Source organism: Maylandia zebra, linkage group LG2 (genome assembly GCF_041146795.1).
Source record: "Maylandia zebra isolate NMK-2024a linkage group LG2, Mzebra_GT3a, whole genome shotgun sequence".
Classification (NCBI taxonomy): domain Eukaryota; kingdom Metazoa; phylum Chordata; class Actinopteri; order Cichliformes; family Cichlidae; genus Maylandia; species Maylandia zebra.
Genome location: NC_135168.1, coordinates 19478381 through 19594190, shown reverse-complemented (window position 1 = coordinate 19594190; position 115810 = coordinate 19478381). Strand labels below are relative to the sequence as shown.

General features: G+C 41.0%; 4 protein-coding genes across 5 annotated transcripts; 1 reads left to right on the top strand and 3 right to left on the bottom strand.

The window, feature by feature from the left end:
- Positions 1-4447: 4447 nt before the first annotated feature.
- tgfbi (transforming growth factor, beta-induced) lies at positions 4448-26753 on the bottom strand. The gene is made up of 17 exons (XM_076889933.1): positions 26516-26753; positions 23764-23862; positions 13280-13344; positions 13022-13179; positions 12745-12909; positions 12159-12305; positions 10367-10508; positions 10077-10289; positions 9383-9520; positions 9146-9288; positions 6838-6974; positions 6400-6530; positions 5894-6018; positions 5489-5591; positions 5227-5294; positions 5032-5056; positions 4448-4939 (listed from the first exon to the last, which is right to left on the bottom strand). Exons 1-17 carry the CDS (start codon positions 26626-26628, stop codon positions 4878-4880), a joined length of 2034 nt encoding a protein of 677 aa, XP_076746048.1. The 5' UTR covers positions 26629-26753; the 3' UTR covers positions 4448-4877.
- A 4686-nt stretch (positions 26754-31439) lies between these two features.
- Positions 31440-50306, top strand: elp1 (elongator acetyltransferase complex subunit 1). Its single transcript, XM_012924657.4, has 36 exons — positions 31440-31549; positions 32600-32786; positions 33036-33188; positions 33331-33412; positions 33637-33717; positions 33821-33906; positions 33988-34178; positions 34263-34386; positions 34483-34576; positions 34744-34974; positions 35057-35227; positions 35550-35628; positions 35717-35872; positions 35972-36078; positions 36257-36360; positions 36461-36514; positions 36603-36708; positions 42642-42766; positions 43000-43073; positions 43618-43696; positions 43958-44037; positions 44676-44813; positions 44981-45066; positions 45156-45304; positions 45705-45828; positions 45936-46033; positions 47419-47620; positions 47733-47794; positions 47925-47987; positions 48084-48144; positions 48247-48360; positions 48442-48541; positions 48642-48769; positions 49062-49213; positions 49959-50037; positions 50166-50306. Exons 2-36 carry the CDS (start codon positions 32637-32639, stop codon positions 50231-50233), a joined length of 3951 nt encoding a protein of 1316 aa, XP_012780111.2. The 5' UTR covers positions 31440-31549; positions 32600-32636; the 3' UTR covers positions 50234-50306.
- On the bottom strand, positions 45593-64890 carry cpxm1b (carboxypeptidase X (M14 family), member 1b). 2 transcript variants are annotated; one of them, XM_076889926.1, is made up of 15 exons: positions 64532-64890; positions 62916-63071; positions 60371-60480; positions 60136-60275; positions 59762-59846; positions 58763-58922; positions 58581-58672; positions 57851-57974; positions 54600-54796; positions 54318-54497; positions 53198-53395; positions 53015-53111; positions 51304-51443; positions 51121-51223; positions 45593-50840 (listed from the first exon to the last, which is right to left on the bottom strand). In XM_076889926.1, exons 1-15 carry the CDS (start codon positions 64830-64832, stop codon positions 50539-50541), a joined length of 2385 nt encoding a protein of 794 aa, XP_076746041.1. In that variant the 5' UTR covers positions 64833-64890; the 3' UTR covers positions 45593-50538. The 2 variants fall into 2 exon arrangements, with proteins under 2 accessions (XP_076746041.1, XP_004571203.3); XM_004571146.5 differs by lacking the exon at positions 62916-63071.
- A 740-nt stretch (positions 64891-65630) lies between these two features.
- smu1a (SMU1 DNA replication regulator and spliceosomal factor a) lies at positions 65631-78386 on the bottom strand. Its single transcript, XM_004571143.5, has 12 exons — positions 78228-78386; positions 72387-72597; positions 71813-71965; positions 71492-71602; positions 70238-70366; positions 69988-70107; positions 69771-69887; positions 69399-69526; positions 67580-67706; positions 67319-67486; positions 67078-67230; positions 65631-66742 (listed from the first exon to the last, which is right to left on the bottom strand). Exons 1-12 carry the CDS (start codon positions 78251-78253, stop codon positions 66644-66646), a joined length of 1542 nt encoding a protein of 513 aa, XP_004571200.1. The 5' UTR covers positions 78254-78386; the 3' UTR covers positions 65631-66643.
- Between the last annotated feature and the right edge of the window lie 37424 nt (positions 78387-115810).

Here is a 115810-nt window from a genome sequence, read left to right as displayed (position 1 = left end):
AATTATGTCATTGGCATCGGTGAGCCACTGTCAATATGTGACATATTGAAATCGCGTTTGAATTTGCGCTTGTTTTTTGCTTTCACTTTGCAATTGCGCGAACTGTGTATAGAGAGCGACAGCACTGATCTGTGAGTGATGATAATTTGTGCACCAATTCCTCTGACATCGTCTTATTAATCGTTAGCTTACTATGCAAACATGACAAGTGAAATCTCCCGCAGCAAGCTTAAACATGTGAGAGGTTGATCGCGCAGAGAATCACTGAGCTTATGTGAGTGTGTGTAAAAGCAGCAGGATATATATTTGACTACGATGACCTGGATGACTGAGAACCTTCACAGACAGATATATATTTTAGTTCTGCTGAGCCAAATAAGACAGGTCAGGGTGAAGAAGTGACAGCCAAAGAAAAGCTTACCACAAAACGGAGAAGTTATGACAAATCAGACTATAAGGCAAAAAGAAAGTGCAGCTTTATGGTTTCATGGACAAAAGAATTTCTGTGGCTGCAATATGACGAGCTAAATAACCAGGGCTGCACATAAGTGGTCCGCAGGTGCGCATTCGCTGTCAAAATAAAAAACACGCACAAAGGTTAGGGTTAAATTTAAAAACTGTACTTTTGAGTTAAAATATATATTTATAATGAACATTTTTTTTGTATCGAAAAAATATCGAACCGTGACACCAAAGTATCGAACCGAACCGAACCGTGAATTTTGTGTATCGTTGCACCCCTAATGACTACATATTTATTACAGAAGAGAGCGCTTCGAATTATGCATAATGTTAAATATAGAGAACACACTAATAATTTGTTTATAAAATCGAAATTGTTAAAACTAGAAAACATAGTGAAATTACAGACTTTAACTATTATGTTTAGGGCGAAAAATAAAACACTACCTCTTAAGTTACAAAGTTTATTTGTATTGTGTTCAGAAAATGGGGATGGCAGAAGGAAGTTTTATTTTAAGCACCGGTTTGCTCGAACCACACAAAGGCAAATGTGTCCAACAGTCAATGGCATAAGAAACTGGAATTCTCTCAGTGATCATCTTAAGTGTTGTATAAATGTTTCCCAATTTAAAACCTACTATAAGAATAAAATGATAAACCAATATGAAGAAGTTGAAAAGAATAGAATTTAATTGTAGAAAAATGATCCTTTTAGTTTGATATTTAGTGGTATTGCTCATTGTTGAGTATATTGTTCTGTTTGCTTTGTTTTGTTTTGTTATGTGCAGAAAATTGTCATAGTGTAATTTTGGTTGCCTACTTGTATTATCACAGATAGGGGGCAGGTATCAATAAGAATTTATTCTTCTTCCTGCTCCTTTTCATGCATGGAAACAGTGTTACTTTAATTGAAAGGAAGGTTGTGTATGGGAATGCATTACCATGTGTGAAACAAAACAAAACAAAACAAAAAAATAGGGATCTTCTTATTAAATATTAAGAGTCTGCTCACGTTTTCAACCGTCTATTAAAGAAAATTCACAAAATTTGCAACCATATTGGTAGGTGTCCAATTTTACTCACATATTTACCTTGATCATCAAGAGAACCGGTGTTGTGCCAAAAAGTGATTGTCTGCCAAAAACTGATTTCCAGTGTTTCTGTGTATTTTTTCTGTGTAATATCTTTACGTATGTTCGTAAATAGACTTCGGTGAACAGGGGATACAAAGGGGTTACATAAAGAATTAAAAAATTATCTGTTTTTTAAGTATCTTTACAACTTGTACTTACATTATAACCAATCCGGTCCTTTATCCCCACTTAAAATATTTTTACAGAACTATTGTAATATTTGCTGCCATTTCTGCTGTCCTGTTGGGCAACTTACTCTTACAAAATACATTTTTAATGTTAATGAGATTTTTTTTACTGCATAAATAAAGGTTATATAAAAGTCGCTGCCAAAAACTGATTGCGGCTTGTATCTTGTTACACGAATGTTGTTTGTGGCTCAAGATGACTTTATGTCATCCATAAGGGATGCATTTGACATATGTTTAACATATTATAGCCCAACAAGTTACTTATAGCACTTTAAATATGAGCAATCGCTTTTTGGCAAATACCGGAAATCAGTTTTTGGCAGACAATCACTTTTTGGCACAACACCGGCAAGCATGTCAAATATGCGACACCCTCTCAATCTTTTGCACGCTAGTTCAGAAAACGGATCACATACACAAAAATGCTGCCCATAGAGCTAACAAATCAAAACAATCCACATTATGTTCTGTAAAAAAAAAATCACATTGGGAAACATATAACCCTACCGATTAAGACCCATGTCACTATGATAGACCTATATTTGGCCGATGATACTGATCCATCAGTGGCTCTGCTATGTGTCAACTGAGAGCTGGAAGATTAATTTGAGATGCAGCTCAGCAGTGTGTGCCATTTTTGTTTTTAATATAGACCAGCTGATTTTAGGCCTCTGAGTTTTATATGACTCAAGATTTAATTTATTGTAATGATGATGGTTGTCTAAATAAGCTAAAACATTCCTAAGAAGTGTAGCTCAATTGTGTTATATTATAATTGTACGAGTTAGCTAGCTCCGTGTTACTTTAATACTGTATCAGGCTAACCAACGGCAGTGACAATATCTTAGCCAAACTAATGACCTTAACACACATGAAAAATAAAAAAAACAATATCGTACAGGTATAGTTGTAAGACTTCTTACCTCAATGTGTTTTTTTAGATTAGATGCTGAAGTCTTGTAAGCTGATATCACTGTAGAGGTCAAAGTTTGCACTGCATCTGGACGCTGTCTCCTTTTCTCCCTCTCTACATGAAAAACCCATTCCTCCGGTACGGCCACAGGCACTCGTCCTCCGTCTTTTCTACATAGTTTTCTCGGTTGACGGCGTTGTCTTCTGTCTCCATTTAGGCTTCTTTGTCTCCAAATCTTCAGTCTATAAATTTGTTTAGCAGCGGAGGTTGCTTGCGTCTTAAATTGGCGCGGTCGCGATTGCCTGGTTTTTCCTCTCCACTGTTACATATTGCTTGCTCAGAGTTTGTCTGTTAGGGTTTTCTTTTTAATACTGTAAGGTTAAGACCTTAAAGTAATACGCTGCAAGCTTACCTTGCTGTGTATTACTTTAAGATCTTAACCTTACATTGTGAAGGCTTTGAGAAAAACACCATTTCATTTGGTGCTATACATATTGAAGTGAATTGAATTGAACTAACATGACTAATGACTTCAAGTTTTCTTTCTGTTTGTTTCCATTGTCTGTAAGTTGAATAAATACATGTGTTACCTGTTATTTAGTTCAAACTGCGGGTACAAAATTCAGAGAATATGCTGTGTTGTCATGTGACCTGTTCTCTCATGTGTGCCTTTTTCTTGTTTTGTATGCATTTCTCTTATTTATATTTATTCCTGCTGTCTTACTAATAATATTTTATTCCTGCGGTTGGTGTGGAATTCACATTTTCATTAAATTATTTTAACCCTCTCTGGCATTGATTTTAGTTTTTCAGAGAAAAAATACTTCACCCTATGTGTGGTGCTGGAAACATTTTACCAACTTATAAACTCATAAGTCTAAAACAAACAAGTTCATGTCGTGATTGCTGAAATTTCCCATCACCTGAGGGTTATGCAACTCAGTTACCTTGGGTCAGATGTTCGTGCTACACGGAGCTGAAAGGTTTGAGTTAGAGAACTTTTCCAACTTCTGTGCCCGCTCCGCGTGGTGCCCTGCTGCGAGCCGCAGCTGTCCTGCATTACCTGCTGCTGTCACTCATCTCCACAGCTGACACCTGAGCCGCAGCTTTAAACCTGCTCTGCATTAAAAGAAGCCAAACACAGAGAGCAGACTGACAGGAAGTCCCAGAGTCTGCTCATACTAACTAAATAAAAGGCCCGGTAATTTAATGAAATCAGGCAGGGAGAGCATGTTTGTAGAAGAGGTCATCCTCACCGTTTCCAAAGTTTCAGATGAACTGAAGCTGATAAGAGTTAAACTAATGATATTGGTGACTTATTACTGACTTGATTTAGACTCACTATGAGTTTGTTTTGTGCTCATGTCTGAAATTTGATTTTGATGGGAAACACTCATCGAACAGCTCACGGCTGATGTTGATGTTCGGTCTTGAAACAAGATCATTTTAACAGCATGTTCTGGTCTCTGAGAGGCGTTCACTGCTTCAAATTAAACTGTGCAAAAAGCAGCTCAGTTTCAAACCTGGATCACATCAGGGACGATGCAGGATTCCCAAATGTTAGAGGGATGGAGTCACAACCACTGTCATAGGTAGAATCTGAGAAAATTACAGAGCAACTTTTGTTGTAAAAATGTAACTAAGACATAATGATTTGATTGTTCTTCAACTTCACTTTCATACAGAGATGTTAGTGCAGACAGATGCGAGGTGAGGCTGAAGGACACATGGTGTCAAACGAGCGGCAGTGTGGTCTCACTTTTCGGTTTTATTTTACAAAAAAAAAAAAAACACACACAGAAACCATCAGCTCTATGGTTGCTTCGAGCTCTGACATGCTGCAGAACAACACGAGTACAAAACACACTTTACAAAAGTTCACACTCTGAATTATGGAAGTAAAAACTAGCTGTTATATATATATATATATATATATTTTTTTTTTTTTTTTTTTTTTTTTACAGCGCACAGAAAAAACAACATTGGTTTGATTAAAAATAAAAAAGGAACAATTTTAAAAAGTCTTCACACACATTTCTTCTTTTCCAGACATGAATTACACCAGAAAATCACCTTCAGATCCTCTCATGGCCACGCAGCAGAGGATTTAACACTTGACCTTTGACCCTCTCTAGAGAGCCTCTGCTTTTCTCCTTGTCGTCTTCCCTCTTGGCAGTGTTACTGCCTCCGGCTGATCATCTTGCTGGAGTGACTGTTGAGAACCTTATTGAAGAGATCGTCTGAAGAAACAGAGAATGAAGCAGAGCAGATTCAGATGAGAGTGGCGTGCAGCAGGAACTAAACATATCATGAAGACATTACAAACACTCACCGTTCCTGAAGCCCCTGGAGTCTGCCTGCAAGACACAAAGGAGGGCATTGCAGCCCAAACATGTGATTCAGTAATCAGAGGACAGGTATTACATCAATCTTTCTGATTTCAGGATTTTGGACATTTTGAGGTGCAAAAGTGATATTCAGATTATTTGTGAAAAGGTTTTTTGGCATAAAGAAAGGCCTTTCTCACCCTGGAAGCGGGAATGGCTCTGAGAGGAGCTGCAGGTCCGTCGCTCTGCTCTCTGTCCACCTTTGGAGCTGAAGACACAAAAACGGCAGGTCAGCTTTAAAGGACAGGTCTACATTTGAAAATTGCTTACTTCGCTTCAATTTTATGTATACAGCGCCAAATCACAACATCAGTGGCTGCATGGCGCTTTATATTGTAAGATAGACCCTACAATAATACAACTATCTTATCCATAGTTCGATGTTGTAAACACGGTACTCACGCAGAGGTCTGATGATGCTGTTGACCGCGTGGATAATTCCGTTTGTCGCCATCAGGTCAGCATCGGCCACGGGGATTTTGTTGACGTAAACCGTGTAGTTACGCTGAGAGACAAAGAAAGGCGTCAGACTCGCTGATTATTCCTAAGAAGACAGCAATACTGTGCAACATCTATGGTCAACACAAATTAAATATGCCTTTAAATGTGAAATAAGATACAAAGTGCTGAATAAAATATTGAAAACAAATATAAAATAGACAAATTAGAGATGAATAATCAAAATATAACAACAACAACAACAACAACAATAATAATAATAATAATAATAATAATATCAATAATAATAAACTGTGTATTTAAACAAAAAAGATTTCGACATCTTTTAAATAACGTTTTTGAACCAACCAAGCCCAGCTCTAGCTTCTCCCCCTGCAGAGTTTGGAACCTGGTGTGAGAGGAGACGCCACCGCTCACTAGCATACTCTCCCCCAGGTGATACTTGAGCACACCTGACAGGTGCTGAGGGTCACCTGGACACAGAAACACAAACGGTTCTTACTGTGCGTCTGATCTCATTTCCTTCTTCATGCTAAGCTCTGGTATAAGCCACGACTTGCTTTGCCCCGTGTCAGTAGATGACTGGAATCAGAGCAGAGTCTCTGTATGTCTTTATTAGGGTGGAAGCTGCTGCTGTTTGTGCAGCAGATTAAACAAACAGTTTGTGAACATTCAGCGTGTTCAGTCCAAACAAAGAGCAGAAAATTAGCCCCCCTGAGAAATCTCTACAAACCACCTCTCAGTATAAACTGCTGTAAAGAAAATAGACGCTTTCCACACGTGTGTGGAAACTGTCCATGTGGATTAATTAAGAATGTGAATAAAGAGAAGCTGTGTGGTTGAACAAAACTCACGCATCAGCCTGTTGCGTTCATCCTGCGGCAATTCATTGAAGGCATCGTTGGTGGGAGCGAAGAAGGTGAACACCTTCTGCTGGTTCAGAAGCTCGGTCATACCTGCTGTCTGGATGGCATTGACCAGCGTGCTGAAAACAGCAATAAATGATGTTAGCTCGAATGGCAACTACACAACAACACACTAACACCTCTGCTTCCAGTCATTATGCAACACCAAACTAACAGCTTTATGATAATCTAGGCTAACAGCTGACTCACTTTTTTGGAGCTTCAAACTACAAAAAACCCTTTTTCACTGATCATAGTTTGTGCAGTTGCTGCTCTGTGCCTCTAAGGTGCACTGTAGAGTCATTAAAACTGCCAATAGGTGACAGGGAGTGTTTTTGCTGTACTTTTCCATCAGAGAAACATGATTCAGATGGTACAGATCCTCACATGAAGCGGTCATCGGCCTTCAAGACATCCATGATGTTTCCCATTGGTGGAGTGATTACTTTGTCCACTGTGAACATGGTGGCATAGCGTCCAACCTTGTCATGCGCAGCGATACAGGCGTTCTCGATGCAAAGGTTCTACAAAGAAAAAAAATTGTGTTTAAATACCTAACACTGGGCTTTGGAATCAGAAAAAACGAGTTCTAGTTATTATTATTACTGTTATTATACTGTTTAGATACCACTGCTAGCAAGCCAGAGTGTTTCTGATATATTTGTTGATCTAATATTTATTGTGGAAACCTGTTAACCTTCACACTGACCATGCTGAGTTTGACCATCTTGATTTTGAAGGTACCCTTCTAGTTATTATTATGTTGCTTAGATTAAAAAACCTGACCAACTAAAGCTTCTTCTCTGTAATGTTTGTTGACTTGCGGAGGAAACCTGACTACAGGCCTGAGGGAATCACAGATGACTAAGAATTTTTTCATGCTACTGTCTCCACATTCTAGAGTCTAGTGTAGGATATTATGTTGGTCTTATCTTTACAATGTAAAGTGTCAAACACAAACCTTAAAACATACTTCACATTAAAATGTAACAATTAATGGTGTAATGTAACTCTGTGGCTAAGTAGACAGGTTTATATCCTCTTTAAATGAGGTAACACACCACACACAGTCCCACAATGGTTAAGTATGGAAAGACTTAACCACTGTGGGATGCAGGAAGCTTGATGTGGTCTGCAGAGTTCATTACCGAGCAGACAACCACCCACAAACCAGACCTGGGACATGTGGAAACGAGCAGAAACACAAACGCCTCACATCCTGTGTCACCAGAGCACAATCAATACTACTGCTAGGACGTATCAATGCGTAAAGCATCAGTGTGAGAGGCAGCTAATCCACTACAAAATCAGTTCATTTTTCGGTCATTCATCGATTATCTGACTTGACTTTTGCAAAGTATGTTTCTGAGAGCCTAAGGAAAAAACTAAAACTGACACATAGAGAGGGGTTAACAAGGGCAGAACAAGGGTCAACGGAGGGGAGAGAAACGGGGACCAAACAAGGGCTAACAGCGTGCAAGGGAGCACACAAGAACCAGCAACGCTAACATGGGGTAAAGGCCAAAGTGACTCAATACAGGGGCGATAGAGGCCAAATAGGTATCAACTTATTAGGTGTAAGCTTGTGAGATTAAAAAGGTTTTTAACGTAGACATAGTTATAACTGACCTTTGGTCAGCAGCCAGCTTGTTCCAAAGAACAAGACCACAGTAGCTGAAAGCACCCTCAGCAGGCTGAGATCTGATTCTGGGAACCGTTAAAAGATCTGCATCTGATTACTTGAGAGGTCTTACTGGGTTAGAGAATCAGCAAGTTGAAGATAGGCCAAAACGTGAGCCTTGAGGAACCCCTGGTTGGATTTTTTTTAACTACTAATCACAGTTTAGGTCTCTGACCTGAACCAATGAAATCATAAAGGCTTTGAATTAAATGTCATGATCAACAGTGTTAAAGTCAATAATGAGATCAAGAAGAACTAAGACAATACAAACAAGGACCAACCAAGTAGAGGGTGCACAACATAAAGTAATCACCCAAAATAGTGACATGGTATGACTAATCTGGCTAGCCTACTCAGCAACTGGTGATGCTGACTGTTCAGCTCCAAACAATCATGGGAAAATAAGCATTTATTGTGTTTCATTTATTACTTCAATAAAGTTCTGTCTGCATGTTTCAAGTTAAAGTTAATAAAGAAAAGAGGTTTTCAAGAGAGATGAAAACCAGCATCTCGTTAGGAGATGGAGGCGGTTTAATTCCTCATGGCAGCAGCAGACGGAGGCAGCAGCTCCATCAGAAGTTGATTCTTCAGCAGCAGCTTCCTGTTCTGACCACAAACAATCACATAAAACAAAACCACATAAAAGAGCAACATCTGCTGTGAACAGCCTCTTGATCCAGCAGAGAACTATCCACACTCAATTCAGCCAAACAGCTGAACAGTTGGCTGTTCTGCATTCAGAATATTTAACTTGTTTCAGGTCCAATTAAACACTCTCATGGCTGTATTTTGACACATGATGAAACAGTACTACTCTGCTTCTTTACCCTGTGAATTCCAAGTACTCCTAACCACATCTGTACACTTCTAGAATTTGTGATTTTTGGCTGTTCAGTCGCCCTAACAGAGAGTTATGGTTAGTAACCACAACTGAGTCTGAGACACAAGGAATCTGAAAAGTGTCTCTAACAAACTGTGGAACAAACCACCAAGTAAAGAAATGTCAGTTCTTACTTTTCTGTAGACAAAGACTCTGAGTTTGAGGCCTCCCAGTGTCTCCAACTCCTGGCCATGGTATAGAGCCTTGGATGACAGCTGCTCCTTCAAGACGTGATTACTCATTAATTTTCTCATGCTGGGAGTCATTGTCATACTTCCTGTTAGACACGTGGAAACAATGGCTGTTCATACCCATTTCTGATTATCCCTACAGGATGGCAGGAAAGGCCTTTTTTGGGGGCCACACGTTACCTTTAAAGGCGTCGTTCAGGGGAGCAAGCATGGTCAGAGCCTCAGACCCGGTCAGGTGGGGGGTTAGACCAGCTTCAACAAACATCCTGGTCGCAGTGGAAACAGATGAACTTTCAGCCAGCTCCAGGAGAGTTTTAGCTGCAAGAGACAAAGAAGTATTAATACTATCTCTGGTACAACTAATAATCCTTTTAGGTAACCCTAACCCTAACCTAAAAATGGTAACTGTAAATTTTCCACCATTGTTCACTTCCAGTGGTACTCAATGTGGACAAATGTGACTTGGTTTATTTTAATATAATTGGTCCCATAGTCACTCGACACCACCATCGGCCCAATCAATTGGTTCAAGGTGTGATTTCATAACACCAAAATTTGATTTGGTTGAATACCACCCAGGTGTAGAGATCCAAGAAGTGGACGGATCTTGTCTCTTAGTCTCAGTGAGGACCCTAAACTTTGAAAGATCTGTAAAAATAATAAACATGAGATTTTTTTTGGATCTCCTGCTAAGACAGAAGCTCTTCCAATGACCTGAAGGTGATAATTCAACTCTGAGTCCATGATTATTCCAAGTGCTTATGTTAAAACCACTACTGAAGGACTATTTTGTGTGGATTCCTTGTGCAGCAATATCTTCCCTATATTGGGTGAAGCATTGTGGTATTAGTAGTATTGTTTGTAGTGCAATTACCTGAGTCAGGAATGAGCAGCTCGCCGATGTAGTGGATGACTCCATTGGTGGCTAGCTGGTCCGTCTTGGTGATGATAGCTTTGCCATTCAGGGTCATGTGTTCTCCATCACAGCCGACCTCCAGCATGGTTCCCTGCAACGTTTCCATTGGTGTTCCTGACACAATCGACTCTGCGCAGTGCATGTTCTTCAGGATGTGGTAGTTGAGCAGGTCTGAGGGGGCATACAAAAGTAATTAAAAATATAAACAGAGCCAGATAGAAGGAGTCAGAGTGTCTTGTGCCAGTCACCTTTTAGAGCTATGGGGTCTCCCAGAATTCTGTTGAGGGTCTCCCGAGGAATCTTCTCGAAGGCGTCGTTGGTGGGAGCGAAGACCGTGTAATGACCCTCGTTCTCCAGCATGGTGGTGAGACCTGCAGCAGCAAAGGCCGTCTGAAACACAGACAATGAGATATACAAGAAAACAGAGACAAGAGTTTAAGCTGCTTATTCCATCAGAACTTACAACTACTACAAGTGTCTGGGGACGTGCAAACCTATTGCTGTAGAAAAGCTAAATGTTCAGGATTTCATAGCTCTCTAATTGTTTTCTGTATGTGACAGATATGGACAGCAGTCACCCAGAATCTGTTACTGTGGAGCATGTGGTTAAAAATGTCTTTTTGACATAAGAAACAACTTCTGTGAAAAAGATTTTTCCCCAGTGTCAACATACCCATGGCCACACTCTAAATTGCCAGACAAAAGGTGGTGGCCAGGGTTCTTCTTCTTCTTCTTCTTTCATGTTTGACGGCAGCTTGCATCGGTGGCCAGGGTTTGAAACAACTAAATGCAAAGAGGGATAACTGGACCGCACCACCACTTCCTGCTGAAGGGTGAATGTGTGTTTTCTTTAATTTACAAATAAAGTAGTTGTACTTCGTGGCTCAAGAGTTGGGAGTTCGCCTTGTAATCGGAAGGTTGCCGGTTCGAGCCCCGGCTTGGACAGTCTCGGTCGTTGTGTCCTTTGGCAAGACACTTCACCCGTTGCCTACTGGTGGTGGTCAGAGGGCCCGGTGGCGCCAGTGTCTGTCAGCCTCGCCTCTGTCAGTGCGCCCCAGGGTGGCTGTGGCTACAATGTAGCTGCCATCACCAGTGTGTGAATGGGTGGATGACTGGTTGTGTAAAGTGCTTTGGGGTCCTTAGGGACTAGTAAAGCAAATACAGGCTATTTACCATTTACTTAATTAAATGTTTGAGTTTAGTTTAGGGTTTAGTAGTTTTGATTTCCTTCTTTGGTGTTTAGTTTATTAACAAACAAGACTGTACTGCATTGTTTGCTGTTTATGATTGTGTTTTGTTTAGTTACCCCTCGTGTCTCAACGGTCTGATCAGCCATTATATATACCCTCGTGTGTAATTTCATGTGGAGGTCATTTATGTTTGTTTGGGCAGTCATTTGGTTTGTTAAGTTTGCAGTCTTTGCCTGAGTTGAGTTTTGTTTCTTTGACCTCTTTTATGAGCTCAACATTTATGACTTTTGTAAATATAATTTTTGGGTTGGGTTCACAAATGAAAACCCTATTTTTGTAATAATTCCTGTGACTCCTCCTGCTTTTTCAACTCGGTCCATCACAATGTCCCATAGAGGTCTGCAACAGCAACTATGGACTAGCAGGTCCAGTTAATGGGGTAGACCTTAGATTCAGAAGGAGAGTTCATGGGACTTTAGAATTTTTACTGATACTTTACCTTGTGATATATTTTAATGATTTACTGTGATGGAATCAAACTCTTTGTCATTTTATGGTGAAAAATGTTCTTCTTAAACTGCTGAGGTATTTGCCCCTGCTATGTTTCACAGCCTGGTGAAACTCTCTGTGATAGTCATTTTATACCCAGTCATGTTACTAATGAACCTAATTAGCTGGCTGATGTTCCACCAGCTGTTACACAACTTTTACAGTTCCTTTAGCTGTTCATGTAACAACTTCATTTAAATATTTTTAGATAAGCAGGTATTTCTAATTTCGTAGGCTGTTTTAATACAATTTTTTCCAAAGGTTTAAAACAACAAAAGGATTTTAAATTCAATGGACTTACACGCAGAGTCTCCAGGTCGTCATCAATGTCAATGATTGATTGCATGTTGTTGGAGATGGCTGTGATGACGCGGTCAACCACGTGCACGATGCCATTGGTGGCATGTTGGTCAGGTTTGACCAGACGAGCGCAGTTCACAGTCACAATCTGTAGATATAAGAAGAAAATGTATTAATGTGTTGTTACTGCAAATATTTGTGTTACGCCTTTAACAGTTATGTGTATGATCATACATTGATGATCATACACGTGATATGATACCTAATGTAAGATAATAATGATGTTCAGAGCAAGACTGTACATACAGCCTCAGTTTTGAGCCTGGAGACAGTCTGGTAAAAAAAAAAAAGTATCCTAACAAGCACTGGAACTGCTGACCAAAGTCCTCTGTGGAGAAGGGAGAGCAATAGCTTAGCTGATCAATACTCAGAACCCTGACTAAAGTCGGTTGTCTCAGCTAATGATTCTTCCTGCGGTGGTTTCACATTAATTACAAATTTCTCTGGTCTATATTCATGTTATCATGACAGCTAAACTTGATTCCTGTGCCAGAGTTACAGGATAACAATAGTATGTCTTCATTCACCCCATTGCTGTAGTGGTGTATATGGACGGGGGCGTCCTGGTACATGGAGGAGAAGGTGGATCCGTGCTTCAGCTCCTCAGAGGTTAGCCGGCGACTGACCATGTGGTAATGAAGAGCATTTAACAGCTCGATATTCACATTGCTCACCAGAGCGTCAAGGATCTCCTGGAAAACGACAACAAACGACACACAATGAGTTAAGCAGGAGAACCATCGCTGATTGCTCCTCACAAAAGGAGCGCGAGGTTGCAGTAAAAGTGTGTGAGTGTGTACTGACTGTTGGCAGAGATTCCCAGGCCTTGTTACTCGGGGCGAAGAAGGTGAAGCTTCCTGGACCTTCGATCTCCTCCCTGAGTTGGGCTCGATCAGAGTACATCTGAGTGGTGGAGGCGCCAACCATGCCCAGAGTGCTGTAGATGTTCACAAGAGGCAGCGCTGCAATGGTGCACATAAACAAACCCAGCTGATGACTCTCTGCAGTAAAATCCCAACAGATGTTTTAAACATATTTAGTGTAAGGGGTGAGAGGTCATACCTGCAGGACAGCCCTTCTCCCCGGGAATCTTCTCATAACCAGGGCAGCACTCATAGGTGATCACCCTGCAGAGAACACATAAAAACACAGGAGAACATGAGGATTCTTGTAGACCTTCTTGTATTCCCTGACGTCAGAGCAGAGGCTTCATGTCAGACTTCATGTTCCTGTTTCTCTATAAAACTCTCTGCCGCATCAGGAGCTCGTAACTTGTCTGTAGGGTTTCTGCTACAGGATACTCATAAATTCCTGTCTGACAGTAATTATGCTAATAAAGTTACGAGCTGCATGAGCAGACCTGAGAGTCTGCAGGTAGTGCAAGTGGTCTTATGAAATGACAAAAAAAGAGCTCCAGTAACCAATCAGCCCTTACCTGACTCAACAAAACCCACCTGTTTGTCCAGGAAAACAACAGCTTCTACAAAGCTGAAGACCCACCTTTGTTTACTGCATCAGTACTTTGCACACTAACCACTAGTTTATCTAAAGAAAAGACAAAAAACTATCTGTATTATGGCTTTAGCTGAATGGAAGACCTACACATCTTTCAGCCTGAGTAAGTCATCAGATGGAAGGAGTTAATATTGTACAACACAAGCTAAAAGGGGAACTCTGAAACCAAAGATGTCTTCAAAAGCAACTTAGACTTTGAGAGAGCTGGATCTGAATCAGAGGCAGCTCAACTCTTTGCTGGATTATGTCAAAGTGCTGAATGAAGGCAAAGTATAAGATAGTGGAATGGCAATATGATAGGAACATCATCCTTCCATGTGTGCCTGTTTGGTGGCTCTTCAGTGTGCCTATGTACAAATGACACCAATCTACCTATTTAAATAAGCATTTGTATGTAGAAGACAAAAGAGAATGGGCACACCCTCTGGATAATCACTGGAAAAGTCGGACCTATTGAGGCCACAATATTAGCCAGAGAAAAATCACGCTGCTGTACTACAGCCAATATCATCCAGTGGGACAGGTGAGCACTGAATTTTGCTGATGACCCTTTTCTGAGCGCCCAAACATGACTCATTTGGACACAGAGTGGATGAGGTGAGTGACATGCTGCCTGCAAATTATGGAAAAGAGAAGAAAAACAGACAAGGAAAGGCTTTGTGTTTCCCTGAGTGTTTTGGATTCACAGTTTGAAGTGTATTCCACCAGAAAAATTATTCTGCATCCAGAGCATTTAATTGCCCTCTGATTTTTTCCAGTTTCTCACTGACTGAAGAGTTTTTCAGTCATGACATGCAGATCATGTTATGTGTGCTAGATTTACATGTCACACATTAGTGGAAGCAGCACATCTACTATTCCTACTCATTGTAAAGCTGTATGTATGGGACTGTTTTTCGTCGCTGCACCAACACATTCGCAGTCTGTCCACAATCTGTTCTTCATGGTGGGCAGAAGGTTCCTCTATGTCTGAAAAACAATTAAAAATAATTGGAATTCGCATTATAAACATAAACTTGTCTGAGAAAGGAGGAAATTAAGAAATGCTTTGGTGACAAGTTTATGGTGTCAGATTGTAGTTTAAAATCTTTTAAAAAATCCAAAAAACACAGTTTATTTTATAAATTATGGTCTGGATGTAAAAAAAAAAATAAGGAGAAAGAACAGTATGGCTTATGGCTGGGTTACCCTGTGAGTGACAGGGATTAATAATGGATTCTGACTCTGATTACCTAGTGTACCTAGTGGTCACTCTGGGAAGTGCACCCACTGAGCAGGATTTACAAGCAGTAACTGTGGGACCAGGAGGACCTGTGGAGGTCTGTCTGCTGGAAAAATCTCAGAACGTTACTTCAGCTACAGGCACATGTGGGCTGCAATGAAGCGTACAGCCTGAATGGAGCTTTCAGGACTTCCTGTTGAGATTTCCATAATAAATGTGGCTCCGCCGTCTGGGCTCATAAAGCTCATTTCCTCAGAGAGGAGAAGAATCTGCAACCAGACTAGACGTCTGAGAGGAAACCTGCACCCACTGCCAGGAAAAACACTAAAACCAGGGCAGGAGCCCCCATCCAGCTCCTCACTTCCTGTCCACTACAAAATAAAAGGTCATTATGAAGAGAAAAGTGGCAACTCGACTGCAGTTTGAATAGTTCTGGACATGAACATTACTAGTTTCAGTTTAACCGGCAGCTTGAGGGTGATTAAGACTTAACCAAAGCAGATTTGAACTATTATGTCACTGCAAAGGTAGTGAAGAAGACTGCATACCCATAATAGTCAGTGTCTTTTAAACTGAGAGCAAATGAACATAATTCAGCGGGGGAAAAAAATCAACCGTTGGCTCAACAACCTTCACTAAAAAAGCTTCTCAGCTCTGACAAATACTTTGATTACATGTATGACAGAGTAATTCTTCATTTATTTGAATGTCGTCTTCAAAGACTGTTTTATAAAAGACAGAATCAAAACTGGAGAAAACTTCTTGGTCAGTCTGTTTATCGAGCAGTTTGCTGGGGTTGAATTCCAGAGGGACATAACAATGACACACAGTGACAGTGACAATACTATCATTATGAAAGCTCTAGCTACATGTATTAGAAATACGTTGGAAATAACAGTGGGCCAAAGATTAAGTCTTGAGTCTTGAACACCGTAGTTAGAATGTAGAAGGTGGAGAGCAGATTAGCTGAGGTGAAGCCTAGCAGACAGCCAGCAGCTACAACCACCTGTGTCGCTTTAATATTTAATATTTATCCTGCATGTATAAGCCAACCTCTTTGTGTCAGCCTGCCTCTATGTTGCATGACATGGGAACTTTTTAATTTGCAGCTGGAGATAAATCATTGATTGATCAGTCTGCCAGCAGTTGAATTCTTCTATAAAAATCAATTTCCTAAACTTCCTCCTGTGTCAGCTCCTCCACTATGTCCTCTCTCTGAGACGTTCTGAGTCTATAAACATCAGATGTGTATTTTCTTCAGCTTTACGAGTCAACAATTGTTGGAAGGTTGACTGGCAAATTTATTAAATATATAAATTTTCCTGATGGGAAGAGTCCCCTGATGGAGGAATCTCATTATGAATTTCTGAGTTTCTTGTGTTTGTTTTAACAGAGCGATTAGTGGACGAATCTTTCAGTGAAGCCAGGACCACCAACCAGTCACTGCTCCATATTAACACTTAAACCGTCTGCGGACAGAGGTCTTATTTCTGCTCTCAGGTCCTCTATAATAAAGTTTAACGTCGACAAAGAGAAAAAGGAAGCTCCCAAAGCTCCCGCAGCCTTCATCACATAAGTGCAAACATGTGAAGAGCAGCTACTGATGGTGTGTGTGTTAATGTGCGCAAACACACACTGGACTGATTATCAAAGCAGATGGAAACTCAGGTCCCTTTTGTTCTCCACATAAGTAAAGATGGCTGCTGTGGATTTATGACAAAACAAACAGAGCAAGGTTGCAGTAATTCTGCCGCCGGGATCGAGCTGCTCGATGAAAACCTTAAAAAAGAAATGCTTTCACATCAGTCAGCAGCACGTCATCCTTCAGATTGTCAGAGGAAGCTTCAAACATGAAACTGCCAGCCATGAAAAGCCTGAGAAAAGTTTCATCAGGGATTAAAAGTCATTTCCAGAATGTAAAAACAAGGTGGACACGTACAAATTTTGTCTTTGAGAAACTTTTATTAACTAAAGCTGATGAATTAAAGTTAGACACCACAGTGAGGCAATTAAGGGACGAGTTACACAAGCTTGGTTATTGTGAGGGTGCGGTACATAAACGTGTGCTAGTTAATTCTAAATGAAATGCCCTTTATTTAACAAAAATGCCTGTTAATGATCTAGATTTTTTTTCTACAAAATTAATACTTTTACACAATATTTAAGAGCCAGAAATCTAATCTTCTGACCGAATTCTGTGTCATATACACCGCACAGGTGCAAGATCACTGATTTTATTAACATCTCAATAAAAACTCTGAATAAGTCAGTCATGACAAGCTAACAGCTAACAGTTTAAATCCAGACTCTACAAACCACATCACACATTCCCAATAATCAAAGTCTAAACATAACACAGCTCAAATCATAGTCAAGCGTTCCAAACTTCATGTGTACATCAGTGTGTACCGCTATATTCCTTATTATGTGGGCAAAAAGGACAGAAAGTTCAGTTTTATTTTGCATTTTACAAATAAAGGATTTGAAAATTATACTAAATTGCTTCTAAAAAATCTTGTAGCTCTAAAAACTACCAAAGCTCTCAGAGGTTTCAAAGCTAGAAGTGAGCTTGAACCTTTGAAGCTCTGAAAGCTAGAGGAGCCCTTGAAGGTGTCTGAGCTGTCAGAGTGATCAACGCTCTCAGAGCTCTTAAAGTTCTTGGACCTCTAACAGCTACCAGAGGTCTCAAGTCTTTGAAGTTCTCAAAACTTGTGGAGCTCTGGAAGCTACCAAAGGCTACAAGGATCTGGAAAGTCCTCAAAGCTCTCAGATTTCATAATAATTATCAAGACTAGGTTGGGTAGCAAAAGATCAGCGAATAACTTTGGACACCAGACCTCTGTGCACTATTATAAAAAGTTCTGACACATAAGAAATCACAGCAAGAAGATCAAAGGGACAAAAGTAATGTAACAGTGATAAAGATATGTAGACCAGAGTGAAATCCCCCCATCAGATCTCACCCAGCTGCTGAGCTTTAAACATCTCCAGGCTACATCTCTGACCTTTGAGCCATGTTTTAGCAGTTGTAGGCTGACACAAAGTCTCTTCTCGCAGTTTGACTCCAAACCTTTAACGCATTTTGCTTTTGTTGTTTTAGCTCCTAAACTGTGGAATGAATGAACTCTCACAATCTGCACAGCTGCCTCCTTCAGTTGAAAACCTGTTGACTTGGATAGTTTTACCTCCTTTAACTGCATATTTAGATCTTTTGTTCTTTATAACATAAATAAGATGGTTACTTCAGTGCTGTTATTGTAAGTATTATTATTATTATTAGCAGTATTACTTAGGGTTAAAGAAACAGATGTGGCATTAGTGTCTGACAGACAGAGGGTACTTTGAGGACCCGGGGTTCAGAGGGGGGTTGTAGTGAATTACGATGGGAGTTATGAGTCTTCCTTCTGCTGACCTCTAACCTCCGGATCCTCCTCCACAGAAACCCACGGGTCCAAAGCCGCAGAGACAAAGACATGACTGTTAGACTCAAAATGCCCCACCAGTGTAAATCCAACTAAACTGTCAGAGATAAGAGCTCAGTGTTTCCACACCCACACTGTGGGTGTTGTAAGATTTGTGTGCATGGGGCGTCAGGGTCCTCCAGCAACTTCACTTCCTACAAATGTCCACAGAAAGTCTCACTTCCTCTTTCTGTCCTATTTGCTGCCAGCTGAAAGAATCTGTTTGTGAGAAACATTCAGGCTGAACTGTGAGCTGCGTCAAGGCTGTGTCCAACATCCTGACTGGACACATTCAGGACAGGAAATGCACAAACACACAGGACGAGCCTCACAAATGCATGAATAAATACACAGAGTAAGCAGGAGAGATGAAAACAGTATGAGACAGAAAGAGGTGGCGGACAGGAGGAGGATCATCTTCAGATACAAGACGGGAGAAGAAAATAGTGGAGCAGGCTGAGAGATGAAGAAGATGAGGGAACAGAAACTAACTAAGAAGAATTACAGTAGAAGAAAGAAGAAGTAAATGAAACATTGCAAACAAAGTTATGAATCATTTCTTATGCTGTCTGTTAAACTGCTGAAGCGGACATTTCCATAAGTTTGCCTCATGATAAATCTGTGACAGAAACACCAACGCCTTCGGTTTGAATTCAACACGCACCAATAACCGATCAGCTGATACTAGACTGTGGCAAATAAAAAGACATTAACCAGAGACAGGGCTGATATTTAGCTCTTCTATCTGGCTTGCTGAATATTAAAAATTAGAGCGACAAAGACCAAAAAGGTTTTAAAATTGTTATTTTTATCATCATCTGTGTAAATCCAGACTAAATGCTCCAATAATTCTAACATGTGAAGCATTCCTCGTCCAGAGCTCATGGAGAGATGATGGATGGAAGAGTCACCCAGGACACCAAGATTCAGGTTCCATTTAAAAATAAAAGTAGATGTCCGAATTAATATTTTTAGACTCCGATTTAAGAACTCGCGTTATAACGTGAGTTCAGGGATGCCACGATCTGCTGATCTAATTTAAAGAATCTCCCCAAATATGGAATAAATAAAGTATTTCTCATTGATAATTGATCTGAGCCCACACGAGCTGATGACTTAGCTGATACCCTTCCACAAATCCACTTTTTCATCTATTTTGATTTTAAATACTTCACACACACTTACTATGCCTCTGCAAGCTGTTTTGCAACCCTCTTTTCTTGTTTCAGCGTCATATCTGCTGTCACTGACGCCTGCTCTGATCTGTGAGAGGCTCTTTGTGCTACACACGGAAAGGTGGGGCGGTCCCAGAGCAGAGTTTTACCAGTAAATCTAAACGACTGCAGATATAAATCTCCTCTGACTGCTCCTTTGTGGTGCTACTTTAACCCTGTCTGGGTTCAAATAGACGCTTTTACAACATTAACCACATACCTTCTGACTTTGTGTACTCTGTTTTGGTGGTAGTTTTTCTTTTTCTTTTGTATTTTGTTGATTTTTTTTTGTCTCAGTTTAGTTTTTCCCGTCGAGAAATCTTCATTTCTCCACAACATCCATCACCTTCCTCTTACATATTGGACCAAAGCTGAGTTTAAAGTGGCAGCAAACAAACAAACTGCTGGCACATTTTGAAGGCATGAATGCATTCACACTGACAGTGGGTGTTTGTGTTTGGTAAAATGTGCTGTCAGAGGCTTGACAAGTTGCAAATGTTCAGATTTAAAAATCAACACTGATATTCATGTTTGAGTTTGTTAGAAAAAGAGAAGCTAATAAAGTCTGGGGAAAGCTTGAGTGGATTGAATAAATGTGGTTAAACAGCCTTTAAATCATATTTAGTTTCATGTGTCCAGCTGATTACTGCTTTGCTAAACTGGCTACTGGATATAACTCAGAGTTTAGTTTTTCTGAGTGAGATTTAATGCCTGTAGTGATGAATGTTATGTAGATTAATCAGGAGAAAAGCTGTTGTTATCACTGCAGAGGCTTCAAGTCCAAATCCCTGTTTATGTGTTCTGTCATTTTGATTCAGCATTTGCAACTGCTGCTTCATAAGTAAACTGTATCACTGTGTTCCTGTTAAACAGTGTTGTCTGTATAAACACATGTATGAAAAATAAGCCTCCTGTCTTTTAAATCTTCCTCACCCACCGTCACCTTCCTCATGTTCACAGCTCTGCAGGGACACTCCGCAGCCAGCTGCGTTTCACTCAAGAATGTGCCCATAGAAAGAGTCTGGGAGGATTTTAGGATTTAGCAGCACGTTTCCTCTGCAGCGCCTTCCAAACACATACCAAACAGAAATCCGGATTTAAAATAAAAATCAAATGCAGCGTTTAACGTTCAGAAAGGTTTTTCCTCTTTGGGCTGAAGATGGAGGTGGGAAGTAAATGCAGACAGTAAATTTCAGTGGTTTACAGTCAGAGACACACACCCACATTATTAATGAGGCAGCAGAGGCCAGCTGTGCTGCAGATCTCATGAGCTGGACAGGATTAAAGCAGAGTGCTGTGTCTGTCTATTCCTGTGAGGACGAGTTTCAGTTTTAGACTTTAGGGCTTTCTGGCCCTCACTTTAGAACTGTTCACACTTGGGCTCAGGTTTAGCTTTAGGCCAAATGAGATGAGTTCTCACAAAAGCAGGTGTAAAAAAGCAGTCTGTTTCTCGGCACTCATGGAGCTCAAATGGGAAAAATCAGCTCTTAAGTGAAGTCGGTTTTAATCCAAGTGTTTGTGGATGGTTCTGGAATGACTTGTCTGACTGGCCAACTTGACCTCGTGACAAAAAAAGCCAAGAAAATCAACAGTATTTGATTTTTCCACTCCCAAATTTCCTCTCAAACTTTATGTGCATTCTCTTGTGTTCCTAATGTTCAGATGATGTGCATGAGGTCTTTCCTGTTTGTGGATGCTTTTCACCTGACAGACTTGTTTACTATACTGCCTGATTTCCAGTGTATGACCTCAACTTTGATCAAAGACTTGGATTTGATAGACACTTACAGCAACAGCAACAACAAAAAGGCTTTCACTTTATGTACATGGATGCATCAATAGAGATGAGTTTATTAAGAACAAACTGGTTTCTGTCATTTTGAGGTTTAGATTAAGTCTTGTAGTTTAGCTGCTGTTTAAGGTTTTAGTCACTTTTAAGGACTTTTGTGGTTTGAGGATTTGGGCTTTGTATTCCTGGGTTAAGTAATATTTCCTTCTTTTTGTTTAGGTTATTCTTTCTTCCCCAAGTCTTTATCTTCTTTAAATGATAAGCGGACAGTTCTTATATAGCACTTTTCTACACTACCTGAGCACTCAGAGCACTTTATACCACTTGGCTCATTCACCAATCACTTTTTAAAAAGAAAAATATAAGTGCTTTCTATCTAACATTCACACTTCAGTGGATGCAATAGACCAACTTGGGGATATTTGACATGCAGACTGGAGGACTGAACCACTAACTTTAGTACATCACTCTACCTCTACCTCCCGAGCTACAGCCACATAGAGGCACTTCTTTTATTTTTAAAGTATCTCTCATGTCTTGTATTCAGTTTTACTTCCCTCGTGTGTTTGTTTTGATTAGTTTCAGCTGTTTCTTGTTGCCCACCTGTTTCTCTTATCTTGACTGTTGTCAGTGACTATGAGTGTATATATAGCCTCAGTTTCTTTTATCAGGGTGTCTGTGATCTAAAACTGGTACCAAATACAGATGGAACTTAGTTTATGTCATTGTCAGAGCAGAACAAAAAATAAAAAAGGTATATGTGGGCATGTTTTGGCAGATTTCGACAGAAATGGCTACCACAGCAGGTAGCTCCACGTTTGATTTGGTAGAGTTATGCACTGGATGCCCTTCCTAATGCAACCCCACAGCGTCTTGCCATTCACCTGGGAGGAATCTTTTGTTTATCAAGTGAATGTGTAGAGACTAGCCTTACGTTAAAAGTCTTGTTATGATCATATTCCTATGCTCTGTAAAATAAAGCTAAGTGAAGAGGACTTTGTTTTCCTATTCTGGACCACAGTGTGATTCATAGGCAGGTATCTGGATTCACTCTTAGGACACTGGATGCTGTTTATCATTCTGCCTTCTGGTTTATTACTGGCAATGGTTACAGCCATCATCGCTGCAGCTTACATGGAAACACTGGATGTGCTCTGCAGTCCTTACGAAATAATATAAACATTTTACTGTTTATAAGGCTGGAAGCTTCAGTTTCACATCTACTTTGTCCTTGCGTCGTATCCTTATGTGACTTTAAACTGGCATGACTGTAATTCAGAGCTACCCTCATTGCAGTTTAAATAATTTTCAGAAACTCTCTGGACGACTTTACAAGCTAAACTCACTTTTCAAAGGATGAATAAGTGTTTTTAACCCTTGTATGGTGTTCGGGTCTGTGAGACCCGTGTTCAGTTTTTTTCAAAAGAAAAATTAAACAATTAATTATTTTTTCACGTGTAAATGTGTTGTGTCTTTCCACTCACTCCACTTGATTATAACTGATTTATTTATAACATTTTATATAAAAGAAAAACGAGAAGCACATTAATTCATAAATGTGATCTAACAAAGGTAAAGGGAAAAAATTAACCATGTTTGCTGTTCATATGTCTTGTAATTGGGATGAAGTAAACATCTGTTGAGTAATTTAACATAAAATTGTTTGATAGTGTTAATTTGGAAAGCCAAAACTCTAGCGGGTCCACCAGACCCATGAACACTGGCTGAGTAACAAAAATACGAACACCACACAAGGGTTAATAAATTAAAAACTTGCTTTATATACTTTGAAGAACATCATTACCGCAGTTTGGGGACTGAGTTCTGTGTTTCAACCTTATTTGATCTGAAATGAAGCTTTAGGTAGGAAACACTGAAGGAATTCAGACTTGACTTGGACTTAAATTAATGACTCGGACTCTAACTCGAGAGACTTTAGACTTAGACTTGAGGACTCCAAAGGAAGTGAAATATATCAGAAAAGTCAATGTATATGTTTGCACGTGTCCTTTAAATGAACTCATGAGACTGGGAGTGGAGTCTCAGCCTCAGATGTAAACTGACTCTGAAGTTTGTGCTTCGCTCTTTTTATTCTGAGGTTATGTAAGAGGCAGGTACACCTAGGGAGAAGGACATTTCTCTGTCATCTGAATACAAACTCTCTCTTTTTAGCAGAACTAAAGTCAAACTAACAGATTGGGGTGAAATCAAATACAAAAATCAACTCAGAACCACAGTTGTAACCAAAAGTGAGAAGCAGTCGACCTGTGCTCTGCTTCTTAAGGAAAACTAAGAATGTATTTAAAATGGTAAATATGGCAAAAAGTGCAGTCGGTGGGACTTACGTGGGTTTGCCACAGATCTTGCGGTGGTACCACTGTTTGCAGTTGGTGAAATATTTCTTGCTGGTGCCTTTAATCTGTTGCATGGCGCAAACATTGGGTCTGAAACAGAAGAGAGACAAAGAGGAAAATTTTATTTTAATTCAAATGTTTATACTTATTAACCACTTTCATTTCCAACATACAGAGACAGTCGGCTTAAGTAAACCGCTAATCCTAAGCGTGAGAGCAGAGACACGTAGAAGCTCTGTTAAAAGTCTAAATCAAAGTATTTGAGTCATCAATTCATAAACTGAAACAGACTGACAGCCATAGGTTTCACAAATGATAAACTGGGACTGTCAAAAATTCAGTTCATACCAACTCTGGTAAACATAATTATCCCCAATTAAGAAAAACACTCAAACTCACTCAAGCACAATGTTGTGATCTCAGTCGGCATGCATATCGTTTCATTGTGTGTTGTTCTGTCTGCATAGGGATAAATATTAAGACGAACCACACCACACAATTTAGAGCCTAAGCTAATTTGCACTGGCTGTCTCCCGAGGCGTCTGTGCAAAACACACACACACGCATGACTAATAAGCAAAACAATCTATACCATAAATCATCCACAAAGAAATCCCAAACTCAGAACATAAAGGACAAACAGAGCAGTAAAATACATGAAAGAGCAGATCGTTCATGGCTGCAGGGCTGATCCCTCTGCAACAACCGTCAAAATGATTAAAATGATCTCAGTTTGAGTTCTGCAGGTTAGGAATTTGTCACGTTGTTGACCCGAATTGAAAAAGCTGTTTATCCAAATGAGGATTTACGTAATGGCACCTTACAGTTCCCACTAGCTGACCCATGTGATTATATCCATCGAGGAGCCAGAAGGAGAAGGCAGGAGGAGGAGGAGGTCTGATATTAGGTAATTCTTCTGTGCGGAAACCAAGTAAGCAACCGTTTTCTGAAGTGTTGTTTCTAGTTTGGTAACTAAGAAAATGTTGTCTGCCCTTCTTCCCTTCCAGCCTGGGCTCACAGCCAGATGTGAAGTATTTAGGAAAATGCATTTGTCCTTGTACATGAACACAGTTTACATCGCTTTTTTCAATTCCAGTCAGGGTGACAGTGAAACCGGGAGTTTTTTCCTCTGAGAACTTTTCTATGATCGTTTTGTAAACCTATTATAGCTGTTACAAACAAAACAAAAAACAGAACACGTGAAGAAAAACTTTTTTCTAAAAGTTGAGGTCATTAAAGTTGATGGAAACTAAACTTAAAAGTGAAACTGCCGTCGTTTATAAAGGTTTTGGCACTGGTTTTTGTCAAATGGTCGATGACTGATTGCTGGAGCTCTTTCTCTAACATCGTAGGGTCTTCAGCTTAGGTATAGAAATTAACTTAAATTGAACATGAAGAGTTATGGCAGATTATATCAACCAGTACAGAGTACAAGCTGGATCACTGTAACACCCTCACACGCTGACTCTCGGCTTACACTCACACAGACTCGCTCAGGCTGGCACTGGTTTCCTGTCTGTGAAGGAAATCCAGCTGTTTAAACCCTGACCCCCCCCCCCCCCCCCCCAAACCATGGATATTTAATATCGTACTGCAGTACACAAAGAAGAATTCAGATCCTTCGCTTAAGAAACAAGAAACCGTGTCACTCCAGTGAGAGATGAAAATTACCACCACACCTGGCACGAATTGAAACCTGGATTCAGATGGATATCTGGAGCTGGGCTAGTTTTTTCATATTTTCTTCAGAAGAACCAGGATGTCTCCCTTTTTGTGTGTATATTTCAGTTGTATTTGTATGAAGTGTGAAGATATGACAACAAATATTCAATTATGTCACATCCCACAACAGTGAAGAATGACTAGATGTGGACTGACTCGAAACATTAATCACCTGAGTTGGCCAGAGCTCCACCTCTAACAAAAACCCATCAAGTGAATCCATCCAGAACTTTAAAGGCAGTCCTGCTAACAAACAGACATCATGAACCAATCACATGAGGAGATGATGCTCAAAAAGTCAGCGACTTCCTTCCGACTATTTCTAAAATTATTTTTTTAATTGTCCTTTTATCATCTCTGATCATTTAATAGTTGCTTTATTGATTTTCAATTCTCCAGTTGTGCTTTGGAGGAGTGCATTATACGCTTTGAGATCATGAGGAAAACGTGAAGTGGTAGTTCTTGAATAAACTTGATCATAACCATTGTCCAAATATGGAGATACGCGCTTTTCCCTGCACAGTGAGGCCATAAGAAACAACCGTCAAACAGATGTGAGTAAAATGAATATTTTAGCTGAGGTGGAGTGCAGAAAAAAGCTGCACAACACGAACTAGATTAAAAATCAGCAGAACATCTGTTTTTCATTTGCAGCAAATAAGTATATTCATGACGAATCAATCAATAAAATTCAGTCACTTTCTAGTAGTCGCCCTTAGAAGGAATCTTTTTATTTCTCCAGTAAAAATATTCGATACACGTCATGTTCCTGCGTAATGAAGTACTTTTATTTTCATACTTTGTTTCCAAACCGGGACTTTTATTTCTTTATTAAAGCTGAAGTTTTAGTACATTTAGTGTAGTGACTAAAGGACCAGAGTACTGACACTCCCGCAGATTATCGATCACTCTCTGATCATTTCTATTGATCAGCTCAGTAGTAGTTGAGGTTCAGTCGGGCAGGACCAGGCTCGGCTCGGGTCACTTAGATTCAGGAGAGAAAAAAAGAAAAAAACCTCACCCATGCGTCCGGCCTCTGATCCGGCTGTGCTGCAGGACCGCCTGGAACGGAGACCGGGCCACACACGCGGTCAGAACCAGGGCAAGACCCAGGGCCAGCGCGCACACATTCATCTTCACTTTCTGGAGGTAAAACCTGCTGCTGGTGCTTCTTCTTCTCTTTCTTCCTGTGCTTTTTCCTCCTTCCCTCTCTGCAGCCCTCGGTCCCTACAGGGACCAGGACAGTCCGGCTTTATACACCGAAGAAAGAGGAGGAGTGGCGAGGAGGATGGGGAGGGGCGCACCAGAGCAGAGCTGGGAGAATCCTTTGTTGCAGAGAAGTACTAGTACAATTGTGTAAAATACTCCCCGGCAAGTTGAAGTTTTTAAGAGTACCCTGCAGTAACATGAGACTACTGCTTTGAATTCACGAGTCACCGATGATGATCGATATATTATTGGTTTATGTGTAGATTGTTCTTCACGAGTCGATCAAATATTTCTCTTTTATCTGGTGTGAATCCCTTACTTTGATCACGTTATATTGTCAGAATAAGTCATTATTTTATTAATTTCATTTAATTATATATACCAACAACCATTGATCCATCCGTTTTCTCAACCGCTCATCCATCCAGTTGAGAGTGGTGATGTTTTCATGGGTGGGTGGGGGGCTGGAGCCAATCCCAGCTGTCACAGGGGAGAGGCGGGGTACACCCTGGATCACAGCTCTAACACAGAAAACAGACAACCATTCACACTCACATTCACAACTGTTTCTGGCCTATGGGAAAACGCAAGAGTACTCTGAAGAAACCCACGCAGACACGGGGAGAACACGCAAGCTCCACACAGAAAGTTAGTCTGTGTTTTGTCACTGAATTTTGAGATTTTTCAGTTATTATCTCGTGCAAACCAGACATTATCCCATGTGAATGAGTTCTCCTGTGCAAAGAACACATTTCGCGCAAGCGGAGTCACCTTCGTTATTGTCGTATGCAAATGAGCTGTCTCGTGCAAATCAGTCACTGTCTCGCGCAAATGAGTTAATAATATGAACAAAGTTAATGACTTGTTATGATATAATAATTGGTTTGCATGGTCTTTTCTTGTGAAAGAGTTGTTATCTTGTATAGATAACGGTGTTTTTGCTACGCTTGCCACAATTTATAATTCTTTCACATGGACATAATTTGCTGTAACACACTGCCTGTCTATGAATTTCATTGTATGGCCTTCAGGTAAAACTAAAACTTGACCCGCTGAGCTCTGGGGGCTGCACGCAACTACTTAGTGGTTTTATAATGCATGAGATGTTTTACTGTTCCAGTAAGATAAAAAAAAAAAAAGTCACCTTATGAGATCTCAGGGGCTCCACAGATTTGTAAAAACTGAAAATATGGTCGAATAAATTCTGAAATCCCAAATAAAATATGTGAGGATGAAATCAGTTTCACGTTTTTGCTTCACGTGTGTTTCCTTTTTTCCCTATCAGACCCTGAAGTAATTTTGAGTGTTTCCACTGCATGGTTTGATGGTTCAGGTCACTAAGGTTCACAAAAAAAGGGATTATTTAAAATGAAGATGATGATATGAGATTTGCATATGATCTCATTGCCCTCCATCTCTCTCGGGCATTAAACAGCTGCAGCTCAGATTTGTCTTCTGACATTACTTCATACAGATGACATGATTTTTCTCCTCACATCAGCTCCTGAAACTCATACAGTCGGCCCACGTGTTCTCTGTGAACTGAGGCAGGGCTGAAGTTTTTCCATCTGTGTTCATCGTGATGGTGATGACACCGACGAATATCTCACACAGTCAGGGGTGGTTTTAACAAAGAAAAAAAATCTGTGTTTGAAACACGCACTAAAAGCCAAAAAGGCTGCTAGGAACTTTAATTTAATTTAATTTTCATCTCGTGTGCTGAAGTAAATGAATAGGAATGGACACCCCATCACCTTTTCCATCTCCCTTATATTTACTAAATCATACATAGAAACATCAGTATCCAGTAAAGATTCGAGATTATGGTGGCCACAGAAGATCTGCTGACATGAAGTTATTCACTTTGCCCTTTTCCTCTCATCTAAAAAGAACAAAAAACATACACATTCACTGACTACTTTATTAGGTACAGCTGTTGAAGTGTTTACTAACGTAAATATCTAATCAGCCACTCAGCCAACCACTTGGCAGTATCCAATGCCTTTAGGCATGTACATGGTCAGGATAAACAGTTAATGTTCAAACCAAACATCAGAATGTGGACAAAATGTGATTTAAGTGATATTTAATGTGGCATGGTTGTTTTTGAAAGACTGGCTGATCTGAGTATTTCAGAAACTGCTAAAATAATTTTCCAGAGCAACTATCTATAAGGTTTACAGAGAATCTGAAAAAGAGAAAATATACAGTGAGAAGCAGTTTTCTGAGAAGAAGTGTCTTATTGATGCCAGAGGTCAGAGGACGGGCTGATTCAAGCAAGGCAACAGTAACCACTAATAAGTAAATAACAATTCATTCCAACCAAGGTATGCAGAAGAGCATCTCTGAATACACAATATCTCGACGGACATGGACAGCAGCAGAAGATCACAGCGAGTGCAATTCCTGATGGCTAGGAACAGGAAACAGGCCAATGAGGCTCAGTTTCTGCTGGAACGTTCAGGATTTGATGCGGACAACATGAAATCATGGATCAGCGGTTCAGGCTAGAGCTGGTTGTGTGATGATGTGGGGGATGTTGTCCTTTAGACTTTACCAACTGAGGATTGTTTAAACACCACTCCTCATCCAGCTGTTTAGAACCACAGTGTAGCCATTGTCTGACAGCTGCTTCCAGCAGGATGACGCACCATGTCACAAAGCTCAGATTATCTTAGACTGGTGTGTTGAACATGACGACGAGTTCACTGTACTCAAACTTCCTCCACAATCACCAGATCTCTGTCCAACAGAGCACCTTTGGACGAGCAGCCTACAAATCTGCAGCAACTGTGTGATGCTGTCGTGTCAACTTTTACATGTAAAAAGTCAAGTTTAGGTCTGAAGGCAAAAGAGGATTCCACCTGGCACTGATAAAGTGTACCTAATAAAGTGTCTGGTGTTTTATTTATGCATGTGTCAATAAAATTAAAGAATAGATGATTCTCTGCTGGACAGATGTGCAGTATTATACAGAATTAGTGGATGTGAAATGATTTCCTGTATCTGTCATGTGCAGAATCACTCTGTTGGTGCTGCCTGTGGTGCAGAGGGTGGTCAGGATTTCGGACAGTTTCTTCAGTGATCTCTTCTCCAGGCTTTGTTTGAAGTCACAGTTTTTTCTCTTACTGGTCCATGAACTTAAATGTCTCTGACATGTCTGTTCCTGGCTTCAGATCGCCCTTTAAAAAAGAAAAAAAAATGACTTTCTGTTATCTGGGGTTAAATACTGATTTATTTTAGTTCGATGTGATTTTATATCTGAATATCTGAAAGTGGAAACCACTCCACATTTAAACTCCCTCTGCACAAAGACATAACGTGTCCATGTCTGTGTGACAGCTGCTCTTCATTTCCCCACACAAGCAGATTATCAGCAGGAAAGCATCACAGCAGAAAATTTAAACCTGCACGAGGAGATGTGAGCAGGCTGATAGGAGCAGTTTGGAGGAGGTGAACTGGACTGGAACTGGACCTCCAGGGTGGGCTTAAGTTGTTCCAACAAATGCGTCCTCAAATTTTCCAGATTTAAAAACAGCAGGAAGCAGGAAGTTGCTGCTCTGGTTTGCATTATGTAACTTTACAGATTATTCACTCTGACACAGATTTTTTCCACCAACTTCTCCTTCTGCTCCTCAGTGAAGCATCACAACAAAGATTTCTTCCAGACTTCTTTCTGAAGTGCCTACAGTTACAGTTAATGAGGAGCCATTTTAGCATGGGAGTCTGTGGGAAGTGATTCGCTTTTGGAGCCAGCCTCTTTAGTGGTGACTTCATTTCTCTGCCCCAGAGGGTGATGCTTGGCCTTGATGTTTTGGCAGTATTAGATCGTGGAGCTGTTTCAGAAACCTGTAGAGATCCTGTCAGGGCAGTAGGGGCAAAGGTGCAGGTTTGCTTTCATTTATAGTTACACTCTCAATAACAACTCGGTGTCATGATCCCTCCTGTTCTTCAGGTGGGGTACCTGTCATTGTGAGTGTGGGTGATCTCTTTCAGTGGCGGGCGTGGTCCAAGCAAACTACAGTCAGACGCACCACAGTCGATGCAGTTTATAAAACTGACTTCCACCAGATTTTTAACCTACTCATGTAGTAGTGGACTTATCCGCTTCTGTAATGCCTCTAGTATTATGCCCATCTGCAGCACTGTTGGTCTTGCAGAGGTGACAGCTTCTGGATGTTGCATGGGTTTAAATTTAAATTGTCTACACATGAGAAGTAGAATATCTCACTTTTTGTGGGCATGATCCCTTGAAACATGTGGGTCACAAACAGATTCTGATCTGTGGAAGAAGGTTGGTTATTACCAGACCAAACAACAGCCGAAGGTTTAACAGGAGCTACAACAGCAAGAGGAAGATACACTAGACTTCTAGTGTCCATTTATACTTACTAGAAGTTATAAAATGTAATTCAAATAAAAACAAAACAGTATTTCTGGCATACACAAGGCAAAACTTTGATGTATTATCTCAGATTTTAATTGTAAAAACGCAAAATTCTGAGTTTTTAATTATTTATTAATTTTTTAATCACAAGTGAATATTAGGAAGTTGAAATTTCTAGATAAAACCCTGAAATTTCCATTTGAGTGCAAAATATTTTTCCCATAAAACACAGAAAAACACACACGATTGTAATAAATATGTGATAAAAGATCAATATCGTTTTAACTTCTCCATATTCAGTAGCCGTTTAGATTCCCTCCGCGCCGCTAGGGGGCGACATAGCCACCAATTCATGTTTCCGCGTCAGAGGTTAAAGGTTGTGAGTCTGACACCGCCACATGCATGTTGTTGATGTTGGAGACTGGAGAGATTTTCCTTACCTCGGCTTGTTTTTTCACGGTGGGTTTATTATTTTTGTTATCGTTTTATTTTGTTCTCGTCGCGTATTAAAGTTTCTTTAGCTTAAAGCAAGCTAGCACGTCTTGTTCCATTTTCGGACACCCTGTAGCCTCGGCGTCTTCATCCCTCTCACACTGAGCAAGTACTGGACAACAAACCAGCTGTTTAAAATGTTAAATGTCTTTAAAAAACTTTTGCCATCATCACTTTTATTTATTTATTTTACTGTTTATGTGTAAAAAACGTTCAGTCCTGACTCAGAAACCTTGCTAACAGCTTAATACGATTCCTTACATACATAAATATTCCTGTAAGGAGGCTCGAAGTTATTTTCACGCCTTTGAATAGTAATTAAACTCATGTGAAACAAGAATGTGTATTTATATATTTAATGTTTATGAATCTGGAGAAATGTAAACAGTTAAAATAGCCTTGATAAATACAGTTGCAGTCGTTCGTAAATAACCCAGTATTGATGAGGATACATTATTTTTATTATTTTATTTTATAATTTGTTTGGGCACTTTTAAGATTTGTTTCCCATCATAAGGGAAAACTAAAAATAACTTTTTATTTTCTATGAAATGTAGAATTGTTCCTGCATTATTTTTTTCATATGTGATATTTTCTGATTCTATTGTTAGTTTTTTTGAGTGTACCATCTCATTTGAGAGCAAACTAAAAAATGTGTATGGAGAATATAACTAAAGGGAAAAACAAACTAAGTATGTGACTTCTTTAGATGAAATTTTCAGCTGATAACATCCATTTCTTTCTTTGTTGTACACTTTAGACTTTCAAATTAATAACGCTGGTTTAAAAGATGAGGTTGAATGGATATGAGACTTTTCCAGTAAAACAAAACAAATGCAAACGTCATTTTCTCCACATTCAGCATAGTTATTCTATATTTCCCTCCAATATTATTAAGTGTTGAGTTTTAAAACTGAAACACAGATCTTGTGGTTTTAATCTGTGGTAATTTAGGTAAAAACTCTTTCAACCAAACATTTATTTTTTGCCTAATTTGTACCAAATATACTGTGTCAGGTCTCCTTTGGCACTTGGAGGCAGGTCCTGAGGTGAAATGAGGAATCTGAAACTTCTGAAGAGCCTTCGGAGCTCGGAGCTGCAGGGTCCAGGCTCGCCCCAGTGTTTCTCTGTGCGGGCGGACACCGGCTCGCTGCTTATCGCCTCTCAGTACTGCATCACAGAGTACGACCCCCGGACAGGCCAGGTGAGAAGCGATGATGTAACACTAACACACTGGAAATACTATGAAGTGCTGTTAATACTCAACAGGGTGTAGTTTAGCGTGATTCAGTGAGGAGACGGATGTGTTTCAAGTGTCCAAATTTGAATATTTAAGTGTAACATATGTTTGCCTCAAGGTGCACCTGGAATTTCTTCATACCTGTTCTGTTTGGGACTTGAACAGGGCGTCTTTCTTATAAGCTTTCAGCTCTTCTCCGTTTTTCTTCGGCAGGTTATCAGTGAAGCCTCTTTGACAGCAGACGGTTTCCTTCCAGAGGACGGCAGCGGGGTTGTGGTCGGACTTCAGGACCTGGCTGAACTGGAGTCTGCATGTTTGGCCACAGCAGGTGGTGATGTCGTCCTCTTTAACCTCAACACCTGCCAGGTTAGTAATGCTCAAAGTCAGACAGATTTTTAAAACTTGTGTCCCCCAAAAAAATCTGAAGTTAGGTTCAAGCTCTGGTTATGATCAGGGGGAAAGAAGTTAGGACAATCGGGGTCCTCAGTAAGTGTGCTCTGATCCACAGCTGGAGTGCGTCGGCAGTGTTGATAGGGGCCTCACCTCGATGAGCTGGAGTCCTGATGAAGAGCTTGTGATTCTCACTACTGGTCAGTATGTTATATAATCATCAGAAATGCTGATGATTTCCATATTGAGCAATATTTCTTAGATTAGAAACCATCATAGATGAAGAAAAGTTCATCTGTGATGGAATGTTCAATATTTGGAGTTTTTTTTTTTTAAATTTTGTGACACATCATAGCTTAGGTAATTATTGATCACACACAGTTATAGGTGTTGTGGTTGAGTCACTAGTGTTTTGTGTTCACAGGCCAGGAAACGATCATCATGATGACTAAAGACTTTGAGCCGATCACAGAGGTTGGAATCCACCAGGACGATTTTGGTGAAGGTACGGTGACTCTAAAAAAATTAGTGGTCTCCCAGCTGAGTATCAGGAGCTACTCAGGTTCACCAGACGGTGATGTGCTCACCCACATAAGTTTGTTTTGCAGGGAAGTTCATCACCGTGGGCTGGGGGAAGAAGGAGACTCAGTTTCATGGCTCAGAGGGCAAACAGGCAGCACAGAGGAAGATCCAGGTCCCTTTTAATTACTCAAATATTTGAGTTTATAAAAAGAAACTGTAAAGTCAAGTTGATGATTTGATCATGTGCCTGCAGGAGGTGCAACCTGCTGTATCATGGGACGACCACAGGCCGCGGGTGACGTGGCGAGGGGACGGGCAACTTTTTGCCGTCAGTGCCATCTGTCCCCAAACTGGAGCCAGGAAGGTCAGAGTCTGGAACAGGGAGGGTGTCCTGCAAGCCACCAGCGAGCCCATCAACGGCCTGGAGCAGGCGCTCTGCTGGAAGTAAGTTAGTTCATTAGTTTTCCCCCTTTCTCTCTCTGGAGAACTTTTATAAATCTGAAGCACACTTATTGTTGTCTGCTTCAGACCTTCAGGCAGCCTGATAGCAAGCACTCAGCGCCATCCCAACAAGCACAGCGTGGTGTTCATGGAGAAGAATGGGCTGCTGCATGGAGACTTCGCTTTGCCGCTCAGTAAAGCCCAAGCCAAGGCATGCTCATCGAAATCACTCTTTCTGCACGAACACTGCAGCTTCTGATCCAGTGGAGAGTTTAATCAGATCATTGCACTGTGTTTGTGTTTTTAGGTGAAGGAGCTCCTGTGGAACAGTGACTCCGCTGTTTTAGTCGTCTGGTTGGAGGACATGAGTGCTGGAGAGGACGGACAGGCCAACGCTTACAGTAAGTTCACCATCAGATTTAGTGAACTGTCTGCCACAGATGCCACCAGCTGCAAACTCATTTTTGTTAAGAAGCAGGAACAGGAAAAATACCGTTAATGTGGAGAGTGTTGCATGTTGTAGTCAGTCAGAAAATCAGGAAACAAAAAAAGTGTCTTCGCTCTGCAGTCCAGCTGTGGACAGTGGCAAACTACCACTGGTATCTGAAGCAGAGCCTGGAGTTTGGACCAGACCCTCAGAAGGTGCCAGTTTGTGTCTGCTGGGACCCGGAGCGCCCCCTACGGCTCCATGTGGTGACCCGGAGCTGGACCAGTATCACCTACGACTGGGGCTGGACAACAGAACGGAGCACCGGACTGGACGCCACTGACAACGCCAGCGTGGCTGTGATTGATGGAGGTAAGGGTCAATGAAAGATGAGAGGGTGCTCAGTTGTAGATTTATTCCAGTATGGTGTTAAGATTTACCAAAATCCCCTCAGAAAAAATCTTGGTGACGACCTTCCGGCAGTGTTTGGTTCCTCCTCCCATGTGTTCCTTCAAGCTCCAGTTAAAATCACCGGTTAACCAGGTGACCTTTCTGTGCCAGCCTGAGGGAACCAATCAACTGGCAGCGTTCACCGCAGATGGACAGATTTCAATCTACACCCAAGGTGGCTTAATAAAAACAAATTAATCTGTTGATTTTCCTTCAGAAAAAAAGTTGAAGTTTAAGGATTCATGTAGTTTTAGAATGTAACACCTTTTAAAATCTATTCATCAAATGCATAAAAGCGATGTTTACCGGATGTTAAAACCAGAGAGCGTTTACTTCTGAAATAAAAATGAAACTTCTAAATTTAAGTGAAAATACAACCTACTTAAAAGAAAAAATCATAATACTTAAAGTTTTGTGGCTAGAAGAAGACCTATGTGACTGTGTCTTAAATTTTTTTTGTCTCATAAACATGACTTTATCTTCCTGCATGATTCCAGATTCAGGAGAAAAATCAAACAAATTGGCAGATGGGTTCAGGGTTGTGTCTCATCCTCTCATCCTGCAGAAGTCCTTCAGGTAACACAGTCTTCAGACACACATTCTCATTTTCTTCACCTGATTAGGCTGTTTCTAGAGTTTCCCCAGATTTTTCTCCCTCCTGTAGACCGGCAGTTCTTCAGGATGTTCCTCTGGCTCTGCGGCAGCTGCTGTGGCTGCAGGATGAGCTGTTTTTAGGTGTCAGTCCTGGTCTGCTGCCAACCTCCTCCACCCTGCTGATGCTCCGCCCCAGTCAGGATGGTGGTGATACCCTCACTGTCAGGTCTGCAAACTAAGAAACCTCCTGCAGCCCCGTAAAGCTTGTAGCGTGTCACAGATGTCATTAACAATTAATCTTTCTAATAGTGATTTTCTGCCTCAGGTCTGAGGTGGAAGTGGACGGTGTTGTGGTCAGTGTGGTTCATTCCTCTCAGACAGGAACTGTGGCCCTGCAGCTGGAGGATGGACGGATCAGGAAACTGATCTGGGGTCAGCAAACGTACCTTTATTCATGCGTTTTAGCAACTGATCCATGGGTTGGGGGGTTAATTTTCCTTTTTTCATTTTTCTGACATGTTGATACTTTCCTTTGAAGCTTGTTGTACATGTAAGGAAGCTGTATCAGTTTACAGGAATAAATGTTTTATTTCTGTATATTTCTGTGTAGATTGTCAAGAGCCATCAGTGGAGGACTGGCAAGACTCCAGCAGCTGCAGCATCAACTTTCCTGTTCCCTGTGTCCAGATGGCCCTCTGCAGCATCGGCGGAGAGGTAGAAACTCACCAGCATGTAATTAATTACATGAGTAATTGTCTCTAAGTTCTAGTCTGCAAGCCTGATGCTCATGTATGCTTTTGCTTTTCATCCTCAGGAATATCTGCTCGGCTTGACGGAGAGATCTCACCTATATGCTGGAGACTCAGAGGTCTGCATTTTTCTTTCTTGTTTCATTGGCAGTGAAGAAGCAGCAGAGCTTATTAGAAATATGTGCATTTGTCTCTGCTTACTTTCAGCTCGCCTCTAGTGTTTCTTCCTTTGCGATTTGCAACGACTTCCTCCTCGTCACCACGCACTCACACACCTGCCGCTGCCTCCAGCTGAGCACGCTCACAGTGAAAGGTGGGAGTTTTTCCTCCTCTTAATAGGCCTTAGAGACCAGAGCCCGTATCCCTAAAGATTCTGAGAATCCTCTCAGAGAGCTCCTAACTTAACCTAAAAATTCCTTGCCAGGAGTTTTAGCTTAGAAGTGATTCCAGAACATTTTCAGTGAACTCTGAGCAAGGAATGGATGGAAAATCCTATCTTAGTGAGGAGGTGTGGTTGACCCCGTTGCTAGGTATGAGTCATCATTTCAAAAGCCGTGATTGGTTGATCCTACAAGTTTGATGGAAATGAGCTTTTGGTGATAATGAGCAAAGGATGTACCCTCAAATCAATAAACATATCATATACTCTAATCTTATGCTGACTGTAATTGTAAATAATATTTCACATTCAAGAAAATATCTGGAAAATGAATAGTAAGCTGTAGGGGTTATAGCCATTAGAATCTAAAATATGTGAAAACTTAAACTCATTACACCCTGTTCAAATAATGATTCGTGTCTTATTTGCTCATATTAATATCCTAGCTGGCATATTTTGTACTTTCACTCCCATATGGACCCCGTTGAAAACAAGATGGCCTATCTCAAGAGGCTGTCCTTAATGAAGTAGAAATCACAACGTTACAAGTCCAGTGTGGTCTTAACGAGGGTAACACGGCTCAGCTTTTAGCAATGTCTGTGATTGAAGACCCAAGTCATCACTGCTGCATTGTTGCATTTTCCCGGTTGCCAAATACCTCAGGGTTGTGATTACTTTCATCTCCGGTGTAATAGCGTTGTGGCGTCGAGTTGGTGAAGTAATTGCATCTCTAAGGAGATCCACCACAAACATGATTCCTGCACGATCCAATCTGTAGCATCTCAATAATTCCCTGTCATCCAGTGTTTGCAGGACATCTCTCCTGCCTCTTCTGTTGGCCATTTTGTGCAGCTGCTTAGGGGAACTCCTAAGCCACTAAAAGTCCTCTTCCCTGCTCTTAGCAGATCTCGCCTTAGGAGCCCTTTTAAGCGCTAGGAATCTTGAGGAATAGCTTTTATATTAACTGGGATTGTCGTGTCACTTTTAGGGGAAATTCTAAGAAAACGTCATGACTCTGAGAATTTTCTTAGAATTTGGCCGCTAGGAGCCACTTTTTGCACAAAGATTCTTTAGGGATACGGGCCCAGGTGTGAAAGTAACAATCATGATGGTTCATGACCTGGGCCCTATTTCAGGAAGCCGGTTTAGAAAACTCAGAGTGAAAAACGATACTCAGGGTTGAGTAACCCCGACCTGTCCAACTTGGAATATTCGGTTTCAGAAAGGCTGATAACAATTAGTTCAATCAACGCGGAGTTGCTTTAACCCCAAGTTAAACGCGCGCACGAGGATACATAAAGCCCTGATTAGTGGAGCACAGATTAAGCGAGTCACCATGGAGACGGAGGGAAAGAAGGCGCGGTCAATGTATTTTACAGCGCTTGAGGCCGAAATTCTGATGGCAGCATATGCCGATAACATGCAAGTTTTGCAGAAAAAAAGTAACACAGCCTCAGCTGCAAAAGAAAGGGAGCATGCATGGCAAAACATAGCCGACAGAGTCAATGCGTGAGTGTTAATTTAAACATTGATCTAGGGATTTCCACCCATTTAACACGTTATTTTATTTTATTTTATTTTATTTTATATTTTATACATTTTATTTTGTGATGTGACGTGAGCGCAGGTGCAACCCAACAGGCCCCAAACGTTCCTGGCAGCAAGTAAAAATGAAATATAAAAATATAGTCCAAACAGGTAAGGTGTAATTGTATTATGAGCCATAGTGCTTGGTCTGTTTGTAAATCAATTGCAGTTAGAGGCTACATTAATTTCCCCTCTGTAAGCACTTATTGAAATTATCTGAGCACATTACAAGTACATATTTGCTTACTCTGTATGCTCAAATGTGACCCGTTATAGCCAACAGAACAAAAGCGGAGGCCTGAAAAACAGGTGGGGGTCCTCCACCACCACCACTCACAGAGGCTGAGCAGTTGGCTTCCACATTTGTGATAATGTTGGCAGCATCACATATGATCTTCACAGTGCAGAGAACACAAATTAGCATCCATTACTATAATGAAATAATTTGTTAGTTTGAAATGCTACAGGGAACTATGTACCTGCACATTAATGCTGTGGAAAGACTTCCTGTTCACATAGTCTCCTTCATTTACTGAAGGAGCAATGATTGGAATGTGAGTGCCATCTATACAGCCAATCACGCCTGGGAACCGTGAAAATAAATGTAAAATTTAAGTAGTAGTTCAAATATCACCACATCATGAATTAAGTTTCGTTCATCCTGCTACCTGCAATTTTGTGGCATCCCTCTTTGATAAATCTTGTGGGTCTATGACCGGGGAACACCACAAACGAGTACAGGAGACGTTTCAGTGCAACTGTAACATTCCTGACTGCCCGACAGACGGTAGCCTTGGAAACGTGCTCCGCGTCACCAATATTATACAGAAAGCTCCCGTTTGCAAAAAACCGAAGTGCAATACAAATAATATGTACAGAACTGAGAGAATGTCCGCGATGTGTCACATGAGCAATATTAGGCCTGAGGATGTTATTCAAATAAATTATAGATTGTGCTGAAAAACGGTAACGTTCACACAGGAAATCATCAGGAAATGATAAAATGTCCAAACGCGCTCTAATCACTCTCTCCCGGCGGAGAGCTCTGCGGAGAATTTGGCCTTCAACATCTACTGGCTCTTCAAGGAAGGGGCACGCCATGTCTGACACTTCCTACAGTCAGGTTTCTGACAAAGAGGCGGAGAAGGTCAGGGTTAGTTGAAGTAAACCTGGTAGGGGGCAGGTTAGCTTCACGGAGTGTGTCGTCATAGTAACTCACTCAGAATTAATCTAAACTCGCTTTGTGAAACCGAAAACCCAGAGTTTTCGTTAACTCAGGGTATACTTACTCAGAGATTGCACTAAACCGGCTTCCTGAAACAGGGCCCTGGTGGATAGAAGCCTCTGAGTGTTTTCAGTGTCATCATCTTGGTGTTTTAACATTGCACACTGGCTGTGTGATCATACCATGGTTTATGTAACAAGGACCATATTTACTAAATGAACTTGAAAATAGTGCTTTGAGCTCATAAACCTGTCAGTAAATGTTTACTGAGGCTGGGGGACGGTTGGAAGTGAGGGGACTGAACACAGAGGTGGGACCAAGTCATTGTTTTGCAAGTCTCAAGTAAGTCTCAAGTCTTTATCCTCAAGTCTCAAGTCAAGTCTCAAGTAATGTCAGGCAAGTCAGAGTCAAGTCCAAGTCACTGGTGTAAAAGTCCGAGTCAAGTCACAAGTCTGAAACTTTGAATTTCAAGTCCTTTCGAGTCTTTAAAAAAAAAAAAGAAAAACTAATGTTGCAGTTATGCTAAATGTAAATATTAGACCATGTAATTTTAAAATCTGTGTTTTTCTCAACACATGACAAAATAGTGAACTTAGAAAATATACACAAATTGTGAAATTGCACCTCTTTAAAATGCAGCTCAATTAAACCTAGCTCCAAGAATAATTTTCACCGACAGTTCTGAGATAAGCTGCATGTTATTCTTGGATGCGGTTGTAGGACCAGCTTTAAAATCGCATGACAAAAATATCATACATATTAAAAAAAACTGTATCACCAACGTAGCCTGGACAACATTTGCTAGTTAGATGAAGTCAGCTATCTCATCTTAGCATATTTATATGCATATTTATAATCATACGGTTCTTGGAGTGAGTGCATACACTCATGAAGTTTAGTAACTTCAGGTCACTGCAACAAGCCCAGGTACAGTTTACTGACGGATGGGTGCAGGACCTTGAAATGCACCGTGTAGAACGAAAGACCATCGTACGTATCATAAGTTTACCAGTCTCACAAATTGTCGTCATAAATACACATTCCTTAACCGTTTATTAATAGGACCTTTGAGCTCAACGGTAATTAATTAGTAGTGGAAATAATTTCTGGTACCCATCACAGAAATGTAGCAGTGACAATAAGACTGTATGCTGTAATCGTACTGGACAATTAGTGATACAAAAAACCTGTTTTATCCTGTGAATAAAAGTATATGTTTTTGTCAATGTACCATAATAACAGAAGCGAAACGCAATATTGTGTCAGGACAATTCACTATTTATGCACAATAAACAAAGGAGCATAGCGCGACAATTTCTGTTCAGCGCCAGACTTGCTTGTAACCTATATCACTAATTATGTTATGAAAATGACGTATTAACTACTAAAAAACACTGACCTTCGTGTAAATGCTTGGAGCAGACTAACCTGTGAGCTGGAGTGTTCTGGGACGTTATATTTGATCTTTGAATGGCTGCAATCCAGGCCATCCGTCACGTCTTTGTTACTTCGGAAACATGAACAATTTCTCTTCAACGACGTAATCCGATAACAACCGATCTCTTTACCCGTCGGCTTCTCGTGGCTGTCATGCGACCGGCTATTGCAGTTAATAATACAACAGCTTCTTGACATTTTTGTTTCTTTTTATCGCTGTATAACTGATTTCAATTGAAAGCCTGCGTGCGCTAGTACCGCTTGCCACGAGTTCCCAGAATCCTTTGCGGTTCTACCCGTGAATGACGTCACATTTTCAATCTCTATATAATATGCATGTTAAATTTTATATTTGGGGTAAAATATCAAGTCTTTTCAAGTAAACCGGTTCAAGTCCAATTCAAGTCCCAAGTCATTGGTGTAAAAGTCCAAGTCAAGTCACAAGTCTTAGAACATTTTTTCAAGTCAAGTCTAAAGTCATAAAATTAATGACTCGAGTCTGACTCGAGTCCAAGTCATGTGACTCGAGTCCACACCTCTGACTGAACACTTCTATGCGCTCAGAAACCTTTTGGGTATTAGACTCCAGACACTTGCCCTTTAGGCTCCAGTCGCAACCTTGTCCCAGGGAAGCTAAGGCCTAATTATCATGTGGTCTTTTTCTAGTGTTTTATATACAGTACCAGCCAATTAAAAACAAATAAAATGCTGTTTGTTTGTTTTTTTCCTTTAATTTTGTTTTTTCCCTTCCTGGGTCCACTCCATTTGCTTTGTGCAGTTTTTCTTTTTTAAGGCAGACATATTTGTCCCTCAGGTTTTTCCCCTTCTTTGTACATTCCCTCACATCAATTCTGATCTTTTTAGCAGGAATCTGCTGACATTTGTGAGTCTTTATATTGATGCTATAATTTTCTTTTCTTATTCTGTTGTGATGATCGTTAATCTCTTATTGAAAAATTCAAAAACTGCAGTGAAAAAGTAGCGGGAAATGTGCAGGATCAGGATGAATTGCACTGAACAGGCTCATCACTGTAGTTGTGGGCTGCGCTGACCCAGAGTGTAGTAATATTTCTCAAGAGGTGCACGTCAGGTTACAGCGTAGATTTCCCGCTGAAGCATAAATCCCTGCTAACTGTGCATCGTAATCGTCATGGTTTTTAGTTGGGAAAGAGCCCACTGTGGGTCAAGTATGATTTGTTTCCACAGGTGGAGGAGTTTAAGTGTCTTTGAGGTCTTATTTTCTTAACTGAGGGAAAAGCAGAGTGGGCGATCAGTCTGTAGTACAGATGCTATACTGGTCTGTTGTTGTGAAGAGGGAGCTGAGCTAGAAATTTACTCCATCTGTTTGATCTATGATCCATGTTATGTGTGATCCATGTTTCTACATGGATCACACATAAATGTTCACCTACAGCCATGAGCTCTGGCTATTGACTGTAAGAATGAATCACCAATACACTCAAATGGGTTTCTGGGCTCTTCCATAAAGAAGAAGTGAGTAGCTTGGTCATTTACAGCTCACTGTAGCTTGGACATAAATGTTTTTCATTTACTGAGCAAGGTCTTCTTTCTTTGTGTGTAATAGTGATGGTGAGCTGAGTGAACTTTGACCCCACAGGGTTGCAGGCGGCTCTAGCCTCCGATGGCGGTCAGAATGATCAGAATGATGAGACACTTAGACGAGTGGAGAGAGGATCCAGGATCGTCACTGTGGTGCCACAAGACACCAGAGTGATTCTGCAGGTCACACACACACACACAAGCCCGTTCAGCTATCTTAGTGAGGACCTTCATTGACATAATGGTTTCCCTAGCCCCTTACCCTAACCCTAACCATCAAAAATGAATGCCTAACCCTTACTCTTACCCTAAACCTAACCATAATCTAATTGTAACCCTGCCACTAAAACCATATTTTGACTCTCAAAAATGCCTTCAAACGTGTGGGGATTTTGATTTAAATTGTGTCCATCCAGATGCCTCGTGGGAATTTGGAGACCATACATCACAGAGCGCTGGTGCTGGCTCAGCTCAGGAAGTGGCTGGATAGGTGCGTTTGAGATCGTCTTGTTATGTTCTTTCAGAGAACATTAAGGTTCTGATATCCAGAGCCAAGACTAAACATTTTACACTAAATCATAAAAATGAGACGTGTTTGCGTAGGTGATGGCCTTCTTTTTAAAATTTTTGATCCTTTTTATTCATGGAGTTTATCTTTAAAATATATTCTGTTTATGGCTAAAATTCAAAGTTATTTCTGTTTGTTGCTATGAAACAGTTGGAAGAATTTAGAAAGTTTTAGTACACAGTTCATGCGGGATCTGAGAGTACAAATGACTGTAAACATATGTGCACCTGACATTTCTGAAGAAGAGCTTTTAAAAATGTCTCCCTTTCTACACTTCCAAAAAGTTTGAGAACCAGACATCACACCTCTAAATACTGTAGCCGAAATCTCAGCAACAACCTTCTGCTCCCAGGCTGTGATGATCTGTTCCATTACCTTTTTTTTTAAACCCTTTAAATTAATTAAATAAATCTTATAAATAATGTGTTAAGACTGAAAACATTCAACTTGTTTTTTTTATAACCAGTTTGAAATTCAGAGACGCCTTTGAATGCATGAGGAAGCTGAGGATCAACCTGAACTTCATTTATGATCACAACCCAAAGGTTTGTTCTGCGTCTTTATGTGTAGTTTTATAACTTTTTATTTTCCTTTAATGTTCAGGGCAGGCAGTTTATTTAAAATGAAGCTAAAGTATATAGTAATATCTACTATTAGTCACCAAAAGTGATGTGAATATATTGCAAAGCCAGAGAAGCTGCAGGAGGTCTCTGTGCATAGACACTGAAAGACGGATGGATGGGTGGATGTTTCTAAGCTATAACAAGGCTGTGAATGAGTAAAAACAATGTTATTTTTCTTCAAAGGCTTTCCTGGAGAACATAGAGACCTTCATCAAACAGCTCAGCTCCATCAACCACATCAACCTCTTCCTCACTGAACTAAAGTAAGACTTTTCAAAGAGGTCAAAGGAATACATTCTCACCTTAAAAGAAAAATGACTGTATGGTGTGACATCACCTGCTGTTTTTAAAAACTGCTGTTTTTACTGCATTTTAAAGACTTGGCATCAACATTTCAGCCACAAGTTATCCTATTGGAAAAGAATGTTTAGTATTGGTGCAGTGCATAGAAACAGATGCCTGCTAATTAGTACTAACTGATTAATTAAAATACTAGAATTTAATAAAGCTGAAAATATTGGATGTTCGTTCCCATTGAGTCATATTATTTGTTAGATCCTTTGTTTGTGGGTTTTCTCCGGGCACTCCAGTTCCCTCCCACAGCCCATAGACTTGCATATTGGTTTAACTGGTGACTGTAAATTGGCCATACGTGAAAAGATGGATGCCTGGATCAAAACAGTTTTGTATCAGGCTGTAAACATGTTTATTTCTGCTGTAAAGAGATTTTAACATGGGCGTCTACGGGGACTGACTCACTGCTGGAGCCTCAAGTGGACATTTTAGGAACTGCAGTTTCTTATTATTTGTGCATTTGTTTCGATCTTTAATCCCTGAAGGTTGCAGTTTGTTTTTTATTTTTATTTAAACAAAAAAAAAATTTCTTCCGTTTTTTACTCAGAGAGGAGGATACGACCGGTAGTATGTACCCCCGTTCTGAAAGCAGCCCGGTCCAGCCTCAGCCTGCCTCGAAGCAGAAGAAAGTGGACGTGGTGTGTGATGCTTTACGGAGTGTCATGGATTCAATGGATCCAAACAAGTCAGTGAAATCTTTTTTTTCTTAAATGATAGTAAACATATTAATGTAACAAACTGTACTATTTGCGATCTTAAAATAGCTGAAAGTAAAACTAGGAAGGATTAGAAATGTTCAGTAATTGGATCATTTGATGGGAGCAGTGGGACATAAAACAATTCTCCTTTCAGGTTCTGTCTGTCCATCCTTACTGCATATGTGAAGAAGACTGTTCCTGAGCTGGAAATTGCTCTGCAGAAGGTCCACGAGCTTCGAGGTGAGCACACCTTAGACCCATCGATGACCTTTCTGTCTGTACTTGCTCTGATCCTTCACTCAGTGCTCTGTGTGTGCATTCCTATTTAGAGAACCCTCCTAAAGCTCCTGGTGCTGTGAGTGCTGAGGAGGCGTTAAAGTACCTCCTCTTCCTCGTCAATGTCAACGACCTTTATGACTACTCGCTGGGAACATACGACTTTGACCTCGTACTCATGGTGGCGGAGAAATCCCAGAAGGTAGGAGACTGCAGGGGAAGAGGAACCACCAGACTTTACCTCAGTGCCATGATATACTATATACTTTATACAGAATCGTTGATAGTGAGATCAGTAAATAAGTTAGTGGATCATCAGGATGTGTTATTTAAAATACGTTTTACATTATTTCTAATAATGATAGACCATTTGATTTTATTTTTTTTTTCCAAACATTAAACAGGAGACTTTAATGCTCTGAGAGCCTGTGGTGTAATCAGGGGAAAGAGTATCAGTAAATTTGGTGTGAATTAAAGACTTTTCCATGTCCAAAGTTTTGAGATCTTTATTTTTTGTGCAGCAACAGAAAGGTTAATCTTTCACATTGTGTATAGAGTAAGGATACAGCTGATTCATGTTGCTATCTCCTCAATCCCTGCAGGACCCCAAAGAGTACCTGCCTTTCTTGAACATGCTGAAGAGCCTGGAGCCAAACTACCAGCGCTACACCATCGACAAACACCTGAAGCGCTACAGAAAGGCCCTGCACCATCTCAGCAAGTGTGGTCAGTCCGCTTGTGCCTGTCAGCTTGGTCTTATCTTACTGAGAGTTGCTGTTTTTGGAAACTCTGCCAGAATCTTTTTAAGTTACATGATGAGTGTTTTTGTACAGGAGAGGAACATTTTCCTGAAGCTCTGCAGCTCGTGAAGGAACAGAAGCTCTACAGTGAAGCTCTGAGACTGTACTCAGCAGACAGCGCTCACTACAAGGTACGCACACAGCTCAGGACTGTTTCAGGTCCGTGTCGAGCTGAACCCAAACACTGCAACATGACACATGCATTCATGACACTGATCATAGTTTTTCAAATCACTAATACCAGGAATGACAAACATACACCCACAGAAGGGTTTAATCTGGCCCGATAGTTTTGCAGAAAAAATGGAAAATAAAATGGCATAAAAATCATCAAGGCTAAATCACGATGAAAGAGGCTTTCTGAGCTGTTTATTATTTCCAGGCCAGAGGTCTGATTCTTTGTCAGTTTTACAGCCTTTTGTCTGACAAAGACATCCCACATTGTCTGCCATGCCACACCAAAGTCAGGTGGTTAAACCCAAAAGAGCCGTGCTGATGGGGCTCTTTGATTTACTAGTGGAATTTCTTTGTAATGACTGGATGGATGTGGGAAAACTGAGGCATTTTGTTGAGATTGTGCTTGTTTTTCCCAGACTCAAGTTTTATAAAAGATAATTTGTTAAATGTGAAATTTGTCAGTGTTGTGTTCTCAGTCATCCACAGATCTGGATGGAGTGAAACATTTGAAACATTTCACCTCATACAGCTGTAAACACTGACTCTCAGGTATTTAACCCCTTGCAGGGTTGTCTCCTTGTATGCTGTGCAGTGCAGGGAGGAGCGTTTGGACCTTTTACATAGGAGAGACTGAACAGCCACGGCACAACATGAGGCCCAGGACTCAGCTGTACTCTCCTCTTTCCTTTAAGTGCAGATGTTTACATTTTGGACTGAGTAGACACGACACGTGGTTTAAGCAAAAGAGGCCATGTAGATCCACTGTGATTGACCATCATCAAACAGAGGTGGTGGTCTTCAACACCAGCTGATGGTGTTGAAGTATAACACAGACTTGAGATGCTTTACCAGGCGATTTGGCCCACACTCGCATCACACCGTGGCCTCTGTGACTGCAGTGAGCCACGTCTTGGGTTACGTGAGGTTCAGTTTGAGTTAAAGACACCGAAGCCTTTTGGATGAAAGCTGGACAGATCTTAAGACATTAAATATAAAAGTTTTTTCTTAATTTAAAGAAAAGGAGAACAATTTTAAAAAGTTTTTATTTTATTATTAGAGGTAATTTAAAGAAGAGAAATCAGACTACAAATGTCTTAAAAACATTTTTAAGAATAAAAAGGCACCGAGCAAAGTCTAATGGATGAAATTAACACAAATATAAATAGAGAATTTATTTTACATTCTTCGATAATCAAACCTCATTTCAAATCTCACTGTGGCACTTTACGCTGTGAATAAGGTCACACACATAAATTCACCCGTAGAAAGCGCTCACCTGTTCACCCGGTCTTGTGTTTATATGCTAGTTAATTTTGACACTTTGCTCTTTGACCTCAAGACACTGAGCTGTGCCTATGCCGAGCACCTGGTGGAGCAGCAGCAGGCGGAGCAGGCCGGCCTGCTCCTTTGGCGATGTGGAGAGCCAGCACGGGCCCTGCAAGCTTTTGCCACCAGCTCCAGCTGGAGGAACGCCATCTGCGTGGCGCAGCAGATACCGCTACCACCCGACCAGTTAGCTCTGCTGGCCAGAGACCTGGCAGGTAATCATAAGAACAGGTGGTCATGTGACCTGGAGATTAAGTGGAAAGTCAAGAAGCCACATCGCTGCTGGATTATATTTCCAGTGAATGTTTCTGCTTTGTTCCTTTGTAGAGAAGCTGAATGAACAGAGGCGCTACTCAGAAGCTGCTCTGCTGTTGGACCAGTATGCTAAAGTAAGCTCTTCTGCAGCCATGACCAACCTGAGAAATTCTGATACAGCTAAAGATCATCCAGCAGTGTAGCACTTCCTGCCTGCAGTTGCTAGCCAAGGTCTGAATGCCTGATTTTCCTTTATTCCCACAGGACTGTGAGGAAGCCATCTTAGCTCTAATCACTGGGGCATCCTGGGAGGAGGCGCTCCGATTGGTCAGTAAATAAACCGCCATCTCTTGGGCCTTTTCACTTTGCCTTCACCTTTCTTTTTACACAATAGAACACAAATATTTCCTCTGCCTGCCTCAGATTTACATGCACAACAGACAGGACATCACTGAAACCAACCTGAAACCCGCCATATTAGAAGGTAAGAGAAGTTCAGTCTCTTATTTTATTGAACCATGCTACTAAGAAAGAGGGCAGCCATACAAAGAGGGCATAGTCTTAGCATGTTGATGTTTTCCATCAGCTGTAAACACCCAAACCTCCTTCCTGGAGGCTCAGGTTGGGGCTTTCACCCGACACAAGACCCGCCTGGCTGTGGTTCGAGAGCAGAAAGAGAAAGCCAGACTGGACATGCTCGGTGAGAATCGGACTGAATTAGCGGTTTTTGTGTTATCTAACGTGAACGTGTTGTGACCCGACCTTTTGTCCGCTTCACCAGACGAAGACGGTCCAGACTGTGCTGACGCTGAGCTTTACTCTGAAGCCAGCAGTGTGATGACCAATTCCAAATACTCTCACAGTAACTCCCGCATCTCCTCGTAAGCCAGCCGCTTCCACCTTAAGAGTTTGTCAAGCGTAGCCCAGCTGGAAAATACTTCAGCTTTGTTACTGATGGAATGTTTGTCAACGTGCTCGCAGGAGATCATCGAAGAACCGGCGGAAAGCAGAGAGAAAGAAGCTCAGCTTGAAGGAAGGAAGCCCAATGGAGGACAGAGCACTGATGTTCGCCCTGGCTGAGATCATCACTACTGTGGACAAAATGAGAGGTACGACTATGGAACAAAAACATCAGCAAACAGTTGTTGGTCCACATTTAGTGCTGCTCCCCTTCACAAGGTTTTTCTTTATAATCATTCCTCTTGTTTGAACTTGACATCAAAAGATTAATTCCTGGTCTGACTTGGTGTGCAATTTAAACATAGTAAGTAGAAAAGTTTTACTGCTCACATGCACACGTCTTGTTTTAATACAGAATTCAAGACTTGTATAAGTCACTGTACCCTTCAGTGATGTTACATCCATCTAGGTGAAACCTTATTTGTTAATTCTCCCTGACAGAGGAAGTCCACAACCTGCTGAAGGTGTTGGTGCTGTTCCAGTTTGACAAACAGGCAGAAAAGCTGCAGCTGACCTACGATGAAGCTCTGCAGATGATGGAGGCAGCAGTTCCTGAGGTGTGGCCTGAAGGCCTGCAGACCAGCCAAGCCCCGGTAAATATAGTTCTTATCATTGTCTTTAACAGTCTTTCTGCACATTTGGCTTTGTGCATTAGTATGGATCTAAAGATCTATCTTACATGAATTTACATGAACTTACATGAATCCTAAATACACTAAAAGGACCTTTTATGAAAGAGAACAAATAAAGGGAGCTGGTCACCCTGCCTGGGATAAGGGTACACTATTTGGGGGGTTTGCACTATTCAGCCTTCCTGGGAAGATGTATGGCAGGGTACTGGAGAGGTCTCTCCATTAGTCGAACATCAGATTCAGGTTTTCTTCCTGATTGTGGACCGCTGGACCAGCTCTTTATCCTCCTGAGGATATTTGGGGTGTGTAGGAGTTGCCCAACCAGTCGACATGTGTTTTGCAGTCACTGAGAAAGAATTCAAACATGTTTCTCGGAGGAATCTGTGGTAGTTTCTTCAGGAGGTTCTTCAGAAGTATGACATATCTGACTTATTGCTATGAGCTGGCCTCTCCTTTAGAGTGAGGGTTTAAATCATTTGGGAGGGACACAGAGTCGAGTCGTTACTCCTCCACATCGAAGGAGCCAGATGAGTTGGTTTGGCATCTGACTGTGATGTCACCTAGGCAAGGTATTGTGGACATGTCCTACCGGCATGAGTGTGGGCCTTTTCCTTAACGTCATTCCCTCCTTTCCTGCCCACTCCACTGACCTGTCATAAAAATGACAAAGGCCAAAAATAAATCTTAAACTTTTCCTGCTCTGCAGCTCACTGGGCCAAACTCCACGGCAAACAGCATCATGGCTTCTTTCCAACAGCAGCAGAGACCAGCAGCTTCACAGCAAGGTCAGCACAATTTGTTTCTTTAGCCAGTCACTTCTCTTCTCCTTAGTTTCACCTTTTTAGTCAGATAAATATTAAATGCCACCATTTAAAATTTTCTCTTATTGTTTCCCATCTTTTCCCCTCCGTAGACGCCGAGGTCCCGACCGCTCCAAAGATGAGAAACGGTGTCAAGTGGAAGCTCAGTGTTCTGAAGTGAATTAGTTTTGTTTTTAATTTTTAACTGTAAGGTCAAATACTAATCATGTAATAAAGAAGGACTCAATTATTGACTTCTCTTATAAAATGTGTTCATTCTCTTGAGCTCAAAGAAAACAATATGACATCACATACATTTTTTTCCCCAGAAATCAGAATAATTAATGTGGCTTTCGCTGCAGACTTTTTCCTAAGTTGCTCTGCTGCTCCACAGCAGAAGATAAAAACATTTCTAATGTGTGAATCCTGCGAAGGTGGGTCTTTGAACCAAGTCCTGCTTTGTTCTCGCTTTGATCACGATCATTATCACACCCTCTTTGCCCGTTTTGCAGCAGCGCGTCTCCGGTTGATTGCCTTGGTGGTGACACGCAGCTTCCGCATGCGTAGCTGCCGCAGCCTGAGCTGCAGGTCTTTGGGAAGTTTCCCTCCCTTCATCAAAAGCTCCTTCAGCCTCTCTTTGGGCATCTTAGTGAGGCGGAAATCACAGATTGTGGGGTAGTGGTCATACATGACCTGGCAGGTCCGGGAGGAGGGGAAGTAGCCCTCTGCGGTGGCCGTCACCCGATACTCGCCGGGGTTCAGCAACCGCCAGTAATCGCCATCGGCCACTGCAGAAAGGAAATAACAGAAGGTGGCATGAGGAAAAGTATCAGTGCAGTGGACTATCACAGTATACACAAACATCCAGAAAACCTTATTTTTTTCCTTTATTATAAAACATGCAAAAAGGGCCAACATTTTATCACGTTATCAGATTTCCACTTAACATCATGATAAAGAAATAATTAAAAATGTCCAGAATCTATTGACAGGCTATTGATGTTTAGTTGCTTCTGTTATTCTTACCACCAAAACTGATTCAATATCTGACGTGAAATAAAAATGTACCTGATCTAATGTGATGATTAATGTCATCGACTTTGATAACGGCGTCTGCTATTCCAGCCCCCGTATCCTTGTCGCGAACCACACCCTTAATACCACGATGCACCTAAAATAAACACAGCCTTTAAAAAAATTAAATAAAATGATAATCAAGCCGTTCATAAACTAAACCTATAAGTAATATACCTGCTCCATGTAAGTCAGCAGAGACTCCCTGTTGTTTTCCCACTCGATGGGAAGTTCGCTGGCGTGAGGAAATTTATCACAGGACAACTCCACAGTCACCTCGAAGCAGTTGGTGTGCAGATAGCTGAAGTCATTCATACCTGAAAGTAAAAAAGAAAAATATGACGAACTTTATTTATTCAATCCAAGTTATGTTTTGTGCTGAGGTTTTTCTGGTGTTGAGTTTATGTTTTTAAAGACATAGTCATGTTCAGCTAAATCAAACACATCTTTGGTCACCTGCTAGGAGAAACCCTAGTTTATCTGTTCTGACCCGAGAGGTTTCAGTCATATTTCAGCTCTGCTTTCAGAACAAAATGAAGCTAGTGAGGCTGATCTGCGCCTGTGAATCTTACTAGTAGGGATGGGTACCGGTATCCAGTGCCATGATGGCAACTAGCAAACACCGTCGTAGTTACATGCTGCTGTCTTCTTGTTTGATGGCAGATACTCCCTTCACCCTGGCCAAAAAGGCTAAAATGACCAAAGAAAAAGTGGAAAACAGTTAAACATGAGAGGTTTTTGGACAAAGTTTGTGTTTTTTCCATTGTTTAAGCACTGCTTCCAGCCAAGAGTGATACCATATATGCCCCATAGCTGCAGAAAAGGCTAACATTGTTATCTTTTTACAAAAAAACAGCTGAACATGAGAGGTTTTTGGACCAATTTTGTGTTCTCCATTCTTTAAACACCGGTTTGAGCACCGTTTAAGCACCGGCACCCTTTCAAAAGTACCGGTTTGGCACCGGTATCGGATAAAACCTAAACGATACCCATCCCTACTTACTAGGGACCTTGGAAAAAACTGTGACCTATTCTAATGTTTGTCAAACTACGTCTTTACTAATACATAGGTGTCAAAACCTGTCATTAAGGGTACAGAGGTTGTATAATATCGTCTTTATCCATTTAGTCTCCCCTATTTCACCCAAAGCATCTTATTTACTTTTAAATAGGTGTGCATATGTATACCATCAGTTTCAGAGCAACCAGGTTTGTTAGCAAGCTGAAAAACACTTTTAATATTTTGACAGCAGCACTTTGTAATACAGCCCATGACAAAGGCCTTAATTCCTCTGTAAATAAATGAAAATTAAGTGCAGTTATATTTACCTACATATACTGAAAGTCGGGGTCTCGAACTCCAGACCTCGAGGGCCAGTGTCCTGCAGGTTTTAGATACCACCCTGGGTCAACACACACTAAATCAAATGAATCAAATCACCTGAATCAAATGATTAGTTCATTTGATTCATTACCTCAACAAGACATGTTGCAGAGGTTGTTTAGCCATTTAAATCAGCTGTGTTGGATCAAGGACACATCTAAAACCTGCAGGACACCAGCCCTCGAAGCCTGGAGTTCGAGAGCCCTGACTTAAAGGTAGGCGCACCAGATTAACAGGGTAACAAATCAGTTTTTCACAGGTAACAAAGAAATGATTATACTATTATTAAATTTAAGCAGACTGAAAGTAACCTAGTAATGCATAAGTAATTTTAGGTAGTGAAAAAGTTAGAGTTAAGGTCACATCTGTCTGCAGATTCTGATGGTATTAATTTTGTCTTGTAAGCTGATAAAGGAGATAAACAGAATAAAAATTAAATGTTAATTTAAGAAACAGAACAGAGATTTAAGCTTTAAATCTGACTTTAAAAACACTCGTTCTTACTTCCAGGCACATTGTGCCAGTCGGCTCCATTGATGATGTTGTTGTATCTCAGGAAGTCCTTGTTGTGGCACGGCCGGCGGTCATGGTTGGACATCACCTGTTTTATATTACGTGTAAAAGTACACTGTTCACTCACTTTCTTTAAGGCGTTTTGTAGTTTAAGAGCGTGGAAGGAGCAGTCACCTGATTGGTGCTGGCGTACACTACCGCCAACCAGCGGAAGAAGCTCTCATCAGCGGTGGGCGTGTGCTCACGAGGCGCCCAGTCCCGTGTCATGTCATATGGGTAGGTGACCACCAGCTCTCCACCGTGGAGGTTGGCACCCAGAACAAATGGGATGTTCTGCATCCAGCTGATGACAGCTCGGGTCTCTGACGCCACCTGATGTTAAAGGTGGCGAGTTTGTTAAAACTTGCAATCAGGGTAAACTCGACTCTGTTTTAGGTGACATTTTAATGCCAGTAAATAGTGGACGGTATCCCCAGAAAACATGATGCTGTGGATATCTGTCCACCTTTTTAGCTGTTTTACAAGCTCTAGCTGTTGTTTGTTCCACAAGAAACAAAGAAGCATCAATTATAACCCTCCTGCAGCTCCTTTCTTCCTCTACCCACTAGATGCATTTGAATTAAGACATCCTTCAATGTGTTGTATTGAGATTAACTTTGGGATCGCAGGCAGGAGGAAAGAGGAGACAAGGAGGCACAAATTAGCCATAAGAAACATTTAGGTATGACTCATCACAATCTAAGAGTGAAACCTACAAAATTACAGGAAGAAAAACTGGAAGCTTATTAAAAGGACTTTGTCCTATTGTTAGAAAAACTAAGTTTAAAATATCTGTTTTTATTTTAAAAAATTCCTTTTTCTTTCTATTTTCCAGTTTAATTTTTTAAATTACATTTTTTTAAATGTTTTTATTTGTTTAATGGTTTTTTAATTAATTAATTCATACTGAAAATCGTTATTTATCACCCAGACAGTCAGAGAATTTTAAAGTTAAAAATAAAATGTTAAATTTAGACATGTTTGGTTTGAACTATCCCTGCTTCTGAAAGCCTCCACATGACCCTGGTCCACGTGTACAGGTTGTTTTTACTGATGCCTTTTCTCAGGACTGAATCGATGTAAAAATACTATGACCCGTCACCGTCGTGTTTAAACCGTTAGGATTAAAACGCCATTAAAGTATCAAAGTTTTAAATCATTCTACAATAAAATATGAAATTGAGAGGCAGGAAAACAGGTGATGGAGATGTTTTTCGTGTGTGTGAAATGTGTGTTTGTCACTCGTGTGTCTCACAAAAGCTTCTTCGGTGGTGTACTGTTCAGGGATGGGGAAATAGTGGTTGATGAGTTTGGACCGGTCTGTCTCCAGCTCGATGGCGGTCCACATCACTGAGTTGAGGTCAGCAAAGTTGTGGTTCATATCGATGCCTTCATAGCTGTAACGTCCCAGCGACCAGCCTGCCAGCTCTGAGCCCTGAACGTCAAAGAAAACAGGATTAACTCCTTTCAGTTCTGGTAATTTATTACTCTCATGTCTAGTGCTGACATTCAGAGCTGACAGGGGAGTTTCCTGCACCTTTTTAAAAGCCATCTCATATCCATCGGGGTTCATGGAGGGCAGAAGGTGGATGCGGGTCTCTTTGACCAGGTGCACTATGCGCTGGTCTCCCCGTTTATACTCCTGGCAGATGTACTGCATGAGATTTAGCAGGAGCTCTCGTCCCAGCACCTCGTTTCCATGCATCCCTGCAACATATCGGAACTCTGGTTCTCCTGCAGGGGGCGCCAAACACAGAGATGGGAAGGCTGGCTCATACCAGACTTTTACTTGTCATTTGGTTAATGCCTTTAAAGATTTAAACACAAATCACATCAAAATCCTTTATGTGCAGTGGATATCATATGCAACAGCTTTTAATACACGTGCAGTTTGATGTTTTACATGCAGAGTTGCACAGATCAGTGGGCCACATACTGCACATTCAATGGCAGGTATCTCTGAAATGTCACATGTTATTCTGAGAAATGCTCATGAGGAGGACTCTGAGCTCACTTCACTGCTAACAACAAATACGGCACATAACACTCAGAAAGTTTTCAAACAGCGAGCTGTGCTGTAAGCAAATATATTTTAAATATGAAAATGGCTCCGAGGCTATTTAAAACACTTTAAAGCACAGATTTAAAGCTCTCCCATCCATCCAATCTATAGAGAGATATATATATAGTATAATAGCAGCTGGATAGCGTATTGGTAAGACTACACGCCTCTGGAGTGGGACTTTCAAGTTAGACTCTCACCTGGGGCATCTGTATTCAGCAAGGGTACTAGGCTAGACCCCTCATGCTGCTCTCACAGCTAGAGATTGATGAGGTGCAGCACACATGCTATGGCAAGGGGGAGCCAGGATGACAGGTCAGGGGGGAGATATCATCACCCCTCCCAGTGTGGTGTTCTGGGATTATACCAGGGGACCAAGTATAAGATGAGTATGGGGGCAGATTTGCATTCAATTTCTTGTTCACACTATGTTTAAAGGTCATATTCTATAAGATAAGATAAGATAAGATAACCTTTATTAGTCCCACACGTGGGAAATTTGTTTTGTCACAGCAGGAAGTGGACAGTGCAAAAGTTATGAGGCAAAAATTAGAATACAATAAGAATAAATACAGTACACAGCTGTACAGAATAGAATAAAATAAAATACTATATACAGTAGAATAAAATAAAATAAATATACAATAAGATAAAAATAGAATACAAATACAAATACTATATACAACTGAGTAAAAATACAACGATGACAGAAAGGATTATTGCACTTAGTATTATTGCATATGTATGGATGTGTGTGCTTGATCAGTTAAAGTCTTTATTATGGAGTCTGACAGCAGTGGGGAGGAAAGACCCGCGAAATCTCTCCGTCCCACACCGTGGGTGCCGCAGTCTCCCACTGAAGGAGCTGCTCAGTGCTGTCACAGTCTGCTGCATGGGGTGGGAGATGTTGTCCATCAGGGATGACAGCTTAGCCGCCGTTCTCCTGTCACTCACCACCTCCACTGGGTCCAGAGGGCATCCTAGAACAGAGCTGGCCCTTCGGATCACCCTGTTCAGTCTCTTCCTGTCCCCAGCAGAGATGCTGCCGCCCCAGCAGACCACACCATAAAAGATAGCAGAAGCCACAACAGAGTCATAGAATTTCTTCAGGAGTGGGCCCTCCACTCCAAACGACCTGAGTCTCCGCAGCAGGTACAGCCTGCTCTGCCCTTTCCTGTAGAGGGCGTCTGAGTTATGAGTCCAGTCCAGTCTATTGTTCAGATGAACACCAAGGTACCTGTAGCTGTCCACAGCCTCAATGTCCATACCTTGTATGTTCAGTGGTTGCAGTGGAGAATGCTTAAATGCTATAAATATGACCTCAGCTTCAACAAAGCCATCATGGTAAATGGCAAACGGCCTGCATTTGTATAGCGCTTTTCTAGTCCCTAAGGACCCCAAAGCGCTTCACACTACATTCAGTCATTCACTGGCGATGGCAAGCTACATTGTAGCCACAGCTGCCCTGGGGCGCACTGACAGAGGCTAGGCTGCTGGACACTGGCGCCACCGGGCCCTCTGACCACCACCAGTAGGCAAACACGGGGTTAGTATCTTGCCCAAGGATATTTGGCATGCCGCCAGGAGGCAGCCTGGGATCGAACCACCAACCTTCAGATTAGTGGCTGACCTGCTCTGCCACCTGAGCTACAGCCACCCTTAGCAACAGCACCGTAAAATAAATCAGAGAAAAGAACAATGAAGAAGATGTGGTTAACCAAACAAGAGCACAGATTTAAACCCAAACAGACCCCAACCTCCCCCCGACTGACTTCAACATAACAACCTGAAGTGATTTTTTGGCGGGAAATACCCTACCTACCACTCTGCTGCCACGCGGGCTGAGTCGATGAGGCCAAAGAAAACATTTGTACACCTTAAAGCAAACGAGGGAGAACTCTGGACTGTTTATGTCTCACACAGTAGTGCACTGTATCTGAAGAAGGGCTGAAAGACACGGTCAGAACCAGTATACTGACCTGCTGACCTCTTAGTTTACTGTCTCATTAGGGGAGAAGCGGCATGGCAGCACAGCACCATGTGGAAGATTCAAGGTTTAGTTGAAGCTTTAGATTGGAGCTTTCTTATGAAACAGTGTCTGCCCAGATTAAACGGTAAATAAAACTGTAAATATTATAGACATCAATGAAAAGGCAAATTATGTTGAGGAATACTTTGACCTAGATGGAGCATGTACAAAGAGAAAAAAGAACAGGCTCCATGATTAACGCCTGTGGAACTCCAGATGTCATAACAGCTGATCTGCAGGAGTATTTTCTAGTGATAGCTGAGAAAATCCTGAGTTTAAGATAAGATTTAAACCAGTAAAGAGCCAAAGCCCTGACTCTTCACAGTGTTCCAAGCTCTCAATAAGTAAATAATGATTGCAGCTTTGTGCCATGTTTCTAATTAGAAATAAGAAGTTCAGCTTCTGAGAAGTAAATTAAAAAACACCTGTGAGGAGGAGGTGGACGTCATGAACACGCACAGAGCACCACTGCCATCCTCAGGGAATTTAGGGTCTTCTGCTTTTTTGCGTTGCACAAGGATACTCTGACATCCAGACTAGAGGAGTCAGGGATTAAAACCGGAAACCTTCTAACTAGTAAGACTAGATTAAGCTTTGATTTGTGTTAAAAAAACCCAAATGATTTCACTGATGAGCTTTTCTTCCTAGAGTTAAGCTTCCCTCTCCTGCCGCTTTCACATTTCTCTGTAAGTCTCACCCAGCTCGTGTTTTCCTGGATTGTCGGAGATCTCCATGACATAGAGCTTCAGCCCCATATAGCTCTTCCCGATGCTGTAGATGCGCGTGATGTCAGGGCACTCCTCTTGTACTGACTTCATCAGCTGTTAAAACAAAAAACAAAAAAACGTGTTTCACTGACACAGTATTTCAAAGGGCAACTGTTTTGTAGCCTCATTGGAAGTGTGTTAAGCTTAGATGATGCCCAGATAAAATTCAAGTGCATCATTTCAACCCATCTCAGCGGGAAACAAATGATATGTATAAAAATGTGGGGTAAATTATTTTACAAACGGATTATTAGAAATTAATTATCTGAAGGTTCCTCATTTAGTCTGAGTGTCTTTGAACCATCTGAAGTATTTATCCAACACTTCTTTTAGGAAATTGAAGTTAAAAAACTGCCAAAGAACGCATAAAATACACATACAAAGTAAGTTAGATGGCACAGAGAAACTTCTTGTCACTGAAGTGGAGTATAAACATTTCATACGTCTACATCCCATAAATCAGCCATGTCAGACCTCTGGCTATGTTTGGGGAAGGTGGACCTGTGTTTGCTTTGGTTGTTTGTTTTCTGACCGTCAGATTCAGACAGCTCGTAGTGGCAGCACAGTTCATTCAACAGAATGAAACCTCTGTATATTTGCTTTTGGTCAGACCAAGCAGACCACACACACATTAAAATGTTCAGGATATAAAACAAACACCTTTCTCATCTCCTTATAGTTGTGGTGTCTGAAGTCCAGCTTGTCTTTGGACTCTGTGGGCTCTGTCTGCCATGGATAGATACTGTTTGGATCTGTAAAATGGGAAACGTGTGTCACTTTAATTAAATACTTATATCTATATGAATGTAAAAAAACTATTTCCAGCTAGTGGCCTCTTATACCTGAGAGTGCACAGCCCAACACCTCAGCTCTCAGGCAGATGTGCCCCTTCGTCCCATTCTGGTACCAGGACTGTGGGTTGATCCGAATATAGCGTGCCACTGTGGAAGTGTTGAAGAGGGCGAGGACGGGTGTCTCTGCATCTTGGTTTCCTTCAAATATCTGCGACACAAGGACACATTTAGGTTAACGACCTATAATACAAATACGATTTTTTTAGTAATAAAAATATAAAATTGTACTGTAAAAACTATTTTCATAACTGAATATGAGCACATTGCTCTATCACTGCAAACCGTGAATTTTAACGTCAGTTTGTGCACGCTTGTCATATTTTGATCTCCTCTGATTTTCACCACCTGAATTCAAAAGCCCCGTGGGGAAAAAAAGAAAGAAAAAAAAAGGTTGGACAAAGCACATCTGGCACATCGTGCCAGCTGTGGCTGAGTCACACATGCCAGACAGAGCAGGGGAAAGAACAAACCCCAACAAATCTGCACAGTTAAACCAGTTTTTGAGTTTTCAATAACCGAACGTCACAAACTTTGCCCTCACACTGTAAAAATGAAATAGCATATAATCTTTAAATGTGCTGCGTCAACACTATGGACCAAACTTTCCTTTACAGGACTTTGTTGGAATGATGGTAACAGCTTGCGGGTAAATTAAACTCTAATGGCTTTTCCTTTTTTTGTCCATGAAGTGGGTTCAAGCTTCTGTGGTGGGAGTAAGAATAACGCAAAGTTATTCCACAAATACAAGAAAAACACCCCCCCCCCCCCCAAAAAAAAAAAAAAAATCCCTAAAAGTCAAGTGATAGATCAGTTTGCTTATATTATTTTGGCCTGTATTCTTTCATAAACATGCAAAAGGCTAACCCGTTACCTTTAACAGATAAACCCGAGACAAAGAACGGCCTCGTGACTCCTTTTATAACCAGCTTAGAAAGTGAAACGTATACACAGAGTAGAGGGAAGATCAGAGCTCGGGTGTTCACTCACAGCCTCTTCAGTCCCGTTCATACATGGCTTCCAGACCAGTGTGTCATTGCTGAACTGCACCTTGTAGGTATGCACAATGTCCCAGCTGTTTGTGAACAGAAAACACACATCTGGGTTGTAAATATGGCACATGTGATATGACACACACTTTTTAACTTAATCAAGACATTACCAGGTTTCTGAAAAAGAGCACAAACTGAAGACGGAGCAAAGCCTGCTTTTATGTGTCTTAAATTAAGTAACATTGAGTAACATCTCACAGTAGGCAGACTTTGGGAACACTATCTTGGACTTCAAAATGAAACAATACTTCCATTCTGTCCTGAAACCAGTTTCCCAGCAGGCTTACTGATTTCTAACCCACCAGCACTGACCTCCAGATGGAGTTGCGCCCCTGCAGGATGACACCAGTAAAGCGAGTCAGCCGTCGAGCGTCAACCTCCAGCCACTGCTTCTTATCTCTGTACTGAGCACACCAGGCCCCATCATAGATATCTCCATCCTCTATTCCAGACTGCCACACACAAGTGGAATGCACAGTGTTTATGATGCTTCTGCAAGTAGCCTGAAGTGCAGCGGTGGATCTTTTTTTAAATTCTGCGCAGTCACCTGGATGTTGAGTCGACCCCTGTGGGGACCCAGGCCTCGGCGCTTGTAGGACGAAGCCCTCAGCTGTGTGTCTTTGACCTTCAGTGACTCGAGACCCAGTGGAGGACATTCTGAGACAACCAGCAGGGCTTTATCAGTCATTTCACTTAATTATGAATGAAATTACAGGAGAAGGGGTGAATTCGAAGAAGTGTGAGTTCGAAAGGTAGAAGTCAGATTTTTTTAGAACGTTATTAAAAGACAGAATATCTATGAACTGTCATTTTCTGATAATTTAGTGCCATCAGACAGAACACACTGTTGGAAAAAAGGGTTTTCTTATTTACACTGAAGCACGTTAGATTATTTTAAAATGCAGATGTTCAAATCAAACTTCCAGGAACTTGTGGCTCAGTGCGCTTTGACGCCCTGCATCAATATGTGATTGTATAAAATATTCAGCCGCATGGATGCATTGCATTTAAACAAACATAACCGTGCCTTGTACATATTTTACTGAACACATGCACACACGTTTCTCGTGAATAAAAAGCTGAGAGTTGACCCCTCAAAAGCATTTTTCACGTTTTTTTTAGCAGATTAGATAAAAAGGCAGATGCTTCCATACAAAAATCGCTTGTATGATGAATTTGGAAATGCTCATCATTATTGTTGACCTTTTTAGTGGGCAAATCTGAACCCCTCTGTACGAACGCTGAGCGGAAACATAACTATTATTCTTTTATGTTTTTAAGATTTTCACTTGTTCAAGTGTCTTCAACCCTGATGGGTTTACAAATTAAGTCAAAGGCAGCAGGTAGAAAACAGGGAAAGCTGAAGCACTGAGGTTTCTGTAAACCTGTTCACGGGCTCTGCAGCCGTGAGTCCTCGGACAGACTCTCATTGTCTGCTGGGTTCAGCTCGGTTCAAAATGCCTCCTCCTCTTAGGAAGCTTTATTAGCTGCTAAAAAGCGTTGGGCCAGAATATAGAAGTAGCATAAATGAATGCTAAATGTTGATGGCATTTCCTGTAAAGACCCTTTCCCCCTTTTGCCTTGCACTCCTGTAGGATCTCCTTCGAGTTGCTTGTGAGTCAAAATGTGTCTTTGTTGCTGCTGACCACGGGAATCCTGCCAAACCACAAATTTATTCTCAAACTTCTGAAGCGGAGCCAAAGACAGCTGGCAAACTCACAACGATGCCCGGATTACACTCAGCTTTGACTACATTAAAGGAATCCACAACTGAGCTGATTAACTGTGTAAATAAATCCCACCAGGAGTTTTTCTAGAGGTAGAAGAGCATTATTGTGCGTCTTTCATTGTTCTCCAGCACTAAAGATTTCATCTTTCATTTAAAATGAATGAAGCCATAGAAGATGTTTTCCTGACCCTGAATCTGACCTCTGTGCTGGTTTCCCATTTTTCCCAGACTCGCTCTTTGCTGCTTCCTGTTGTTCTAAAGTTCAAGTCAAGTCACACTCATATTAACTTATGCATCATGCTGCTGATGAATGAAGGCATGAAAACACCTCTGCTAACAACCAGGAAGAGGCAATATTATAAGTTTGACACGTACTTATTCTCAACATGCAACATTTTCTGTCATATCACTCACTGCTAATCTCACCCCAGCACTGTCTGACAGGCCTGCATGGATTTTAACGAACATCGGCTCTGATTTGACATGACATGACAGCTTGCCTACTAAGCATTTATTTCTAGCCAGCCTCCACTGAGCTAACCTTCGATCATTCCCTCTGTACACACAGATTATGCAGACAGATGCACTATACACACACACGCTTACTCAGCTGGCACGATTTCCAGTCTAGTACACAAATATGAGATATGTACTGTATATACAAGGGAATATGCACACGGCAGAAACCAGACTGTGCATAATCACACTAGTAACTACAAAACACTTCTATTCTGTGATGTGTGTTAACTACAGGGACTAAGTTCGGCTCAATCATACATGAGGGACAAAAATCAAGAGACGCTAAGAGTAAAAGGAAGCTAGAGGAAGATAATAAAACTCTTCAAATTGAAGTGAAGGAGGAGGAAACTCATTGTATATGGTACAATACATCATCGCTTATCGTGTTCCCAATGTAAATAAAGAAGACTGGCAGAAGCAGAAAGGTGAAATCTGTGAGCAGTTCAGCAAAAGTCTGAGTCTGCACTTTCTTCTTTTTAAGGGCTTCAATGAATCAATTTTGCGTTTGTATCATGAATACCTGTGTTTTTAAAAGTAGCTGCAGGTGGATGGAAGCTGCTGCCAGGCTTTAGTTTGAGCTTGCACTGAATGAGTGTAACACACAGCAGTTATACATCAGGCTTTACATATACAGTATGCCTCCATTCAGCACTGCCTTGAGTTTGATTGTCACAATATTAAACCCATAAATGGCTCTTATCTGAGCTAGTTTAGGAAATAGTTTGGTTTGTGGCTGCCTGGTGTGAGTGTGACCTGACAGCTTGACCTCTTTCAAGCAGGAAAAAGCAACCAAACCTGTCTGATGGGCATACTGTATACTTTGGGGCTAACCCCCGATACATACGTGGGGCTGTTTCTGTGGTCACTGATGGGCTCACTCTTTTTTTGACCTGGGGTTTTGCTCTTTCAGCAGCATTTGGCTTCTTGCCGATGACTTTGGGTTTCTTCAGGACCGTTTTGGGCTTCTTTGCTACCTTAATGCCTCTGGTGGACCTCTTTGCTATAAAAAAGCAAACCATTTGATACACAACAGGGCATGCATTCCTCATACCACATCAATATGCAATATTTTAGACAGGACACTTTACAATGGAACTTTGCTTTCAAGGAAAATAATAATAATAATGGATTGGATTTATATAGCGATTTTCTAGGCACCCAAAGCGCTTTACAATGCCACTATTCATTCACTCTCACATTCACACACTGGTGGAGGCAGCTACAGTTGTAGCCACAGCTGCCCTGGGGCAGACTGACAGAAGAGAGGCTGCCATATCGCGCCATCGGTCCCTCTGGCCAACACACCAGTAGGCAAGTAGGGTAAAGTGTCTTGCCCAAGGACACAACGACCAGGACAGAGAGCCCAGGGATCGAACCGGCGACCTTCCGGTTACAGATGCGATTTCCAACCCCCTGAGCCATGGGGCAATTGTGGCTCAGGGGGTTGGAATAGCTATATTTCAATCTCTTGCAGAGAACTAGATGAGACTCTCATATATTTCTATTAATAATGAATTGGTCTGCTTATTTTAACACAGAAACGGGAAAAAGCCCTGCACAAACAATCAAATTTAAAAATTCAAAAATATTTAACTATGGAGACAAGGCCAGCTGTTTCTTGGTGCTGTCCATCATTTTTTCATGCTATAATAATAATGTACGGTTTAATTTTTGAGGGTGAGATGACTCTTGCCAAGAAAGCAAACAAGATGTTACTCCCTGTGCCCCAAGTCTGTGAGACAGTTAACATGCACTGTCCTTCTTGAATTAAATAACGAGCTCAATAAACAAACTAACAACCCCTGCAGTAGATGTTCTGGATATGCATCTGCTCGCTGTGCAGTGGAATATTCCTGCATTACCAACATTACATGTGACTGGTTTTAAGAAGAGTTGCCTTCTGTTTTCTGCTCTCAGGCATTGCACAGCACATCTGGTTTTCATCAGCGGAAACACACGGCTAAAATGTTTCACTGCACCCTCTGCAGAATGTGGAACATCCTCCCCCAGCCCTCGGACAATGACTCTCCGACCGCAGATATGAAAACACTAACACAGTCCTTTTACACTCCGAGTATCTACAAAACTGTGGCTTCAAGTTGTTGTTGAAAGTCTGTCGCTTCATCAGTGATTAATGCGACCATGATTAGAGTTGGTAGACAGTTTGTTGCATCTAACTTTCAAAGCAGAATTTACATTGAATTAAAGTTTTGGCTGCTTTGTTCTCTTTCAGTGTCACCATGATGCATTTACACTGAAACTGCTTTACCACATAGGCTTTTTGCTTAAGGGAAAAGTAATGACCAGTAAAACCAAAGGACAATCAGTGGAGTTCATTTGCTCTCATGTAAGCTTTTCCATGAAGAACCCTTTGAATTTAACAATTTGTCATCAATTTGAGATTAAACAGCATTAAAGAAAATGAAAAACAGAAATAAATATCAGTTTGTGTCCACTCACCCAACTCTGGAGGACCTTCTTCTTCTCTTTCAGTTGTTTTACCAGCAGCTTCACTCAGACTTTCTGGAGCTGTGGTGGGTTTGCTTATTGACTTACGATACCTAGTTGTGAATCCTGCGGTGGGAACCTCAGTGGTATTGGGTTTCCCTGCAGAAAAAAGGCTCTCAGTTGAAGTTAGAGCTGTGTTTAAAGCCACAGTGGCTCTCCTTGAGGTTGTGCCATCTGCAGGTCTGCTTATAACAACAACAAATGAGCCACAGTTCAGATAAAAAAGCACAGTGATGAGCAGAAATCCTGCCATAGCAACTCTCCCCTGCAGAAAACCTAACAGGAACTTCTCATTCAACCTCTGTGACCAGCTGCTCTGCAACATCAAGTTCACAGCAATGCAAACAACTTCCTGTTGTATATATATATATATATATATATATATATAGAAGTTAAAAAAATAAACTTTAGTATGATGTGTTTTTGGCTAAATTAAATAAGACTTCAAAAAGCTGAAAATAAATTGAGCCTTAGTCTGTGTGGAATTCTTTTTTGTTGAAAAAAGTAGGATACAAATAAGTAATTGTTCATTGGTGTAAGAAACCACCACATCCTTCTTACATGCTGCCATTACAGGAAATAATAAAAGGCTCCAGAATCTTTAGAATAAATGACACTTTAATAATTTTCTGAAATGCTCTTGACTTGGTAAAATAATCAAAACAATTCTGGTGACAACAATCAGAGTAGAGGTACATTATACTTTTCACATTTGCGCTTTTATTTTGAAGGATTTACAAACCTTCCTTACCTCGCTGACTGACTGGATGCTCCTCTCCTCTGCAGAGCTGCTGTACCAACAGCCATGCACCAGTTTATTCAGGGATTAAACGCAGAGGCAGAGAATTACCAAAACATCTTCCAGAACTCGGGGAGGCAGGAAATTAAATGTAGACCGAACTGCCTTTAAAAACTTCAGATGTTTTGTGAAGCTTCTTTTTTTTTTCTCGCCTTTAAAATGTGGAAGATTTCTTGAATTACCGGTATGTCGCAATGATTCAAAAGCACTGGAAGGGATTATTTCTTTTGCACAGATGTCACATTTCACTGCTCTGGTTAAACAGTTTAATGGCACAGACAGACGGCGTTACACAGGACGTGTGCATCCAGACAGCAAATTCATATAAATGGGTATAAAAAAAACCCCGAAAAACAAACCAGAAGGAAAAAACAAAAAACACTTGACATATTACACCCCATTTCCAAATGATAACCAAATAGGTGGTATTTTATAGATCACTGAACAAAACTGTTTTCTGTCCAAGATCAGCAACGTTTGAGGAATTCAAAAATACTGGGTAACATTTTCTACATCTTATACTTTTTCTATTCTAAATGAGAGGAACCAACATGCAACCATGAACTATTTAACCAGATCTTACTGAAAAATGCAAACAAAAATATATTTACAAAAACAAACTTTTAAAATGAGTCGGCTCAAGTATCTGCACTCTCACTGTGGACCTCTCTCCTCCTGCTGAAGCGCTCTTATATAAAAGTTGGAAATGCTTGCATGTTGAACAACAGAATCTTATTTATTGAACAGCCAGTGGAAAATGTGCAGAATTCTTTTCTTTAGGATTTCACTGAGTACAGTTCGAGAATTTGTGACAATCACGTTTCCTTCACATTTGTAATAATTTCTGTGGAAAACTGTTAATGAAAACAACAACAGAGGGTGGCCTACAAATTATTAAATACCATCGCTGTTCATCAAATTGCTTTCTAAGACACATGAAATGAAAACTTTATTTGTAAAAAATATGCAACAAACCTAAGAAGCTGAGTTAAATAAGACTCTGCTGTGCAAACACCCCAAACTGCCGTAGCTGTCAACATTCACATGTATATTTTTTTAATGATACAAAAACTTCTTAAAATCCTGCTCAGTCTTTGCATGTTAGTCACTACTGTGTTCCCATTAATTTAAACCTCTGAACCACCTGAATCTGAGAAGGATTTATTAGGGCTGCAGAAGGTTAAATAAATCAAAGTGGGCGGAGCCGTGTCCAGACTGAGGAGAGCATCAGTCTCTTCTCCTGAGGGCGTTTTTTTTTTTTCTTTTTAAGGTTTCCAGAGCTTCAGCAGGCCATCCTCACTGTAGGTGGAGATGAGGTTCTGGTGGGGGTGGTGAGCGATGCCGATAACATCCTTCTCGTGGACCTGGAGATGGGAGATGTAAAATGTGATCAAGATACACCAAAAACATCAAGAGTGAAACAGAGTAGAGCTTCTTCCAGTCTGAAGTGATGGATTCACACAAAAATTATCCATTATTTTGCAAAATAATTTCAGCTACTGTGTGTAAAATGGAAACATCAGCAGTGACCAGTACAACACCTACATGTATATAGTTTTATATGGAAGACAAGGCAGTTACACATCCCCCCCTTCAACACTGACTTCAAAACTTCAGCGATAAGAACTTGGGGGAGGAACAGAGGACAGAATATGGTGTGGTATTTTTGGAAACTCTGATCCTGAGTGCCGTAACGTACCGTCAGTGTTCTCTCCAGCTTGCCGGTGACTGTGCTGAAGCAGTAGAGCACAAAGTCTTCACCCACGCAGTAGATCCACTCGCCGCGGGGCGACAGAGTGCAGCACACAAAGTCACCACCTTCCCTCTTACCGGAGCTGAAACTCCTCACGATCTGCACAAGAAAACAGCTTATTACCTAAAACTCCGGGTTTAGAAGAAAATCCCAAACAACTGTTAGTGATGTGGCGACATTAACTGACCTGTCCCTGCATGTTCATGATGACCACTGTGTTGGAGCGGTTGCACACGACAAAGTGCTCCGGGTTCTTGGGCAGCAGGATGACGTTATTGACTGTGATATCAGTGCCGGCTGACGTTCCCAGAGGCTTGAAGGTGCTGGTGCACTCAGTGGTCTTCACGTTCCAGACCTGAAGCACGTTGAAGATGAGTGGGAAAGCAAGAAGCATTATGAGAAAGAAGTGGATGAATGGGGTTATTTTTAAATCAGCCGCTTCTCTTACCTTTACTGTACCATCAGATGAAGCGCTGATGATGTGATGGCCGTCCGGAGTGAATGTGACCTCGTTGACAAACGAGGAGTGACCGCGGAACTCCTTTAGAGTTTTACCTGACTTAAGTCCATGGATTCTTATGAAAAACAACAACAAACAAATAGGGATGACGTCGACATAATAATTTAAGAAGGTTTACTGAAGAGCACAGTAGTTTTAATGAAGAATGAAAGAACAGTAGTCTATTCCGCCTTGTTAAATTCCTGTGATTCTGCTGACTTCGCACTATATTTACTGATGCTGATAAAATACAGACGCTAAGATTGGATGCCACTGTTTGTGTGTTGCTGGTAAACATCTGGGACATTAATAGAAACAAAAGTACCTATGCTATTGTTTTAAATCAACACTACATTAATGTTACAGAGGACCAGAACTATTTCTTGCCCAGATCCAACATTAATGTTATCATTTATTAGTCATAGCCGGCAGTGCTACCATAATCATAATGTACGTAATTACATGGCTAATGTTAACGTGTGTGCCAGTCAGGTAAACATTCTAACTGTCTTGGAGCTAGAGCAGGGCGATATGACCAAAAATATTTATCACGATATACATTTGAAAATTTGCGATAACGATATACAGTAACTGACAATATAATTGACACTAGACAAAATACTTTACAACTCCACAACTTTATTAGTGCAAAAACCCCCATCAATGTATTTTCACTTAAACAAGCAGCTGTTTTTTTATGTGCATTAAAGTTATATAAAAATGTAACAGCGCAAATTCCTTGCTGACAGTTTGCCAAAAGGCATTTCCAGTGGGATTTTTACAAACCAATTCTGGTTCATCTGTTTCATTTAACGATCCACTTTCGCTCTTTTCATTCTGCGTCGCCGCCATGTGCGCATGTAAACATAGGCACTGCGCATGCGCGTTTTACCCATATTCTATCGCGATATGTCATTTTCCTATCGTTGCCCAAAATGACACCGGTATTACCGTGAACGGTATGATATAGCCCAGCCCTACTTGGAGCTTTATTGAGCTCTTGAAATTCCTTGTTATTACTGGTTGGTTGTTTGTTGCTACTGTTCATGTGTTCAGCTGCTAGTCGGGGGAGGGGCTTTAGTAAATCATGTTCAGAGGAGCCACCACTGCTGATTTACTGACACAAAAATGCAGCTGTTTTTGTTTTTTAATGTAAGTGTATTTAATACTTCAAGACACAATTAGTATGGTCTTTTGTTGCCAATGGTAACAGTATTGTTAGCATCTAGGCACCAGCTGTTGTTAGATAAGAGAACTTCAAACAGTAGCAGCCACTCGTACACTCACACAGAGTGTACAGCAAAGAGAGAGCCTGAGTGGAGCTAAAAACTACGGTTCTTCTTAAACAACCAAAATCATCACGATAAAAAGCCAACTGAACTTTGGGAAAAAGTGATCTTTTCACCTGCTCCCATCCACCTCCTACATGCTTGAACACAACCAGACCACACTCATGATCCCATAGCCTGCTTTGAAGTTTGGTCATCATGGACATCAGCACTAAGATCATTCACTTTGTGACAATTAAACAACCTTGCACGTCCTTAGTATGAGCTTTAGATTTTGAGAAATAATAGTGGCAGCCATAACCACTGTATTATCTTTATTTCACACCACAGTCGCAGTGAGAAACTAGAAGTGAGTGCATGATTGAGTTTGGTAAACACATTGTGCATATGGGGGAAAACACCACTAGAAAAACACCACCCTAATGGCTGCACAGCCTCCTCTGCTGCTGGTAAGGACAAACAGTCAGATAGTAGTTTACCTGATGGTCTGATCAAAGGAGGCACTGAGGAGCTGGCTGCTGTCCTTGCAGAAGCTGACACATGTTACTCCTTTGCTGTGGGCACGCTCGAACCTCCTCAAACACTGACCGCTCTGGATCTTCCAAACCTACACAGACACATACAGTTTGTTCTCGTGTTTTAGTAAAACAGAAAACACACGAGTGAAAGAAACTGAGGTTTTCAGTTTTCTGAGAGCTTTCATGTGTAATAATTAAAATGTCTTCTTGGTTTTTATAATTTTATACCAATAGATGTGGTTATATAGCTAGAAATGGGCTGCAAGTGCAGAATTGGTGAATGAAACACAGAAGGACAATGACAGAAACTGAAGTACAGCTGGTCCTCTATACCTTAACCTTCCCATCCTGGGCTCCAGTGGCCAACATCTCTGTGTCCCGACTGAAGCCCATACACAACACAGCGTCATCCATCATCATGAAGTTATCCTGAGCCTGGTATTTCAGATCCTGCAAACACAAAAGATATATAATAATTAAAAATAACTGGCATAAAAAGAGTGACATTTAAGCAGAAACTAAATCTGCCTTTCTTTTCCTTTCAACCCACCTTCCTGATTTTGCCAGTTGTGAAGTTCCAGACTTCGATGAAACCGTCCACAGAGCCAGTGACCAGATACTGACCATCAGGGGAGAATCGGGAACACTCCACGTGAGATTTCTGTCCAAACTGCACAGGGAGGAAAAACAAGTCACGTCAGAACAAGTTTAAGTCATGAACTTGAAGAAATGGCAGTAAGGCCTGGTCACAGTGAAGAAGCTGACTAATACAAATTGCCATTTTGGGATAGTGTGGGTACCTTGATGTGTCTGCTGAGCTGCGTGGGAAAGCGTTCCTCTTCTACATCTTTAACGGCAGCTTTACCTCTGAACAAGTCAATGGTCATACCAGGAGGCAGGAGACCCTGATGCTGCTGCCACTTCAGAGCCTACAGAAGGAAAAAGATGACAGGGGACGACATAAGCATTTGCATTTTATCTGAACTGAGGAACAAATTTTATTTATATAGCACCAAATCACAACAAGGTGCTTTATCCGGTTGTTAAGTCTGACGTCACTAGCCGTGTCTGGGTCTAAACTCCGCTGCAGGTCCATATATCAAACGATCACTATGGCATTACTGAGAGTTGAAAAACTGTCTAAAGTCTTTCATCTTTAATAAAATGATCAGCGTTCTGCTCTACCAGGTGTAACAATTGAGTTTAACATCCAGGCATCCATGAAAACGGAATTTATGACATTTAACGGAGTTAGAAGTTAGCAGGAAGTTAGCTCGCTAGCTTCTATCTAAATACAATATAGCATGTCCTGACTGCGGGGTTTTGGAAACAAATTCAAACGTACAGCTCTGCTATCACTTCCAGCATAAATGAAGACAGAAAACTAAACAGCAGTGACGTTTGTAGGGTTACTGAAGTTGGGCTAGCTGGTATATAATGATGTGCTACGTGACCGCTAGCGACACAGCTATGTTAGCATAATATGAACAAGCTAACTTTTTTTCCACTCGATAAAAGTTAACGTGAGTGTTCTCGGTGGTCCGGAACAAATGTAATCACATGGCAGGATGCTGTAAAAGGACCAAACTTCAGCCAGGAGAACAACTGAGATAATCCATCCACAATACGAGGTTAGTCATTCATATACTGCTGCATGGGCTGGGCTGTAGTTACATCCTAAGGTTTTAAAAACTGAGCTTAAATAAATGATTAGTGGTAATAAAAGCCGAGGGAGGTCAACAGTGATCACTGACTGTTTTAGGAGCTTTTTGAGATCAAATATAAGAAAATACATAACATTAAACATGTTAACAACACAAAAGCCATATTAAACGCAGACTACTTTAGACCCGGAAGTAGGATTCATCGCGTCATCACTGAACAACCGAATAGTGTGTAGTTAAGACAATACAATAACAAGGAGTCGATATTATGCATGCAGAATTATAATCAAGGACAACTCTGCTTGTACATTCCTATTTTTTTTTGTAAAATTAAGAGGCAAATGAGTTTCACAAACTAGTACAACACCTGCAAATTTGCAGGTCACATACCTGTCCCAGCAGAGCCATGAGACGAGAGGGAGGCACCACGCTGACCTCTCCTGCCAGCGCCTGAGCGATGGCCGCCCGACGCTTCTCCTTACTGCTGCCATCTGGGTAGGCCTGGATAGAATTTCAACAATGCGTAAGAAAGAAACATGCACATCTATTAAAAATGTACAGCACATTTTAATCTGATGTTCTTTCTGATTTAAAACCTTATTTTTCCAGATTTAAAAAGCCGAGGGAAAAAAAACGAGGGAAAAAAAAAATAATAAACTCAGGAAAAAATGGAAAAAATAAATAAGAGTCACTTTAAGCAATTTATCTCACCTCTCTGGGATCAAAGTAGGAGCGAGCCAGCAGGTTCTCCAAGTGGATGTATCTCTCTGGCTGGGTCTGTTTCAGCATGATCATGGGGTCGGTCTGTCTGAGCAGTGAACGAGCTGCACCCAGCTCTCTCAGTTCAATCAGCTCTAACACGACCTGGTGAGGGAATCAACACAAAGGCCCAACTTAAACAAACAAAAAGATCTACTATGCTTACACTGGGAGATTTGCTATGATACAAATGCTTAGAAAAGAAAACATCTGGATTAAGATAGTATTACAAGAAACACCTGAAAAAAACCCTTTCTGACCAGAAACCATTAGAAATAAAGCTGGAGGACTTAGCCAAGCTTTGGACACCATCCAAAATGGTGTGAAAGCCCAGTTCAATGTACTATCATCATCATCATCATCATCATCAACATCTATCTATAACTCTCTAAATCTAATATTCACACTTTACTGTCAACACTTCTCATTGTATACAAACAAGCCCTCACCCCCCGTATAATCCCAGATGATGATAAGATGCCAGCGTCTTCTGGACCTGTCAATCAAAACTTTATCCAGACCATACCTGTTCGTAAAGGTCTATCAAGGTCTTGTCTGGCAGCTTGAGGGACTGGATGGCTTGTAGAACAGTATCCCAGTGGCCGCTGTTGATGTCTGCCACGAAGCTCTCTATACTGTCCACTGTGTTCAGAGACACTGTCGTCTCCTCCTGCAGAGTGGCTAGTGTCCGGTGCAGATTGTTCTCTTTTAAGTACTGCATAATCAGACGGACCACGCTGTGAAAATAGACAAACAACGTGAGACAGAAGACGGCTCAGCTCAGGTAAAACAAGCTCAGGATTTGGTGGTCAGAAACGTTCCTGATGATACCCTACACTTTGAGGTATAGTGAGTTCAAATTCAGAATTTTCATGTCACAAGGTGGCACTCTTTTTACCTGGTTAGGTTCTCATAGTAACTTATACCAAACATATACTAGGGGTGGGGGAAAAAAAATCGATACTGTGTAGTATCGTGATATTTTGTTTGCTAATAATGTATCGACACAGGGACAGCAGAAATCGATATTTTGTTACAAAAAAAGTTTTTGTGGACTGGAACATGCTCTGACTTCAGAGCATGTTGATCCTTTTTCTCAGCAAGAATCCTGACACTGTCCAAATGTGTTTAACTTTTTTTTGGCAGCAATAAACATGACAGTTTACTTATTTTAATTTAAGACATGTTTTATTTTAATTAAGTTTAAAACTTTTTTATTTAATGTAAAATTATATTTTGTTTTAATTTACTTTCAAATTCTTCAGTTGCTGAAGGGGCTGCATAGTTTTCATAAATTGCATAGTTCAGAATAGCTATAATTGTACCAGATGGTTGCATTCAGTTAAGTTGGACTAGACCGTAATACAAACCGTTCAGTTTGTCAACAATAAAACTGACTGAAATGAGAGAAATACTGAGTGTGAGACTTTGATATTAGATAAAATGAATATTGATAACGTTTACCTTTATGTACAGAATCTGAATATCGCAAAATATTTTAAAAAATTGCAATAATATCGTATTGTGCGTTAAGTATTGTGATAATATCGTATCGTGGGATGTATGGTGATTCCCACCTCTAACATATACCATTATCTGCATTTTATATTCACTAAGTCTTCAGTACGCTCTAAGAGTGAAATAGATTCTCTGGTGTTGGAATAAGTGTTTGTGCCTTACTAACACCACGGTGCATTAATGTGGCACATAATCACTGGGACTGAAATATTTAGACTTTGATGCAGAAAATAAATGCTTTTATGCTTGACTCTTATCTGCTGCAATGTCTGATTATACTGACACAAATGCAGCCAATCTAAGAAGATAGATAAGAAAAACATGAGTAGGCTATTTATTGGCTATTCATCATGGAGAAGATTAAATCTGTTGAAATAATTCACTTTAATCTGGGAACAAACTAAAGTGATTTCTCTTTCATTAGTGTAGGGAAATGCCAGTACTGCATGCACTGAAAGTCCAGCACACATTTTAGAATTGAGTGAACTAATAACTTCTAAACTCAAACTATGTTCTAGATCATCATCACCATCAGCACCACCAAGGGCGTGCCAGGGGGGCAAAATCTGCTGTCCTCCCCAGAGGCCCCTTTAGCAAGACTGTCCTATGTTGGTAATACATTTTAATAAACTTTGATGGCTGGATAAAACTGTTTTGAATAAATGTGTTGCCAAGAGATTATTTTGTTTTGCACCAGTAAATAGTTGATTGTGAAACACATGGAAATATCTGTGTGGTGTTTAAAATGTCAAAAGTCTTATTTATTTATAGGTATTTGATCCATATCAGGTTGCAGAAAACCTAGTTCATCTCAGGGCCAACATAGAGACAGGCAAACAGTTCACACTCATACATGATCTAATACTCATTTGTCTTTCCTCAACAAGTTTTCTCTTAAAGTGAACTCCATTCTGGGAGAGGAATCTTAAGCTGCTCCTGCTCAGCTCTGCTGGGAAACATTAAAGAGTTGGGACGTTCCAGTTAGTCAATCAATCAATTAAAACAGGTTATTATGGAATTCAAAGTCATGTAATTCTTTTCTTTCTCACCATATTTTTCAAGTATATATATATATATATAAAAAACACCCAGCACGTCCCTGCGGGCGGTTTATCCTTCAAGCTCGGGTCCTCTACCAGAGGCCTGGGAGCTTGAGGGTCCTGCGCAGTATCTTAGCTGTTCCCAGGACTGCGCTCTTCTGGACAGAGATCTCCGATGTTGTTCCCGGGATCTGCTGGAGCCACTCGCCTAGCTTGGGAGTCACCGCACCTAGTGCTCCGATTACCACGGGGACCACCGTTACCTTCACCCTCCACATCCTCTCGAGCTCTTCTCTGAGCCCTTGGTATTTCTCCAGCTTCTCGTGTTCCTTCTTCCTGATATTGCTGTCATTCGGAACCGCTACATCGATCACTACGGCCGTCTTCTTCTGTTTGTCTACCACCACTATGTCCGGTTGGTTAGCCACCACCATTTTGTCCGTCTGTATCTGGAAGTCCCACAGGATCTTAGCTCGGTCATTCTCCACCACCCTTGGGGGCATCTCCCATTTTGACCTCGGGACTTCCAGGTTATACTCGGCACAGATGTTCCTGTACACTATGCCGGCCACTTGGTTATGGCGTTCCATGTATGCCTTGCCTGCTAGCATCTTGCACCCTGCTGTTATGTGCTGGATTGTCTCTGGGGCATCTTTACACAGTCTGCACCTGGGGTCTTGCCTGGTGTGATAGACCCCAGCCTCTATGGATCTTGTGCTCAGAGCTTGTTCTTGTGCTGCCATGATTAGTGCCTCTGTGCTGTCTTTCAGTCCAGCTTTGTCCAGCCACTGGTAGGATTTCTGGATATCAGCCACCTCCTCTATCTGCCGGTGGTACATACCGTGCAGGGGCCTGTCCTTCCATGATGGTTCCTCGTCTCCCTCCTCTTTCTTGGGTTTCTGCTGCCTGAGGTATTCACTGAGCACTCGGTCAGTTGGGGCCATCTTCCCAATGTATTCTTGGATGTTCGTTGTCTCATCCTGGACTGTGGTGCTGACACTCACCAGTCCCCGGCCCCCTTCCTTCCGCTTAGAGTACAGCCTCAGGGTGCTGGACTTGGGGTGAAACCCTCCATGCATGGTAAGGAGCTTTCTTGTCTTTATGTCAGTGGCTTCTATCTCCTCCTTTGGCCAGCCTATTACCCCAGCAGGGTACCTGATCACGGGCAGGGTGTACGTGTTGATGGCCTGGATATATATATACACCCAGCACGCCCCTGCGGGCGGTTTATCCTTCAAGCTCGGGTCCTCTACCAGAGGCCTGGGAGCTTGAGGGTCCTGCGCAGTATCTTAGCTGTTCCCAGGACTGCGCTCTTCTGGACAGAGATCTCCGATGTTGTTCCCGGGATCTGCTGGAGCCACTCGCCTAGCTTGGGAGTCACCGCACCTAGTGCTCCGATTACCACGGGGGACCACCGTTACCTTCACCCTCCATATATATATATATATATATATATATATATATATATATATGAATGACAACAACATAATAAAACTGGAAATTCTGTTTTTGGTGTGCCACCCCTATATGGTATTTGTATAGCGCTTTACTCAGTCCCTAAGGACCCCAAAGCGCTTTACGTTACATTAGGGCTGCCACAAACGATTATTTTGATAGTCGACTAGTCACCGATTATTTATGCGATTAGTCGACTAATCAGATCATCATCCACTGGACGTAAAACTACAGCTTATATAACTATCATTAGCTTACAGCTTTAAGCTTTTAAGGTGCTAACTAAAAATAAAGACAAGATGATAGTTTATTCAATTTTAATGAAATTTGCAGATTGTTTCGGTAAAGTTTAATAAACTCCTTGCTATCTAAAATATAACAGGACACCGGAGTATATTCTCCAGCATCTCACACTTCTGATAATCAGCTGTCTGCTTGACGTTTATTCAGCTGTGTAAAAACTATAACTTTAATCTCAGCCAAACCGATTTACTCAGGAACAAATAAAATACTAAAAAAAGCCAAACAATAACATTTATCTAAGTGACTCATATATATTTAACCTGAGTCGCGAAAGACGGCGGTGGGTTTGAAAACAATTTGCCGGGAGTCCGGTGTTCTCACGGCGCTAGTGACCTAGCCCCCGGCTAGCTATCGAGCTAGTGGGTAACAGACGTCTCCGAAAACGTCGGAGCGCTTTTGAAAATATGTGGTGTCCTGATAAACTGAGCAGATATTTGAGGTTTACACAGCTACATTCTCGCCTGAAAATATGTTAAACGTTTATTTTGTGACCCGGAAAGAATAATAAGAGTAATATTAAAACTAACTAGCTACCGCCATTGTTGGAAACTAGGCTGGGCCGCGCTATGAATTCTGGGACACAGCTGCTTCTTCTTCTTCGGGGTTTAACGGCAGCTGGCATCCTTGTACATGCTGTGCTGCCATCTTCTGTTTCAGTCCGTTATTACACTCTTAAATCCTGCTATTATTCCTGCGTCTTTTGCGATCTTACAAAGCTTCAAACGACACGTCGACTATTAAATCAGTCGTCGACGATTTTGATAGTCGACGTAATCGTGACTAGTCGACAAATCGTGGCAGCCCTACACTACATTCAGTCATTCACCCATTCACACACACATTCACACACTGGCAATGGCAAGCTACATTGACCAGAACTCATTTGGCTCAGAGGGTAGGGCAGCTGCCGTGAGACCCGGTGGCAGAGGTTCGAATCCTACCTGTGACAGTTGCTACACATGTTCCCTGCTTGCATGCGCTCTGCAAGCTACATTGTAGCCACAGCTGCCCTGGGGCGCACTGACAGAGGCGAGGCTGCCGGACACTGGCGCCACCGGGCCCTCTGACCACCACCAGTAGGCAAACATGGGGTTAGTATCTTGCCCAAGGATATTTGGCATGCAGCCAGGAGGCAGCCCTGGATCGAACCACCGACCTTCTGATTAGTGGCTGACCTGCTCTGCCACCTGAGCTACAGCCACCCCACCTATATTATTATTGCCCTCAAATGGCCACCCCTATGAAAAAAAATCCTGAGGCATCCCTGTATGTTAAACTTGCTTTGGAGCAAATCCTTCAGTCGTGATCAATAACTTTCCCTATTTTTTTATTGTTACTGTGTTTGCCATCAATTTTCATTTTAAGGAGTAAGAATCTGCAGACAGATGTGTGGTCATTTCTAAACACTATGCTTACTACTAATGTTTTCACTAGTATTTTTTCTTGCAAAAAGCCTCAGTTTAGATAATTCAATTATGGATTCCTGCGAGATTTTGAATATTAGCAAATTATGAGCACCGTTTTGAATCTAGTGTGAATCTAGTTTTGAATAGACCGCGAGTTTCTGACAAAAAGTGGAGTTACTGACACTAAATGAAGCAGACTTAATATGTCAAGCAATCTGGCTACTTTAGTGAGTTGTCCAGGTTGGGTTTGTTTGAATCAGTAACATTTCCAGCTCATGTCAGAATCTACGGCGACTGGGAAGCGCACATCTTAAGCTAATGCTAATTTACTCACCTCTTTCAGTTTTGTGCAGTACACAGAAGCGATTAAAATATAAATGATCAATAAACAAATATTTCATATTACATAGTGCCAGTTGAAAGAGTACCTAACTCCACTTTCCAGTCATACACTACATACACTTCAGCGTATGGCTGGAAGTTAGCTCGTTAGCTTAGCACAAAAACGCTAACTACCGCTACTGCAGTTTACTGCAGGATGAAGGAGGCCTCACTGCCCAAAAATGTGATCAAATATGGAGCTTTTAAAACCCAGTTTACTTTAATAATAACACTCCTTTAACAATAGTTAAGCGGAGTACTTACTCTGCAGATTCCACCTCCAGAGACATGATTATTTATGTGAAAACAGCCTCCAAGATGCACTCCTGAGTCCACAGCAGAAACAAACGCCAGGAACACACGGCTACGGCACCGGAAGAAACAGGATCAGGAGGCGGTTTTTTTTCTCCAAAATAAAAGATTCATTTGACGCTCAAAAAACATGGAGTTATTTTTTGCTGCCGTTTTTGTTTTTGGATGACAAAAATGCTCACGTTTCGACGTCTTCATAATATTCAAACTCTTAAAACAAAAACAAATAAAGATACCAAATAACTGCACTAGTTCGCATTACTGTATTACAAAAAAAACCTGTTCTATGTCAACTGACCACCTGTTTCCTGGCAGGCCACCTCATATTATACCATACACAAACAAACAAACAAACAAACAAACAAACAAACAAACAAACAAACAAAAATGCTTAATTTTAGCTCTCCGCTGTTATTAGTTTGGTCAGAAAAAGGTAAGAAGTATTTTTGCGATGAAGCTGAAGTTCAACATACATTTCTGAGAGCTTGAGTTTGGTTAAAAAATTGACAACAAGGCCTGAACTACCATATTTGAAGGTTTATCGAAATAATAATTTCAAAGATGGGTGTTGAAATTTGTAACACAGATGATAAGTATAAAAAATACTGCTCAAGCTTAAAATGCCCCTAACCTAATCACAAAACTCTAGAGTGTTTTATTTATTTCATTAATAACATTACAAAACTAAAATTGGAAAGTTTTAAGAAGTTTTCCATCTGCCAGGATTTTTTTTTTCAGGGAAATCACATATGGTAAATGGCCTGCATTTGTATAGCGCTTTTCTAGTCCCTAAGGACCCCAAAGCGCTTCACACTACATTCAGTCATCCACCCATTCACACACACATTCACACATATGGTCAGGCTGGGAACTTGGTCAACTGATATGTTATAGAACGACCCAGATAAAATAAAAACAGGTATCTAATCCAGTGTTGTTCAGTGCACTTAAAACTTCCTTAGTTTGAAATTTTCACAATTATTTTTCTTTAAAACTGGTAAAGTTATTAAATTAGTCTTTTATTTCGTCTCATTTAAGGCACCTGTAATTTTTTTCAATGTTCCCTCCAAATATCCATGTTACTTTGGTTGAGTAGAACATAATTCAAATTCACCCACTGATTCATGATTCCGTTGCAATATTCACATTTGTTGTAGATGTTCTAATTCTGAGATCAGTTATTTTTAAACTACAGGAAAGCCATAAATCCTTGGGGTAGCCCCAAAGGACAGCAGAATTATTTTTCTGCTAGAAAAGATCAAATAAATTAAGATGGCTATTTAATTAATTAAGGTTGTTTGAGTGTGGATTTCCTCTTGCGTCCTTACATGGCATCAAAGCACCATTCCCAGCATTAAGGGATCTTTTCCTCATAAGCGTGTAGCGTGTGCACAGCCAATTCCCCTTTTTTGCTGATCAACAGGGGGTGCTATTTGCACAGTAATGGCATCGAGGCCCTCTTGACTTCCCTCTCTCTGCCCATGAAGGTCTTTCAAGGTTATAATGATAATAGTGCACAGTGCAGCAGCACTTCAGACTGCAGGCCTGGGTTTGATTGTTTTGGCCAATCATGACATAATCCCACTGTGAGCCCCATCCACATGGCAAATGAAATTGGCATTGAGAACACGGCAGATCCTGGTCGGTTTCATTTGCCTTTGCAGATGGAGAAATATATTGGGAAACGATGAGGGGAAGCAGACGTGATGGGGAGGGGAGGAGTGGTGTTTCCACACAATACCATAAGACCTCAGTCATCCCGAATATATTACCATAAAAGCACAAGAAAGATGTCAATTCAATTTTGCCATCTTCTGGCAGGACAAAGCACAGGCTGCTGTTTGGAGACTGCTTGCCGATGAGATAGACGCCACCATACTGGAAGAGTGACAGCAGCACAAAAGGCTGTAATGCAATCACTCCGTCTTCTCTGGTAAAAACAAAAGAAATTTCGTTTCTATTTATGCGAGGTGCCATTCTTGGTGTGAAAAATTGTTACCTCTTTCCAACATAATTAGAACGCATTACCACCACAAAGAAACATAACCTGTCTTTTGTGCTGTCGGGGAGGAAAAACTGAGTGAAAAAACATGTTTTTACCTGATCTGTAACTGAGTTTTGAAAGAATGTCACTGCTGGTGTAACTACACTTATCTTCTTCTTCTTTTTTTGTCATGCCAAAAAGGAACACAAGGACACAACAACCAAATGGTGACATTCATTCAAATAGCATTTATCTACCATTCACAGCCACTACAAACAGTTCTACATATCTAGGAAAATCTTCACAAATCTTCACTGTCTATTGTTCTCATGGAAACCATTGCTGAGTCCATTCTTTAGTGCAGATATAAGTGAGAATAGGTAAACTCGAGAGGCAACAACAAGACAACTCTCAAAAAAGGAAGCAGACTGCTGCCTTCTCCTTATGCCTCCCCTAACTCATTTTCCTCTGTTTTTTGTCACTGCAGGTCAAGCTTCTCCAGGATGGCACATCCGTACAAGACATTGCAAGGTTTGCTGCATTTCCCAACACAGTCTTAAGAGTCTTAAGAGTGTGGAGAAGACATGAGGTGAGCTGGGCAGGACTGTAGAAAGGGCAATAACCCAGCAGCAGGCCCATATCTGCTTTTTTTTTTTTTTGCATGGGGGGCAGCAGGAGTGCTGCCAGAGCCTTAAAAATTAACCTACAGTGGACTACTCGTTATTCTGAGCAGTGTTTAGCAAAGTGCAAAGAAAAAAAAACAGTGAAAGATAGAGAGCAGATGATCATGAAGGGTGTAATGCTCAGAAGTGAACAGTAATGGACCCAAAGCAGAAACATTCACAAACACTAAGAAAGGACTGGACTGTAAATACACTGAGGGCTGATTGTGAGTAGGAAACAGCAGAGGAATGAGACACAGGTCACAGGTGAAAACAAACAGCACAATAACAAAGTGGGATGTAAAACAAACACAAAGGAAGAAGGAAGCCCGATTCAGATCCCAGAGACGAGAAGTCTCAATATACATGAAGACAGAGAGAAATGAACTTTTGAGCACTCAGATGCATCCACATAGGAAATCAAATCAGGAATGAACAGACAGGGAACTAAACAAATATTTAGGGAACTAAACACAAACAACAAACTCAAAGCAGGAACTTCTTAGGAATAATCCTAGAACAGAAACCAGAATCTAGTCTGCATTCTGCAAAAACATGAAAGCTTAATATACTAGAATACACATTTGAAGCATGAACTGTAACACAGGACACCTCACAAGAAAATTCACTTTAGAATAATAACAAAATGAAAAAAGGAACCCAACATTTCAAATGCCGGGATAATTGAACCCAAACTCAGAGATAATCAAAACCCTGTGACTGTGACAACAGCACAGCAGAAAAAGACATAATGATTAGTTTGAGGAAGGAGTGGAGAAAGAAGAGCACCCAGGTATCAATGCATGTCTGCATGTATCACTATGGGACTGTCTGTGATGTCGATTTTACAGAGTGCTGTTAACGAGACATCAGACAGCTGCCCTACTTTCTATATTTTTACCCCGTCGTGTCGTGTGGAACTATTGGCAGTTCTTCCATAACAGCTTGTGTTGCTTTGATCGAGAATATATACAAATGAAGCCACTGCAGGTGCTGCAAGAAGAAATGATAATAATTGTCAGGTATTCTGTATGCTATCTTGGTTGTATGTATTTGTGTTCAGTGTTTTGAGACACAGGGGCACCAGCAGTCGGCCAATTACTATGAAAACCCACACAAACTTCTCTGCATGTAATAGCTGAGACTCAGTGATGTTGCTTTTAGTTGGAATAAACCCAGATACGATTAAGCTACATGAAGCAGTAAATCCTTGCAATGAATTGTCAGCAAATGATGGGAACAGATGTGTGGTTGGAGTAGGATGCACCGGGCTCTCTTTGCATGCTTTCTGCTGTTCAGTTGAACTCTGCACATTCACAAAACCGAGAAGCAGCTACAGAAGAAAAATAAACATCCAATCTCATCTTCTGTGTGAAATTGGACATTATGGAATAGATTCATCATTCACATCAGACAAGAAAAAAAAACAACCTAATGGGATTGGTTTTTTTTTTTGTTTATGCTGATTAGACACGAGAATATAAAGAACATCACGCTGATGCAATGTGATGGATTATCAGACTGTGAACAGAGTGACAGGTTATTTCTTCAATACGGCTTCAAAAAGGCAGGGAGTTTGGGTAAGCAAATACAGATAGATCAGTGATTTGTTGGACAAAGACACTATTTTTGTACTTTTGCCTCTCTACACCACAACAGCACTGTCAAGATGTGAGTGAAATACAAACTTTAATTCAACTTCAATTCCAAGGATTTTACAAAACACCTGCAGTAATTATTTATCAATTACAGCCTTTTTTAAACATCACTCCACAATTTCAGAGTCTCAAAACTAATTGGATAAACTAATATTATGTTTAATATAAAGAACGTTTTTAATACTTGCATGAAATTCCTTGCAGTCGGTGACTGCCTGAAGCCTAGAATCCACAGACATCACCAAATGCTGTTTCCTCTCTCGAGTTGCTCTGCTAGACCTTTACTGCAGCCAACTTCAGCAGTTTCTTTTTTGTGGCTCTGTTTACATTCAGTTTTGTATTTAATAAATGAAATGCTGTTCTGTTGGGTTGGCATCAGGTTATTGCCTTGGCCATTGAATTTTCCATATCACATATCTGTGCTATATCTTTGAGAAACTCTTATGTTGGTTTTGCATTTTGCTTTGAGTCATGATCCTTTTTGCATCGTGCGTCCCTGTTAAACTAATTTTGGAGCATTTGTCTGATTCTGTGCAGCGAATATAGCCCTGCACCAGTGACCCCAGGTCCATTGGCAACCATACATCCTGCCATCATAACACTGCCTTCACCATGTTTGACAGATGTCGTATATGCTTCAGATCATGAGCCGTTCCTTCCCTTCTCCATACTTTTATCTGCCTATTTGGTTCATCTTGTATCATCTGTCCAAAAGGTTTCCAGAAGTTTACAAAGCAGTGTTTTATGGCAAAATCTAATTTTCAAATCCTTTGTATTTCCATTCATGAAGGCATCTGTTGATTGTAGAGTTAACCCACCTCTTTGGGAGTGACCTTGACTTGGCTCTATGTTGTTGTGTTTCTTAACCTTGGAAATAATTCTGTCATTATGCACTTTCCTTGTTTTCTGACATCGTTCAGGCATTTCGGTGTTCCTGAGTAGGTCAGAATAGTCATCATTTTTAAGAATGGACAACACTCTTGATTTGGCCACTCCTGATGTCTCTCCAGCAGGTTTATTTTGTTTTTATATGCAATTACAGTAAAAAGCTTTGAAAGCTTCATTTTGTCAAGGGAACAAGGCTCCTGTAGCCATTAAACTGCAGTCATTTGTCCAATTAATTTTGATGCTCTGAAGATGAGGAACTACTTATAAAATTTTTTGTAATTCCTTAAAATTTAATGAAATGTTTTTGTCAAACACTTGAATTAAAGCTGAAAATGTGCACTCCAATCACATCTTGATTTAACATCTACTATGATGTGTACAGCAAAACTACATCAGAACGTATGTTTTATCCAACACATTAGGAACCTCACTTTACATCTACTGTGTGTTTTTCTATTGAGTGGAGGATTTAAATCTGCAGTCGACTTTCCTTACTGGTTTCAGGTAGCAGGTGGTTAACGTGAAATGAATATGAAATGGAAAATGCCTTCAAGTCTTTCCAACGTGTGAAGAAAGGATCACCCAACGGCTGAAAAAAGGTGCCCCAAATCAAGTCAATTATAATTAAATGCTGCATCCACAAGATCTTCTTTTTACCTGATGGTTTACTGGGATTGAATCTTCAATTGAAAACTGCTGGTAAGGGATTCAAATTCTAACCTCTGGTGCCAACATTTGGCCCTTTTTGTGCCTCAACAATTTAGCCCTGTCTTACTCCCCCTGCCTTTTTTGTGATCTTTTTTTGCAAAAGATTTTTATTACAGAGAAGCAACAACGCATCAAGAAGACATAAATGACAACAGACATCAAGCAAACACCCCCACAGCTGGTGGGACTCAGTCTGGTTGCTTTGACCAAATGTTCCATGAGGAATTTCCCAGAAATCATATGCTCATCATTACATGTTCTTGGCAGGCCTTTTCATCCTGATATTACCTAACTAAGCATCCCAAAAGGTCAGTAGCTATCCTCGCAGACAAAACTGTCTCGTCTTGCCAAGATTCTGAAAAAGTGCAACTCAAAGTGTCGCTTTGCATGACAGTATTCTAAATAATACACTGGAGTGCACAAAGAGCATCAGTAATGGCTTACATGTATTTTAAAGATGCCTTAAAAACACAAGGCATCCCCTCAATGATGCTCTTGGAATAATAACACTCAGCTCACTCAAACCCATCTTAAACATAGAGTGTATTTGCTCTGGCATAACATTTAAAAATATAAATATTATTTTTCTATATAAGTGTTTTCTTTCTAACACACATTTACACTCAGATGCATCTGAGCTACTTGGGGTTAGAACCTTGTACACACCACCGGTCTAAATTTAGTGGAACCAGGACGCAAACATGCCCTCTTCTTCATCATATTGTATTTATAGTCCCTTTCAGTGTTTCTTTAATGTGAATTTGCATCTTCAGATCATCCAAATGTTATTTGAGTGGTCCTTCAATGCTCATTTCACAACATTTTCAGGAAACAGCTGATGAGGAGAACCTCACAAAAACCTGAATGGTTTGACTCTGGAAGAAAACAATCACATCAGATGACAAAGCCTTATTGATCTGTTTGATTTTGTTTATGTCTCTTTGAGAGCTTCACCCTTGAGTGTACCTGGCTGCCAAACACAGTCAACAAGAGTCCATTAATTTGCTGCTGAGAAGCTACTTACAGCTCCTTGCTAATGGCTGATTTTTCCACCACTCTCTCATGTCTTTCATCAGTGGTAGTGGGTGGAAGGAGTGTGTTTGTGAGGAGAGGTATTGGTGATAGGGTAGTGATGGCAGAGTGGGGGTGTCCAGGCAGTAATTCTTGATTCACCTCCTGTGCTGTAACATGGGTCTGAGCTGCAGTCATATTGGCATAGCCATTATTTTCAATGCATGCATTAGAAAGAGCCAAAGTGAAAAACCTTTGATGGTTTCAGTCTTCTTGATGCACACAAACAGGACTCAGAACCAATGCCACAGCTGCAGGACAGCATTCACATTTTTGGAGAGGAGATTGGGAAACACAAAGATTCAGAATCGGGTTTGCTCATGCCGTGGCAGCTTGCAATGGAACGCGATAAATAACAGGTCATCAAGGTGATAAAGCATTGAGCTGGAAATGGGATTGTGCCTGTAAGGCAGCGGACCAGGCAGCACAAACGTGAACTGATATACATTAGCCCCCGAGCAGTCTGTACAAGAGAGATATGCTGCTGGGTACCCTTCTACCCGTGACAATGTAAATAGAGGCTATCCACTTACCGGGTGAGTGCCGCTGCCTCTCCTCAGCTGAAAGGCTTCAGGGGCTGTGTTGTATTAAAAAAAAAGAAAAGAAAAATGGAAAAAGACCCACAAAGTGCTGACACAAGTGAATGGTTTTGAGTGTGGTAAGAGTTCTCTTTTCACTTACTGGTTCTGCTTGTTCCAGTGTCTAAACTCATGTTTGTCTGCAACTGATTTTCCTTTTTTAGGTTCTTTGGGAATTCACTGGAGGCGTTTGTGGACATTGACCAAAAGCAGGAGCAGCTGAAATGAGGATATAATGGATTCTGTTTGGAAGATTGCAATGTGTATGATGAATTTAAAGTTTTTAAAAAAATGGTGAGGGAACAATAAAAGCTTGTATATTGCAAACAATGTTAATTTGAAGAAAAAGTAACATCGGGACTTAAAAGATAGAAGAAAAGTCTTCAAAGGTTCGTGATGCCTTTTGAGGCTTTGAGTTTGGAAGCTGTAAAAAAAAAAAAAAAATCCCATCACTACTTTGATGATATTCTAAAGGCCTCGGCATGCTTCAAACAAACTAGGCCATGTGTTATTTGACTGTATTTATGCATGAAGGCAAAAGTCTTTATATCTGTTGCAAAGGACTCCTCTCAGTGGTGGAGGGAAAAGCTCTTACTACAGCATCCTGTCTGTGATGACAAGAAGTCTGTCCTTCTAGTCCTTCTAGATAAATAATACAAATGGGAATAATAGCGCACTTCATGAAAGCCTCTCCTTGAAAACATTTACTGTGATGTGCTTGAATGTACAGACAAAATGTGAAGTAAATGCGCGTGTTAAAGAGAAACCCTGGCAACACCCTTCCCACCAGGTCGTATATGTCAGCTATTACTGTGATGTCAGGAGTGGCTTTGGGAATAATGTGACCTCTACATACAAAATAAGGGTATTCCACCAAGGCACTGTTTCAGTTTTTAGTCTTTATTTTAGTTTAGGTCCTCTGTTTCCACCTGGAAAAATATTTGGGAGGAAAAGAGTCAGAAAGGGGAAAATAATGACTTCATTATCAGTGTTGGGGAGTAACGGAATACATAGGTTTAAAATACAAAAACGAGTAACTGTATTTAAAAAGGTAGTATTCAGAATACAGTTAGTTTGTTAAAATAAATGGATTATACAGCCGTCTTTTGTTTGACATGTTAGGCTATGCCATGTCTATTTTTGGTAATTCCACACTGGTGGAGACCAAAACAAAACATGCATTAAGAGCCTCTAATGCCTGTGTCTCAACCTCGCGGCCCATGTCACCCCTACTTGCAGTGGCCCGCATAATGACGTTAAGAAATATTTAAAAAAATTATTATTCAAAAAATTATTTAATATGAAGGCAAACTATAGCAGCCTTTCAACGCTTCTTTCTGTCTCTCGTTAGCAAAGTTGACCCAGACAACAAAGTAAAGCTAGTTTTTGGCTAAGAGCCCAAAACGGAACCAGACGTATTAGTCAGAGGTCCCGTTTTATATACGCATGAGGTGCAGCCTTACCTAATGTCCACCCTACTGTTACTCATTTTATATTAAGATTTAAAAATCTAGTTGGTATTGGTATGGCGAGTAACCTTCAGTAATAGTAATAAATCACACAGCAATAGTACATTCATGTAGTTGTAAATAGCATGATAATATATCAAGTAATCCAAAGTATTCAGAATACGTTACTCTCATTGAGTATATGTTACAAAATACATTTTGGGGCATGTATTCTGTAATCTGTAGTGGAATACATTTAAAAGTAACCTTCCCAACACTGTTCATTATCAAACTAGAAGACTTCTAGTTAGCTGCTATGTAACAAGCAAAATGGTCTTTATATTTTTGGTCTACTGAAGCACAATCTCCACAGCAGCCAAAAATTGTCAAATTGCCACTTCAGGATGTCGAGCCCCAAAAACAAATGGTAAATGGCCTGTATTTGTATAGCGCTCATTCACACACACACTGGTGACGGCAAGCTACATTGTAGCCACAGCTGCCCTGGGGCGCACTGACAGAGGCGAGGCTGCCGGACACTGGCGCCACTGGGCCCTCTGACCACCACCAGTAGGCAACGGGTGAAGTGTCTTGCCCAAGGACACTTAGCTAACCACTAGTATGTATTTTTTCTTTAAAGGCATATTTGAATCAGGAGGTGGAGTACCAACTTATCAGCTAAGGCTACCAAGCTGCATCAATAAAGTTCATGGGAGCCATGCAAAAGGCACAGAAACCTGTAAATTAGTGCTGAGCAAAAAACAAATGAAGTACTGGAAGCACAGACTTATTGAACAGCCGTATTTTATCTGATAATTCCATTAAAAATCTAACTAAACACAACCCAGTTCCCGTGTCAACAAAGCTGTCAGTCAAAGCAATCATGCCCCTAACTTTAAGCCTGAAAAAGTCTCATCTCTAAAATCACCGATTTACATAAAAATAAAAATCACTGACTGTAGAGTTGGTATGAATGGGGAAACATTGGATCGACACTAAAACAATGCTTTGTAGCAGTCCATAGACAAGCTTTGTAATACTGTAAAACTGAACATTTTACACTGAAGTCACTGGGGACTGACTTGATTTTGGAGCTGCAGGTGCAGAAACTTCTGCATCTGTTTTCTTCCACTTGGACTTTAGTTCTGATGCGTTTGAGATAAGAACAATTGAGATTTTCTTACAAGTCAGAACAGTGAAAGCTTACATTAGACCTTCCCAGCTCTCCTTATAAATCTACAATATTTCACTTTTCACCTGATCTCTTCTGTTGCTGGTGGTGGAAACTGAGGAATTGCCTCTTTTACCCTAGTCTCAAGATTCAAACTAAGGACACTCTCTAACCCTTGAAGAATCATGTTCTGTCTATGATACTATAAAATCCTCCAAGGTGCAGAACCACAAAAGCCTCTGTTCATTCAATTGAGGCCTACAATTAAAGCCTAATTGTGTTCAGAAACCCAGTGAACAGAGCTCACAGTAGGCAGGTTGAAATGAGCTTATTATGCAAAACACAGAAGACAAAAGGAGGCTATTTGCAGTTAATTAATGTGGTAATTTCTTAGTAACTGTCTAATAATTTATACAGCAGTATGGAAGGAGCTGCTTTTCTTTTGTGCTTACTTTTACTGGAGGAATTGCCTTACTTGTAACTTTGCCTGCCCTTTATTTCTATGGCCCTCACACTTTTCCCACAGAGCTATTGATTCCACGTCTTGCTTATTCACATTGAGACACCATAATAAATAAATCCATCTCCTGTGAGTCCCTGCTGAAGGAAGTGCAGTCCTAAGTGGAGGGAGGCAACACATTCAGGCCCAATTTTCTTGTATTTTGTTAAGGATTACCATCATATTGTTATGTACTTTACAGCCCCTACATCTTGCCAATTCATGAAGAGCAGGGGGACTCGGACACATTTGGGATACTCGCTGGCAGAAAGAATCCAATAATAGAATATATTCATCCGTGGTGGCTTAATTAACGGGTGCTGCTGGAGTGGAACAAAGCTAGTTGATGGGATATAAACACTCAAAAAAGGCACAAGTGCATTTCATGAGATAGAAACACCCAAGCTAATGTATAAAGAATATCATTTTGGATTCTGGCCATCTTAGACGTCCAAAGTACAGAAATACTGAGATATGCAATTAGTGTTTTCCACTTAAAATTGTACCTCAGTTTCCTAGGTCTGCTCTTAGAGTAGGCCATAGACTTTTTTTGCAACATGTTAGCATACATGTCAGCTGTCCACTTGACTTTTGACACCCAACTGGTTCTGAAAGAAAGTCTCCGACATTTCATTTTTCAGTGATTGTAGTTATTCTCGCTGCTTCACTGTAGCATATCTCAGCATGAAGCTGGTTTCAAGCTGAAATAATGGGCCAAGGAATAGCACTGTGCCTCATGTCAGCTGTCATCTTTAGAAATGGGAAGGGTGTGCACGGTTCCTTTTCAAATATTGGATCGGGCTGAAAATCACTTGTCGGTTCTTTAAGGCGGGTCGACCACAGAAAAGAAACAAGGAATCTTAAATGTCACTGCCTCTCCTCATCTGTCCAGAAGTGCTCTATATTACTTTTCTGTGGCATTTTGCCTCCCAAGAATGTGCCTGGATGTCAGCAATGAAAGAAAGTGGAGTAAGGAAGTAGCCATTTGTAAAGGGCACAGCCTAATAATCAAATCCAGATGGCCTTTTTCCCCTTACCATATCTGCATTTTGAAATGATCATTGGTCATGCATAGTAGAACAAAGAAAAAAACAAACAGGCAGTCTTGTTTTTAGTGCGGGACCATTCACACTTCCTTAACCTGAAGTTCCTCAATGACCACATGATGCACATCTGCTGTGTGCACCGGACATCATCTGCTGTGTCAAAACAGCAATTCTTCAACTTAAGTTTAGTTTGGGGGTGGAAGCTGAAGTTGCATTGTGCCAGGACACAATGGGAGTTTAAGTTAACAATCCAGCCCAGCAAATGAATTCATTCTGCACCACTGAGTTCCAACCAACCAACCAAACAACCAACCAACCGAACAACCATCAGGTTTGGACATTGTTGGCTCATCCACTGAAAACTGTCATCTGGTCCTTGGATCATAAGCATCAGCAGCAGTGAGACTGCTGGACTCAGGTCTGAAAAATGAGGCCAGTATGGAAGTACCACATGGTGCAGTTCTTTTAGCGGCCACTTGAGGCAGCAGCAGGTAGCACTGTGGTGCAGTAGTTAGCGTGCTGCGGACAGCTGCTAACCGGGGCCTTTCTGTGTGTAGTCTGGTGACCGGTCCAGGATGTACCTCAACTCCTGCCCAATGACAGGTGGAACAGGCTCCAGCCGCCCTGTGACTCCAGAAGAAAACAGAGAGACGGTTTGTTAAAAATGCATGTTTACAACAGTGGGATCACATCACATTATAATAAAGATAATTTACCTATATTCTTCAATTATAAGAATTAGACAAGGTCTACTTAACAGTAAGATTTTTTAACTATAACTATATTTACTTCTATAATAATCTAACACCCCTCTGATTTGACCTACCAGAGGGGGGTCAAAGCTTCTGGTTATAAGTCAATCAATCAATAAACAAACACAAACATTAAATTCCTAATACAAGCAGCAGTTATATGAGACTGAAGATGAAGATTCAAATCTTGTTAAGCTTCTTTATTGTTTCTGTATAATATGTTTGCATGTTTGATGTGTTGGCTTCTTATATTTTGGCAAAACAATCATGCACAGGTGAGCTCCTGACTGAGTGACACATTTTTCTTTGCTGTGTTCACGAGGATGAATGCTCCCCAATATAGAGAAAACACCTGCAAACAAAAACATGGACACACACACACGTACACAGGAGGACTGGAAGCAGAAAAGCAATGTGTGAACATGTGTCAGTCTCTCCTTTCTCCATCTCGGAGCTTCAAAGGGAACGTGAGGAGAAAGCGAACACTGTTGCTGCAGCGTCATGTGCTACTGTTTTCTACAGCAGTCTGATTCTCTCAGAGAGGCCACAGACATTAGCTGGGCAATCCTGAATTATGCTATCATATAACAGTAAATCTAATACTGTGGTTCTCTTGACATGTGACTGGAAGCAATGATTTTTACCTCTGCTTTATTCAGTATTTTGAGCTATTGTGCTATTTGGTATGTGCAGTGTGCATGGTGCTATTTGCTCTATATGAACTGTTTGATCTTTAAGGTACATCATACAGTACTTAATGTCAGAACTTTAATAAATTTGTGTAACAAAACAGTAATTTAAGCTTTCACATATGTTATGAAGCTTCAAGCTGATTCTGTGGCTCAGTCAATAATTAACTTCCACGCTGTAAAAACTCAAAACAACAGCTTTCCCACCGATTAATTAACCAGGAGCCAAATGTTTGCATCTGGGTTTTTAATGAATCTCCTTATGATGGGCTTAACCCCCACTTCACCTCCCACAGATCACAAAGTACAAGTGAGCACGCAAAACACATATGACTTCCATTTTATCATGCTTTATCGAAATCTTTGAAGTCATGCACAGGATGACTGCACTCAATATACTTTCTCGCAGCACACTGTAACAAATAGGTGTAAAACTTCTCCCCTGGGGATCTCACGAAGCACGAGTGGAACATGCACATAATCCAGCCTTTAAGACATTTCGTTCTGATTTGTTATCCAGTAGTCAGAAAATAAGAGAGAAGACTTTCAGTGAGATGTCATCAACTCTTTTGAAATGATGAAATAATGACAGTTGATTAACTCACATTTTGAAAATCCATCTTCACTTCTATAATATTCTTCTAAAGATTTCCTTTCACAATCCACCGAGTGCCATGCCTTTATGTTCTAACCTCTCCTTGTCACGGTCTGGCTGGCAGACCGTGGGGATATGGGGAATGAGGACCCAAAACGCAGACTCTGCGTTGCAAACAGTGCTCTTTATTTACAGTGAAAGCTGTAAACACAATAAATCCCCGTTGCTCCCTTGAATCCCGTGTGTGTGCTTCCCTCCGACGTCTGTGCTCGTGCTCGTGCTCCCCGCTGTTGTGTTTCCGCAACCCCGTGCGTGCTGCCTTTCTGGTCCACTCTTCCTCCTGCAGGAAAACCACAGAAACAGCCGTCAACACTAACCCTGGCGGACATACACGAACAGCACTGTCATACGCTGACACACACTAACTTGGGATGCCAACTCAATGATCCCACACCGATGGGAGCTCCAACACTCTCCTAAGTAGCTCCCCCAATGAGCCCTGATCACCAACAGGTGTGTGGCAGGAACTTCAGGTGTGGCCAGTCCTCCTGCAGGGCCACACCCATCAGGCCTGCATGTGGCTGTTCTCCATCCTCCAGCCACACATGTACACCCCCACACACCCACACCCTGCCTCTACATGCAATGAGTGGAACACCGAACAACACAGCATAGTGCAGAAAAACACACATCCCCAAATAACAACAACAACAATACTACTACTACTAAAATGATAATGATAATAACAGTCCATCCTGCTCACGGACCCCCGAGTCCTCCAGAGCCGGGTCCGTGACACTCCTATGTTAAGACATCTTTATGAATGACAGAATGTATGCATATTTGTGCAGACTGATCAGTTACTTTTAATATTTTTGTTGCTTCATCTATAAAGCATCTATCAGGCCATGTGATATTCTCCTTGGATTTTATTTGTCCATCCAAGAAGACACACTGAATATGTACGATATTTATAAGCGGATATGGGTTCAGTCACTAAAAGACATTAAACTGCACTACAGCTTTACTTTTAGACAAACGGGGTATAAAACCATTAACCCTGGCAGTCAATGCACTTTGCACTACTCAGTGAGCCGCACTGAATCCCTTTAGCCTGGAACTAAAAATAAAAAGCACTGCACAAGCTCTTGCTGTGAGCGATTCTGCAGTTGAGTCAATATGTATTGTTAAAATTATTGTCCATTTAATTTCCTTAATTTGGTTCTGAGTAGAGGCATGAGAAAAATGTGCTCGCGTTTCTGCTGCGCAAGGGAAAAATTATGTAACATTAAATGTCTTTTGTGGCCAAGGAGAAAAGAAGAAATGAATGATGTCAGAGAGCAGAGGTGTTTCTAAACCTCCATTCACTGACATAAAAGCTTACACAACATCAAAACCCACGCAGCCCAACACTGAAGAGCTGATAAGACTCTAAAGCAAATCCAGTACATTAGGGTGCCACTGTTGGTTTCTGGCTGCAGAGAAGACAAAGACAGAGCAAAAGGACAGACGCAAGGTTGTCACTGTGGGGTTTTTGGTTCACATCTCTAGATTGTTGCATTCATAATGACTCCAAATCAAAGGAGATAGTTGACCCACATTATACTGACTTGTTAGATTTCAAGGCCTGACTGAAAAAAGGACAAACAAAAAGATAAATGCCACTTCTTTTCCCTCTGCCTTGGAGATAAAATAATGAAATCAAAGGACTGTTCTGTTTGCAACAATGTGAGTGTTTAGTGAGCATTTTAAATTTAAGTGCAAGGATAAGTAACGCAACTGCTGTAACTGATCATGTTGTTAGCATTTAATAGTTAAATTATCAGTCACATTATACTTACTGGCATTTTCCAGTCAGATGGTCTTTACTTGTAGATGCTGATGGATGAGTTTCCCTTCCAACAGAAGTCAAAATCAATTCAGTTTTTACCTGCCATCTTTTTCCTCCCATTTTAATTGTTCAGCTGTATCCCACACAGTAACAAGCAACACACGCCTCATATTACTGACCAACAAAATTTAATGGTCCTTAATTTACTGACAACTAAGTCTTATTAAAAAAGTCTTCAATTTCTGTCCAAGAGACTTCCTTCAGGGGCTGAAAAATGAAACCAACGTGGAAATGCTAACAGCACTTCTTTGAAAGGCCTTTAATCTGCCTCCTAAAGTGAGTTCGTCCCCACAGACTCTCACTTTGAAATGAAGTAAACGTGTTTACAAGCTGCCACAAAAGTGGTTTTGGCCTCTGTAGCTTATTTTCCCTTCAAGCACAACTGTAAAAGGGTTGATTTTTATTAATAACCAACCTGTTTGAAATGCATAAAGTTTAAAGTGATATGCTATCAGAGGCACGGATGCTTTGAAAGGAGGATGCTGCTGACACAGCTGTTTGTAGGTGGCTGCTGCCTGTCTGGCATCATCTCAGCTAAAGTGAGTCATTGAACAGGACTTCTGTGCTCTGGAGTAATCTAATGCAACTATTATCGTGGCTCAAGAGTTGGGAGTTCGCCTTGTAATCAGAAGGTTGCCAGTTCGAGCCCTGGCTTGGATAGTCTCGGTCGTTGTGTCCTTGGACAAGACACTTCATCCGTTGCCTACTGGTGGTGGTCAGAGGGCCCGGTGGCGCCAGTGTCCGGCAGCCTCGCCTCTGTCAGTGCGCCCCAGGGTGGCTGTGGCTACAATGTAGCTTGCCATCACCAGTGTGTGATTGTGTGTGTGAATGGGTGGATGACTGGTTGTGTAAAGTGCTTTGGGGTCCTTAGGGACTAGAAAAGCGCTATACAAATACAGGCAGGCCATTATTAACGTGGCTTGTCTTCAGTTTACCTGAAATTAAGCTGCACTAATGTTTCATCCGAGACGTATTCTGTGCCTCAGTCTCGGTCAGGAGCAGATTAGTAGGGAAGATCATGGGGTGCTGCTGCTAGTGCTTCCTTCCAAAAGAAAGATCATCTATAGCACCACCTTTGCTTGACCTCACCTTTCTCATCTGAGTGAGTTAGCAGTAAAGCAAAATGGCAACAATCCCCCAGGACTGGATTTTAAATGGCTTTCTCATACGTAAATGGCTTTCTCATACGTTCACTGTAAATATATTAAAACTGTGATCACTAGTGTGAGGCTCAGCTTAGCTCTTCATTCAGATGGATCATCCTCTTATAATCTGATTTACTGTGAACACAACTGACCATGTTGTGTTCATTAAAAACTTCATTAATTAAAAACTGCATATATGTGGATTATCAGCATAACAATGAAAACAAAGAGGGCTTCAGTAAAGCTGATGTTTTTAAGACGTTTCCTCAGAAATACCTTTACTTATATGGCAAATATCATCTTAAGATTGCTAGCATCAGCTGATAAAAGAATACATCACCTTAACCGTAAAAGCAAACATAGTGGGTACGTTCACCTTTTATGTGCAGTCTATATCATGTGATGCTTCACAATTTCAGGTTTTAGATCTGGTGAAAAATGACTTTTCTACCTTGTTAATTAATTTCCATAACTGCATCTTGGCACTGTGGCTCATTATGTAATCATGGCTTTACACTGTTTCCATATCAGTGATCCTCACCAAATGAGTATATGTTATGTGAAGGCATAAAAACGTGCTCTACCATTTAGTGGTCTAGCTTTGAAAAACACTTGGGAAACATGGACATTTTCTGTCCAGTATGCAACCTTGTTCCCGTGGCCCTGCTGGCAGTGGCAGTGAAGACAAAAAGTCAGCGCCTCGGGGCTAAATGATGCGTTCTGTCTGTCAGAAAAGCAAAGCTCAGCAGGAAAAAGGAAAGTCCTGCTAGAGTTACAGTATGTCTCTCTGTATCCTCATATGAACCCAGTGTGGATGACATTATATCAATAAATTCAAGCTATGAAACCACTGTAATATGCATTCTTTTTGTTTTAAAATATTTATATCCTCCTCGAATATTTTCATTCTCATTTCTGGCTATCTTTATATCTTTTCTTCGTGAGCTGACATCTCAATTATTTAAGTGAGTGTCTTCCCCCCTCGGGGATCAATAAATAAAAAGTTTAGTTTGTCTTATCTTGTTTCTCCAGGGAAAGTTGACTGAGCGTGCACTCGTTTTAGCATTAATCAGGCTCAGTCACAGTTAAATGAATTCACACCAGGATGCTACCTAATAAAACCACAGTCTGCTGAACACTGACTGAACAGCTCCATTGGACCAGTTTGGGTTTTTCTACTTTGCTCAAGGGCATTCTCGTTTTTTAATTTTGTTGCTTTTACTTTTTCATTTAACTCAACCTCAGTTAATCAGAGGTTGAGTTTTCTCTGCAGAGCTGCCGTCTGGGATTTTTATTTTAATGACCCTGAAACATTCTTTGCATTCATAGTTTCCTAAAATACTTTTAAAAATGTTCAATTCCACTGCCACCTCAATAGAATGTATACACACTATAGCTCAAGGGTCAAGTAGATAATGCTATTAATTGTCGCAGGTCATTTGCAGAGTGTTTTTGAAGAGATCTCTGTTATAGTTATACTTGTTATGTGCACTTACATATTTTAGCAAATAGCAGAAATCATTTTTTAAATTACTTTCACATTAACCCGAAGACCAAAACATCGCCCCAAAGCTTTTAAAGGCCAGCTGAAGATTCAATTTTTTTTTTAAAACTTTGTTCACGTGGTTATCTACGTGGTGTTTTAAGACTCGTAAAATCACAAAATAAGCTAAAGCATGGCTGAGACCTTTTTCCTTGGAGGTTTGATTCTGAAACTCTAAACAGTATCAGAAACATGAATTTATGAAGCCAGTGTTGAAACACGCCTAGAGAACATAACCCATTAACCTGCAGTGACGGGGTAACTTACAGTGGGGCAAAAAAGTATTTAGTCAGCCACCGATTGTGCAAGTTCCCCCACCTAAAATGATGACAGAGGTCAGTAATTTGCACCAGAGGTACACTTCAACTGTGAGAGACAGAATGTGAAAAAAAAAAATCCATGAATCCACATGGTAGGATTTGTAAAGAATTTATTCGTAAATCAGGGTGGAAAATAAGTATTTGGTCAATAACAAAAATACAACTCAATACTTTGTAACATAACCTTTGTTGGCAATAACAGAGGTCAAACGTTTACTATAGGTCTTTACCAGGTTTGCACACACAGTAGCTGGTATTTTGGCCCATTCCTCCATGCAGATCTTCTCGAGAGCAGTGATGTTTTGGGGCTGTCGCCGAGCAACACGGACTTTCAACTCCCGCCACAGATTTTCTATGGGGTTGAGGTCTGGAGACTGGCTAGGCCACTCCAGGACTTTCAAATGCTTCTTACGGAGCCACTCCTTTGTTGCCCGGGCGGTGTGTTTTGGATCATTGTCATGTTGGAAGACCCAGCCTCGTTTCATCTTCAAAGTTCTCACTGATGGAAGGAGGTTTTGGCTCAAAATCTCACGATACATGGCCCCATTCATTCTGTCCTTAACACGGATCAGTCGTCCTGTCCCCTTGGCAGAAAAACAGCCCCATAGCATGATGTTTCCACCCCCATGCTTCACAGTAGGTATGGTGTTCTTGGGATGCAACTCAGTATTCTTCTTCCTCCAAACACGACGAGTTGAGTTTATACCAAAAAGTTCTACTTTGGTTTCATCTGACCACATGACATTCTCCCAATCCTCTGCTGTATCATCCATGTGCTCTCTGGCAAACTTCAGACGGGCCTGGACATGCACTGGCTTCAGCAGTGGAACACGTCTGGCACTGCGGGATTTGATTCCCTGCCGTTGTAGTGTGTTCCTGATGGTGACCTTTGTTACTTTGGTCCCAGCTCTCTGCAGGTCATTCACCAGGTCCCCCCGTGTGGTTCTGGGATCTTTGCTCACCGTTCTCATGATCATTTTGACCCCACGGGATGAGATCTTGTGTGGAGCCCCAGATGGAGGGAGATTATCAGTGGTCTTGTATGTCTTCCATTTTCTGATGATTGCTCCCACAGTTGATTTTTTCACACCAAGCTGCTTGCCTATTGTAGATTCACTCTTCCCAGTCTGGTGCAGGTCTACAATACTTTTCCTGGTGTCCTTCGAAAGCTCTTTGGTCTTGGCCATGGCGGAGTTTGGAGTGTGACTGTTTGAGGCTGTGGACAGGTGTCTTTTATACAGATGATGAGTTCAAACAGGTGCCATTCATACAGGTAACGAGTGGGGGACAGAAAAGCTTCTTACAGAAGACGTTACAGGTCTGTGAGAGCCAGAGATTTTCCTTGTTTGAGGTGACCAAATACTTATTTTCCACCCTGATTTACGAATAAATTCTTTACAAATCCTACCATGTGAATTCATGGATTTTTTTTTCACATTCTGTCTCTCACAGTTGAAGTGTACCACAGGTGCAAATTACTGACCTCTGTCATCATTTTAAGTGGGGGAACTTGCACAATCGGTGGCTGACTAAATACTTTTTTGCCCCACTGTATCTGTGCTGATGACCGAAAACAAAATTTATGTAACACTAGCAACAAAATAACTAGTTGATAAAGCAGACAACATTTCATTTCAGCTTTTTATGTTTTTACTGCCTCAACACTGACTAGCTCTACTAGTCTCGCTCCTCTGCTTAAATTCGTGTGTGTGTGTGTGTTTGTGTTTGTGTGTGTGCGTGTGTGTGTCTGTGGGGTTTTTTTTGTGTGTGTGTGTGTCAGAGTGTAGTATTTAAAGAAATGCATACAGTTTTATTCAACTTCCTCTTGTGTGACAGTAACCACAATTAGGGGGCAGGGATAGCTCAGTAGGAAGGCGATCGGAAGGTCAGGGGTTCGATTCCCATGAACGGCTATCCATGGTGCCAGGACAACCATCTCCAGCTGAACGTTGGCAAGACCAAGGAGCTGGTGGTGGACTTCAGAAGGAGTCAGCACAGAGACTACAAGCCCATTATCATCAACGGAGCTCCAGTGGAGAGGGTGCAGTCCTGTATAACTATACATGTGATGAATAAAGAACCTTGAACCTTAAAGCTTCTTCACACACACTGGTTATTTAGTTTAGTTTGTGTAGTTATTATCCTGTTTTGTCTTCCATGTCATGCTGGAACATCAGTCTCAACAAAACTTCAGCAGAAAGGACTAATGTGCTGCCGTCCCCCATGTAGCAGGAGAACCTGTGAGAGAGTGGGGTTGGGTTGTAGTGTTGGCAAGTGGGGCTGATTTTCATGTTACTAAATCTCACTTATAGGCAAGAATGTAGTGTATCATTTAGGTATTGGAATCATGAATACATGTCCATCCACTGCTGCAATGTTGCTGCTTTAGACTGATTTATAAATACATGTATTTATTTATTTAAAATGACAAATTATTCAGTTTCTCTGGATTTTTTTCTGTGTTTTGTCTCCATGTTCATTATTAGTGAACTTTGTGTATCTTTTTATTATTGAGTGTGAGCTATTTTATCATGTTTTCTAAACGATGTAACAATCCTCAAAAATGTGCCACACAAACAAAATGCTCTATCATTACACATACCTAATCCTACATTTTAGCGTATGAAAATACAATAATTTATCATTTTAGACATGAGACTGAAAGGCAAACATGAGCTGTGTTTGTGTGAATATCACTGTCTGTTTCCTTTGATTGCACTCATTAATGATGTTACCCAGTATGCTTGTACATCGAATTTACAAATATATTTATATAATTTATAATTTTGTCTGCGGACAACAGTATTAAAATTGTGTTTTGGAGTACAAAATCAATTGGACCAAAACTTCTCCATTACGTAAGAGACTTAGTCAGATTTCAGAAAAATCAGAAAAAGGAAGCAGTGGGTGGGAATTTATAGTTAATCAATGTACAACTATCCATCCTACTTTGACTCCACTTTAAAATTGATCCACGCACTGATGCACTTTCAGACGCTGAACTTTCCATCTTTAGCAAATCTTGTAGCTGTGATCAAACCCTGATGCACTCTCCTTGGCCTCAGTCTGACTTCCACAGCATGACATTTCTCAAACTATTCAAAAGTGTTTCTCTCATTAACACCCATGACATTTAGACTCTTCTGGGTTCAGCTGCTCTTTCACAGCACAGGCTGTATAAATTATTTATGAGTGGAGTTCAAACATGCATCCGGGGTCAGATTCAGATAAATGAATTTGAGCCCTACTGTACTCTTACCATGGTAGATGCTGATATTAAAAAACATCCAAAGTTTCATCTCAAGTAATCCTTGTGAGCCACAGTGTCAGGCTCTGGCTCTACTCTTGGCTCTTTATGATGATATCGAGGTAATGTCCTCATGTGATGATTTCGTTCACATATCTGTAGCAACAGCCCCACACAGTCACCATTCAAACCTCTTCTTTTGGAGCCAGCCAATCAGAAAACAACAACAAAAACAACACACCGCTTACTGCTGGAGAGTGGATTGTAAAGCTAATTTATGCAAAGCAACTTATTTCAGAGAAACAAACATGCCTCCTATTTGAAGTATAATTCACCTGAAGTAATGCTGTACTAGTCTAGTAAAAGATACACGAGCAGCCTGCTTTGAACCAAAGATATCAATAAGCCAGGCTGAATCTTCTCTCTGCGGTGTAATGGCCCGGCATCCAGCTGAGATGCAGCACACGAGTAGACAGATGGATAATGTGTTAGGAAATATTTACACCATGTTAGTCAGTCTAAAAATGTTATCCATTTTACGTAATTTGTGTAGCTTTGAGTTGATAAAGTGAATGCTAGCAGTGTTGGTAAATTTAATGGAGTAAGACAGTCTGTTTCTAAGCTAATTCTCTCCTGGAAATGGATTCAAACTGCTTTTAAAGGAAGGAACCAAAATCCAAAATAATGAACAGATCCTTTTGTTATGTCTGCATCTTGAAATTCGGCACACCGTGCAGCCCCTATTAATGACTGATTGCTGTGGTCCAAAAGTCTCCTTCCTCTGCCTCCTGCATGTGGGCATTTGTGGCAAGCTTCACCATCACCTGTTTCCCAACTAGACTGTGTGTAAGGGGAGGTCTGTTCCTCCACTCTTTGCCAGCACTGATAAATGACTCATGTTTGGTTGTGGAACAGTGCTCTTACCTAGTGCTCTCATCTCCTTATCCATTGACCTCGGTGTGTTGATAACATTGACTCAGGTTTGGATATCTGTGATTTTGGAAACTGCTCTCACTCTGGAAGGAAAACCTTGCCTGCCATTCGCCTGTCCACTCTCTACCCTCCATACCTCTGGATCGACCTGCCTGAGTCTGTAATAAATCTGGTAAACTTGCGTACAGATCCCCATCTACACTTTGAGTCCTCAAATGTTGGTTCTTTATGACACCTGTCCTGTAGCAGAAGTGGACCGCTAACGATGAGCTCACTGTCACAGTTTTTTTTTTTTTTTTTTTTTTACTTAATCACGTATAAGAACTGGAATGAAATCGCAGTTGTGAAACGATTTTTTTGGGGTATATGCGTGAAGCTGTAACTCATATAACACTTCATCTGTTTTGTGCCACTAACACCGGCAACATACAGAAAGCTGCACCAAGAGATTCAATAAAGGATTCAAAAGGATTGAGATTTGTTCGTGTTGCTGGTAAACACAGCTTTGCTCGACTGCATTATGTCAGTCAGTCCCTGCTGAGTTTGAAACATAATCTTCAGGGGAAAAAACAGTCTATTAGATGACACTTTGGAAAAAGAAAAAGGCATAAACAAAGGCTGCAGCACTGGGTGACAAATTGCCTCCTTTAGCTTTAACAGATATTATCTGAAAGGACGAGATCTCATCTTCTCGCTGCTTTTATCGACTATCAAACTCGTTCTCCTGAAGGCGGACTCTCTGCTGCTGGGCTGCAAAACATGACAAACACTATCAGAGTGACTCTGGGGAATTCCAGTGCAGATTCACTATGATATTAAAGGTCATCTCATTTCACTCTGATTAACTTACTTGCTTGTCTTTGAGACTCTTGCAAGGTAATAAATCTTTTTCCCAAGCTCCTTCACTCTTTCGCACACGCAGAGAGACACTTTTAATCACATCTTATGTCTTACGAATATAATGGCTGGGTGTATCCAAATTGCAGCGGGAACATTCAAAGATGATAGCATATCACCCCCTCCTTCCATTCCCCGTAGTGGAGAATAATTAGTTTAAGGCAAAAGAGAGGATTTGTGAAGAGGAGGTCCGTCTCACTGCTCCAGCGCAATCAGTCCTGTCTATAAGTTCACTGGCTTCACTCCATTACGTTTGATGATACATGTCTAATATCTGTCTCGTTGAAAGGCACCTCACGAGGAAAGAACGCATTTCACTGTGCAATTTATACCGAGGAGTCGATGAGACTCAAAGAGGTCCCTCAGATCAAAATCAATAGCAGTATGAGGGTTATGCTTTATGGAATTATGGGTAAGAAAATTCTTAGATGCAGTTTACAATTTCTACACTTTCTTAAAACACAAATCTCATTCTGGCAAAATTGTACATTGAAATAACAGCTTCAACAGCCCTTTGCTGAATTTTATTTTATCACTGGACATCCCGGTAGGAAGTTGTGGAAAAAAAGAAACTATGATAATAATTATTATTGGGATTTTGAGATGTGGCTTCTGTTCTAGCTCTATATCTAGCCCTTCCAGTGTTTTCTCGTGCTTCTGAGATTCCCCTTGTTTTCCTCAACAGGGTATGTAATACATAGTTTGCATTTTGGGTTCTTTTTGGCCTGGTCTTTTTTACATTTCAGTTCAGTGAGGTTTGCAGGCATTCATTTATGCACAGGTGCCTTAAATTTCATTCAGCGGTTCATTCGGGTTGAGCTTCGGACTTTGAATCAGCCATTTTAGCACCTTGACTCTTGTTCTTGTTCACATTTGCTGCTGTGCTTAAACCATGCAGAGTGGAGGCTGATTGACTCATTGTCCTGTTGAATGACCCATTTTGGGCCAAGCTTTAGCTGTCAGACAGATGACATTTGACTCTAGAATACTTCATGGTCGACTCAGAGAGCATAAGGTGCCCAGGTCATGTGCCTGCAAAACAAGCCTAAATCATTTGTCCACCCTGTAATTAAAGTTATGCTCAAGCTCAATAAGGAAGGTCACTCATTTGCCTCCTTTCCTTAGTGTTGAGCTGTCTTTTCACCACGTTGCTATAACTTTCCCCTGCTGTCACACTCAATATTAACATCATTACACTGGCCCAATCATCTTCTTCCCTGCCATCTTTGAGGCAATCAGCCTCCAGTCTGCATGGTTTAAATCTCAGCGATCTCCGTCATTCTCCCTTTCAGAACCTCATTCATGCAACTGACCTCCTCCCCATCTCCACCTCACTCGAGTCACTCAGAGCTCCATCCAAGCTTCAGTCTTCATCGTGACCAGGACGAGCGTCGTTCCTATCCCAAAGCCCATCCCTAATGGGATTCTGTTTTGCCGCGATAGGTTGTTGGATTTAGTTGCCAAATACTTAAATTAATTTCTCTATCTCAAAGTGTCATGTTCAGTTTTTTTAAAATGACGTCTCCTTATTGAACTGAATGTTGGTAAGAGGTGTTGCTGATGTACTGTGTTTGGTTTTTGCCAAATGTGGCGCTACACATGATGGTCAAACATCTCCAATCTGGCTTCTCTGTCCAAAGGACATTGTTGTTTGTTCAGATTCAACTTCCCTACCTCCAGTAAGCTGTGCTGCCATGTACAAAGAGAGAAGCAGCTCTCAACAAGCCATACATGTTCAGTCTTTTTTTTTAAAGGTGTACAGTCATGAACTTTAACCTTTAACATAATCACGAAGACTCTACAGAGTCTGAGATAGAGCTCTTGGTTTTTTCATTGTTCTAAGCATTGCATGTTTGTTCTGCAAAGGCAAACATGTATTATCATCAAAATCTTTTCAATCTTTTAAATATTTCCTCAGACCAAGACTTAATAGTGTTCTGTATTTGCTTGAAATGGCTTTTCAGATATCTTCCTGGCGGGGAAGCTCCCTCATCATCAATCTCCTGAATTTTTTAATCTTGTATGTAATGTTTGCTCTTGGGAAGACTTCTGTGCCACGCTGCTGGGGAAAGAGATGTCAGAGAGCATCAATCCATCTTCAGACACTCTTAATGGGAGTGTTTTTCCAGTGCTTTGGTGCATCCATTTGTCCATTAGAGGCTGCTGTATTAGTGTGTGGGTAGTTTCCCCTCGTCTCTCTCTCTGTGAGCATCTCTCTGTGTGTGTGACTATATATTAAGTATCCTGTCTCTTCCCGGAGCAGGTAAACAGCCCTTGTTACAGACAAAAGTGGTGTGGTGCTTCCTCAGTCATCAGTTTCCTCCCTGCAGCAGGTCTCTTCTTGAGGACAGCCTCACGCTCTTTTGATTTCTCCCCGGAACCACGTCCTCTCATTCCTTATGACAATAAAATAATGGCTGTTGAATAGCTCATTGATGGTGTAATCACACGCTGTCTCTGGGTGATCTGCCCATGGCTGGTCTCTGGTGGTCACATTAGAGGAGCTGATAAGTGAATGTGATCCTCTCTGAACAAAAGCCAGGATTCTGATTAGGCGAGGTGAAGTCAGGCCTTGAAATTCACCTGACATGCGAGAATCTGTTTCATAATATCAAAACCCCCCAAACAACCCTGATCTGCTGCAATTCTGCGATTTCACGGTGAGAAATTAGTTGGAATGACTTTGGAAAGGTTCATGAGTTCACAGCTGTTCTTTGGAGAGGCTGTGATTGTTTGGTTCACTTTAGTACGTGGGGTGTGTGTGTTACTTTCATGATTTCTTTTTGTACTTTTAGTACAATATATTGTCTCTGATTTTCTCAAAGCCCAATAAAAAAAGTTTTCGTGACTTTAAAATGTAATAATAATGAAGAGAAAATTCTGTATACAGTTATATAACAATATACATCAATCAATCTGATTTAGCCATTTTCCTCTTCTTGCAGCTTTGGCTTTCTTGTATAAAAATTTTCAGTCCAGCATGTTTGAAATGCTTTGTTGCTGTGACATGACATTAAAATGACAAAAAGCTATTTATGTGTTTATCCAGTCAGGCTTTCTCTCTCTTTGTGTTTTGTTGAAGTCGGGGCACATTTGTGAGTTAATTGCTGTACGGGATATGATCAGACAGATATCCATTGAATACAGAAATTGTCATATTTCAGGAATTTCTGGACAGTCCAAGTTGGTTTTAATCCTGTTTTCATACAAGTACAAATGTAAAGGCTATTTATTTCTGGACATCCCAGAGGAAAACAAAATTCTGAACTGTGGCAATATGGCATCCCTTCGTTTTTTTGAGGTCTCCGCTTGTTTTAAGCTGCCATAACTGTGTCTGTTTGCATACGTATTTGACTCTGGATGAGCTTCTGTGCAGTCTTCAAAAAACCCAACAGAAGATAGCTTGACTGTGGGTCAAATACTAATGGCGTGATAAGCGGGCGAGCCCCACCACCTGAGCTACAGCCACCCTTACAGTGGCATCATTGTTTTCAACATTTTATTTCACTTTACTTATATTAACTTATCTTCTCAGCAGCTGGCTCATGGACCAACAAAAGCGCAGCCAGAAGTGTCCTGCAGACTGGTTGTACCACACACTTTGGGCTCTCCATGTATACAGGTGATCCAAAGCCAGGAGAAGCATGCTGAGCCGCTGAGCTGTTGGCTGGTGTTTTCAGCAATGCCTTCTGCCTTGTGGTTGCACTTAGTTAAGGCTGTATAACCTGCACTGACCAGCACACTCAAAGACTTTCCTCTTGGAAGAACTGCTGTCATGCCTGTTGTTGTGTTGTCCTTTCTGACTTAAGCTTGCTTATTGTTGTTTCACCTGGTTCTTGTTGTCATAAGTGTCTGAATTTCAGTGATATAAACTGTCATTTATGGTCTCTGCTCTGTACATTTCTTCTAATGTTCTTGCACAGATGCCTCTTAACATCAAACCCCCCTTTGGAGAGGAGGTGAGACAATCTGTTAAGCGCAGGAGGTTTACAGTATATACACTACGGAGACTAATGATTAATTTGAAAGAGGTGTGGAGGATGACACAGATGAGCCTGAACTAGAGTGGTGTAGTGCTTGACACTGTCACCTTGCAGTAACAAAGTCCTGGGTTTGATTCCTGACTAGACATGTTGTCGGTTTTACTTCCAGACAAGGAAGTAAAACTGACAAGATGCCAACAATAATAAAGTAAAATAGGAAATGACTCGACAGGAACCCAGCATGTTCGTGCACTGGAGGCCACAGATACACAGATGGTGTCTTTTGCAATAATTAAACCTTGTTATACCCTCATAACAGGCATTGATTGTAGTTATGCACCTAATCACCTTTCAATGTGCAGCTAAAGTGTTTTATGTAGGGGCTCAAGTATTGTAACCTGAATATTTTACAAAACCCTTTAGTCTCTAAGGCAAATTAAGCAGTAAGTGAAACCCAGAGTAAAAAGTAATTGAAACAAAACAAATTGTTAACAATTGTTAAAAACAAAACAAACTGGAGATCCTTAAAGAATTAATCAATGAGGGGGAAAGATGTAAGTAAGCTTCTAATTTACTCCAGTGCCCCGATAAACCTTCATCACTGACCTTGTTGACTTTATTGCACTATATTTGGTTACCTAGGAGGTGCACACCTTGTTAGCCCTCATACTCGCAAATGAAGATTATTGTAATGACACAGGCTGATCACTGATTTTTGTGAACCTCTTTCAAATCAAGGCCTGATTTAGACTTTAGAATCTTTGTAGAGCCAGTGACGTAACCCATGTAAGTGGCCAACGTTGTTGCCCACATTTATGCTTGTTCTGGTGTTTCAGAGAGGTTAAATTGAATTAAATTGAAGATGCAACACAGAAATGTGCAATGCTACCACTGTTGGATGTGGTTGGTACAACCCCTCAGGCAAGGGGTAGCTTAGTCACTCTCTGATCACATGTCACTTTCAAAACATTCCTTGTTTTTCACCATGTGAATGCATATATCAGAGCTGCATTTGTGCTGAAGTAGTCAAACTGGAAAAAAAAAGGTTACCTCATGTCATCGCATAGAGGAGATGATCTTAGTCTTGAGAATCACTTTCAGTGAAAAGAATGAACTTACAATACATGACTTAGACACTTGTTGAAATATTCATGCTCTCTTTTATAAACAGCAGGAGGTCAGATTGTGGATGTTGCTGCTTTGAATCACAGGACCAGCGGGCTGACGGGCAACAGCCTTCTTAATGAATGCTGGTGACTTATGTATGTATGCCCAGTGAGATATGAGGAGTCGAGATGCCTCGGCCCGTTTTCCAAAGGCTTACGAGTACACTTTCATGTTCAAACTACAGAGCCGCGGAGTTTCTGCTGGTAAGGTCTTTGTCTCCGAGCAACTGTCAAGCTCACTGAGGGGAGCCAACCATGTACAGGAGAAAAAAATTAAGTCACTTGTGCCAAATTAACTAAGCTACAGATGAATTAAACATGAATATCTCTCTTTAGTTAGAAATCCACAGAGGAGCACACTTACTACTGTGATTGTGATGCTTTGATAATGCCAAAAGAATCATTTCGATCACTGAGGGAAATCCATCTCATTATCACATCAGATTTTTTTTCTTTTTTGTTCTGTGTTATTTAATTGAACGTAATATACACACTGAAATATGTCAAATGAAGCTAAACAGAAAAAAAAACTCTAGGCTAGTGTGTCATGTGCACCTGAAAAGGAAGCATATTGCTAATTAATCCCCATCAGACATCAGAGTCTTACTCTGGCATCCATCCTCTCACATTTCCCAGGAACTCTGTTGAGACTCCGGGCTGTCCTGCTCTAAAAACAGAAAGAGCCCCAGGGCTCCCTCACTCACGTTTTGAGCCATTTATGCACACTTGCTGTAGGTTTGCATGCTCTTAGACAAAAAAGGTAAATTTTTATCCCTATAGGTACAATGCACACAAATGTACCCCACCAAGGATTCATACTGGAAATCAAATAACTATGTATACCTTTTAGGGGACCAAATAGATATAGATAGATGTTCTTCAACAAAAAAGGTTCAAATCGATGCTGTTTTATTCCTAAATTTTAAGTTGTGATATTAGGAGGCATCTATGTTTGCAAAAAGAAATTAGGAGAAATGGTATTTCAGAGCATTACAGGCATCGCAGAGGCCTAGGTTTGAATCCACACCGAGCTAACACAGCCGTGTTATGATAAAGGCTGACCCACCAGTTCATATCCAAGCATATGAATGAATAAGGAATCACCAAGCACTCAGATAAAAAGCAAACGTCTTCATTAGCCACTCAAAACATCTCAGCTGCTCTAAACAGTTAAGTCACGAGGCTCCATTTCTCATCGTAATCTAATCTTCTGTGAAGCTTAAACACGGTAAACATTGATCAGGCCAGAGTGTTTAGGACAGCAAACATAGAAGCCTTTTATCATTTAGAGAGAAGCTACAAGTCTCTTCAACACGATGGCCTTTAATCTCTGTCATAAGCAATCAGAACCCTGCTAGTCTGACCGTGAAATCAAACTAAAATGCAAGTAAATCATCAATTTACTTGCATTTTATGAAGCTCCAGGTCAAACTGTAGAGACTGTGATGCTTGTTCGCCATACAAGCAGCTTTTAAAAAATTGATTTTATCTGCTTTTGTAATTCAATTTTCCATTTTTACCTCCAATTATCCTGCTTGGTCACATTTAGGTTGTTTGGCTCGTGAAGCACATTTAGTAGATTGATTTGTCAATTTTAGATAAAATCATCTTGAATAACAGTGAGCTCTTAATTTGAAATAAAGATATGAAGAGCAGAGGGTCAAAATGGTCAAAACTTTAATCAGCGTTTATGAGAGCTGGCAGAGCTCTTGTATGGAGAGCCTGTTCTCTTCCTATTAACGCCATTGTATGGACATTAGTTGTAAAGCACCCAAAAGGCACTTGTATGACAGAAGCTAGACAGCTAAAATAATCATTTACACCTGTTTTTACAAAGAAAAGCCCAACTTTGGATATAGTTTTTGCAAACATAGTATTGATCACAAGTCAGAATAGAAATGTAAGAATGCTAATTTTCTTTTTTTCCTGCATGGTGATTGATCTGTTAAGGTTTTACAACAGGACATACTCCCTTGAGGGCAGCCATTTCCAAACAGTAAGTATGACAGATGATGGGAATGAAATTAAACTAAAGCACAAACTCCCATCTGCATAAGAAATAGTAGGTTGCAGAAGTTGAAAATTCTGCTGGTTTGATGTGTGAAATGAAAATGGTGAATGTTCTAAAGTGACTCAAAGTGCTGTGATACCCCTAACACTTATGAAAGGTGTTTTACTAAAGGAACTATATCTTTTGTCTCTACCCATCATAAAAATATACAATTATGATATAAAATGATATAAAATAATGAAAACTGCAAGAAGAAACAATATTACCCCAGGATCTTTATTGTTTAGAGCTGCAGCTATGCAGGGCGACTGTGACTCAGGGGGTTGGGAAGCGCATCTGTAACCGAAAGGTTGCCGGTTCGATCCCCGGGCTCTCTGTCCTGGTCGTTGTGTCCTTGGGCAAGACACTTTACCCTACTGGTGTTGGACAACTGTAGCTTGCCTCCACCAGTGTGAGAGTGAGTGAATAGTGGCATTGTAAAGTGCTTTGGGTGCCTTGAAAAGCAGTGCTATATAAATCCAATCCATTATTATTATAATACCCCATTCATTCTGGAGTTAGAGTATATGTAGATATAGATAAGCTAAATGACCCTGCATGTGCTCTGGCTATAGTGGTGGTTTTTACTTGACATCTTTATTGTTGCACACGACATAAAACTGACAATTTCTGCTGCAACAGCTAGATCATTAAGAAAAGGGCATGAAAAAGAAACTTGAATACCACAACTAAAGTGCATTTAATTGTCAAGATAGATTATGTATTATTGTACAATCATGGTCTTTTAGCTTGCTACCATTTCATTTATTTTTTTTGATCCAACCATAGAACGTCTAATTATGATGTAAATTCTTCCCATGTAACTTTTAAATATACTATAAAATTTTAAACTTTGAATCGTAGCCTGGGTTCAGATCTACTCTGTGGAGTTTGCGTGTTCTCACCTGTGTTTTCTCCGAGTTCTCTATCTTCCTTCCACAGTCTAAAGAAAAACATGTTAGATTGACTGGTGGCTGTAAATTGGTTGTAGTTGTGAATGTGAGCATGAATAGTTGTCTGTCTTTCTGTGTTGGCCCTGTATCAGAGTGTTGACCTTTCAATGGTGTACCCAACCTCTCCTTCCATGATGCTGTGATAGGCTTCAAACTTCCGCAACCCAGAAAGGGGATAAGTGGAAGAAAATGGATGAATGTTTTTGTTTGCTTTAAAGGTATTTCCCTTGGCTCTCTTTCTTTGGCTCTGATATCCACACCATGAAGCTTGAAGCTTTTATATCATCTTATCCAGGTAACTTCAGGGTTAATCAAGGGCTTTCTGTACTACAAAGGTGGTTCACTTCTTACCAGGTTATATCGCCATGATAACCTTATGCAGTGAAGCTATACAGCTTCACGGCAGGTTATGTTCCTGATTAGAAATCAACAGGTACAAAATTACTACCCGAAAATAGCATAATTATCGTGCAAGATCCCTCAGACCTGTCATGGTCCTGGGTCGTTGACCCAGCGTCTTGCGTTTTTTCTGATCTGTATTAGTTAGGGTTAACCTGAAGTTTGGTGTATTGTCAGCCCTACCTGTGTCTGTCCTTGGTGCTCTGTTCATGTCCCCGTGTTGTGTTGTACATCAGTCTGTTTCCTGTTTTATTTTGAAGGCTCGTGTTCTGGATTTCCTGTTCTGTTCTGAAGGTCTGTGTCTGTTGTTATTGTGTTCAGCTTGTCTCCTCCGGTCCCCGGGTGTATTAGGTTCAGCTGTTCTTCCCTCCTGTGTGTGATTACCTGATTACCTTGTGTGTGTATATTTAGTGGGTGTCGGTCTGTGTTCGTTGTCGGCTCGTCTGCGTTCATCCATGTATCACTGCGGTCCTCCGTGTAGCTCTGCATTCTATGGTGTTTCGTTCCTGTCTCTGCGTCTCTCTGCCCCGCACCCCTTTTGTATGGTCTCAGGTTTGTCTTTAGTTTCTCCCAGTTTAGGTTTGTAATTGCTCATGTTGAGTTGCCTGTTTTTGCCACCACCACCACCTTGTAAATAAACATCACTCTGTCATCAGTTCGCTGCATCTTGGGTCCTCCTTTTCCTCCACACCACACGGCTCCCTCCGCCAGCCGTGACAAGACCTCTAGGTACAAATTAATGAAATGATTGGTTATAACCCAGCAGATTCTCCTGTGTCTTAATGCTAAAGTTGTGATATTGATAAGTCTATAAAGGTACAGAGTTGCCATTTGTGCTGGCTTTCTTTCCCCGCTACAAATACACTAAATACACTTAGTAGCTCTTTTTCACTCTTACCAACTAGCAGCAGCCCTAATGCCATAAATGTAATTAGACTTTTATTTTGAAAACGTGGTGATTTGATTGAACAATAATTACATGAATGCATAGAACTGCTCTATTAAATCTAAACATCAAATCTAAGATGATAATTGTAAAAAAAAAAATTTCTGAGCCACTCTAATAAGCCCTTTCAATCTAAAAATGAGGTCACATTCTTACTTTTAAAGGAGGAAATAAACTTGGCAGAAATTAAGTTTGCTTGGTTATCCACATTTCCACAGAAGGCCGAGAAGACGCCCGACCTGTCATATACAATTTCTGACATGTTTTACTTTATAAATATATCAGAATGGGATCAGTAAACTAAAACTAAGACACGATGCTGCAGCCGGTGGATGTGAAGGTTAGGTTCTCACCCTGGTGACAAAGACCTCAGCTCATCGTCTTGAACGACAGCTGCAGCCCCATTGAGACGGATAGATGTGCAACCTTTAGAAGAACATGGTGCAGAATGATGAATGAGAGCACAGGGAAGACTGAGTGAGTTACAGTTATCACTGCTGTCACTTCAATCTGGGGAGGAAGCCAGCTGCCATTAGTGTGTGATTTCCAGTCCCGACCACGGGAGCGCTGAGCAGTTATTTAGCCCCAAGGCAACAAGGCCACTTAAGAGGATTGGGATTATTTTCTTTAAAGTTACAAAAGCCACTCTGCCAGTTAATGCCACAATTTCTGATTTTACATGAAGCAAAATAATGACAATAGCCTCCTTGTGAGAAAAATGATTTTTTTAGTACTTTAAGTATCGTCAGTTAACAACTGTGAAACTCATTTGCAGGTGCCAGAAAATATCTGCAGATAACTAATTTTCCTTTTCTCCTCATTTAGTGTTTTTGCAAAGATTTTTTTGTAGAAAGTGGAAGAAGATCTCTTGAATCAATCTTGAGAGATGTCTCTGACTCTTGGAAAACATATTAAAAAACAGGTACAAGGACATCTGTCCACAGTCTCAGGTGGAGCTGCCTCTGCTGATCACAGACTCTGATTCTGATTACATCAATGCCAGCCTCATCAAGGGGGCGACAGAAGACCGCAAGTACATCATCTGTCAGCGGCCCAACAGCTCCACGGTGACTGATTTATGGAGGATGATCTGACTGTACAATGCCAAGGTGATAGCCGTGGCCTGCAGAGAGTTAGAGCAAAAATGAAGAGTGTGCCTCGGTCGCAGCTCATCCCAGACACATCCCAATGACAATATGGTGGCGAAAACACTGACTGTTACAAACAAGCAGGCCAGCAGATTGCAACATCCCCTATAAGACTGCTGGAGTCCTGGATCTGCTGAACAGAGCCAGAAACAACTGACTACATCCATGAATTTCTGCTTACCAAGCAGATCATGTTGGAGTTCAGCATGATGAACATCGTCCCGGAGTTTAGGAGGTAGAGCTGAAGAAACCAGAGAAGTCAAAACAGCTGCTTCACAGCACACTGTGCTCAACGAGCCAAACACATGCTAGGTCCCACCTCTTCAGATGGAGCCACGCCCAGATCTAATGGTGCAAGCAGGATGCTGCCCGCCCCCTATTACTATGACAACAATCCCAAAGGAGTAGTGGCTGCTCCCATCTACAGCACCATTGAACCCAGAACTGAGCTGCACAGTTTGTCACACTCAGCCACTATCACCTGGTTTCAGCTGAACAACCTTCACTGGACGATAACAATTATGAGGATTTATCCTCTTCACTCTCAGATGTGATTAGCTTCTGTTTGCCTGGACTGATACCATCCAGAACTTTCCCTCCCAGTTCTTCACACATGGATGCTTTCAAAGACCTACTTGACCTCAAACTGAAATGCTCTCAGGTTTAACTATTGGGTTCAGAAGCCCAGAGGACCCAGATATCCTCTACCTGAGGGGAGTCGACTGGAGAAATTAACTGGTTGAACTTTAATTCAATTTTGTTTTATTTATATGGCTCCAAATCACAATAACAGTTGCCTTAAGACATTTTATATTGTAAAGACCCTACAATAGTAAAAAAACAAAAAACAAAAAAAAACCCCAGAGAGGACTCCAACAATTATAGGGAGTGCAGAATTATTAGGCAAGTTGTATTTTTGAGGAATAATTTTATTATTGAACAACAACCATGTTCTCAATGAACCCAAAAAACTCATTAATATCAAAGCTGAATGTTTTTGGAAGTAGTTTTTAGTTTTAGCTATTTTAGGGGGATATCTGTGTGTGCAGGTGACTATTACTGTGCATAATTATTAGGCAACTTAACAAAAAACAAATATATACCCATTTCAATTATTTATTTTTACCAGTGAAACCAATATAACATCTCCCCATTCACAAATCTACATTTCTGACATTCAAAAACAAAACAAAAACAAATCAGCGACCAATATAGCCACCTTTCTTTGCAAGGACACTCAAAAGCCTGCCATCCATGGATTCTGTCAGTGTTTTGATCTGTTCACCATCAACATTGCGTGCAGCAGCAATCACAGCCTCCCAGACACTGTTCAGAGAGGTGTACTGTTTCCCCTCCTTGTAAATCTCACATTTGATGATGGACCACAGGTTCTCAATGGGGTTCAGATCAGGTGAACAAGGTGGCCATGTCATTAGTTTTTCTTCTTTTATACCCTTTCTTGCCAGCCACGCTGTGGAGTACTTGGACGCGTGTGATGGAGCATTGTCCTGCATGAAAATCATGTTTTTCTTGAAGGATGCAGACTTCTTCCTGTACCACTGCTTGAAGAAGGTGTCTTCCAGAAACTGGCAGTAGGACTGGGAGTTGAGCTTGACTCCATCCTCAACCCGAAAAGGCCCCACAAGCTCATCTTTGATGATACCAGCCCAAACCAGTACTCCACCTCCACCTTGCTGGCGTCTGAGTCAGACTGGAGCTCTCTGCCCTTTACCAATCCAGCCACGGGCCCATCCATCTGGCCCATCAAGACTCACTCTCATTTCATCAGTCCATAAAACCTTAGAAAAACCAGTCTTGAGATATTTCTTGGCCCAGTCTTGACGTTTCAGCTTGTGTGTCTTGTTCAGTGGTGGTCGTCTTTCAGCCTTTCTTACCTTGGCCATGTCTCTGAGTATTGCACACCTTGTGCTTTTGGGCACTCCAGTGATGTTGCAGCTCTGAAATATGGCCAAACTGGTGGCAAGTGGCATCTTGGCAGCTGCACGCTTGACTTTTCTCAGTTCATGGGCAGTTATTTTGCGCCTTGGTTTTTCCACACGCTTCTTGCGACCCTGTTGACTATTTTGAATGAAACGCTTGATTGTTCGATGATCACGCTTCAGAAGCTTTGCAATTTTGAGACTGCTGCATCCCTCTGCAAGATATCTCACTATTTTTGACTTTTCTGAGCCTGTCAAATCCTTCTTTTGACCCATTTTGCCAAAGGAAAGGACGTTGCCTAATAATTATGCACACCTGATATAGGGTGTTGATGTCATTAGACCACACCCCTTCTCATTACAGAGATGCACATCACCTAATATGCTTAATTGGTAGTAGGCTTTCGAGCCTATACAGCTTGGAGTAAGACAACATGCATGAAGAGGATGATGTGGACAAAATACTCATTTGCCTAATAATTCTGCACTCCCTGTATATGACCCCCTATGAGCAAGAGTGTTGGCAACAGTGGAAAGGAAAAACTCCTTTGTAACAGGAAGAGACCTCAGGATACTGAACCCTGAGCCACTAAAAGCACTTGTATAGATGACTGAGGCTTGTGATAAGAAAGTGCTTTGTGCTTCTTAAATAGAGAATAAGTATTAGTCCATTTCATTATATGCAAAGAAATAAATAATAAAAATAACCTAAACAAAACTCTGTATGCTTAAATCAAATCCTGTATGATAAACCTAAACTAGATAGCATAAAAACATAAATTCCTATATTCTCACAGAGTTCCTAATAAAATAGCAAGACAAAACCTTCATGCTGGCAAGGCCCTGATATAAATCTATTTCACTGGAGTTATGTTGTAGTGTCAGATGAGTCTTGCGCCTCTCTTGACCTGCAGTCACATCCACACATCCTGACACTGTCACCACAGCTCTGTCTCGTCTCCCTGTGCTGATGGACGGCCAGAACACAAACCCAATTCTCTCTTGTGCCCTGAATCCGCTCAGCATTCAGAGACTCCGTGTTGCAGAGACGCTGAGATCATCCCTCTTGCTGTTTGAGGATTTATGCCCAGTTTTTCTGCTTTTCAGTCGAGTTTTTTCCTTCACGTTTTGCCCGCAGAGAGTTAAGAGCAGCAGACGTATGGGCTGTCATGTTCCTGCACTGTCACAACTTGAGGTGCTATTCAAAATGCTGTCACGCACAACT

Excerpts from the sequence above, each read along its gene's own strand:
- tgfbi (XM_076889933.1), bottom strand. The coding sequence starts at position 26,628 with ATGAATGTGTGCGCGCTGGCCCTGGGTCTTGCCCTGGTTCTGACCGCG. Across the intron at positions 12,910-13,021 it reads CCTGGGAATCTCTGCCAACA|GAGATCCTTGACGCTCTGGT; the intron begins GTCAGTACACAC and ends GTCGTTTTCCAG. Across the intron at positions 6,975-9,145 it reads GAGTCTTTGTCTACAGAAAA|AACCTTTGCATCGAGAACGC; the intron begins GTAAGAACTGAC and ends TTTTCTTTGTAG.
- smu1a (XM_004571143.5), bottom strand. The coding sequence starts at position 78,253 with ATGTCTCTGGAGGTGGAATCTGCAGA. Across the intron at positions 67,487-67,579 it reads CATCTGATGGTACAGTAAAG|GTCTGGAACGTGAAGACCAC; the intron begins GTAAGAGAAGCG and ends AACGTGCTTCAG. Across the intron at positions 66,743-67,077 it reads AGCTGGAGAGAACACTGACG|GTCCACGAGAAGGATGTTAT; the intron begins GTACGTTACGGC and ends TCCCATCTCCAG.
- elp1 (XM_012924657.4), top strand. The coding sequence starts at position 32,637 with ATGAGGAATCTGAAACTTCTGAAGAGCCTTCGGAGCTCGGAGCTGCAG. Across the intron at positions 33,718-33,820 it reads CCAGGACGATTTTGGTGAAG|GGAAGTTCATCACCGTGGGC; the intron begins GTACGGTGACTC and ends TTTGTTTTGCAG. Across the intron at positions 34,179-34,262 it reads GAGCAGGCGCTCTGCTGGAA|ACCTTCAGGCAGCCTGATAG; the intron begins GTAAGTTAGTTC and ends TGTCTGCTTCAG.
- cpxm1b (XM_076889926.1), bottom strand. The coding sequence starts at position 64,832 with ATGGCAGGATTTCTGCTCATCACTGTGCTTTTTTATCTGAACTGTGGC. Across the intron at positions 58,923-59,761 it reads TGAACGGGACTGAAGAGGCT|ATATTTGAAGGAAACCAAGA; the intron begins GTGAGTGAACAC and ends CTTGTGTCGCAG. Across the intron at positions 53,112-53,197 it reads TGTACGCCAGCACCAATCAG|GTGATGTCCAACCATGACCG; the intron begins GTGACTGCTCCT and ends AATATAAAACAG.